The following is a 139,823-nucleotide window of genomic DNA, read 5'->3' as shown; positions in this document are numbered from 1 at the left end:
ATTCAATTTCAATGCTTGTGATTGGTCTGTGCATATTTTCTACTTCTTCCTGGTTCAGTCTAGGGAGGCTGTACCTTTCTAAGAATTTCTCCATTTCTTCCAGATTGTCCATTATATTGGCATGCAATTGTTCATAGTAATCATTTATGATCCTTGGTATTTCTGTGGAGTCAGTTGTAACTTTTCCTTTTTACTTCTAATTTTACTGATTTGAGTCCTCTCACAATTTTTCTTGAGTCTGGCTAAAGTTTATCAACCTTGTTTATCCTTTCAAAGAAACAGCTTTTAGTTTCATTGGTCTGTGCAGTTGCTTTCTTTGTCTCTATTTCATTCATTTCTGCTCTGGTCTTTATGATTTCCTTCCTTCTACTAGCTTTAGGTATTGTTTGTTCTTCTTTCTCAAGTTGTTTTAGGTGTAAAGTTAGGTTGTTTATTTGAGATTTTTCTGTTTCTTAGGGTAAGATTGTATTCTATAAACTTCCCCTATTAGAACTGCTTTCGCTGCATCCCATAAGTTTTGGACCATTGTACTTTCATTTTCATTTGTCTCTAGGTATTTTTAATTTCCTCTTTGGTTTCTTCAGTGATCCAATGGTTGTTTAGTAACATATTGTTTAGCTGCCACATGTTTGTGTTTCTTAGCATTTTTTTTTCTTGTAGTTTATTTCTAATCTCATAGCATTGTGATCAGAAAAGATGCTTGATATGATTTCGATTTTCTTAAATTTAACAAGGATTGCCTTGTGGCCCAGCATGTGGTCAATCCTTGGGAATGTCGTGTGCACTTGAGGAAAATGTATAGTCAGCTGCTTTTGGATGGAATGCTCTATAAATATCAATTAAGTTCAACTTGTCTAAAGTATCATTTAAGGCCTGTGTTTCCTTACTGGTTTTCTGTCTGGATGATCCGTCCATTGATGAAAGTGGGGTATTAAAGTCCCCCACTATTATTGTGTTACTGTCAATTTTCCCCTTTATCTTTGTTAGTATTTGCCTTACATATTGAAGTGCTCCTATGTTGGGTGCATATATATTTATAATTATTATATCTTCTTTTTGGATCAAACCTTTGATCATTATGTAGTGTCTTTCTTTGTCTCTTATAAGTCTTTATTTTAAGATCTATTTTGTCTGATACGAGTATTGCTACTCCAGCTTTCTTATTATTTCCTTTTGCATGAAATACCTTTTGCTATCCCCTTATTTTCAGTCTGTAAGTGTCTGTAGGTATGAAGTGGGTCTCTTGTAGACAATATATATATATATATATACGGGTGTTGTTTTTGTATCCACCCAGCCAGCCTATGTCTTTTGGTTGGTGCATTTAATCCATTTACATTTAAGGTAATTATTGATATATATGATCCTATTATCATTTTGTTAATTACTTTTGGCTTCTTTTTTATAGATCTTTTCCTTTTCTTGTGTTTCCTGCCTAGAGACGTTCCTTTAGCATTTGTTGTAAGATTGGTTTAGTGGTGCTGAATTATCCTAACTTTTGCTTCTCTGAAAAGCTTTTGATTTCTCCATCAAACTTGAATGAGAGTTTTGTAGGGTAGAGTAGTCTTGGTTGTAGGTTCTCCCCTTTCATCACTTGGAATATATCATGACATTCCCTTCTGGTTTGTAGAGTTCCTGTTGAGAAATCAGCTGATTTATATGTTACTTGTCTTTTTTCCCTTGTTGCTTTTAATAATTTTTCTTTGTCTTTAATTTTTGTCAGTTTCATTACCATGTGTCTTGGTGTGTTCCTCCTTGAGTTTATCCTGCCTGGGACTCTCTGTGCTTCCTGGACACGGTTGACTATTTCCTTTACCATGTTGGGGAAGTTTCAGCTATTATCTCTTCAGATATTTTCTTGGGTCCTTTCTCTCTCTCTCTCTTCTCCTTCTTGGACCCCTATACTGTGAATATTGGTGTGTTTAATGTTGTCCTGAAGGTCTGTTAGGCTGTCTTCATTTCTTTTCATTCTTTTTTCTATATTCTGTTTTGCTGTATTGATTTCCGCCTTTCTGCCTTCCAGGTCACTTATCCACTTTTCTGCCTCAGTTATTCTGCTATTATTCCTTCTAGTGTATTGTTCATCTCTGTTTGTTTGTTCTTTAGTACTTCTAGATCCCCACTCTAGTACTCTTGCCTGGAAACTCCCGTGGACGGAGGAGCCTGGCAGGCTGCAGTCCATGGGGTCGCTGAGGATTGGACACGACTGAGCGACTTCACTTTCACTTTTCACTTTCATGCATTGGAGAAGGAAATGGCAACCCACTCCAGTGTTCTTGCCTGGAGAATCCCAGGAACGGGGGAGCCTGGTGGGCTGCCGTCTATGGAGTCTCACAGAGTCGGACACGACTGAAGTGACTCAGCAGCAGCAGCAGGTCCTTGGTAAACATTTCTTGCATATTTTCAATCTTTGCCTCCATTGTTTTTCAAAGATCCTGAATCATCTTCTCTATCATTATTCCAAATTCTTTTTCTGGAAGGTTGCCTATCTCCACTTGCTTTAGTTGTTTTTCTGAGGATTTATCTTGTTCCTTCATGTGGGACATAATCTATTTCTTTTCATTTTAAGTAGCTTTCTGATTGTGGTGTTAGTTCAGGAGGCTGTTGGGATTGTAGGTCTTATTTCTTCTGTCTGCCCTCTGGTGGATGAGGATAAGAGGCTTGTGCAAGCTTCCTGATGAGAGGGACTGGCTGTGGGGAAAACTGGGTCTTGCTCTGGTGGGCAGGGTCCTGCTCAGTAAACTTTAATCCAATTGTCTGCTGATGGGTGGGGCTGGGCTTCCTCCCTGTTAGTTGGTCAGCCTGAGGCAATTCAGTCCTGGGATCTGTAGACTTCTATAGTAGGGCTATTGATAAACTTCAAGAGGACTTATGCAAAGATTCATCTCCTAGGACTGCTGCTACCAGTGCCTCCATCCCCGTGGCAGGCCACTGCTGACCCATGCCTCTGCAGAAGACCCTTAAACACTCATAAGTAGGTCTGGCTCACTCTCCTCTGGGGTCACTGCTCCTTTCCCCTAGGTCCTGGTATGCACAAGATATTGTTGCCCTCCAAGAGTCTCTGTTTCCCCCCGCTCTATGGAAACTCTGTAATCAAATCCCACTGGCCTTCTAAATCAGATTCCCTGGGGAGTCCCAATCCCTTGGCTGGATCCTCAGGCTGGGCAGCCTGATGTGGGGGTCTAGAACCTTCACAACACTGCGAGAACTGCTTTGATACTGTTGTTCTCTGGTTTGTGAGTTGCCCACCCAGTGGGTAATAGGATTTGATTTTATTATAATTGTGTTCCTCCTACCATTCTGTTGTGGCTTCTCCTTTGTCCTTGGATGTGGAGTATCTTTTTTTCTTTTTTTGGTGGGTTCCAGTGTCTTCCTGCCAATGGTTGTTCAACAGCTAGTTGCCTGAATAAAGTCTTAGATTTGGGGAGGTTCAGGGCATAGGTGGGGAGGTATTCCCTGCTTGACCCTATCAAGCAAGAATCTGCTTTCTTTTTTTCCCTCTGCATGTGTTTTATTTGAACTGACCTACTCTATGTCTTTTAGACTCATTATGACCACATTTTCTAAAGACAAAATGTGTCTGAAAAATGACTTATTCTGTCTTATTACTTTATTTAGTTAAAAACTTGAAAGGTTTAAAATCAAATCATTTATATTTACTCTTATCATTTGATACTTGTCCTGAAAATTCAACCCAAAGGACATGGTACTGACATAGTCCCTTAGTAGTTACTTATGTATTTGCCCTACTTCCATGGGCTTCCCTGGTGTCTCAGATAGTAAAGAATGTGCCTGAAATGTGGGAGATGGTAAAGAATGTGCCTGAAATGTGGGAGATCTTCCTGGGTCAGGAAGATTCCCTGAAGAAGCGAATGGCTATCCACTATAGTATTCCTGCCTGGAGAATTCCATGGACAGAGGAGCCTGGTAGGATACAGTCCATGGGGTTGCAAAAGAGTCAGACACCACTGAGAGAATAACACTTTCACTTTTCCTACTCCCATACTAAAAGATGCTTCCTTGATTTAGACAGACTTCAAGTCCCACACATCCTGTACCTCCCACACTGCCCAGCAGGGTGCTGGCAGTAGGTATTCTATGAATCCCTATTAGACTGATGAAAGCATGAATAGACACTGTCTCAATCCAGTACCGAGACCTTCCTTCTTTCCACCCTCCGTCCTTCTCTCCATTTGTCTATCCCTCCATCCATCCATCCATCCATTCTTTCAACAGCTACAATTTGAACACCTACCATGAGCCACATATAGCTCCACTTGCCAGAGAACCCATGGGACACCATGGACTTGACCTGTGATCTTGAGGAGCCACAGTCCAGCCAGGAGGACAGATCCCAAGCAAATCCTTCCCCAATGTCCAACCAATTACAAATGAGAGCGAGTGCTCTGGGGAGACAGGTGGGTTCCAGGACTTAACAGGCACATGTCAGCTTTAGATGGGGTGAGGCCGGTCTGGGAAGACTGTAGTAGGAGCTCAGAGGGAGCATGGTGAGGATCTGGCAGGTTTGAGCTTAGAGCCCTCCAGGGACTGACAGGGAGGCCAGGGCAGGGGTGGCAGGGCTGAGACTTGCAGGGTGAACAGGTGAGGTTGTATCATAAGTGCAGCAAGAAGCCTTTGTTGGGTGGCAGGTAGTTCAAGCAAGGACAGGATGTTATCCGATTTTCATTTCTTTGCAACTCCATGGACTGTAGCCTACAGGCTCCTCTGTCCATGGAATTTTCCAGCAAGAGTACTGGAGTGGGTTGCCATTTCCTTCTCCAGGGGATCTTCCCAACCCAGGGATTGAACCCGGGTCTCCTGCATTGCAGGCAGACGCTTGGCAGTGGTACTTGGAGAACAGAATGATGGCCAGATGAGCAGAACAAGGGAGAGAGAGGGCTGAGGAGGTGGGTCAGAGTGAGAACTGCAGGACTGTGAATCCTTGGTAGTTAGGGTTGGAGGTGAGGGTATTTGGGAAAGAGATGCAGGAGGAGCAGAGGGCTGGGGCCTGGGGCTGTCTCAGGAACCCATTTCTGATCTGTACCAACTGGAGGAAGGTGAGGGATCCGTTGAGTTAAGCTTCCTTCTCTGTATCTGGTGGTTAAGTGGGATGAAGGGTTCTGGGAGGCTGGAGGGCAGGGCTTAAACCTCCACCTTGCTGTGTGACCTAAGGCTGACATCTGCCCCTCTCTGGGCCCAGGCTAACCATCTCTACAGGGGCAGGATAGATCTGAGAGTCTCCAAGATCCCTTGTGGGTCATTCTCTTGGCTTTCTCTTTCCTTGGGTTCCCCTCATGCTGCCTGCCTGGAATTGACCAGCCCTGCTTGCTTCCCCGTCTTGTCCTGTGGGCACCTGGAGCTCCCAAGGAGGAAGAGGCCACTGTCCACTTTGGGCTCCTCCATGCTTTCATCTCACCTTCCTGCTCCAGTGTGGAGGCTGGGAAGAGGCACACATCGCCCTCTAGTGGCAACTTCTGGGCTCATAATTGGTGTTTTTTTTTTCTTTTTCTTTTTTTTTGCAGAATGCCAGATCTTGGTTGAGGCCAGGAGGATCTTCCTTGCGTCATGCCAGATCTTTACTTGTGACACATGGACTCTCTAGTTGCCGCACGTAGGCTTAGTTTTACTGCAGCGTTGTTCAGTTTTGTTCAGTTGCTAAGTCATGTTCAACTCTTTGCAATCCCATGGACTACAGCATACCAGGCTTCCCTGTCTGTCACCATCTCCCGGAGGTTGCTCAAACATTCATGTCCATTGAGTTGGTAATGTCATTCAACCATCTCATCCTCTGTCGTCCCCTTCTCCTCCTGCCTTCAATCTTTCCCAGCATCAAGGTATTTTCTAATGAGTCAGCTCTTCACATCAGCACTGGAGCTTCAGCTTCAGCATCAGTTCTTCCTATGAATATTCAGGGTTGATTTCCTTTAGGATTGACTGGTTGGATCTCTTTGTAGTCCAAGGGACTCCCAAGAGTCTTCTCCAACCAGGGAAGCCCTTAAAGCAATTATTGAGCACCCTTTGTGTGCAAAGTACTGAGACAATGCTCTGTACTGTAGAGGACTGGAGGATCCAAAGAGACAACCAGCCTGGTCAGGGAGCATTGCTCTAGGGAGACATTGTGCTGGGCAAGGAGGAGCAACTAGGTACCTTTCTGGGCCCTGCTCCACACTCAGGCCAGATGCCTTCTGGTGGGCCAGTGAGGTTCAGGAGGGGAAGCTGTGGGCCTTACTTCTGGGACAGGATCTGGGTGGGACAGAATAATGGGAGGGAACGGGCCTCTTGGTGCAGCCCTGGGGTGGAATCCCAGCTCTGTTTCTTCTGCAATATGACACTGGGTGGGTTCATGGCTTAGAGCCTTGGTCTCCTCATCTGAGTAATGAGACAATACATGCTTCCAGCCCCTGCTGCTGGCAGATTAGATGAGCTGGTGCACATGAAACCCTGGCAGAGCGTGAGGGCTTAGTCCCCATTCCCCCACTCCACCCCTTACTCAAGAATTGCTATGAGGTTTTGTTACAAGATGATCAGCACAGTTTACTGGGCTCTAGGCAGTGTGCCTTGGCTCAGATTCCACAGCTGCTTCTTATCAGCTGTGTGATCTTGGGTAATTTGCTTCACCTCTCTGCACCTCAATTTCTCTTCTGAAAATGGGAATACTGAGTGTATCTCCAGTAGATAGCCTGATCGCCATGGTTAAAGGTTTGAAATAGAGCCTGGCATAGAGGAACTGTAACAGGAGGGAAAGGGCAGGGCACAGTTTTTGAAAGCATGACTTAGCCCAAGGACACAACATAAGCACATTTGATTAAGAATCAAATGGGTCCAAGATGGCAGACAAGTGGACTTTGATTAGACCTTAATCCTCAATCAGCAAGCTAAATGACATAACAAGAGACCCCTGGCAGTTCCAAGGCACTGTCAAAAGAGCAAGGTGGTGGCCCAATTCCTGGAAATCTCCACCCTTTCCCCAAAATAGTTGGAATAATCCTCCCACTCATTAGCATATGAAATAACCCAGTCTATAAAAACTAACCAGGCCACATTTCACTGCCACTTCACAGTGGCCCATACCCTGTCTGTGGAGTGTGCTTCTCTCTGAGTCTGAATAAATCCCCTTCATACCTATCCCTTTGTCTCTCACTGAATTCTTTCTGTGACGAGACACAAAGAACATGAGCCTCAGTAAGTCCAGACATCAGGTGAGTGATTCTAATTAAAAGATTGTGGGTTCAAGTCCCAACCTGGGTTTTGGCTGGGTTCCAGTCCTGGCCACATGGGTTCAAGTCCTGCTGCTAAATCACTTCAGTTGTGTCCGACTCTGTGCGACCCCATAGACGGCAGCCCACCAGGCTCCCCCGTCCCTGGGATTCTCCAGGCAAGAACACTGGAGTGGGTTGCCATTTCCTTCTCCAATGCATGAAAGTGAGAAGTGAAAGTGAAGTCGCTCAGTCGTGTCTGACTCTTAGTGACCCCATGGACTGCAGCCCACCAGGCTCCTCCGTCCATGGGATTTTCCAGGCAAGAGTACTGGATTGGGGTGCCATTGTCCTAACCTGAGGTTAATGGTTTCAAAACATCTTAACAAATGGTTTTGGTGTGGGTGAGTGAGCAGCCAGGTAGAGAGGATGTGTTCAGTCACTCAGTCATGGCCAACTATTTGCAACGCAACGGACTGTAACCCGCCAGGTTCCTCTGTCCGTGGAATTTTCCAAGCAAAAATATTGATTTGGGTTGCCATTTCCTTCTCCAGGGGATCTTCCTGACCCAGGGATCTAACCTGAGTCTGTGAGCTCTAATTCCATCTCTGTGCTGGCCTCTCTATGTGGATGTAAGCAGGTCTTCCCTCCTTCTGGGCCTTATTTTCCCCAACTTTTCAATAAGGGTTGGGCCCACTCAGAGAGTCCTTTCAGCAATGACAACATGAGTCCCTGAATTCCCAAAGGAAAGGAAAGAGCATGTGTGGGGCAGAGGGACTATAATAGGAGGGAAAGGGTCAGAGCACAACTTTGACATAGCCCAAGGGCACAACATAAACTGATTAGAATCAAATGCGTCCAAGATGGTAGATAAATGGACTTGATTAGACCTTGCCGGGAGAAATATCAATAACCTCAGATATGCAGACGACACCACCCTTGTGGCAGAAAGTGAAGAGGAATTCAAAAGCCTCTTGATGAAAGTGAAAGTGGAGAGTGAAAAAGTTGGCTTAAAGCTCAACATTCAGAAAACTCAGATCATGGCATCTGGTCCCATCACTTCATGGAAAATAGATGGGGAAACAATGGAAATAGTGTCAGACTTTATTTTTTGGGGCTCCAAAATCACTGCAGATGGTGACTGCAGCCATGAAATTAAAAGACGCTTACTCCTTGGAAGGAAAGTTATGACCAACCTAGATGGCATATTCAAAAGCAGAGACATTACTTTGCCAACAAAGGTCCATCTAGTCAAGGCTATGGTTTTTCCAGTAGTCATGTATGGATGTGAGAGTTGGACTGTGAAGAAACCTGAGCGCCGAAGAATTGATGCTTTTGAACTGTGGTATTGGAGACAACTCTTGAGAGTCCCTTGGACTGCAAAGAGATCCAACCAGTCCATTCTAAAGGAGATCAGTCCTGGGTGTTCTTTAGAAGGACTGATGCTGAAGCTGAAACCCCAGTACTTTGGCCACATCATGCAAAGAGTTGAATCATTGGAAAAGACTCTGATGCTGGGAGGGATTGGGGGCAGGAGGAGAAGGGGACGACAGAGGATGAGATGGCTGGATAGCATCACTGACTCGATGGACGTGAGTTTGAGTGAACTCTGGGAGTTGGTGATGGACAGAGAGGCCTGGCGTGCTGCGATTCATGGGGCCACAAAGAGTCAGACACGACTGAGTGACTGAACTGAACTGAAACCTTGATCTTCAATCAGAAGCTAAATGACATACCCAGAGACAAAAGACCAAGGAGTGGGCTGTGGCCCAGTTCCTGGAAACCTCCTTCCCAAAAATGGTTGGAATAATCCTCCCACTCATTTACATATGAAATTACTCAGTCCATAAAAACTAACCACATCACACTTCCTGTCTGCACTCGCCTTCTGAGATGGCCTACACTCATTCTTGAGACATCAAGAACTGAGCTTCATTAGGGCCTGAACACAGGTACTGTGGATTTTGACTGGGTTCAAGTCCTGGTCACGTGGGTTTGAGTTCCAACTGAGGTAAATGATTTCAGAACCAGCAGGTGCAAAGGCCCTGAGGCTGGCATGGTGGGGAGCCGATGGGTGCACCTCGGGAGGGCAGAGCCCAGCCTATCTCTTGAGTGGGGGAGGAGGTGGCTGGCTGCTCACTCGTGCTCTCTCCCCTTCTTCCTCCATCCAGGGCTCCCTTCCCCAGCCCCCACCCGTGGATGTGATGGCGGCTCCGGCTCTGTCCTGCTGTCTGTCCCTGCTCATCCTCCTCTTGCTGCTGGCCATCCCTCAGACATCTACAGCAGTGAATGGTGAGGACCCTGGTATCTGGAGAGCTGGGCTTTCCCTCAGGAGGGAGGCTGAGGCCTTTCTAGAACTTGTTCTGAGACCCCTGGTTCTTGGCAGAAGCCCCATCAGCAGGGGCAGAAGGTGGGGGAAGGGGCCAATGGGACCAGAGACAGGGTATCTACCTTTTCCTTCAACCATCCTGTCTACATTGTACCCACAGGCCTCTCCGAATCCCAGGAAGACAGTGTCTTCTTGTCCCTGCCCTGCGTCGACCAGTCTGGGGGTCCTTGTGGGCTGTGGGACTCAGTTTTGTCCTCTCTGAAGCGGACCCACTAACCCTTTCTCTGCCCACCAGGACTGAGCATCTCCTCACCTGGTAGGAACAGGAGTGGCAGGGGAACCCTTGAAGGCCATGAGTGCCCTACAGCCAGCCCCACACGCCGCATCTTCACGGCATATGCTTCCAACATCACATGCTTCTATAACTCGAGAGCCAACGTCTCCTGCATCTGGAACCATGATGAGGGCCTGCAGGCCACCACCTGCTGCTTGCACAGCCGTCAGCCTCAGAGGTGCGTGTGGGGTTGACGGGCAAATATACAGAATTGCAGGGTGCTGAGATCTTGTCATCCTGACTTCTGGACTCTTGAAATCTTACTAACAGCTCTCAGACTCCAAGAACTCTGCACTTTGAGAATTTTGGACTAATAAGACACACAGACTGCTGGTGTCACAGGAGTCTGGAAGAACTGAGGGGGTCAGATATTTAGGATCCTGGAGCCTGAGTGGAGGTGGGGTGTGCAATCCAGGCTGCAGTAGCAGGGCTGGGCATGAGCCAGACTAGGTAGTTTGGGGACACTGGGCTGCTCGCCTGATATGCTGAGGATGGACTCGATGTTAGAGGCAAGGAGGACCAAATGGGGTTCCCCAAAGTTTTTGAGTAACCTGGGATTTTGTGAGATGCCTAGGGCAGCTGTGGGGACAGGGGACTGGGGAGAGGCTGGGGGAACGAACTTGCCGGCTGGGAAGGAACCAGTGAAGGGTCACTGATCCAAACATCCTGCTGGTAGCAGCCAGCAGGGCGGCTTTGACCTTGGCTCCCAGGTGGGTGGTGATTCTAAGGAGCTCTGGAGGGCCTGTCAAGGATTGTGTGCACCCTATGGGGAGAATTTGGAGGGCTTTAGGTGGAAAGGGCCATGTGCCCTCAACAGATTTGTTTCTGGATCACTTTAGCTGCCCTGGGGCTTGACTGAGATGAGGAGGAAGGGAGAGATGCTCACAAAGGGAAGCAGGGCAGGTGGGGTTGGCATAAAACCCAGGCTTAGGACAGTAATGCTGCATGGGCACCCTCCTGAGGCCAGCTCTGAGGGGGTCCCTCTTTTTCTTCAAAGAGAGCTGCTTTTTCCTACAAAACAGTGGAACCACACCTGTGAGCTGCAGCCAGTGAGGCCAGGATCCTGGGCATGCAACCTGGTCCTGGGACATTCTCCAGAAGTGAGTAGCCAGAGCTGGGAGGGGCAGCCGGGGCGGGGGGAGGTGCAGAGGAGCATCTTTCTGGTGGAGGTCCCAGCACACCCAGTGGTCAGGGCTGCGGCAGAGTGGGCTTCCTAGGCTGGGGAGGCAGGAGGAAGGAGGCAGCATCCAGGGAGAGCAGATGACTGACCCAGGCGCGGAGGGATCCGAGGTTCATGAGGTGTCGGCTGCTCAGCTCTGCTCCTATAAATTAAAATTAAATTAAAAGCTCTGCTTCTCTGCTTTTATAAATTAAGTTTTATTGGCACACAGCCACACCCATTTGCTCTCTTGTTTTTTTAGGCTGCTTTTGCAGGACAGCAACAATGGCAACGTTGAATAGTTGTGACAGAGATCATATGACCTGCAGCGTCAAAATTATCAACTTTCTGACCCTTTTCATAAAGAGTCGGAGCCATGCCTTAGATGGAGGATCTCAGGGAGAGGGTCCAGCTTATTACAGCCGTGGTTTCCCCTGCCATCCACATCCCAGCAGCCTCTCCGTCCCCATACCAGCTACTGGCAATTACATCCCCAGCCTCCTTCCCTTGCAGGCTCAGAAACTGACCATAGTGGACATCATGAAATTGACGGTGATGTGCTCTGAAGGCGGGAAGTGGAGGAGGATGATGACCCAGGATATCAAGCCCTTTGATTACAGTGAGTGAGGCCTCCAGGGTGGAGCTGGTGTGGGGTGGGAAGGGTGGGCACTTCCTTCCCTGTCTTCCCCTTTGGGATCACCCAGCACTAGTCTCTCCCCATCAGCTTCCACACCCCTATCAGCTTCCAACTCACTGCCCCTTGAACTTGGGCTGAAGTCCCGGACCCTTACCCTAGTGTTCAAGGTCACTTGGCCTGGCTTCCTTCTCCAGCATGCCTCCTCTTGTGGCTTATATTCCTGTCACACCAAGGACCAGCTCTCCAGGCTCAACTTGCCCTTCCATGCCTCTAAACACTTGCACACCAAGCAGCCTCAGCCTGCTTGGAAGGCTCTTGTCACCCCGAAAATTGCCACTCTCCCATCAAGTTCAGTGAGGAGTCACCTCCTCCAGGAGGCCTTCCCAGACTCTTGGAGCCCCTGGTACCTTCTCTTTCAGGGTGTTTACTTCCTGGGTCTTTGCTGCCTGATAATGGGTCTGTCTCCCTCATTGGGCTGAGTTTCCCTGAGGGCAGAGCTTCTGCCATCCTTACATCTCTGTTCTGAATACTCAGCATCAGGGCTGATCTGGGTGGTGCTGGGCTGAAAGTTTGTTGAACGACTGAATGCCCTCCCCCACCTCCAGCCTATCCCCCTCCCTCTCCAAGCTTGGAGGTCATCTCTCGGGAAGAGATGGGAGCACAGAGTGAGATCCAGGGTTCTAAATGCAATCCTGCATTAGTGAGTGTAATCTAACTGGCAGGCCATTTAATATGTCTGAGCCTCAGTTTCCTCATCTGTAAAGTGGGGATAACCAGTTACCTGCTGCCTGTGGTTGCTGTAGGGCTTATGTGGTGGTGCAGCGATAAAGAATCCACCCGCAATGCAGCAGATGCAGGTTCAACCCTTGGGTCAGGAAAGTCCCCAAAGAAGGAAATGGCAATCCACTTCAGTTTTCTTGCCTGGGACATTCCACTGACAGAGGAGCCTGGTGGGCTACCGTCCATGGGGTCGAAAAGAGTCGGACACAACTTAGCAACTAAACAACACCAAAAGCATGGTTGCTGTAGGAGTCTATAAGCCAAGATACAGAAATTGTTTAGCACTTGCTCAATAAACATTTGCTAATTATTATTTGTGGAGTTCTACAGAGTCTCAGAAGTATAATAATTAAGATCAATTGAACTTCAGAATCATACAATCTTATAATCATATAAGAGTGATGAAGTAGAATTAAATTAAATAAATGAGATGATTCAGGTAAATCTCTGATCAAATCTGAGTGCAGAGAAAGACTGCCTTGACTCATTCATTCTGCAGATATCTAATCAAGTGCCCACCACTTGCTGGGTAATGTTCCAGGCACCAAGGATACTCCAGAGATCAAGTCCTTGCCCCCTCAGAGAGCTCAGTCTGGTGGGGCAGACAGAAAACGAATAACAAATCAGAAGTAGATATTTAATATATCAGATGATGATAAGTACTAGGGAGAAAAATGAAACAAGCGACAGGGACAGAGAGTGGTGGGTGGTTGGGGTAAGCGTCTCTGAATGGTGATATTTGAGCAGGGACATGCCGATCCCTGGGAAAAGAGAGCACCAGGAGGGAGGAACAGCAGGTACAAAGGTGGAGGTGGGAGCTCGGCATGTGGCATCCCCCAAGCTTGTTCTCTCTGCCTTTGTCTCTCTCCTGTCTCCAGTTCGTCTGATTCCACCCCACTCACTCCAGGTCGTCCGCATAGAGACCCATAGGTGCAACATAACCTGGACCGTCTCCCAGGTATCCCACTACATCCAAAACGACGTGGAGTTTGAGGCCCGGTTAAGGTACGCCGACCACAGCTGGGAGGTGAGTGCCTGGCTCCGTCGCACCTGCCCTGACTCCTCCCTGTCCTGGTTACCCTGTCCATCCTTCATCTCAGCAAAGCCACAGAAGCCCCTAATCAACCCCTCCTGCTCCTTGGAACTGCCCCCCACCACCCCCCTCTGGGGTCCCCTGACACCCCAAGGGTCCAGCTGGCATCATATTCAAGGCAAGATTTACAAAGCCAAGAGGCAGGTGACTCCCACTCTGAAGATTACAGAGGCCTTGGGCAGCCACTCTTCCCTCTTCAAATCCAGTGTGGTCCACGTCCATGGGGGTTGATCGCTTACTCATTCACCGTGTGTTAGTCACTCAGATGTGTCCGATACTTTCAAGGTAGGAATACTGGAGAACGTTGCCATTCCCTTCTCCAGCAATCTTCCTGACCCAAGGATTCAACCCAGGTATCCTGCATGCAGCAAATTATTTACTGTAGAACCACCACTCATTCACTTACCCATTCCTTTATTCGCTCACTCAGTCAACAAACATTCCCTGAGTACCTACTGTGTGCTGAATGCTGGGGCAAGAATGGAGGGAGAGTCTGACAAGCTGCCTCTGAGGAAACTCACATGGGGGATAGGAACAGACTCTGCGCTGTTTTTACATACTCTCATGAAATTTCATTGTGATAACACAGTTCAGAAGGCCTGGGCCAGGCTCCTTCAGACTCACGTGACCAGGGCTTTCCGAGATCTGGGGCTTAGGCAGGAGTTGAGCCTTTGAGGATCTGGGGAGGGTCTTCCAGGCAGAGGAAAGAACCATTGCACAGGCAAGACACGGCCTATGTGTCTGGAGTGCTGGAAAAAAAACAAAAAGGGTGACTCCAAGCAGGTAGAAGTCTATGGGAAACCCCTCTTTATGGCTGAGTGGAGAAGAGACTGCTGCAGAGCACAGGGGTGCGGGGCGCAGGGAAGGAGGGAGACCTTGGACGGGGCTCAGAGGTCGTAGGAGCTCAGACCTGCAGGAGGAAGGAGTGGAGGGAAGAGGGAAGGGTCCAGAATAGGTTCTGGAGGTGGAGCCAGCTGATTGACAGATGGCTTTGGATACTGGAGTTGAGAGAGGGGGAGGAGTTCAGGAAGACCCTGATTCCTGGGGCCCCTGCAAGTGGCTAGTTGGGGAGCCTTTCTGTAGGAGGGGGGACAGTGCAGGGTGGATGGCTGGAAGGGATAAAGGAAGGCACTGCTTTGCTCATACTCTCAGCCAGCCCTGCCACAGGAAGTGAGGGGGCAGTGCAGACCCCTCTGGTCTGACAGCCCTGTCTCTGCCCCAGGACGCCCGGCTACTGACCCTCAGGCAGAACCAGCAATGGATCTCCCTGGAGAATCTCGCTCCAGGCATGGAATATGAGCTTCAGGTGCGGGCCAAGCCCCGGCTAGGCAGCCACGAGGTTTGGAGCCACTGGAGCCAGCCCCTGGCCTTCAGGACAGTCCCTGCAGGTACTGATGGGGAGCGGAGGTGGGGATGCAGCCTGGGCAGGAGGCAGGGACTGGGGGCAGCTGCTGGGGCAGCATTGGAGTGTGGGTATGGCGCCCTTTGACCATCATTAACTCACTGGATGTGACCTGCAGGGTGGTAACGTGGGCATGTTTTACAGATGGGAACAGGGATTCAGAGAGGGAGTGGAACTTGCCAGTGGGCTTGTGAGTTAGTGTGAGGCCAGTGAGATTCTTTCCACTCTCTCCACCCTGAAACCTCAAACTTTTGATTTCTTTTAGTTGCTCTGAGACATATGGGATCTTATAGGACCAGAGACTGAACCTGTGTCTCCTGAATTTGCAAGTGGATTCTTTACCTCTGAGCCACAAGGGAAGCCCCTCCTTATGGAATTTACTTGGCTCTTGCATTTACTGTCTGCCCACCCACTGCTATTGTCTCCCCTGACCCCCACTCCCACCAGACTGTAAGCTCTATACTGTTATAGTCCAGGAACCTAGAAGAGAGCTGCTACATAGTAGGTACTCAATAAAAATTTGTTGATTGAATGAGTGCAAGTCTAGAATTTTAGAAGGTTAAGGGCATATATAGAAGGTTTAGAAGGTATCTAAAAGGTCTTCCCTTCTAGGCTCAGTCAAGTAAGGATCTGTTTTTTTTCTCTCTGCATATGTTTTATTTGAACTGGCCTACTGTATGCATTTTATACTTAATACGACCACATTTTCTAAAGACAAAACTGCTTATATAGTCTGAAAAATGATTGTTTTTCCCTGCATTGTTACTTTATTTAGATAAAACCTTGAAGGATTTAGAATCAAACATAGTATTTACTGTTATCATTTGATATTAGGACTATTCTGAAAATTTAACCCAATGGTTATTGTACTGACAGCCTCCCTTTGTTGTTATTATTTGCATATTTGCCCTACTCCCATACTAAGAGATGTTTCCTTGGGTTAGACAGATTTCAAGTCTCATGCATTCTGTAACACCCAGAGTGCCCAGCACATGCTGCCAGTAGGTACTCAGTAAATCACTGTTAGATTAATAAATGGATGAATAGACCCTTTCTCAACCCAATGTCAAGACCTTCCTTCATTTCATCCTTCATCCTTGTCTCAATCCATCCATCTATCCCTCCATCCTCCAGTGAAAAAGTTCACTTTAAATTCAATGTTCAAAAAATTTAAGATCATGGCATCCAGTCCCATCACTTCATGGTAAATAGAAGGGGGAAAAGTGGAAGCAGTGACAGATTTTATTTTCTTGGGCTCCAAAATCACTGTGGGTGGTGACTGCATCCATGAAATTAAGACACTTGGTCCTTGGAAGAAAAGATATGACAAATCTAGACAGTGTATTAAAAAGCAGAGACATTACTTTGCCAACAAAGGTTCATATGGTCAAAACTATGGTTTTACCAGTGGTCATGTGCAGATGTGAGAGTTGGACCATAAAGAAGGCTCAGTGCCAAAGAATTGATGCTTTGAGACTGTGGTTCAGGAGAAGACTCTTGAGAGTTCCTTGGGATGCAAGGAGATCAAAACCAGTCATCCTAAAGGAAATCAACCCTCAATAGTCATTGGAAGGACTGATGCTGAAGCTCCAATACTTTGGCTACCTAATGCAAAGAGCTAACTCATTGGTAAGGACCCTGATGCTGGGGAAGATTGAGGGCAGGAGGACAAGTGGGCGGCAAAGGATGAGAAGGTTGGATAGCATCACCGACTCAATTGACATGAATTTGAGCAAACTCCAGAAGACAGTGAAGGACAGGGAAGCTTGGTGTGTTGCAGTCCATGGGATTGCAAAGAGTCAGGTATGATTTAGCGACTGAATAACAACATCCCTCATCCATCCATCCCTCAGAGAGCTATTCTTAGGTAGGTTGATAAGGAGTCTGGGGCCCTCAAGGAGGAGAAAGGGACAAATGCTTTTTTCTACATTCCTTCATCTTAGTTACATAAGACTTTTTTCTTAAGGTCTGAGTTGTTATGGAAACAATCATAACAACTAAATTAAAACCAATTAAAAATATTGCTTAATACTAACTTTATTTAAGCCCAGAGCTAAGGGCACCCCACTCCAGTACTCTTGCCTGGAAAATCCCATGGATGGAGGAGCCTGGTAGGCTGCAGTCCATGGGGTCGCGAAGAGTTGGACATGACTGAAGTGACTTAGCAGCAGCAGCAGCAATGACTACACAACAAAACAGCTCATCTTGCTGAAGGGTATGTTTTTCTTTAAGCTCTAGATGACACCACCCTTATGGCAGAAAGTGAAGAGGAACTAAAAAGCCTCTTGATGAAAGTGAAAGTGGAGAGTGAAAAAGTTGGCTTAAAGCGCAACATTCAGAAAACGAAGATCATGGCATCCGGTCCCATCACTTCATGGGAAATAGATGGGGAAACAGTGGAAACTGTGTCAGACTTTATTTTTGGGGGCTCCAAAATCACTGCAGATGGTGACTGCAGCCATGAAATTAAAAGACGCTTACTCCTTGGAAGGAAAGTTGTGTCCAACCTACATAACTTATTGAAAAGCAGAGACATTACTTTGCCGACAAAGGTCCGTCTAGTCAAGGCTACGGTTTTTCCTGTGGTCATGTATGGATGTGAGAGTTGGACTGTGAAGAAGGCTGAGCGCCAAAGAATTGATGCTTTTGAACTGTGGTGTTGGAGAAGACTCTTGAGAGTCCCTTGGACTGCAAGGAGATCCAACCAGTCCATTCTAAAGGAGATCAGCCCTGGGATTTCTTTGGAAGGAATGATGCTAAAGCTGAAACTCCAGTACTTTGGCCACCTCATGTGAAGAGCTGACTCATTGGAAAAGACTCTGGTGCTGGGAGGGATTGGGGGCAGAGGGAAAAGTGGATGACAGAGGATGAGATGGCTGGATGGCATCACTGACTCAATGGATGTGAGTTTGAGTGAACTCCAGGAGTTGGTGATGGACAGGGAGGCCTGGCATGCTGCCATTCATGGGGTCGCAAAGAGTTGGACACGACTGAGTGACTGAACTAAACTGAACTGAAAATGTATGTTATGGGAGTGGGTCTAGTAAGACTTTTAAAACCTTGAAACATTCTTTTAGTCTACTGTTACTAACCAATTGATAAAGTATATAAAACCCCATCCCAACTAGTGAGTGGGGTGCTCCCTGCCTCCTTCTGATGTCTATGTCAGAAGCTTTCTCTATCTCTTTTTCACTGTAATGAAACTTTTGCAAAGCTCTGAATGACTGGAGCCACGTCTTCGGTCCTGAAGTGAAATCCTTTCCTTCGGAGATCACGAATCCAAGACTGCTCACTGTAAGCTATCACCTCCATCCATCAGTTCTTTCAACAATTACAATCTGAGCACCTTCCCTGAATCACAAAGGGCTTTACTTGCCAGAGAAGCCGTGGGACTTCATGGACTTGACCTGTGATCTTGAGGAGCGACAGTCCAGCCAGGAGGACAGATCCCAAGCAAATCCTTCCCCAATGTCCAACCAATTACAAATGAGAGAGAGTTGTCTGGGGAGACAGGTGGGTGCCAGGACTTAACAGGCACATATTGGCTTTAGATGGGGTGAGGCTGGTCTGGGAAGACTGTAGTAGGAGTTCAGAGGGAGCATGGTGAGGGTCCGGCAGGTTTGAGCTTAGAGCCCTCCGGGGCCTGACAGGGAGGCAGGGGCAGGGGCGGCAGGGCTGAGACTTGCAGGGTGAGCAGGTGAGGTTATATCATAAGGGCAGCGGGAAGCCTTTGTTGGGCGGGGGTTCAAGCAAGGACAGGACGTTATCTGATTTTCATTCTAAGAGGACAGCAGCTGATGCCAAAGGCTTGGCAGTGGTACTTGGGGGACAGAATGATGGCCAGATGAGCAGAACAAGGGAGATGGAGGGCTGAGGAGGTGAGTCAGAGCAAGAGCTTCAGGACTGTGAATCCTTGGGTAGTTAGGGTTGGAGGTGAGGGTGTTTGGGAAAGAGATGCAGGAGGAGCAGAGGGCTGGGGCCTGGGGCTGTCTCAGGAACCCATTTCTGATCTGTACCAACTGGAGGAAGGCGAGGGATCCATTGAGTTAAGCTTCCTTCTCTGTATCTGGTGGTTAAGTGGGATGAAGGGTTCTGTGAGGCTGGAGGGCAGGGTTTAAACCTCCACCCTTCTGTGTGACCTAAGGCTGACATCTGCCCCTCTCTGGGCCCAGGCTTATCATCTTTACAGGGGCAGGATAGATCTGAGAGTCTCCAAGATCCCTCGTGGGTCATTCTCTTGGCTTTCTCTTTCCTTGGGTTCCACTCATGCTGCCTGCCTGGAATTGACGGGCCCTGCTTGCTTCCCTGTCTTGTCCTGTGGGCACCTGCCCTGTTCAGGGCAGAAACAGCCACTGTCCACACTGGGCCACTCTCCTTGCCTTCGTCTCAGCTGCCTCCAATGTGGAGGCTGGGGAGCGGCACGCATCGCCCCCTGGTGGAAACTTCTGGGCCCATAACTCTGTGTTTTTGTGTTTTTTTTAATATTCATTTATTATTTCACTTCTGTAGGGTCTTAGTTGCAGCATGCAGGATCTTTGCTGCCTCACGTGGGATCTTTCCTTGTGGCCCATGCCGTATGTGGGCTTCTGGCATGTGGGATGGTGTGTGGCCATCTCCTTCATGGCCGGGCAGGTTCTTAACCGCTGAGCCATCAGGGAAGTCCCTTAACTCAAATGTTCTAAAGCAGTTACTCAGTGCCCTTTGTGTGCAAAGTACTGAGGCAAGTGTGGAGGAGGTGGGCAATGAGGGGAAGGAGGGAAAGAATCTTGTGTAGGTGCTCAGAACTCAACTCTAGTGTCGCCGACCTGAGCTCAGATCCCAATTACAAGGGAGCCCTGGGTGTCCTCATGTCTAGTGTTAGTCATGGTGGAGGGAGGTCCTGTGGCTGCAATGGGTGTGAAATGGCATTGTAGGGGGACCTCCTGTCACCGTCACTTCAGCCCAGGACAAGCAGGCTGTGTTTATTACATGTGCATGCTCAGTGCCCTCAGCAAAGAGCACCATCCAGAGAGGCTCCCTACTGTGTGCGTGGACATGCCAGCTCAGGGTTCTTCCAAGCAGGGTGGAGTCCAGATGCTAAGGGCCCCTTTCCTGTGCGGGCCAATACTCTGGTGGGGTATCCCACGGAGCCAGGACTTCAAGGCTCTAGAGGTGGGAGCCTGTCTAGTACAGCAGATGTCTTGGGCATTTAGGCATCTCTTATTCCCCAGGTAGCAGCAGGACTGGCTGGATATGCATAACTCAGGTGTGCTTGAAGGACATCTACCTGTACACAGGTGTGCTGGCTAGAATGAACCCATCTGTGGGCACGCCAGAGATAGCCTGGGCTTCCTGCTATAGGAAGGAGTGGTCTCCTCATCACAGGGGGGCATTCAAGGGAGTCTGGGCACTCTGGGTGAGATTCTGTGGAAGGGAGCTGGGCATCAGTTGAGGGTTGGATGGGGGGATGCTTTAAGCTAAGCTCCATGCACCTACTTCAGCCACACAGGCCGCTTTACACCTGTATCTACACCCCCCTCTGCCCCTTCACTCAAGCTGGCCTCTGACCCTTGTCCTGTGTTAGATATTTCAGCCTTCAAGGTCTGGCTCAAAGTTTCCTCCTCCCTGCAGTCTGCCTTAAAGAGGCAGCCACGCAGGGAGTGTCTGAACACCTCCAGATAAAGTTTTATTCACCCATGTGACCATTCCTGTCTTCTGTCTCTTCTATTAGGCCCTGGACTCCCGGCGGCAGACTTGAATCCTGAGCATCTTTTGTAAAGGTCATAACTCCCAGGATGACACATGCTTGACGAATGGTCCGTGCAGTTGGTGGGTTCTTACCTTCTATGCCTGAGAAAACCATGATTCAGAGGGCAGAAAAATAGTGGGAAGGCTGGAGTGGGTTCTGGAAGGTAGGGCAGCACAGGTAGAACAGGTGCCGAATGGCCAGCAGTGACTGGAATACCCACGGTCCTCTCATTCCTAAGGCAGTGGCCTCCCAGCAGTGAGCAGTGTGTCCTCTGGAGCCAGATGGCCTGGGTTCAAGTCCCAGCCCTGGCACTAACCCCGCTGTGTGGCCGTGGGCAAGCTGTTTAACCTGTGCCTTAGTTTCCCCATCTGTAAAAGAGGATCATAAGAATACCTACCTGAAAGTGTTAGTTGCTCAGTCGTGTCTGACTTTTTGTGACCCCATGGACTATATACCACCAGACTCCTCTGTCCATGGAATTCTCTAGGCAAGAATACTGGAGTGGGTAGCCATTCCCTTCTCCAGGGGATTTTTCCAGCCCAGGGATTGAACCTGTTTCTCCTGCATTGCAGGCACTTTCTTTACTGTCTGAGGTACCAAGTGCTGTTATCAGGGTTGAATGAACTAATATGATGCTTCTCAAATTTCCGTGTGTGCAGAAATCACCCGGGAACCTGGTTAAGATGCAGATTCAGATTCAGTCTGGGGTGGGGCCTGAGATACCGCGTTTCTGACAAACACCTGGGGATGCTGGTGCGTTGGACCTCAACCCACACTTGGCCTATTCAGGAATTAACACCCATAAACTAGGAACAGGGCCTGGAGCATGGTAAGGACAGGCCAGTGTTGTCAGCACTGGCACCTGGTGCCTCAGAGAAGGCTTTGAGGACTTTCTGGCCTCTTTCAGTGCACCTTCGCGGTGCTCTGCTCTCTGGAGCCTTGGTGATGCTGGCGCCTCTGCTGTCTGAGGTGGGCTGTTCTGAACCTTCTTGGTGGTCTATGCTGGGGGCGCTGAGGAGGGACAGGTGTTAGTGGGCAGGTTTCAGGACAGAGCTGAGAAGAGAGACACAGGAAGAGGGCCTGGCAGCAGAAGCAGCTCACCAGGCCCACTCACTCTAGTGTCCGGGCTCACCCTGGTATGCACTTCACAGTCTAAACCACACACCTCGCAGCTTCCCCTGCCCCCTCCGCTCCTGCCGCCCCCTGCTTCCTGCGGGAAGGGCACAGGTGACTTCAGCCAGGGGCCAGCAGCGCTCTGGCTGGAACCACAGGCCCAAAGCCCTCGGCCACATCCTCTCGATGGAAGTGCCCCTTGGTCCCTTCCTTGCTCTGCCCAGGCTCCCCCACCCCACCTGGGTTCTGGTGCACTGGCCAGACCTGGTTGGTCCTTGAGTCCTGGCTTGGACAGTGGTGGTGAGGCTGGGCTTCCTGGGTGCTTCTGCAGAGGTGGAGGTTGGGGGATGGGAGAGCCAAGAGGTTGTGGACAGATAACTCTGTGTTGGGGGCCTGGATGGCTGAGCATCTGACTCAGCTCTGCCTTCGAGACCTGCCCCTCCCTTTGCTCCCTCATCCCACGGTCTTTGTTTTCTACCTAATAGGGTTGTTTCCAGAGGTGCCATGTGGTGACCCATGAAACGTGGGTATACAAATCACCTTCCTCAGTCAGGAGCAGGCGAGGGCCTCCTGGCGGGTACAGCCGGTTGCTGACCGAGTTCCAGTTTAGGTTATTTCCCGGCTCCAGGCCCCAAGGAACGAGCTAGTCACAGTGTTCCTCCGGCCTTGCCCTGAGATGGGCTGATGCAGCCTGGGGCCCTTCATCCTTTGCTGCTTTCAAGTTAGCTCATAAGCTCCCTGGGGCCCATGAGAGCAAGGTCACTGGTTTAAGCCCCATGTGGGGGAGGAGGTAAGCATCCCTCCTTCCCACTCAGGCAGCTGCATTGACTCTGCCTGGTTCTCTCTTAAATAGGGAGGCTTCAGGGTGGGTGTGCAATGCACCCTCATGCCAGGAGCCCCCTCTGAGGTCTGAGAAGAGCCTCTCCCACCACCCTGTGGCTCCCCCCACACCCTTCTGCACCCCACCCCAGCAGGGAAGCAAGGTGCCCAGTTTGGATTCCTCCAATCAGAGGATGCCTTTCCTGGAAGAATCCATCTGACCTGATCCTGTCCTTGTAGGGCTGGGAGGCTGGGCCCAAAGAGGAGTGGTCTGACCCTTTTGGTTCTTGCTTATTCAGCATCATCTGGCACCCTGTTTCTGGTAACATCACTCATTTCTCTTTGGAGATTAACCTTCTGCCCTAGAAGACATCTTGATCAAGCTGTCAATCAAAGTACCCCATCCAACCTCTCCAGCCAAGGGGTAGCCATTTGACCTCATCATAGCCAATGGTACTGTTTGAAGAGGAGTGGAATGAGGCCAGGAAACAGCTGGAGTTTGGTGCCTTGAAGGCAAGAGGCAGCCAGGTCCCTGAAGATGGTCTGGAATCTGCTCCCCTGAGGTCTTGGTCTTGGGAACCACTCCAGATCTTTTCATTTCTGTAACGCCCAAGTTAGCCACAGCCTGTTCCTGTGGTCTGCAGCCCCAGAATGGTGATTACCGTGGGGAGGACATGTGACTCAGGGGTTGGGGGTGCTCCTGGAACTCAAACCCAGGTCCCTAGATTCCCAGCCTGTGACCCCTGAAAGGCACCCTGGCCTGGCAGGAGGGACAGGACTGAAATGAAGTAGAATCATAGAGAAGATACATGTGTTAACTCCAGCCCGGTGTTGGGTGGGGGTGTTGGTGGTTTGACTGCTGGGCAGAGTGTGAGAGGCGTGTGAAGGTGGGAGGGGGTCAGCCAGTGCTGGAGGCTCCCTGCCACCCTCACACATGCCCTGGCCCTGCCCAGAACCCCTGGCACGTGGTAGAAACTCCCTCCAGGTAGGGATGAGGGGGTGCAGGCCCTCCCCAGGGAAGGAGGAATTGGTAAACAGAGCATGCGCTGATCTGGTTCAGACAAGTCAGGGTGGGTTTGTGACTCTGTGCAGTGGGAGGATTCACAACGGGCTGAGTCTAACTCATCCTGAAAGCGAAACCAGCCACCCACCAAACATGGGGGCCTCCGGCAGGCTGTCTCTTTATTAACCAGCACCCAAAGTGGAAACCAGTCAGTGAGAGAGATTCAATGTCAGCCAGCCCACTAAGTGTTCATGGGCCTCCCGGGCATTCAATCATGGAATCGGCTAGGAGGACATCCAGCCGTGACTGCCTCTTTAGAGTCACCTACAACTGGAGAACACAAGGCAGGTTTTTGTCTTAACCCCCCCTGTTTTGCCCTCAAGAGCTAGTGCTCATGCCTGGCCATCAGATCTGCATTACAACACAGATTTTATTCCAAGGGCTGCGGCAGAGAGAAAACCCCACACAGACACATTCCTCTTGTGCCCTCTCACTTGGTTCCCACTTTGCCATCACCCTAGCTGGTCAGCTCTACATGAAGAGTGGGATGGTGTGTGTGTGTGTGTGTGTTAGCCCCTCAGTGGTTTCCAACTCTTTGCAACCCCATGGACTGTAGCCCACCAGGTTCCTCTATCCATGAAATTTCCCAGGTAAAAATACTGGAGTGGGTTGCCATTGCCTTCTCCAGGGGATCTTACTAACCCAGGGATGAAACCTGGGTCTCCCGCATTGCAGGTGGATTCTTTACTGTCTGAGCCACCAAGTCCCGGGATGGGGTGGGGAGCTAGTAATTAAACATGATTTCAAGTCTTAATCTGCATGTTAAGCGATTGTCCACCCTGCCCGGCTTCAAAGCACCTGTGTCAGTCAGGAATCTCAAATGCAAACCAAAGAGCCCCACCTGGCCACTTTCGTTAGAAAAGCGTTTGGTTCAGGATCTTCTGCAGCTCGAGAATCTCTATAAACCAGGCTTGGAGGGGTACAGTTGCTGAAAGGCTCTGTTGTCACCTTCTCCAGCCTCCTGGAGTTCTCTGCCTCCTAACCTGCATCCCTGGCTCCCATCCCGAGGAAGGTCTGCAGCAGACACTCCTGAATGGGTGAGCCCAATCACGTGCTCGCTGCCCCCGCTGCAAGGGAGACTGGGAAAGTAAAGCTTGAGCTTGTTGCTTGGGACCCAAGGCTCCTAAAGAGGTAAACACCACAAACACAGGAAAGGTTTGCAAAGCTGCAGTGTGACCACGATGAAAAATAAATATCCGGCCAGTACCTAAGAAGAAACATCCCCAACAGAGGGTCCTTGTCAGCCCTCAGCCCCACCTCTCCCTCCTAAAGTCGGCTTCCTCACACCTCGTGGCCGGCAGTGTGTTCTCTCTGGGCCGGCCTGGTGGTGGGTGTCTTGCTGTGGGTTGAAGTTAAAATAAATGACCATTATTTTAAGTAAGAGAATTTCACGTTTAAAAAAATAATTCTCAATTTTCTGCTTTTTATGAAAATTGAGAATTTCCTGGCAGTATTGAGCCATTGTTCCCATCTGCCATCTCCCACAGCAATGGAGACCCCAGTTTGCCATGGTCCCCTCCTGCCAGCCTCAAGCGGGGGTTCCTGTCTGGCCCCTGTGGCATCTGAGTTGGGGTCCCCCACCCAAACCCACAGGGAGGAGGAGACGAGGCCACCTCCCTCACCCAAAGAAAAGTCTTTGATGTTGGGAGACTGAGGGAGTTGGATGTATTTTAGTGAATTGCCGACTGTCCGAAAACTCTACTTGATCCCTGATATCTCTACAGTACAGCTGAGGTGGCCCTCAAGTGGGCCTGTGAACCTGAGTGGGTAGAATGATGTCAAGAGAAGCCTGTTTTAAACTTGGTGGAGCCCCTGTAGGAGCACACAGCTGGCAAAGCTTCGAGCTGCAGGTGTGGGGGAATAAGGACAGGACGTCCCCCAACCAGCATGCTTCCCAGAGTGTCACCCAGAGGGGCCCTCCTCCATGAATTCTCGATGCTGGCCCAACACCTTTCGAGGCTTTGCACTTGCCCAGAGCTCCCCCTCATCTGGCTCAGTTCAGCCCCTTTGTTCTGAAGGAGACTCAGGGTCTTTTCTATACTCTCATCATAGTTGTTTCAGAATCTGCCAAAATATGGTTGCCTCTCTTCTCTCAGTCCCACCTTATTTAGATCCTTGAGGTGGCAATGAGACCCACATACCAGGATGCCAAGAATCAAGGGCCAGGGGAAGCTTTCACAGTCTCTCTGTATGATCCTGGGCCAGGTGGTAGCCAGATGTGCCTCACCTTGCCCCTCCCTACAGCCTGAAGCAGGCATTTTCACTGCTCAGAGGAGTTCAGGGTTCCCGTTCTCTGGGTGGAGGCAGCCATCTACGGTTCCCACCCCTGTGGCCAGGTTGCACTGGGGCCATCATTCCAGAGCTGGGTGAGCTTCTGACCCTGTTTACTGCTTTCCTCCAAGCAGACGCTGTAGACAATACTGACAGCTAGGGACAATCTAAGCAAAGGGACATTTAAATGTTTTGCCATTCCTTAATAAAAACACCCAGAAAAGAAAAGCAAGCAACATAACCTCTAGATAGAGAGGAACTTCTCACAGACACTTTGCAAACATCACACGTCCTCTTTCCTCGCTGCAACACCTAGATTGTCTTCTGAGAAAGATCACAGATCTTGGTGAAACCTACTTAAGAATAAGAGCAAGTGAAAAGATCTTTTTTCTACCTGTTTCTCACGGGAAAGGGGGGGAAACCATTGTGGGAGCTGTCAAAGGGTCCTCATAGCAGGGGACCTGTCTGGCAGTCTGGACTCTGGCAGCAGGACTCTGGCCTGGCAGTCAGGAGACAGGGGTGAGGAGCTGGTGTGACTGTGGACAAAACGCTTCCCTTCCATCAGCACAGGGAGGTGACCCCAGCGTTCCTCTGTAGAGGTTGGAATTAAACAGGAGTAGTAGGAGGTCTCGGAGAAGGCAATGGCACCCCACTCCAGTACTCTTGCCTGGAAAACCGCATGGACAGAGGAGCCTGGTAGGCTGCAGTCCATGGGGTCGCTAAGAGTCGGATACGACTGAGCGACTTCACTTTCACTTTTCACTTTTCTGCATTGGAGAAGGAAATGGCAACCCACTCCAGTGTTCTTGCCTGGAGAATCCCAGGGATGGGGGAGCCCGGTGGGCTGCTGTCTATGGGGTCACATAGAGTCAGACATGACTGAAGTGACTTAGCAGCAGCAACAGCAGGAGGAGGTCTGGTGTCTGGTGATCCTTGAGGAGAACCCCAGCCCCCTCCAAGGGTCCCATGCTTTTAGAGTTTAATTTTGATTCCTATTTTATTTATTTTCTTAAATAGGTATTATGTTCCCATGAAGCAAAGTTCAAAAGGTACCAAAGGTTATTCAGGAAATATTCCCCACCCTCCACTGCTTCTTGGGTCTCCCAGCTCCCTCCCTGAGGTAAATCCAGTCCCAAAGAATTAGTTCCAGAACAACCCGGTGCCTGTACCTGCCAGGTCACAGACACACGCACACAGCACGCACTCACTTGCACACACATTCTCACAACACACAACAAGCACACACCCCACTCCCCCTCACACATGCACACCCTCTCACACACAGACTCACCCTACACCCATAGGCACTCACACCTACGCACTCCCCCCCACACACACCCCCTCACAAACACACACACCCACACCCTGGTACGTGTCCTCTCACAGTCACACGCTCATGCAGTTACACCCTTCCACTGCACACTTTGAACTGAACTTGGCTTGTTTTCACCCACTGGCACATCCTGGGGTTTGTTCCACATCAGGAGTAGACAACTGTCTCTTCCTTTAAAAAAAAAAATGAATTTTATTTGTTTGTTTTTGGCCTTGCTGGGTCCTTGTTGCTGCATGGGCTTTTCTCTAGTTGTGCTGCGTAGGTTTCTCACTGCAGTGATTTCTCTTGCTGAGGAGCTCAGGCTTCAGTAGTTGTGGCTCCCGGGCTCTGGAGCACAGGCTTGACAGCAGTGGCACACGGGCTTAGTTGCTCTGCAGCACGTGGGGTCTGCCCAGACCAGGGACTGACTCGGTGTTCACTGGCGAGTGGACGTTTTACCACCAAGCCACCGGGGAAGCCCTGGCAAACCTTTTGAAGCTTCAAATACTGATATTCTCTGTGTTGTTTCTAATCTGCCACTTCTTGGTCCTTTAGGGCATTAGAGATTTGGAAACCTCAGTTGCTGGGGTCCAGCCCCAGCAGGATCCAGGGATACCCTTAGGATGACGGCCTAGGCGATAAGGATAGCAAAGCGGAGAGCAGGGCTTGATCTTCCTTGATAAACACAGAAAGCCAATAAAGCTCCTGTGTTCCAAGGAGTCATCCTGAAAGAAGAACAGAGAGAGAAAAGGAGGGAAAAGGAAAAAAAGAATGACACGGGGAGACCAAGCTTCGGTGAGCGAGGCCCATAACTTTATTTTCAAAAGGAACTTTTATACCTTGACTTATACATAGAGGGAAATGAAAGATACAAAGTCATACAGAGTCAGCCCAAACAGTACACCTGTTTTGTCTTTATCAGAACCAGGATTTTTTCTGCATGCCTTTCGCATAAACAATGTTGTGTGCATTATCTTCTGGCCTTGGAGGCCTGTAGATATTTTATGACCCTTTACTGATAAAGGCTGATCAGCCAGAAAACTTGTTTTCCCTTAAAGTGTTTCTTCTTTATTTCTCCCAGCCTCAGAAAGTACTAAACAGAGTTACATTCTCATGGAGCAAAGGTGCAGTGGGTCACAACAAAGAAAGAACCAATTAGCTCAAAGATCTGATGTGGTTAATTCCAAGGCTGCTACTTGTTTTTCTTACATTCCAGTTACGTTAACCATTGTACTCCCAGGTGCACAGTGGATAAGGGATATGGGAACTTGGCAGCAAGCATTGGCCCAGTAATGAAGCCCTTTACCAGTACTATCTATTCTAATAATTTTTCATCCCTTAAAGGGCTCTATGCTCATTAGGACTTTTAGAATGTTTTGGCTTCCCATGCCTTTCAAGGTTGGGGAGTTGTGAACAATCATGTGTGTTAATTGCAAGAGTATGGATAAACCTGTCAGACAAGCTAGAATGCCATCAGAGGGGTTAAAATAGAAATATTCCTTTCATGTTCAGGAGACTTACTAACTAAAGCCCTAAGCTGATTTTTTCCAGAGAAAGGTGGTCGGGGATAGCCCCCTGTTAATGTCAGAAGAGTTGGTGAAAGGCACAAAATAGTAAGACAGACAGATTCTGGTTTTGGGGTAGATGCTCGAGCAGATTCAGGGGGTCCCTCGAGGGCTGATCTGCCTTTGCCTGTCAGGTCTCTTCCGCATGACCTTTGTCATAGGTGGGATCTCCCGTGGTGGCTCCCAGCACTCAGTTCTTTTCCTTTTCCTTTTTTTCCTTCCTTCCCTGCAGATTGACACCTCTGTGTGTCAGGTCATTTTTGAGGCTCTGGGACAATCTGGGTGAATCAAACATGATCCCTCTTCTCAGGCAACTCCTAATGTAGACACCTGAATGGAAAGTCATGACCCAAAATAAGCAAGTGATGTGTGTCTTGGATCTGATTAGGCTTGGGTGTCGGTTCCGGGAAGAATCAATTTTAAATCAGCCAATTGAGTTAGTTTGGAAGAGTGGGCTGGCAATGGGGGTGACCAGTTCTGTCCTAGTTTTAGCATTGAAAGTCCTGTGTTCTGGAAACTGCCTCAGGCTGAGCAGGACAGCTGCTTCCCCTAGAGCCGTGCTGGTGAGGAACAGGAACAGGGAATGACTTTCTATGTGAATGTCATGATTTGCATGAGACATGAGTTGCTCAGGGCTGGTGCTGGAATGGCTGATGAACCAGGCCACTCATGGTGGAATGCGAACAAATGGTCATGTGACTCAGTTATAGCCAATGGGATGTACATTAGAAGTGTCTAGTGCAACTTTGGGGAAAGATCCTTACCTGGCAGAGGATATCCTTCTTTGCTTCTTCCTCCAACTGTCCAACTGCAGGAATGCATATGTGATGGATGGAGCTTGAATTGGTTTCTTGGCCCACGAGGTAGAAGAAAGGTATTGGGGATGCCCCAGTAGCAAAACGGCGTGAACTGAGGATTCTGATGTCATCATATGGCCCCTCCACCAGCCCTCAACAGCCTCCCTCTGACGACTTTTTAAAAATTGTTTATTTTATTTGTCTGTGTTGGGTCTTAGTTGTGGCACGTGGGCTCAGTAGTTGCAGCACATGGGCTTAGTTGCTCCGTGGCATGTGGAATCTTTAGTTCCCTGATCATGTCCCCCACATTGATCAGAAGACCCTCAACCACTGGACCACCTGGGAAGTCCCTGGATGGCTTTTTTGTGAAAAAGAAATAAACTTGCTCTCTTACTTTAGGGTCCTGTAACGCTCTTCAATTCTCTTTTGACAGACACAGCTGGACTCAGTGCAAACTGGGACATTGTTGCAGAGTGGAAGGGGTGGTGGCCGCAAGGGGGTCTGGGGTGCCACAAGTCAGGGTGATGACAGGGTCCCAGGGTGGACCTGGGTTGCAATGTGGAGTCAGCAGAGGGTCCCTGGGGAGAAGATGGTGCAGAAGTCTGAAGGCTGCTATGAGGCCCTGAAGTTACCTGGGAGCTGGAGCACAGAGGAAGGGGGAGGGAGCATTTGGTAGAGGCCACGGCTGAGGTGGGCACAGGGTCTGGCATCTCCAGAAGAGGCAGCCCTGTGATGGGTGGAAATGTCATGGTCAGAAAGGACACAGGAACCAGAAGAGCCCAAATACACATGCCCCACAGCTCCTGTGAAAGTGGGGTCCCTGGGCAGGAGCCATGGCTCTGTCCATGAGAGCCAAGGGTGCAGGGAAGTTGGTTCACAGTGGGACCCTGAGGACAGTGTGGAAGGCACAGGACAGGGTTTAAGGGGCTTTGTATATTGGGTGCTGGGACGGAAGGAGGATGGCTGGAGGAGGCTGGGTGTAACCCCCAATCTCCTGAGACCAAGGTCTGGGCAGGCCTGAGAGGGCTCTGTCAGGCTCCTGCCATTGGAGAAGTTCCTGGATTCCTCTTCAGGTCATCTCAGAGAGAATCTGATGTCTCCCATCAGACAGACAGTGGTTCTAATCCCGGTCCTGCCACATTCTGGTTGGGTGACCAGTTAGCCTCAATTTCCTTGCCTGTAAAATTGGAAGGAAGGCATTAGCTCTGCAGGGAGCATGGAACCAGCTAGGTAGGCATCAGTGTGTACACAGGGGCTGGGGGTGGAGGTGGGGTGCTTGGCATGCTTGCTGACAGCAGCCATGCCTGAGCATGGACAAAGCTGGGTCCACAGTTTCTGCCTTCACCTGCAGATGGATTTTATCTTTCTTTTTTTTAAACTGAAGTGTGGCTCAGACAGTGAAGAACCTGCCTGCAATGCCGGAGATCTGAGTTCGATCCCTGTGTTGGGAAGATCCACTGGAGAAGGGAGTGGCAACCCACTCCAGTATTCTTGCCTGGAGAATTCCATGGGCAGAGGAGCCTGGCGGGCTACAGTTCATGGAGTTGGAAAGAGTTGGACATGACTGAGAGACTAACACTTTCACTTTTCACTTTCATAGCTAATTTGCAATGTTGTTAATTTCTGCTGTATAGTAAACTCAGGTATATACCCATAGACAGTCTTTTTAATATTCTTTTCCATTATGGTTTATTCCAGGGGATTGGATATAGTTCCCTGTAGAGTGCAGTACAGTAGGACCTAATTATTTATCCATTCTACACGTAAGAGTTTGCAAGTTCTGCCAACCCCAAGCTCCCAGTCCATGCCTCCTCCTCCCCCCTCCCCCTTGGCAACTTTGCGTCTATTCTCTGCGTCTAGGAGTCTGTTTCTGTTTCATAGATAGGTTCATTGTGTCATATTTGAGTCCATATAAGTGATATATGACTTACCACTTCATATTAAGTGATACATATGAAATACCACATGATATTCCCATGTGGTATTTGTCTTCCTTGGATTTTTCTTTATATGCATGGATTCATGAGTTTGGGGACAGGAAATATATGCATGTGATATAAAAGGGTCTACAGCAAAAAGCAGCCTTCCTCTCCCTTCCTGATCCCTCGTTTCCTGAGAAGCTTCCAGAACTATTCTAGCCTTAATAAATCTCGGCTGTTATCCTCATCTTTGTGGCGCTCATGTTTGTCACTCTCTCCAGCAGTCAGAAGACTTGCTCTAGGGGAGAGGGGAGATGGGCTTCTTGAGGGCCCACTCCGGGGGTCACCAGGTGAGAGACTCACGCCCTCCTGCTGTTCGGTCCTTCTGACATCCCTGCAGGAACACCCACCCCTCATTCTACAGGTGTGGACAGGGAAGCACAGGCAGGCAGGTCACTCAGCTTCCAGGAGCCTCGAATCTGGTCTTGTTCTTCTCGGCCACACTGGCTCCTGCCTCCTGCTCAGAAGGGAGTCGGCCTGATTGTCTCTCAGGGTCTTCAACTCTGTTTTCTCACTTCTCTGCTGACAGAAACTTCTGCAGAACTGCTCTTTTTATTCCCCGTCCTTCTCACCCCATTCCTTGCGGTGAAAGAGATGGCAGCTCACAGGAAAACCTTCCCCGAGGCAGAGAGTTTAGAATCAAGAGACAGCGGAGTTGCTTCTTCTGACACTGGATGGAATGTCACGGGGTCCCTAGGCCTGTGACACTGGAAATAGGTGGACATGCACCTTCCCAAACAGGGGGTCTGTAACTGCTTGGTATTAAAAAAAAGAAAAAGCCTGGAACTGATTCTCTCTGCCAAAGAAAGGAGGAGAAAGGGGATTACAAACCGTGACTGGAGAGGCAGAGGAAGGTTCTAGAATGTTCAATAAGTGGCCAATTTGATTGCAATTGTTTGCAAAGGCCCCCCAAATAGTCACCCCTGAATGCTAAACTGAGTCAGGGGCTTATTGGAAGGCGGGATGAGAAAGGGTGTCTGAGGTAGTTGGGGTGTCTCTTTCCATGGCTGGGGTACACCTAAAGGATCGGGTTTGCGTGAGGCCTGGGTGTTAGTGGACATGTGTGTGACTGGATGAAGGTGTCAGAGGCTTGAGGTGGCCTGTAAGATGGGATGGGGGTGGCATGAGAGGGAAAAGAAGGGACCTTGTCCCCATGGGCTCTTGTGTGCAGCGCGGCACCTATTTGAGAGTGAGAGACAGCATGTGTGTGACTGTACACGCGCGCCTGCTGCCGCAACACCCACAGTGGCCCCCCCCCCGACCCCCCCATACCCCAGCCGCCCCCAGCGGAGGAGGGAGATCTTTATCTGGCCCCTGGTGCTGCAGGAGTTTCAGGCTTTCTAACCAGTCAGATCTCCCCCGCCTTCCCACCCCCAGGCCTTACCCCCTCCATCCTCTGCACAGGAAGTGGGCTGGCCCTGGGGTTTTAGTCTCTGCCTGCTCGGCCGTCAGCCGTCTACTACCTGGGCCGAGGGAGCCGGAGCCCGGCCCTGGGGAGATGGCTGCGGTCCCAGCAGCGGAGAGAAGCAGAGAGAGCGCGTCGCAGCTCCATGTCCCAGCCAGGTAAAACCCACCCTGCCCTGGTCCTGCCTGGCCTGGTCCTCAGGTAGCCAAAACCTCCCTCCTGACCCCTGCCACCAGCCAGGGGGCTGGAGGTGAAGGTCACGGGGATTTCTTTCAGCTCTGACTCAGACCCACCAGAAGTTTCTGCCTGATCTGCCATCTCTCAGCCCTTGCCCCCAAGCTTATCTTAGAATCCCCCAGGGATGGGGCAGGCCCTGTTCCCATGGCTCTGGCTTCAGGTTCTAGTCTTTCCCTCCCTCCCAACTCTCCCCGTGGGAGACCGGGAGCTACTCTGGGATGATGGGCTTTCCCAGGCCCTGTGCTGGGTCCCCCAACCGAGGGGAGTGGAGAAGGAGGTTCAAGGCCTGGGAAGGGGAAGGCTGGCTGAGACTGAGATGTGCTGGGTGCCCAGAGAGTGTGTGGGGTGTGGGTGGGAGAGATGTGGCCGGCACTGGGGAGGTGCCCCTGTGTAAAGGGCGCCTCAGGAGGCTGTCGGGTGAGGGAAAAGGAGAGGGACCCCTCTGAAACCGGGCTATGAAGTGGGTGTTCTGGGAGGTTTCTGGGAGCCCTGGGCTGGAGGCCAGACTCCTGAGCTTGAGTTCATCTTTGTTGTCCCTTACTTGTATGTGTGACCCAGCAGGTCAGGAGGGTCTCCAGGTGCCCCCAAAGGGGGCAGGACTCCCTTCAGGTCAGGGTATCCCTCCACTCCTGGGGGCTGAGGCCTCCCACCGTGTTTGGAACACCTAAGGGTTAGAGCCACCCCCAAGGGTCCCCTTTCTTCCCCCAAAGCCAGCATCCCACACCCAGCTGGGGCGATGCTCCCAAACTTAAACAGCAAGAGGGAATACTAGTGTGGGAGATGAGGGGTTGGCCGGAGAAGCCAAGGGGAGATGGAGCCCCTGCTTCAAAGGTCAGGTGGGATGTGACTCGGACTACCGAGCCCCTGCTTCACACCCTCCCCCAGCCCCTCGGTACCCCACATCCCACGATATTAGCCCTGGCAGAACCTCAGGCTATACTGACTGGGTTCAAATCCCAACTCCAGCCCAAGAGGCTTACAAGGGCCTTAGTTTTCTCATCTGAGAAAAGGAGTCATAACAGTACCTACTCATAGGGTTGCTGTGAGCTTTGAATGAGGTAACATCTGAAAGTGCTAAGGACAGTGCTGGGCAGAGTGAGGGCTGAGCATTAGTCATCATGACCACCAGCATCACGACCACCATCACCGTCACCATTATCATTTACTCCATCGCCGTCACCATGGCCATCAACTCCATCATTATCACCATCACCGTCACCGTCATCATTATCCTCCTCTAACTTGACATCAGATAACCTGCGTTAGAGTCCAGTTCCTTGGGCAGCTCTGACAGTCTTGACACCTATCAAATGGGGATAACAACACACATTCCCAGGGCAAGGTGGGGACCTAATGAGTCCGTGAGTGTGCTCGGCTGTTCGGTCATGAAGGAAGGGCAGGGCACAGGTGCGTGGACGTGTGTGAGAATCCAGGATGGAGTCAGCTGGGGACTCAGAGATCCCACTTGCCCTCTCTGAGGCTGGGCCTCATCATTCCTCTGCGAGCTTGAGCAGGTTTCTTAACTGACCCGAGACTCTCTCTCCTCCTCTACAGGAGGGGGCAGCCTCAGAGACAGTTGGGAGCCCTCCTCACCCCATCCTCCTTGCTCTTTGCTCTATCGGGGTTCCGCTGCACCCTTTTGGCTATGGGTGGTGGGAACTCATTCTCGATGATGCGTCTTCTCCTGCCCGACTCACGTAGGCTGGGGCTGTTGTTTGGCCCTGACCTTCTTGTGATATTGCACACCTTTGCCTCTACCCTTCTCCTCTCACACAGAGGCTCTGTGCCAGATCCTTTCCTGGGCCTAGGGTGACCCTGCTGGTGGAGGTCTATCCCTAGGCAACTCCCTCTGGGGGGCCCCAGGGCCATGATCCACAAAGAGAGGGCACCAGGGGCTTGTTGGAGCTGCTTTGCTGGGCTCCCCAGCCTCTGGGGTCCCAGCCCTGTGCTCTGTGCTATCGCGGGTTGGAGGATCCAAAGAAAGAGGCAAATAGCCCCATCCTAGGAGCGTTGCCCTGAGGAGACAGTGGGCCAGGCAAGGAGGTGCCCCCAGGTACCTCTCTGGGCCCTTCTCCACAACCAGGTCAGATGCTCTCTGCCCCTGCCAGGGTTTGACTCCCCAGGGAGGGGAAGCTGTGGGCCGTACCTCTGGGACAGAGTCTGGGTGGGGCAGAATGATGGGAGGGAATGGGCCTCAGGGTGCAGTCCGGGGGTGGAAATCCAGCTCTGCTTCTTCTGCGATGTGACCTTGGGTGGGCTTATGGCTTACAGCCTTGGCCTCCTCATCTGAGTAAGGAGAAAATACACACTCCCAGCCCCTGCTGCTGGAAGATTAGATGAGCTGCTGCTGCTGCTGCTAAGTCACTTCAGTTATGTCCGACTCTGTGCGACCCCATAGATAGCAGCCCACCAGGCTTCCCCGTCCCTGGGATTCTCCAGGCAAGAACACTGGGAGTGGGCCGCTATTTCCTTCTCCAATGCATGAAAGTGAAAAGTGAAAGTGAAGTCGCTCAGTCGTGTCTGACTCTTAGCGACCCCATAGACTGAAGCCTACCAGGCTCCTCCGTCCATGGGATTTTCCAGGCAAGAGTACTGGAGTGGGATGCCATTGCCTTCTCCGTTAGATGAGCTGGTGCACACGAAACCCTAGCACAGCATGAGGGCTTAGTCCCCATCCCCCACCGCACTCACCTCCTCTAGAACTGCTATGAGGTATTGTTATGAGGTGATCAGCACAATTTACTGGGCTCCAGGCAGTTTCCTTGGCTCTGGTTTCACAGCTGCCTTTTAAGAGCTGTGCGACCTTGGGTAATTTGTTTCACCTCTCTGCACCTCAGTTTCTCATCTGAAATGGGAATAATGAGTGTATATCCAGTAGATACTCTGATCGCCATGGTTAAAGGTTTAATTAAAATAGAGCCTGGCATAAAGGAACCTCTTGGCAAATGGTTTTGGTGTGGTTAAGGGGCAGCTGGGTAGAGAGGAGGTGGGTTCTAATTCTAGCTCTGTGCTGGCCTCTCTATGTGGATGTAAGCAGGTCTTTCCTCTTTCTGGGCCTTATTTTCCCCAACTTTTGAACAAAGTTGGACATGCTAGAGAGTCCTTTCAGCAATGACAACATGGGTCCCTGAATCTTGAAAGGAAAGAGCATGTGTGGGGCAGAGGGACGCGCAGGTACAAAATACTTGAGGCTGGCATGGTGGGGAGCTGATGGGTGTACCTCCGGAGGGCAGAGCCCAGCCTGTCTCTTGGGTGGGGGAGGAGGTGGCTGGCTGCTCACTCGTGCTCTCTCCCCTTCTTCCTCCATCCAGGGCTCCCTTCCCCAGCCCCCACCCGTGGATGTGATGGCGGCTCCGGCTCTGTCCTGCTGTCTGTCCCTCCTCGTCCTCCTCTTGCTGTTGGCCATCCCTCAGACATCTACAGCAGTGAATGGTGAGGACCCTGGCATCTGGAGAGCTGGACTTTCCCTCAGGAGGGAGGCTGAGGCCCTTTTAGAACTTGTTCTGAGACCCCTTCTTGGCAGAAGCCCCATCAGCAGGGGCAGGAGGTGGGGGAGGGGGCCAATGGGACCAGAGACAGGGTATCTACCTTCTCCCTCGACCATCCTGTCTACACTGTATCCACGGGCCTCTCCAAAACTCTGGAAGACAATGTCTTCTTGTCCCTGCCCTGCCTCGACCAGTCTGGGGGTCCTTGTGGGCTGTGGGACTCAGTTTTGTCCTCTCTAAAGCGAACCCACTAACCCTTTCTCTGCCCACCAGGACTGAGCATCTCCTCACCTGGTAGGAACAGGAGTGGCGGGGGAACGCTTGAAGGCCATGGGTGCCCTACAGCCAGCCCCACATGCCGCATCCTCACGGCATATGCTTCCAACATCACATGCTTCTATAACTCGAGAGCCAACGTCTCCTGCATCTGGAGCCATGATGAGGGCCTGCGGGCCACCACCTGCTGCTTGCACAGCCGTCAGCCTCAGAGGTGCGTGTAGGGTTGACGGGCAAATGTACAGAATTGCAGGGTGCTGAGATCTTGTCATCCTGACTTTTAGACTCTTGAAATCTTACTAACAGCTCTCAGACTCCAAGAACTCTGCACTTTAAGAATTTTGGCCTAAAAAGACCCACAACTGCTGGTGCCACAGGAGTCTGGAAGAACTGGGGGGTCAGATATTTAGGATCCTGGAGCGTCAGATATTTAGGATCCTGGAGCCTGAGTCCCAGTGGGGTGTGCGGTCCAGGCTGCAGTAGCAGGGCTGGGCATGAGCCAGACTAGGTAGTTTGGGGACACTGGGCCGCTCGCCTGATATGCTGAGGATGGACTCGATGTTAGAGGCAAGGAGGACCAAATGGGGTTCCCCAAAGTTTTTGAGTAACCTGGGATTTTGTGAGATGCCTAGGGCAGCTGTGGGGACAGGGGACTGGGGAGAGGCTGGGGGAACGAACTTGCCGGCTGGGAAGGAACCAGTGAAGGGTCACTGATCCAAACATCCTGCTGGTAGCAGCCAGCGGGGCGGCTTTGACCTTGGCTCCCAGGTGGGTGGTGATTCTAAGGGGCTCTGGAGGGCCTGTCAAGGATCGTGTGCACCCTATGGGGAGAATTTGGAGGGCTTTAGGTGGAAAAGGCCATGTGCCCTGAACGGATTTGTTTCTGGATCACTTTAGCTGCCCTGGGGCTTGACTGAGATGAGGAGGAAGGGAGAGATGCTCACAAAGGGAAGCAGGGCAGGTGGGGTTGGCATAAAGCCCGGGCTTAGGACAGTAATGCTGCATGGGCACCCTCCTGAGGCCAGCTCTGAGGGGGTCCCTCTTTTTCTTCAAAGAGAGCTGCTTTTTCCTACAAAACAGTGGAACCACACCTGTGAGCTGCAGCCAGTGAGGCCAGGATCCTGGGCATGCAACCTGGTCCTGGGACATTCTCCAGAAGTGAGTAGCCAGAGCTGGGAGGGGCAGCCGGGGTGGGGGGAGGTGCAGAGGAGCATCTTTCTGGTGGAGGTGCCAGCACACCCAGTGGTCAGGGGCTGCGGCAGAGTGGGCTTCCTAGGCTGGGGAGGCAGGAGGAAGGAGGCAGCATCCAGGGAGAGCAGATGACTGACCCAGGGGCGGAGGGATCCAAGGTTATTGAGGTGTCAGCCACTCAGCTCTGCTCCTGCCTACTGTCTGCTTTTAAAAATTAAGGTTTATTGGCACAAAGCCACACCCGTTTGCTCTCTTATTTTTTTATGGCTGATTTTGCAGGACAGCAACAATGGCAACACTGAATAGTCGTGACAGAGATCACATGACCTGCAGCGTCAAAAATATTAACTATCTGACCCTTTTCATAAAGTTTGCTGAGCCGTGCCTTAGATGGAGGATCTCAGGGAAAGGGTCCAGCTTATTACAGCTGTGGTTTCCCCTACCATCCACATCCCAGCAGCCTCTCCGTCCCCATACCAGCTACTGGCAGTTACATCCCCAGCCTCCTTCCCTTGCAGGCTCAGAAACTGACCGTAGTGGATGTCATGAAATTGACGGTGATGTGCTCTGAAGGCGGGAAGTGGAGGAGGATAATGACCCAGGATATCAAGCCCTTTGATTACAGTGAGTGAGGACTCCAGGTAGAGCTGGTGTGGGTGGGCAGCCACCTCCCTCCCTGTCTCCCTCTCTAGTTTCTACTCTCTCCCCATCAACTTCCACATCTCCATCTGAGCAACTCACTGCCCACTGAACTTGGGATGAAGTCCCGGACACTTACCCTAGTGTTCAAGGCCACTTGGCCTGGCCTCCTTCTCCAGATGCCTCCTCTTGTGGCTTATATACCTGCCACACCAAGGGCCAGCTCTCCAGGCTCAACTTGCCCTTCCATGCCTCTAAATACTCACACACCATGGACCCACTGCTTGAAAGGCTCTTGTCACCCCAAAAATTGCCACTCACGCTTCAAGTTCAGTGAGGAGTCACCTCCTCCAGGAGGCCTTCCCAGACTCCTGGGGCCCTTGGTACCACCTCTTTCAGGGTGGTTTATGTCCTGGGTCTTTTCTGCCTGATAATGGGTCTGTCTCCCTCATTGGGGCTGTGAGTTTCCTGAGGGCAGAGCTTCTGCCATCCTTACATCTCTGTTCTGAATACTCAGCATCAGGGCTGATCTGGGTGGTGCTGGGGGAAGGTTGGTGAATGACTAAGTGGCTTCCCCCACCTCTAGCCTATCCCCCCTTCCATCTCCAACCTTGGAGGTCATCTCTAGGAAAGATATGGGAACATAGAGTGAGATCCAGGGTTCTAAACACAACCCTACTTTAACTGAGTGTAATCTGACTGGCAGGTCATTTAACATGTCTGAGCCTCACTTTCCTCACCTGTAAAGTGGGGATAACCAGTTACCTGCTGACTATAGTTGCTATAGGGCTTCTGTGATGGCTCAGAGGTAAGGAATCCATCTGCAATGCAGCAGACGTGGGTTTGATTCCTGGATCAGGAAAATCCCCTGGAAAAGGAGATGGCAATTCACTCCAGTACTCTTGCCTGGGGCATTCCACTGACAGAGGAACCTGGTGGGCTACAGTCCTTGGGGTCGAAAAGAGACACGACTTAGCGACTAAAGAACAACCACAACACCATGGTTGCTTAGGAATCTATAAGCCAAGACAGAGAAATATCACAATAAACATTTGCTTATTTTTATTTGTGGAGTTCTATAGAATCTCAGAAGTATAAAAATTTAGATCAATTGAACTTCAGAATCATACAATCTTAGTATCATACAAGATTGCTGAAGTAGAATTAAATTAAATAAATGAGATGATCCAGGTAAATCTGAGTGCAGAGAAAGGCTGCCTTGATTCATTCATTCTGCAGATATCTAATCAAGTGCCCACCACTTGCTGGGTAATGTTCCAGGCACCAAGGATACTCCAGAGACCAAGTCCTTGCCCTCAGAGAGCTCAGTCTGGTGGGGCAGACAGAAAACGAATAAAGAATCAGAAGTAGATATTTAATATATCAGATGATGATAAGTACTAGGGAGAAAAATGAAACAAGCGACGGGGACAGAGAGTGGTGGATGGTTGGGGTAAGCTTCTCTGAATGGTGATATTTGAGCAGGGACATGCCGATCCCTGGGAAAAGAGAGCACCAGGAGGGAGGAACAGCAGGTACAAAGGTGGAGGTGGGAGCTCGGCATGTGGCATCCCCCAAGCTTGTTCTCTCTGCCTTTGTCTCTCTCCTGTCTCCAGTTCGTCTGGTTCCACCCCACTCACTCCAGGTCGTCCGCATAGAGACCCATAGGTGCAACATAACCTGGACCGTCTCCCAGGTATCCCACTACATCCAAAACGACGTGGAGTTTGAGGCCCGGTTAAGGTACGCCGACCACAGCTGGGAGGTAAGTGCCTGGCTCCGTCGCACCTGCCCTGACTCCTCCCTGTCCTGGTCACCCTATCCATCCTTCATCTCAGCAAAGCTACAGAAGCCTCTAATCAAACCCTGCTGCTCCTTGGAACTGCCCCCGCACACCATCCCTCTGATGTCCCCTGACACCCCAGGGGTCCTGCCAGTGGCAATTTCTAGGCAAGATTTACAAAGCTAAGAGGCAGCAGACTCCCCCTCTGAAGATTTCAGAGGCCCTGGGCAGCCACCGTGCCCTTTTCAAATCCAGTGTGGTCTAAGCCACGGAGGTTGATCACTTATTCATTCACTTACCCATTCCTTTATTCGCTCATTCACTCAACAAACATTCCCTGAGTACCTACTATGTGCTGGATGCTGGGGAGAGAATGAAGGGAGAGTCTGACAAGCTGCCTCTGAAGAAACTCACATGGGGGATAGGAACCAACTCTGCGATGTTTTTACATACTTTCATGAAATTTCCGGAGAAGGTAATGGCACCCCACTCCAGTACTCTTGCCTGGAAAATCCCATGGATGGAGGAGCCTGGTAGGCTGCAGTCCATGGGGTCGCGAAGAATTGGACACGACTGAGCAACTTCACTTTCACTTTTCACTTTCATGCATTGGAGAAGGAAATGGCAACCCACTCCAGTGTTCTTATCTGGAGAATCCCAGGGACGGGGGAGCCTGATGGGCTGCCATCTATGGGGTCGCACAGAGTCGGACACGACTGAAGAGACTTAGCAGCAGCAGCAGCGTGAAATTTCATTGTGATAACACAGTTGAGAAGGCCTGGGCCAGGCTCCTTCAGACTCATGTGACCAGGCCTTTCTGAGATCTGGGGCTCAAGTAGGAGCTGATTATTTGAGGATCTGTGGAGGGTCTTCCAGGCAGAGGAAAAAACCATTGCACAGGCAAGACACGGCCTGTGTGTCTGGCGTACTGAAGAAAAAAGCAAAAAGGGTGACTCCAAGCAGAGAGAGGTCTATGGGAAACCCCTCTTTATGGCTGAGTGGAGAAGAGACTGCTGCAGAGCACAGGGGTGCGGGGCGCAGGGAAGGAGGGAGACCTTGGACGGGGCTCAGAGGTCATGGGAGCTCAGACCTGCAGGAGGAAGGAGTGGAGGGAAGTGGGAAGGGTCCAGAATAGGTTCTGGAGGTGGAGCCAGCTGATTGACAGATGGCTTTGGATACTGGAGTAGAGAGAGGGGGAGGAGTTCAGGAAGACCCTGATTCCTGGGGCCCCTGCAAGTGGCTAGTTGGGGAGCCTTTCTGTAGGAGGGGGGACAGTGCAGGGTGGATGGCTGGAAGGAATAAAGGAAGGCACTGCTTTGCTCATACTCTCAGCCAGCCCTGCCACAGGAAGTGAGGGGGCAGTGCAGACCCCTCTGGTCTGACAGCCCTGTCTCTGCCCCAGGACGCCCGGCTACTGACCCTCAGGCAGAACCAGCAATGGATCTCCCTGGAGAATCTCGCTCCAGGCATGGAATATGAGCTTCAGGTGCGGGCCAAGCCCCGGCTAGGCAGCCACGAGGTTTGGAGCCACTGGAGCCAGCCCCTGGCCTTCAGGACAGTCCCTGCAGGTACTGATGGGGAGCGGAGGTGGGGATGAAGCCTGGGCAGGAGGCAGGGACTGGTGGGGCAGTCTTGGGGTATGTGTACAACACCCATTGATCATCTTTAGCTCACTGGATGGGACCTGTAGGGTGGGAAATGTGGGCAAGTTTTGCAGATGGGAACAGGGATTTGATGTTGGGGTGGGACTTCTCAGAGGCCTTGTGAATTAGTGCGGAGGCTCTTTCCTTTTTCTCCACCATTTAACCTCAGGCTTTTGGTTTCTGCCAAGGTCTGGGGTGGGCTGTTTTCACCTGTTAGCCTATGTCTTCGTCTGTGAAGTGGGTCCCACGGCACCACGGCAGGGCTGCTGTGATGAAGGCATGCAATGCCCCATGTCGGCCAGGTACACAGCAGCTCTGCTGGGCCAGCTGGGACCCTACAAAGGCCTTGGGTCAGTGGTCATCCTGTCCCTCAGCACCACGTTATGGGTGGGGGATGCTGGAGTGGCTCGGGGCAGGGCACACTTCTTTAACCCTTCCCCTTCTCCTTTTCCTACTCCTTGGGCAGAAACCAAGAAGATCCCACCTCTCCCTTGGTTGAACCACATCTTCTTGGGCATTGGCAGTTTCTTTGGTCTTGTCCTCTTGGTTTACTTTCTGGGCAGCTTCCAGTGCATCAGGCTATGGTAAGGAGAATGCTCCCTTCCCCGTCTTTCACGTCTCGGTATGACATCCCCCATGGCCAGGTCAGCTTCTGGGCTGAGCCCCGTGTTCTGACACTCCAGTGCTCCCTCTGCCATCCCAAGGGTCCTCCCTGCCTAACATCTGGCCTTTCCTCCCAAAGAGGGAGGCCCAAGGGACCAGCCCAAGAGGAGAGGCACAGGGAGAACCCCATGGGAGCTCTGCCCCGAGCATTAGGCTCAGGAGTTGAGTATGTATTTGTATACAAGCCAGCTGCCTGTGGTGGGGGATGGAGTGTCATTATGGGTCTGACCATTCATTTGTTCTTTCCTTTATTTCCGAGTCCCAGCTTAGAACCAGGTATGGTGCTGAGTGCTGGGAACGTAAGCACAGCCACAGGCATGGCGTCACATTTTCATGGACTCACTGTCCCATGGGGGATGGCAGATATTTATCATGCAGGTTTATAATGACATGAGATTAGGGTGGTGAAGGAAAGAAGGTGCTGGATGTACTAGAAGCAGACAGCAGGAAGGGCAGCCTCAGCTCAGGGGTGACCAGGGTAAGCATCCCCGAGGAGGTGATGATGGCATTGAAATCTGGAAGAGGAGCAAACCAGGCAGGGAAGGGTCAGGAGCTCGTCCATCCCAGGCAGAGGAAAAGCTTGCGCAAAGACCTTGGGTGGGAACAAGGGAGGAGCATTCCAGGAACAGAGAGTATAGGAAAGTGGGTGTGGTCAGAGACCAGAAGGAATTCTGGGATCTGAGCCTGGACTTCTGGGCAGCAGCAGGGTTTCCTGGGGTCTTGAGGCATACATCTTGAAGTGGATGCACACAGACACTGGGGCACTCAGCTTGGCAAGCAGTGCATGGGCTGGTATTCAGCTTCCAGTCACCATCGGTCCTCCCCCTTAAAAAAAAAAAAAAAAACCCAGGCACCCTTGGGCAATGCACACCTTGTACCACTGTCCACGGCAACCTTGACTAGGAGGCCCACAGTCTGGCCTCTCTCCTACCCACCTCCTCGTGGTTCACTCTGCTCCGGTCTTCTCTGTGGTCTCCCACCCCCACGTCCTTCTGCTCTTTGTCTCCACAAAACAAACGGTATTCTTGCACACTTGGTTTATTGACTGGCTCCCCATTAGAATGTCAGCTCCTTAAGAGCAGGGACCTCCTCTGTTGATTCTTCTTATGTTCCCAGCGCCCAGGACAATACCCTCCCTTACTGGGCATGCAATCAACATTGACAAAATAATGTGTGTGGTGAGGCTCTGTGCCCTGCGCTCAGAGCTGCGGGACTGATGGCCGGGCACTGTGGGCCCCTTTCCCTTCTCACCCTTCTTCCCTCCCTCCTCTCCCCTCTGTAGGCTGAAGAATGTTCTCAAGTGTCACATCCCAGACCCCTCGGAGTTTTTTTCCCAACTGAGCTCTGAGCATGGAGGAGATTTCCAGGTAGGAGTCCGGCGGAGGAGGACAGGGCAGGCATTTGACGCAGGCTGGCCAGAGGGTGGGCTAGGGTGTGGACAGGGTGGGGAGGAGGTGCAGAACAGTGGGTTTTGCACTTTGGGTGAAGAAATGTAAAGTCAGTTGCCTCGTGGGTATGTGTGTGCACAGTCGTGTTGGACTCTTTGCAACCCCATGGACTGTAGCCACCCTGGCTCCTCCGTCCGTGGGATTCTCCAGGCAAGAATACTGGAGTGGGTGGCCATGAACTCCTCCAGGGGATCTTCCTGACCCAGGGATCAAACCCAAGTCTCTTGCATCTCCTGCACTGGCAGGCAGATTCTTTAACAACTTCACTACCTGGGAAGCCCTGGACCCCTTTCCCCAGTTCTGGCACCAGCGTTCTCAGGCTGAATGGCAGCGTCCATCTGAGTGAGCCAGCCTACCTGGGCTCTAATTCTGGCTCCACCACTTCCTGGCTGTGTGGCCTGGGGCAAGTTATAGAACCTGTGTGTCAGTTTCCTCACCTGTAAAATGGGTGGGTGGGTAAGGTGAGATAATGTTAATATGCTTACAATCCCAAGGACATAGCCCAGCACACAGTTAATGCTCACAAAACCCTCACTGGAATTACCCGCACTGGGCTGCTGTTGGAGCAGGATTCACCAGGTCCAAGTTCTCAACCCTCTGTCTTGCAGATCTGCTCTGAGGGGCTAGTGCTTTCCCTGCTCTTGAAAAATCCTCCCAGCCAGCCTCCATGTTTTATCACAGACACTAGCAAGGCCTTTTGGCATTTCTAGTTACAAAACAGATTCATTTAAAAAGTGCACCCCTGTATGTCGGAACGCTCTGAATGCCATGCAGAGTTCAGTTGTCTCCCTCAGCCCACACATGCTTCAGGAAGCTTCCAGTGGGGAGGCGGGTGTGGTGGGCCAATTATACCACCCCACCCCATACTCTAGGCTCCCTGGATTGGTGTTGGTGGAGCGGGGTGAGGGGGGAGTGGACAGAGGTTGAGAGAAATGCCCAGAGGCTGGAAAGCCATGCTGGAGCAGGCCTGTCACAAGCTGGCTTTGACGTTCTCTATCGGGGCTGATCAGGGCCCCTTCTGGAAGTCTCTGGAAAACTCCCAGGTCTGGGCACATCTTGCCTGCAGTGCTCTTTATGTGGGGTTATGCTGCTGCTGCTGCTGCTGAGTCGCTTCAGTCACGTCCGACTCTGTGCGACCCCATAGACGGCAGCCCACCGAGCTCCCCCATCCCTGGGATTCTCCAGGCAAGAACACTGGAGTGGGTTGCCATTTCCTTCTCCAATGCAGGAAAGTGAAAAGTGAAAGGGAAGTCGCTCAGTCGTGTCCAACCCTCAGCGACCCCATCTCCTTAAAACTCTTCCTTTAGCCTGAAAGGTAGTGATCTCCCCACCAACAAAGGTATTCAAGCCAGCCTTGGCTGACTATGTGTTGGTCACATGGCAGAAGGGATTCCTGGTGGGACGCTGGACTAGATGCAGCCTCAGACCTCTTCCAGCTTGAGGTCCTTCTGAGTCAATGGGCTTGGGACATTTTGAGGCAGGACTGGGGTCCTTTCTAGAGAGCTGCATCTTCCCATGAGATCAACCCCAGGTCGAAATGCCTGGCCCAGTCCTTCTGTGTGTGGTGGGGGGTATCCTGAAAAGGCCCTGGGGATGCAGATGTGACTCCGGGCAACAGACAGCCGAGAGGGACCCCACCCTCTCCTCTGCATCTGGGTGACAGGTCAGCTCCTCTCTGTCTCTCTGCCCCAGAACCCCAAGCTCCAAGACCCCAGGGCCCACTGCCTGTGGGACCTAGGAATGCATGTGCCATTGTGTGTGATAAGGATGAATTTCTTCCAGTGTCGCACCACAATCCCCCCTCCCCTACCCACGTCCACTTCAAGGCATTGTGGATGGAAGCCCAGGCCCCGGAAGTGGCTGACCACACAGCTCTGAGGCCCAGCACACCAGCGCAGGCCACAGGGCTGCCCTTTTCTTCTGGCCACTGCTCAGCACTGCTGCCTGGCCCTGCCTTCCACTGCCTCTTGGAGTGTTGGAGCCCCACCCGGCCTGGCTCTTGCCCTCTCTCCAGCGCCTCTGTCCTTTGCCATCCTTAGTTGGCCATCACTGTCCTTCTTTCTTGGCCTTTTCTCCTGTAACACGAACACCTGGTTTGGGGAAGAGGGTAGATGTTGTCGAGTGGTTCAGTCATTAATTCACCTGCAATGTATCGACTGGGCCTCTGATCCCCACGCTGGGCACAAGGGTGCAGGGGGACCCGTCACACCTGGCCCCTGTGCTCAGGGGACCACAGTCCAGCTGCAGAGGGCTCCCAGGACAGAAGGTGTTGGGGTTCTCAAGTGCATCCTCCTGAAGCCCCATCACCCTGTCCTCACGGGGGTACTGTCCCCTACATCTCTGCTGGGCATGTGCATGTTACCTGTGCCAGGAGTTTCCATCTTCATTTTCTTCTTTAACATCTCTTTGCCGGGCCAGAGTGAGGCAGTCAGGAAGGAGGCAGCTAACTATTACAGAACTGAGGCTCAAGAGGTGCAGTCACCTGCCCAGGGTCACACAGCTCATGAGTGCCAGGGCCAGGGCTGGAATTGGGTCTCCTTGCTCCTTGCCAGGGCTCTCCACACTCCAGAGCAACTGAGAAGTGCTTGCCTCTGATGGGTGCTTGCCTCTCTCAGTGGGTGGAGGGTGTGGGAGGCAGGGGGCAGGACCATTAGTTCCCCGCTGGAGATGGTTCCATGGCAGTGTGAGTGGGGAACCTGAAGCCCAGCTTTTCTACCTGCTGGCTGAGTGATCAGGGCCAGGACACAGGCTCTCTCTGGGCATTCGCATGGTGGTCGTGATGTACTCTCAGGGCTCTTTCTGCTTTGGCAGTGGTTGGTTGGTTGGTTCACACACTCACACTGGTCCCCACGAGTCAGTCTGAGGATTCCACCTGTTGCTATGTCCCTGGGACCTGGAGCAGCACTAGGTTCCCAATACTGCTGCTGCTGCTGCTGCTAAATCACTTCAGTCGTGTCCGACTCTGTGTGATCCCAGAGATGGCAGCCCACCAGGCTCCCCCATCCCTGGGATTCTCCAGACAAGAACACTAGAGTGGGTTGCCATTTCCTTCTCCAATGCATGAAAGTGAAAGTGAAGCTGCTCAGTCGTGTCCGACTCTTAGCAACCCCATGGACTGCAGCCTACCAGACACCTCTGTCCATGGGATTTTCCAGGCAACAGCATATACTAGCTGCTCAATAAGCAGTCAGGTATTGACCCAACACATCCCCTGGGCCCCTGAGGCTGGGAAGCAGGCACACCCACTGATGTGGAACATTCCCCAAACCAATGGGCAGAGTTTGTGTGTGTGTGCATGTGTGTGCTTTTGGGAGGTAGGGCAGCAGGGGTGGGGATGGGCTGGGGGTGGGTTTGCAGTCAGGGAGGGCTTCCCGGAGGTGGCAGCCCCGAGTCTACTGCTAAAGAAGGAGGAGTTAGGGGTTATTGCTGAGTTTGGAAGAGACGGCCCCCTCATCCTCCCACTGTCCTTTCTCTTCACAGAAGTGGCTCTCTTCACCCTTCCCCTCGTCCTCCTTCAGCCGCAGTGGCCTGGACCCTGAGATCTCCCCACTGGAGGTGTTGGACAGGGACGCCAAGGCCACACAGCTGCTCCTGCTGCAGCAGGACAAGGGCTCGTCATCCTCAGCTGAGACCAGTGGCCACTCGGTGACCAGCTGCTTCACCAACCAAGGCTACTTCTTCTTCCACCTCCCAGATGCCCTGGAGATTGAGGCCTGCCAGGTGTACTTCGCTTACGACCCCTGCACAGAGGAGCTTGATGAGGGTGGGCCCAGGGCCCCCGAGGGAGCTCTCCTTCCACCCCTGCCGACTCCACCAGGGGATGACGATGCCTACTGCACCTTCCCCCCCGGGGAAGACCTGCTACTCTTCTCTCCGAGTCTCCTCAGTGGTCCAGGTCCCCCGAACATTGCCCAGTGGGGCACTGGGGCTGGTGAAGAGAGGCTGGCCTCCAGCCCACAGGAGGGAGTCCCTGGAGACTGGACCCCCCAGCCCCTGAGGCCTCCTGCTCTGGAAGCCCCTGACCTGGTGGATCTGCAGTCATCCCCAGAGCATGAGCTGGGAGAAGCAAGAGAGAGGGTACCTGGTCCCAGTCCAAGGGAGGGGACCAGCTTCCCCTGGGCCAGCCCTCCTGGGCAAGGCCAAGTCAGGGCCCCCACTGTCTGCCTGACCCTGAACACTGATGCCTACTTATCCCTCCAAGAGCTCCAGGATCAGGACCCAGCTTACTTGGTATAGACAGACAGGCAGAGCTGGGAGGCAGGTGGCCGTCCACTGCTGCGCCAGGCCTGCTTTAGGACTCTCTGTCCATGAAGCTTTTCCCCTGCTGAGACACGGTGTCCAGAAGCCTCTGGACATCCCTGCCCAGAGGGCCTCACCCAGCCCTGCACACTCAGCTGTTGATTTCCAAACCTCAGTTGCTGCTCCCTGGTCCTACGGCCCAAGCCAAGAACTTTGGGGGTGGGGTCCTTTGACTCCCCCATTCCCTCATTCGTCGTGGAGTCCTATGGGTTTTACCTCTGAACCATTTCTCCTCTCCAGACCTGCGGCTACTTTTCAGGGAGAGTTTGTGGTTCTCTAGCAGTCTTTGCCCTGGCTTACTCACTGGGCTTCCTGCCTGGATCACACCCTTCCCACCCACCCCACCACAGGACAATCAGCGGAATCTTTCCAAAACATAAATGGAGCTATGCCGCTCCTCCTGGAGAAGGAAATGGCAACCCACTCCATTATTCTTGCCTGGAAAATCCCATGGACAGGGGAGCCTGGTGGGCTACAGTCCATGGGATTGCAAAGAGTTGGGCACAACAGAGCGAATGAGCATACATGAGCTGCTCCTGGTTTAAAATCCCGCCATGGCTCACCACTGCCCTCAGTACAACTTCTTGGCCTACCCGTTGGTCCTCCAGCATCGTGCTGGGACATTCCCATCTAGAACCCTCCCAACAGTCCTACTCAAAGACCCTGATGCTGGGAAAGATTGAAGGCAGGAGGAGAAGGGGACAACAGAGGATGAGATGGTGGGATGGCATCACTGACTCAACGGACATGAGTTTGAGCAAACTCCTGGAGATAGTGAAGGACAGAGGACCCTGGCATACTGCAGTCCATGGGGTCTCAGGAGTCGGACATGACTGAGCGACTGAACAACAACAGTCCTACAGAGCCATTCGGAACTTCTTCATTTCCCCACACCTTTGTATGTGTGATTTCCTGTTCCTGGGGGGCCATCTCCTCCCTCATCTGGGTGACAAACCCCCCTTATCCTTCAGGTGGCAGTTCTGCTTCCCTTGCAGAGAAGCACTGCCTCCTTTCATGTGCCCAAACTCGAGATTCAGTGCTGGAGGGACAGGCTCTCAGGGACACAGGGTGGCGGGACAAAGTGTCTCTGTCACATCCCCTTTGGGATCTCTCGTGACCTCAGAATGCTTGCCTACAGCTGTGGCCCGTCTGTGCACAAATGCCCAGCAAAGTGGACGCTGGCTGGATCTTTCCACAATGGCAAGCTGCTGGAAAGTAAACCCCTCCAAGTGGCGGGTCCTGATGCTGTCGTAGGAGGCCTCCCTCAGGCCCCTCTTACTCCATCCTCCACTGGAGGGGGTCTTTTCTGCAGCTCAAAGGCTGGCACACTGCCTCCAGATGGCAGTTCCATTCCCTGCCCTTGATAGAGTGGACTTTACATCCTATCATAGTCCCTGAGTGAATTAATAAACTATCTGGCATCTCCATGCCTGGTCTACCTGTGCCCTTGCTGTCTTCATGCAGGGTGGATATCATCGACCTCTCAGGGGCACCCCTGGCACTTTGACGTTTCTGAGGTCAAGCCTTGGAGAGGCAGGCAGTCCATATCCACTAGGTTCTGGCATGCCCGCCCCAGCAAGAGGCTCATCCCTTCACATGGCAGTCCTGCCCCACCACACACAGCGAGCCTCTTCCTTCTCGATGGTCCCACCACCCGTCCACTTCTCGTCCTTCTATCCCTGACATTGATCACACTTGTGATGACAAAAATTCTCCCGGAGGTGAGGGCCACAAGCGGTTCCCGCTAATCAGCCAAGGTGCGAAAGAGCACAGTGCCTACATTTATAGGCCCTGCTTTCAACTGATTGGGCACCTGACACAAGCCCATCCATTAGTTCATCAGCAGCCTATGAGGTGACTGAGAACAGAAGCTCTGACCAATCAGAAAGGCCGGACCTGAATTGGCCAATCAGGTTTCTCTCAGTCGGGTATTTGAATACAGAGCAGGCGAGGAGCCCCTGGGAGCAGGTGCCACGTGAACAAGGACTGGAGGGACCAAAAACGCTAGAGGGGAGTTAGCAGAGGGTGTCTGGGCTCCTAGTACGGATGCACCTGCTCCACAGGGGACTGCTGCCTTCACTCAGGATGCCTGTTGCTTTTATGTCCAAAGTAAACTCCCCTTTTCCTGAGGACGTCTGAATCTTGGATACTTACCACCAAATAGCTTAATTACCTTCCTGTTTCTCTTCCTGCCTCTTGTCTCACAATGCTGTGTGTTCTGGACCATGAGTCATCTCAGTCCTGAGGAGAGCACCAGTCCCAGACTCAGTGCCTGCACCTGTGCTGTGTGTCCTGGGGCAAACTAGGAAATCTCTCTGCGAGTGATTTTCAACTTTGCAAAATTCTCCACAGGTTACATTTCTCAGGGCTTGATCATTGTGTGAGGTGTATATATATATATATATATATATATATATATATATCTCACACATGTGTATATATGTATATATCTTAATTATCTGTGTATATCATGTTTGTTACTGTTTACTTGGTATTTTTCTTTAAATCAGTTCAATTTTTGTTTAAATAGTTTTATTTAACGAAAAATCTTTATGTTGATTCTGTAAATAGAAAAACCAATATTCAGTATAAATAAAAGGCAATAGCACAAAGTAAATATGGTAAAACAGAATGTTTCAATTTATTGCCTGCTGAAAATCTGCTCTCTTATTGTAAAGGGGAGATAAACAAGTGTTGGGAAGCAGATGAAGGCATATGAAAACCAAACAGAGACTTCTTTCTTGAGAAAATGCAGAAGGATTATAAATAGAATGTATTTTTCACTAAAAGGAATCATATTTATCTTATTCTGTGTCCAGGCACCATTTGACATGGTCTTATGGGAAAATATTCCACTTGAATATGTAAGTGAAAATTGCTCAGTTGTGTCCAACTCTTTGCAACCCCATGGACTGTAGTCCATAGAATTCTCCAGGCCAGAATACTGGAGTGAGTAGCTGTCCCCTTCTCCAGGGGATCTTCCAACCCAGCAATCGAACCCAGATGTCTTGAAAATATAATTTTATTTTTTTCAGTATCCTTGATTCTGAAAAGTTGGCCCGGATCATGAATAGCAATGTTTGGCATTCATTAAGCTGCACTCAGGGCAGACATTGCTAATCAACCATATCAATAGTACTGGTGCTTGGCAGACACTGCTAGCTGACCACAGTCCTCCTTTCTCTGGTGCTTGGACACAGTCTTAGATTCTGTAGGGAGGTCCCAATTGATCATAGCTGGCACCTGGCGGTAGCTCTAGACCAGATAACTCCTCAGGTTTCCTCCACAACAGAAGTTATTGCTCTCGACTCCAATTTTCTTGGCAGGTAAAACTGAGGCTGAGATGATGGAGAGAGGAAAGCTGAGAAGGGCTTATGAGCAGGCACACCCAGGGAACCCAGCTGTCCCTACGCAGTCTGACAGGAGACCTGAGCTAGCAGTGAGCAGAGTAGGGAGTCACCTTACACCAAGCGGAGATGTATTGACGGGCTGGAAGCCACAGTGTGGCATGTTTAGTGTGTAGTAGGGTATGGGTCTTGGGAGATGGGGTAAGGAGGGGGCAGCTGGCAGGGGCAGAAGAGATGAAGGAAAGACAGGCTTGCTTGGGTCAGACCGTAGGAGAGAGGAGAGGCACCAGCTGGGGACCAGGCAGCCTAGGGTCTCAAAGAACTGTCAGGTGCGGAGCAGTAAGTATGAGGCAGCCAGGGCTGATTGGGGAATAAAAGAACAGAGAGGAGAGGTGAGAAGGGCCTTCCAGCCCCTCAGGTCTCCAATGTCTTGAGCTGTATTTATTCCTTCAACTCCCCAACCCCCCAATACCTCTGCTCTCTCCCTACCTACCAATTCCCACTCCAAGCAACTTTAACTGTCCACAGTTATCAAGCAAATTACTGTCGAAACAGTTCATGGCTAGGATGAATCACTTACCACTGTCCTCCGAATTATTGACATCCTAGATAACTTAAAAAATGATCAAGAAGCACCTTTAAAAGTGGGAAGGCAGCTAATATTTTATGTTCCAGACACAGTGCCAGACATTTTCCAAGCAGCATTTCATCACCTGAAAAGAACTTTGTGAGGCAGGTGACACGCTCCACATTTTGCAGATTAGGAAACTGAGGCTCATGGAAGTTAAGAAATGCAGCTGATTGTTGGTGGATCCAGTATTCAAACTCGGTGCATTTGGTGCCAGAGATTTTGGCCCTTTTGCATACACAAGGCTGCACAGGGGACAATTAATGGGAAAAAAAAAACAAGCAAAATTCCATTCTAAGCTTCCTGGTTGTTGTTGTTCAGTCACTCAGTCACGTCTGACTCTTCGTGAACGCATGGACTGCAGCACACCAGGCTTCCCTGTCCTTCACCATCTTCTGGAGTTTGATCAAACACATGTTCATTGAGTCAGTGATGCCATCCAACCCTCTCATCTTCTGTCATCTCCTTCTCCTGCCCTCAATCTTTTCCAGCATCAGTGTCTTTTCCAATGAATTGGCTCTTTGCATCAGGTGGCCAAAGTATTGGAGTTTCAGCTTCAGCATCAGTCCTTCCAATGAATATTAAGGACTGATTTCCTTTAGGATTGACTGGTTTGATCTCCTTGCTGTCCAAAAGACTCTCAAGAGTCTTCTCCAGCACCTCAGTTCGAAAGCATCAATTCTTCGATGCTTAGCCTTCTTTATGGTCCAACTCTCACATCCATACATGACTACAGGAAAAACCATAACTTTGACTATATGCACCTTTGTTGGCAGTGATGTCTCTGCTCTTTAATATGCTGTCTATGTTTTTTATAGATTTTCTTGCAAGGAGTTCAGTTCAGTTCAGTCGCTCAGTCGTGTCCAACTCTTTGCGACCCCATGAATCGCAGCACGCCAGGCCTCCCTGTCCATCACCAACTCCCAGAATTCACTCAGACTCACGTCCATCAAGTCAGTGATGCCATCCAGCCATCTCATCCTCTGTCGTCCCCTTCTCCTCCTGCCCCCAATCCCTCCCAGCATCAGAGTCTTTTCCAATGAGTCAACTCTTCGCATGAGGTGGCCAAAGTACTGGAGTTTCAGCTTTAGCATCATTCCTTCCAAAGAAATTCCAGGGCTGATCTCCTTCAAAATGGACTGGTTGGTTCTCCTTGCAGTCCAAGGGACTCTCAAGAGTCTTCTCCAACACCACAGTTCACAAACATCAATTGTTCGGTGCTCAGCCTTCTTCACAGTCCAGCTCTCACATCCATACATGATCACAGGAAAAACCATAGCCTTGACTAGATGGAACTTTGTTGGCAAAGTAATATCTCTGCTTTCGAATATGCTGTCTAGGTTGGTCATAACTGTCCTTCCAAGGAGTAAGCATCTTTTAATTTAATGGCTGCAGTCACCATCTGCAGTGATTTTGGAGCCCCCCAAAATAAAGTCTGACACTGTTTCCACTGTTTCCCCATCTATTTCCCATGAAGTGATGGGACCGGATGCCATGATCTTCATTTTCTGAATGTTGAGCTTTAAGCCAGCTTTTTCACTCTCCTCTTTCACTTTCATCAAGAGGTTTTTGAGTTCCTCTTCACTTTCTGCCATAAGGGTGGTGTCATCGGCATATCTGAGGTTATTAATATTTCTCCCGGCAATCTTGATTCCAGCTTGTGTTTCTTCCAGTCCAGCGTTTCTCATGATGTACTCTGCATAGAAGTTAAATAAGCAGGGTGACAATATACAGCCTTGACGTACTCCTTTTCCTATTTGGAACCAGTCTGTTGTTCCGTGTCCAGTTCTAACTGTTGCTTCCTGACCTGCATACAGATTTCTCAAGAGGCAGGTCAGGTGGTGTGGTATTCCCATCTCTTTCAGAATTTCCCACAGTTTATTGTGATCCACACAGTCAAAGGCTTTGGCATAGTCAATAAAGCAGAAATAGATGTTTTTCTGGAACTCTCTTGCTTTTTCCTTGAGCCAGCGAATGTTGGCAATTTGATCTCTGGTTCCTCTGCCTTTTCTAAAACCAGCTTGAACATCAGGAAGTTCACAGTTCACGTATTGCTGAAGCCTGGCTTGGAGAATTTTGAGCATGACTTTACTAGCATGTGAGATGAGTGCAATTGTGCGGTAGTTTGAGCACTCTTTGGCATTGCCTTTCTTTGGGATTGGAATGAAAACTAATTTCATAGCTGCAAGTCATCATCCATAGTGATTTTGGAGCCCAAGAAAATAAAGTCTGTCACTGTTTTCATCTTTTCTCCATCTATTTGCCATGAAATGATGGGACTGGATGCTTCTTGGTAACCAGTTAAAAACAGAAAAGCAGCCTATATTCCATGATTGTGATTGTGATCGAAACCATCCCATTCTTGTAACCTGGAAACATCACTTCTCACTCAGGTTCCTGCTCAGCCTCCTCCTGGTCCACCGGTCCCCCTCCATGTGCCCCGCATTCTTCCACCTCTGAGCCCTTCCAGGGTGATCTTATCATGGGCACATCTGGGTCATGCCACATCCCCACCTAAATCCCCAACAACTCCCTGTTGTTTTCAGGACACTAGCTGAAAGCATTAATGTAATAATGAATGACTTGGGGACTCCATGCAGGTCCCATCTGATTTCATGGCTCATTCATCCATCTGTGAATGGCGTAGTCAGATGGATGATTTCTAAGTGCTCTCCAGGCCCTGATAGTCTGCAGTTTCAGGTGTTACACGGAATGTGGCTGGTGGCTGGGATTACACGCATTTCTCTTCAAGAGTGGGAGGCTAGGGTTCGAGGGTGGGGATGAGGACAGAGACCACAACTGACTCACTTGCTTTGGGACATGCTGGTCTCTGGGTTTGAAGCAGACCCGCCACCCAAACAATTCATTCCTGGACTCCTACACATCCATCAGGACCTTCAAGCATCCCCACTTCTGGAAGACCCTCTAATTCATTCCAAGTTGGATTGAGTACTTCCTCCTACAGTGCCCCTCCTGAGATCCCTCTCTTAACCATCTCTCATGCTATGGGCCAGAGAGATCCTGAGCTAGATTCTGGAGTTACAGAGCTGATAATAACAGCTATGGGAGAAAACCAGCTAGAGCCCCACTAGCACAAGCTTTTATTTGGAAATACCAGGCACGAGAAGACAATGAAAGAGTTTCTGACTCAGGGACAGAAGGCAGAATGTTGCGTGGGGCTGTAGTAGGGGCTCCGCTGGAGTTCAGCTTGTATTGGAAACAATTGTTTGAGGGTGATTCTTAAAAGAGAAACTGTTCTTACATGTTAGCAGCTACCATTTAGCAATTTGGATTTTATCAACAGGCAGTGTGGGAGGGGCAGGTACAGGGACAAGGACCTGTGAGGGCCACAGTGGAACGTTCTCCATCCTTGAGGGTCTCATCAAAGGGGCATTTTTTGAGCACTTAGCAGGCATCAGACTCTGTTCTGAATGCATTGTGTTACTAACTCACTTGATCTTTACAACATTGCCACAAGGGAAGGACTATTCTTACCCATTTTGCAGGTGAGAAGACTAAGTCACAGAGTAGTTAATGACTTGCTCAAGGACACAACTGGAACACAGTAGACCAAGGATTTGAACCCAGGCAGTCTTCAGCTCTCACACAGGCTAGCTCTTTACTGCTTTAAAGTGTATGCACTCAAAGATCTCATACAATCTCTCAGCAACCCAGCATGACAAGAATTACCAAGATTCCAGGTTCTGCATCACAAATACAGACATGCAATCCTGAGAGGAGGGTGCCCTGTGCCAGGCCACTCGGTGAATTTGACTCGGGGAATGACTGGAAACCCAGACTCCCACCCTTGGAGCCTGCTGTCTCCTGGCCTTTGTCACTGGGGGTGGGGAGGATGGTTGGGTTGTTGATTAAACTTGAGCTCAGCACCAACAGCCTGGGTCTTGCCCCTGTGACAGCCCCGGGACATCCCCTTGGGTGGCTCTGAGACATTTTCCACCACCGCAGGTATGACACACGTCCCATCACAGCACCCGGGAGGGAGGCTGTTGGACAGAGCTGTGAGAAAGCAAAGCCGGAAGTGCTGAATGGGGGGAGAGTTGCCTGTGGGGAGAAAAGGTACCCAGTCTACAATTCCAGGAAGTCAGGATGCAGAGGGGAGGGAGGAGCTGGCAGGAGATGCATCAGCTTCCAGTCCTCGGTGCATCTGGCCGCGTGCCAAGCCCCAGCCACAAAGAAAAGACTGCCTGCTGCCCAGCCGGCAGAGACTCCAGCCCTTGGGGGAGGGATGGACGAGTCAACACACAGCCACACCCTCCTACTGTGGAGTGCTGTCAATCAGAGCCTTTATGGAAATACCCGACCTGGGAAACCTCCAGAGTCTCCTAGCTTGGGGAGGGAGGGTGGAATTTTGTACAGGTCTTTAACAAGAGGAGTTCAGCCCCATTGGTTTCAGGTACACAGATAGCAGTCTCCCCTTATCCCCGGGGGACACAGTCCAGACCCCCAGTGGATGCCTCCAACCGAGGATAGCGCTGTGTGCTAAGTTGCTTCAGTCGTGTCCGACTCTTTGAGACCCTGTGGACTGTAGCCCACCAGGCTCCTCTGTCCGCGGGATTCTCCAGGCCAGAACGCTGGAGAACCGAATCCCATATATACTGTTTTTACCTATACTGTACCCACATACCTATGATAGAGTTTATAAATGAGGCCCAGGGGACTTCCCCAGGGGTCTAGTGATTAAGACTCTGCCTTCCAATACAAGGGACATGGGTTCAATCCTTTGTCAGGGAACTAAGATCCCATATGCAGCATGGTATGGCCAAAACATTAAAAAAAAAATTTTTTTTTTTTTAATAAATGAATGAGACACAATAAGAGAATATCTGAATTGCCAGCATCACTACTCTTGAACTTTAGGGCCATTACTAAGTAAACAAGGGTTACTTGACCACTGCTCTGAGATACTTTGACAGTCCATCTGATAACCAAGGTGGCTACTAAGTGACTATCGACAGAATAAGCTGGATAAAGGAGTAATTCATGGCCCAGCTGAGGTAGAAAATGATTTGAAACTTAGGAGTTGTTTGTTGATTTCTGGAATTTCCCATTGCATATTTTTGAACTGAGGTTGACCACGGGCAACTGAAACCGCAGATACAGGGGGGTTACTGTAGTTGACCGAAGTTGGTCCTGGAGGAAGTGTTCTGAGAGATTCATTTATTCACTCAGTGTGTATTTACTGAGGGCTTTTTATGTGCAGGGCGTGTTCTAGTTGCCAGGAATGCAGCAGTGGACGAAACACAGTCCAGCCTGCCTGGAGGTTCCTACAGCCCCTTAGGGACCACGGGTGTGGTGGTTAAAGTTCTCACTCTAGACCTAGGTGGCATGGATTAAATCCTGGTTCTGCCGCTTCCCAGCTGTGACCTTGGTCAAGTGCCTAAACTGTGTGCCTCTGTGTTCTCATCTGTAAAAGGCAGAGGGAAGGACCGGGACTGTTGTCAGGATTAAAGAAGCAAGTGTATACAAAGTACTTAAAAGAGATGAGCTGGCTTCGGGGAGATAGGACAGACAGATACAGGGCTGTGACCAGGGAAAACCCAAGGGCTGCAAGTGTGGAGGCAGCTAACTTGCTGGGCAGCCTCTCAGATGCTCTCTGCTGTTTGGGGCAGGGCTGACTTGGATGCCATTGCAGTGTCTATCTACCCCAAGCACCTGGTAAGTCTCAGGGGGATAATGGCTTAAGGTGTGACCCTCCCTAGGGGTTGCAAATGCCCCAAGGGATCAATCTCTAACAGGGGGGATTCCAGAGGTGTGAGGAAGGCAGAAGGAAATCTGCATCTTCTGCCTGCCTCTCAAATCCATCCATGTGAGCTGCTGCCAGCCGAGTCCAGGGTCAAGGGCATTCAGTCTGTCCCATTTGTCCCAGCTCTGAGCCACTCATCCCCTTTGAGGCTCAGTCTCTTCAACTGTAAACTGGAGTGAAGAGTGCAGGGGGAGGGGAGTCTGTCTAACCTTAAAGCTCTCTTCTGACTCAACCAGTCTGTTCTGGATGGAGTCCCCACTCACTCAGCTAAAAATGGCCCAGAAAATTTGCCTTGGCAATTTTCCTCCCCAACCCCCGTCTCAATGTTAAGTATCCAGGGGAGATACTAATTAGATTAACCTCGTGTGGCATGATTGGTAGCCCAGTCTGCTGCAGGCAACCCATCCCCATTCATTCTGATGCATTTATTGAGCTCCTACTGTGTGCATGGCACTGTTCAAAGTAGACATTGGATTGCAGGGACTTGGGATCGCTTGGGTCAGGGCTTGGTGTTGGTCAACCCCAGGGTTTGAGAGGGTGTCCCTGGCCAAGTGTCCAGTGACTGTAGTAAAAACAGGTGCAGGAGAGCTCCAGCTGCAGTGGTCAAAGCAACCATCCGGGAGCTAAGTAAGTCAGCGAAGTCTGTTGCTTGTGATTTATGCAAATAGGAGACTAACAACGAAACCTTTACCACTGGGATCCCAACTCAGATGCAGATGCTGCTGGGGGAGGCTGTGGGGGACAGATCACAGAAACAGTGCTGAAAATGATGACAGCAACATGCAGTGAGTACTTAGTAGGTGCAGGCACTGTTCTGAGTTCCACTCATCAGTTCTTTCTTTCAGTTTTCACACCACTTATAGTTATTGTCTCATTTTCTATATGAGAGAGCGAAAGCATAACTAGACCAAATAACTTGTAACTCAGGTCTTATGCTAATAAGAGTCAGAGTCAGGACTTGAACTCAGGCTTCAGGCTTCAGTACTTGTGTTTTTAACCCAGACAGTGGAAAAGAGTTAGGAGTGGTGGGGGTCTGTGTCATGTTGAAATTGCTCAGGGGAGCCACCACTGACAGTTGCTGTGTTGGGAGGCAGACCCAGATCTTTGAAACATTTAAGGGAAGCTGGAGAGTATAGTATCCTGTGTTTTAAATATTGGCAACTAACTTAAAAAAAAAAAAATTAAAACACAAAAAGGCCAAGCAAAATGTGTCTTCTTGGGAAGAATAAAGGAAAGCCATCTTCTGGGATTTACTGTAAAAGGTTGCTTCCTCCAGACCTTGGCTGGGCTGGGTGCTCCATCCTCCCCACCCTGTGCTCTGAGTCCCACTGTGAGCCTTTGCAGGCCCTGATCCCGAATGCCCCATTCATCACTGGATTCCAGCACCTGCCACAGGATGTTCATTGAGTGAATGTGTAGACTGTGAAGGGGTGAGAGGAGGGAGAGGCAGTTACATAGAGGTTCCAAGAACGTGGACTTGCATAGAAATCAGAAACCAACGAGGACAGCCGTCGGGACAGAGCCCACAGGCATTAGGACCTCATGCAGCCCCACCAGCATGAGCAGCTGCCCTGATGACATGGAGACTCAAGGAGAAGAGAGGCACCGTTCAAGGCCAGAGCCAGTGCTGGGGTTGCCTCTAAGGGCAGCAGGAAAGAGGCTCTTTGGAGAGCCTTCTGTTCCTTCGACCTTGAACAGGACTCCCCCGGAGGAGCAAGAGTCAGACTCTCAAACTCAACTGCCTATAGCGAGGAGCTCTGGCTGCAACAATATTTGAGGCTATACACACACGTGTGTGTGTGCCTTGGAAAATTTTTTTAACTTTCTACCTAAGAACTTGAATGCTCAGTAATTATATTGCCCTTTGGTTTTATTTTTAAACATTTAATTTGGGTCAGAGTGCTGACAAGAGCACAGGCTGGGAACCTGGGTAATTTGCGTTTCAGCCCCAACCCTGTTTCAGCCATGCCATGTGACTTTGGGTAGTCTATTCACCCCAACCCCCTGCCTGGAACCCCTTCTGCTGGGACCCCACGGTGGAGAAGGCCAGGTTGAATGACGCATAAAGAGTTTCCATTCTGTGTCCCCAGCGGCCTGGCCTGAGGCAGCGCCTCTCAAACCTCAAACCCCTGATCAGAAGCCACTCCCCTGACCGCCCGGCTGGGAAAGGGCAGGCTGGAGACCTGTGAGTTCTCACCTGGCAGACAGAGGCCAAAGGCCAGGGTCCAGGAGGGCTGAGGGGGCCAGGAGAGGGGTGGCAAGGGGGGAGGGACACACACCCAGAGGGGATGAAGTCAGAGGGCTCTGAAGTCAGGGGTTCCTAGGTCTGAACCCCAGCACTTCCTGCCGTGTGACCAAGAGCCAATGACACCTGCTTTCTCAGCTCCACTTTCTCACCTGCAAAATGGGGTCAAGCGGCCATTTTTTAAATTAGGGGATGAGGCCAGCCATGTGTTTGGTTAGTAGTAGCGTAAAGTCACAGAGTCTCAGGCCCTCTATGGGGATCCTGGAGGAACTTAGGACCTTGAACCCCTCTGCAGGTGAGGGAACTCAGGCCACCAAGATGATGACTCCTGCGAGGGCTCCTGTTTGGCTCCATGGCAGCCCCTTCCTATGGATTCCCCTTCCTGGAAGCACTAAGGAGCATCTCTAAGTCTACCAAGGGCCCTGTCCTCCATCTGCCGTTGTGAGGACAGAGGTCTTCGCCTGTTCCACTGTCTCCCAGGGTGGGCTGCATCCCTCAGGGGCAGACACTGAGCCTTGCTTGTTTCTGTGACCTGGGGGCCAGCACAGGCCAGCACCGTGTAGGTGCTTGACACCTGTTTAAAGAAGAAGTGAGCTAGCGACTGTAGGTGTGCAGTGCATTGGACAAAAGTAACAGAGAGACCCCTGCCTGGTCAGCCTCTGAAGGTTTGGTTGAGGCAACGGGAAAGATGGGTGCATCTCAGGGAGTTTCCTCCCCACTGCTCACCTCCATGGAGCTCCAGAGTCTGCAGGAAGGAGAAGGGGGCAGGTTGGACCTGTGTCTGTGTGGGAAGAGGGTGAGGACATTAGGAGTTCAGAGAGAAAACAGGCTTTGGAAGTGACATGAGGACCCAGGGCAACATGGATCTTTGGAACAGCAGTCCACGGTGATGTCAGTGACCAGCCTGTTCCCAGCCTCTCATCGTGTCTGTGTCCCCAGAAGATATGTGGAAATATCAAACTCTAGTAGCTCTGGATGTGACCTTATTCGGATCTAGGAATTTTTGCAGTTATGAATAGATGAGGTCGCTACGTGTGCCCGGATCCAACATGACGGGTGTCCTTAAAGGAAGAGAAGAGACACGCAGGGAGAAGACCATGCAGCAAAGGAGTCAGAGGTTGAAGTCACACTGCCGCGACCCAAGCAAGGGTACCAACAGCCACCAAAGCTGGGAGAGGCAGGAAGGAGCTTCCCTTAGAGCTTGCAAGAGAGTGTGCACCTGTGGGTACCTTGATCCTGGACTTGAGGCCTCCAGATCTATGAAAGAAAGAGTTTCTATTGTTTTAAGCCACCCCGCTGGTGGTTCCGTGTTAGGACAGTCCCGGGAAACAATTACACACCACCTTGGCTAGAAGAGCCTCCTCTTTCCAGACACTGTCTAGACAGCATCTGTCAGGGCACCTGGAGCCCGCCCTTCACCCCTCACCACAGCCCTTAACTGTGAGCCCTGTGCTTCCTCAGAGGGTGTCAGAGCCGGCCTAGCCAGTCAGAAGCCTTCCCCAGGGATATCCAAGCTCTACTCTCACTAGCCTTCTTGAGCTCTGAGACTTGCTAACCCACAAGACAGGCTGACCAGGAGGGTTAGCACTCTCATGTCTCCCAGCCTCATCCCCCTGAGACAGTCAGTCTGTGTGCTGGACTGAACAGTGTCCACAGAACCCATGTCCACCAGGAATCTGGGACACACGGTCTTTGCAGATGTAAGCCAGCAACCATGAGGTCATCCTGGGTTAGAGGGGCCCTAGATCCTCTCTAACTGGTGTCCTTATACCAAGAAGGGATTTGGACCCATAGACACAGACATACAAGGAAGAGAACACGTGACCATAAAGGTAGAGATCAGAGTGATGCTTCTCCAAGCCGAGAAATGACAAGGATTGCTGGTGACAACCAGAAGCTAGGAAGAAGCAAAGGAGGGTTCTTTCTTCCTTCAGAGAAAGAATGAACTGATGTGGGATTGTGGACTCCCCTCCAGAATTATGAGACAATATATCCCTGTCATTTTAAGTCATCCAGTTTAAGCCACTTTGTTACGGCCACCGAGGAAACTGATATACCTTCCATCAAAGAGATCGGTTCCACCTGCCCTAGGCTGTGCATCCTGGTGCGGGGAGGGGCGGGGGGGCAACCTCTTCTCTCAGGACCTCGGTCTCTTCTGCTGCTGAGTGGAGACATGCAGTCCCACTCCCAAGCCTGAACCTGAGGCATCACTGGGGCTCCAGCTGGGGGCCAAAACTCAAAATACAAGGTTACCATCCATGGATTAGACAGGAACTGGTACTTGTTCACTCAACAAATGTTGGCTTGTCCTGTTTGCCAGGCCCTGTTCTAGGCTGGGATCCTAGATGGGACAAGACAGAAAAACCCTTTGTCTTCATGGGGCTCACAGCCTAGGGGTGGGGAGAGTAGGGCAGGGATGATTTCAGAGGCGTGTTGTGACACAGTTTGCCTCTGGGCTGTTGAAGTCCTCGCTGTGGGGCTTTCCTAAGTTCAGATAAGGTCAGCTTCCCCAGCCTCCTCCAATGTGACTGAGCTCAAGACATCATTAAAAATGCAGATATTTGGCTCTTCAGCCTCTTTGGTGGCCAGTCGTGAGCACCTGCTGTGTTCACACAGCACAGACATGGTTGCCGTGGCATTTGTCCAGCGCCTTCTGTTAGTTTGCTTAATGGGCTGTGTAACAAAGTACCCCAAACTGAGCAGCAATTTTTTGTCCATGCTCCATGGCATGTGGGATCTTAGTTTCCCAACCTGGGATCAAATTCGTGACCCTGCAGTGGAAGCTCAGTGGAACCACTGGACCACCAGGAAGTCCTAAAACTGAGCAACTTAAACAATGGCAATGTAATGGCTCACGGTTCTGGAGGTGAGAGGTCCAAGATCAGGGCTCTTAGCAGGCTTGGTTCTTTCTGCAACTGTGAGGGAGAATCCATTCCGTGCCTCTTCCCTGCTCTCTGGTAGTTTGCTAGTGATCTTTTGGCTTACCTCGGCCAGTAGAAACATCACCCCGATCTCCGCCTTCATGTTCACATGGAATTCTCCCTGTGTATCTGTCTCCAAATTTCCCTGTTTCATAAACCCATGAGTCATATTTGATTAGGGACCCGCCCTTCTCCAGTGCGACTGTCATCTTAACTCATTACATTTGTGACTACTTTATTTGTAAATAAGGTCACGTCTAGAGCTACTGGGGGTCACATATATGAATTGGGGGTTCACAGTTCAACACATCACAGGCACCTTCTCTGTGCTTCCAGAAAGTCAGGCAGCACCTGTCCGGCTGGCAGGCACCAAGGGCTGAGGTCAGGGTTGTGACTCGCTGCCCCAGGCCTCCACCTCAGAGAGTCAGCTCGTCTTCAGAATGTCTTGTGAAGAGGAATGCTAACGTCCACCTGTCCACCTTTCCACCCAAGGGCTTTTCATAATGTCCTGCTCTGTTGAAAAGACATCAGACGTGTCTTCTCCACGTCCCTTTCCCAGCACCCAGGACAGCCTGACCCTTCGTAGGCACTTAATGTATGTCTGTGTGATTAAATAAACTAGGAGTTGTGAGTTCAGATTTCACCAGGGCCTCAGTTTCTGCAAACTGGGGCTAAAAATGGTATCGACTAAAGAGTGGTTGTAAGAAGTAAGTAAAGTAATCCGAGAAGTGCTAGGGGTAGGGTCTGGCCCACAGTCAGTATTCCCCACAGCGCTGATCAGGACCTGGAAGGCCCTTATCACAAGGCTGCGATGCAGGGTGAGGGAGCATGCAGCTGCCTGCCCCTGCCCCTGACTCCTCCCTAACCTTGGATTAAAAGAAAGGCAGCCAGGGATGTCCCTGGTGGTCCAGTGATTAAGACTCTGTGCTCCCAATGCAGGGACCACAGATTCGATCCCTGACTGGGGAACTAAGATTCCGTATGCTACATGGCATGGCCAAAAGAATGATAATAATAAAACAAAAGGTAGCTGATGTTTTTTAAGAGCCTCCTGTGCACCAGGCACAGGATCTGCCATTCACATCCAGTTTCTTCTTTCTGCCTTCAACGACCCAGCTTTGTGGTCCCCATTCCACAGGTGACAAGATGGCAGCGCGGGGAGGTGGCACGTCTTGCCAGGTCACAGCAGGTGGAGGCTCTGAGATTCGGGCCAGGTCCTCTGTTCTCTGGCTGGATCTTTGCCGCCTGAGCGTGGTGCACATGCTGAAGCCTGTCTCTCCTTGTCCTGCTGGGTCCACCCTGCTGTGCCCCGAGGCCTCCAAGCCTCACGGGCCAGGACTCCAAGGGCTTCTCTGCCCCTGGAGACCAAGGGGACCCAGTGTTAGTGTGAAATGCAGATTACCAGGGAACAGCAAGGCCTTTGTCCCTTGTTTGTGGCTGTGTCTCGCTGCCCCAGGGACGAGGGGCACGCTGTTGCCCCATTGACAGAGGTTTAATCAAAGTTTCTTTCTTTCTTTGACTGTACTGCGAGGCATGAGGGATCTTCCCTGACCAGGGATCGAATCTGCACCTCCTGCACCAAGAGTGCGGAGCCTTAACCACTGGACCACCAGGGAAGTCCGTCAGTTGACAGAGGGAAGCCTGTCTCGGTGGTGGGCGGCGCCAGCCCACAGTTCTCTGAGCTCTTGGGGAGTTGGCACGCTGCCCCTGCTTTCAAACATCTTCCTTGGCACTTTGCTGCCCCCCCAAGTCAGCCCCTCCCCCCAGGCTGTGACCAATCGATGGCTGGGTGTCAACAAGTACAGAGGACTGATTGCACAAGATCTGCTTTTCAAAGACTGTCCAGCTCCCAGGGAGAAGGGGGTGGTGGTGGGATGAACCGAGAGATTGGGATTGACATATATACACTATTCATACTATGTATAGAAGAGAGAGGGATTCCCTGGTAGCTCAGCTGGTAAAGAATCTGCTTGCAATGCAGGAGACCCCAGTTAGATTCCTGGGTTGGGAAGATCTGCTGGTGAAGGGATAGGCTACAGACTCCAGTACTCTTGGGCTTCCCTGGTGGCTCAGCTGGTAAAGAATCTGCCTGCAATGTGAGAAACCTGGGTTCAATCCCTGGGTTGGGAAGATACCCTGGAGAAGGGAACAGCTACTGACTCCAGTATTCTGGCCTGGAGAATTCTATGGACTGTATAGTCAATGGGGTTGCAAAGAGTTGGACACAACTGAGCGACTTTCACTTTCACTTTTCATAGAAGCAATAATAATGAGAACCGACTATAGCATAGGGAACTCTACTCAGTGCTCTGCAGTGACTTAAATGGGAAGGAAATCCAAAAAAGAGAAGATATATGTATATGTATAGCTGACTCACTTTGCTGAACAGTGGAAACACAACATTGTAAAGCAACTATACTCCAATTAAAAAAAAAAAGACTCCCATTACCAGCCTGCCTCGTCCAGGGACCTGGGCTACTTTGGAGAAGGACAGAGGCAGGGCTTGGGGTGTCTCTGTCTACACCCCAGTGCTCCTTGCTCCCATCCTAAGTGCCTCTCTCTTGGAACGTTTTTGGGGAGGGGGGTACCAGGGCCTAGCAGGAGGGGAGACTGGAGGGAGGAAGGAAAATTGCCCTGGGGCTGGGGGCGATGGAGGGGAGTCAAGGCTGAGGTAAGGGTTAGGACTCAGGCAGGGTTAAAGAATAGGAGAAGTGAGGGAAGGTATTCCCAACCCAGAATCCCTAACCAGCCCCTCCATGTACCCTCTGCTGGAGCCCAAGCCAGTCCTTCTCCTGCCTGGAGGTAGCCAGCAGCCTGTACACACCCAGAAAACCCTGGTTCCCAACAAGTGCTTTGGAGCATGGCCACATCCAACCACCATCTCTGCTGCATTCCATTCACTACCACACTTGTGATTCCAATGTTCTTATAGTCATATTAAAAAATGTAAAATTAAGCAGGTGAGATGAATTTTAATAATATATTTTATTAACCGCATATTGCTAAGTTATCATTTCAACATGTGATGAACCTAAAAAATTCTTCTTCAGCTATTTTATTTTCTTTGCACTCAGTCTTCAGTACCTGGTGTGTATCTTACCCATGCAGCACATCTCAGTTCAGACTGGCCATGTTCCAGGGGGATCAAGAGCCACATGTGCCCAGAGGCCACCAAAGTGGACAGTACAGCTCTCCAGAATCAGGCTGCAATTCAAATAATTTCCAGCTAAACAGAAAATAGCATCCTACCCCACCCCCACTCCACCTTCTCCCCTCCTGTCCCCAGAGCACATGGGCCCTACCTCCTTTGCTCTCTTAGAGCCTCTGACTCCTCTGGTCTCACCTGTCCAGGTAAGGAGACCTGCGTGAGCCCCTGCTTGCACTGCCCGGGACCTGCCCAGCCCCCAGTCCTCAGCCACCCCCACCTCATGCTCCAGGGGACCAGGGGCCATAGCCAGGCAGGAACATCACCAGGCAACGGGCCTCGAGGGAGAGCTCGGATCTCCTGCACCTGCCTGCCAGCCTCCCCGGGTGCCCATGGGCGGGGTGAGGCGGGGCGGGGCGCTGCTTGCCTCCTGCCTCCTGGGCTGCCTCCGGTCTGTTTACCTGGGCTCAGTCACAGTGCTGTCCCCCACCCAGCAGGAAGCCCATGGAGCCTGGGGCCACAGGCCACAGGGGACAAGGGCCAGACATCCCGGCCATGGCTGTGGGTCATTGATCCCAGGCTGGCTGGGTGGGGGTGGGGAGACGTTGGCCTGGACAAACAGAGGCTCTGAGGCCTGTGCAGGCCTGGCACCCACCCGCCACTCCCAAAGGTAAGCAGGGACCTCCAAGACAGGAGATCAGGACCTAGGAATGACCCGGTGACAGCATCCACCTGGAGAGTCAGGCCTGGTTCCCTGGGGCAGCAGCCAACTTCCCTGCTCTGAGACCTGGTCTGCTGGGCCTCATGGGCCAGAGAGTGACCGGGTGAGCTGAAGGTGAGGAGACCGTAGAGCTGGGAAGAGGCACAGGGCAGTGGAAGGGCTACAGGTTCTGGGGTCTGGGAGGCCCAGGGCTCAGCTGTGGTGAGGCAGGCACGGGGCAGGGGAGAGGCCAGGTTTGCCAGGCTGAAGACCCCACTCTCATTCTGGGTTGGACAAGCTGCCCCCTCCATATTCAGGTACTCCACCTGGGGTTTCTGGTACGGGAGACAGGCCCAGAGCTCCCCACTGCACTAAACAGGCGGCAAGCTCAGAGCTGAATGTAGCTCTGTGTGTGTGTGCGTGTGTGTACACAAGCATGTACCTAGCCATTTGTATATCACAGATAGCTGTGCACGTACTTCAGCCTGTTTCTGTTGGTGTACATCTGTGTGTGAGTTTGGGAGTGTGTGGAAGGGACTTTCACCCCTTCCCCTACACTTGGGGACTCAGTCACGCAGCTTGTGGTGGGGGTGAACTCTAGGCCCGAATGGCCTCCCCAGTAGGTCCTAGATCAGAATCCTTGCCCCGTTCTGCTCTGTCTACCCTGGTGGAGTGACCCAAGTAAGTCCTTTTCTCTATATATATGTACTTTGGTTTCCCTAACCATTAAGTAGAGAAAACAAGGCTGCTGGAGGCGGAAATAGAACTTGATTGTGTCAGTGTCCAGCACGGGCTTGCACACAGGAGGAGCAATCGTCCAGCTCCAGCTAGCTCAGCCTCCCATGGGCAGACTGAGGACCTGAAATGACCAGAAGGGATGGAGGGAGTGAGGAGCAGGTTCCAGGCTGGTGTCTAGGTTCAGGGGAGAAACCCCAGACCCTGCGGCAGTTGGAGTACACCCAGTCCCTCCTTCCAGGGGCTCACCGTCAAGGGGCACACAGAGAATGCCCCAAGATGAACTGTGCATTGATGGCAGAAGCCCAGGACGCTTCAGAGGAGCAGCCGCCCCTCCAGGGCACTCTGGGAGAGCTGCAGGAGCCTGTAATAGCTGAGCGGAGGTGTGAAGGGGCCAGGTCAGGAGATGGGCAGCCCAGACAGAAGGAAGAAAGCCAGGTGGTGAGCAAGAACTTTCAGGGTTTAAGACACAATCCTGTGAAGCTCTTCACCCAGAGCTAGCTAAGAACCCTAGATCTGGAAAAGCTTTTTACCATCTTCATTTTCAGAATCAATCACGGGGAAGCCCAATGTCATTAGGATGCAACAAGCGTAAAGTGGGAGAGGGGCGGAGGGAGGCAGAAAGAGTTGGCCAGGCCACACGTGCACCCAGCACCCTGGCTGCACAGGAAGGAGCCATGTTCTGCTCTCTGAGCAGGGTATGCAGAGCAAATAGAATAAAGCCTCTGCTCCAGTACAGCCAGGGAGGAGACTGAGCAGGGATACAGAAGCATATCAGGCAATTTCAGTCCTGAAAAGAGCTATAAAGAAAGATGAAGCCAAGAGAGGGGAGCAGTCAGGGAAGGTCTCAGTGAAGAGGTAACATTTGAGCAAAGACTTGAAGTAGGTAAAGGAGCAGGTCATGAGGCAAGACTGAAGGAAAAGCATTTCTGCAGAGGGAACAGCAAGTGCAAAGGCCCTGAGGTAGCCTGTACTCTATCTGGTGCAGATCCAGCCAGGAGCTGTGTGTGTTTCAGAAAGGTACACAAGGGCCATGTCACGGAGGCCCTGGTGGGCTGTGACAAAGGCTGCGGGCTCTGTTCTAGGTGGGGCTTATGAGCAGGATGCGTGGTAAAGACCACTCTGGTGGTTGTGTGGGAATTGGCTAGTGAAGGTGGCCAGATGACTGGCTGGTGTAGGAGCCAAGATGATAGATGATATTGACCTGGATGGTGGTGGGAGCCACAGAGGTGCCAAGAAGGAGTTGGGTCCTGGGAGCAGTTGGAAGATAGAGCCACACACTTTTCTGGTGACTGGATCCTAAAAGTAATGTAAGAGTCACCATATAATAATAGTAAAAGGCAGGAGGCTGCGGTCATCATCACAATTGTCAATTGTCACAATTGTCCACCTCCTGCTGGACTGTCAGCCTCAAGAGGCTGGGAATGAGGTCTCTTATATTCACCAGTGTGACCCCCATGCCCAGCACAGAGCCTGACGCCAAGCAGGTGCTCAATAAATATATAGGGGCCTGATAACTGAATCCTGGACCCCAGAAACTGGCACCACCTCCGTGACCCAGCTCCATGCCTCTACACATCCTGCTTCCCAGAGGCAGCAAGATGTGAACGAGAGCACTGCAACGGGAGTCTAGATAACTGGGGCTCTACTCACAGTCTTTTTTTTTTCAAGTTTTATTTTTTAAAAATTTAATTCAGTTTTTGCTCACCCATTCTTTTATGAACTATTCATTCAAGTGGCAGGCCCTGTGCTGGGTTCTATAGGGATCCAGAAGTGGATAAGACACAGACATGTCTTTCTTGTAGAGAAGAGGAAACGAAGCCGAAACCCAGGCAGATTGCTGATCTTGACCAAGGGCTGCCTAGAGTGGCTTACTCTCCAAGGCCTTGGGCCCCATCACTGGGCAGGTGACCCTGGAGCTGGCATTTAGGGGCCCGTCCTTTAGGCAGAGGGTGTGACAGTACAAAGGCACACCCTGTGGACCTGCAGGGTGATGTGTGTGACAAAAGGAGGGCTGTGGGGGCAAAGGCAGCAGCCTGGCCATGGAGGGCCTTGGGTGCCTCAACTAGGGGTTTGGAGGTGGCTGGGGGCCTTGAGAGGACTCTGAGCAGGTGAATGGTTGGAGGTGGGCAGGGAGAGCTCTCTGCTGACAACATGGAAGATGTGCTCGAGGCAGAGATGGGAGGCAGAGAGGGCATTAGGAGGCTGCCCTGGGAGTCCGGGTGGGAGGTGATGGGGAGCCCAGGTGTATTCCTCACCTGCCCCACCAATTTGGGCTGTGTCAGATCTTGGGTCTCACACAGGGGATTTTCTGTGATACTCAGAATTCCCCCAGACGAATGTAAGCGTCATTTATGAAGGAGGCAAAACCCAGGGAGTGAAGGCAGTGCTTGGGGTATGGTGGGAGGAAGGGGGTGCCTACTGAACATCCTGCCTGTGACTACTCCCCTCTGTGCCTCCTCTGTCAGATCGATGACCTTCTCTGAGCCTCAGTTTCCCCTTGTATCCTGATGATGTGTGAGGCAGTAAAGCATGGTGGTGAGGGCATTATCCTGGAGACAAATAGCATCGGTTTGCAGCCTGACTCTGCCGATAACCAACTGTAGGATCTCAGTCAAGTTCTTCAATCTCTCTGTGCCTCAACTTTCTCATCTGTAAAACGGGGATGGATAATAACAGACCCTGTCCCCCAAGAGTCCGCAGAAGGCTTACACGAGATAGTGCTTATAAAACACTGGAAAGTGAGTGTTAGTCACTCAGTCCTGTCTGACTCTTTGCAACCCCATGGACTGTAGCCCACCAGGCTCTTCTATCCATGGAATTTTCCAGGCAAGAAGTGGGTTGCCATTTTCTTCTCCAGGGCATCTTCCCAATCCAGGGATTGAACCTGCCTCTTCTGCATGGGCAGATGGATTCTTTATTGTCTGAGCCACCAGGGAAATCACTAAAACACCGGAAAAAACAATTCAAATAAATGTCAGTCATGGTCATCTCTGTGCTTTCCGAGTCCCTAGTAGGTCCTTGGTGATCCAGACTCAGTAAAATAGGGATGTGGCTCTCTGGCACAGAGAGTGGACTTGGGGCCGAGAGAGGGAAGGAACTGGCCCATCACAGGGCTCTCCTGGCTGTAGCCACCCCACTCAGCTCGTGGGGGCAGCCACTTTCACCTGGGGGGCCTCGGACACTCTGAGCAGTGGGCAAGGCTGTCCACTCATTTCAGGATCTTTATCATCCATGGTCCTGGCCCATGAAAGCCAGCAGGGTCCCATGTGTAAGAAGTCCTCTGGTGGAGGGGAGTCCTATACCCAGTTGAGAATGACCAACAGTCGCCTCCTTTCCTTGCATTCATGGAGGCCAGTTAAGAGATCCATGTGCCTGGAGCCAGACATCCTTGGCTGAGAAACTTCAAGCATCACAAATGAGCCCTATTTTCAGAAACCCTTTGTGTGAAAACCCAAGACTCAGCCCAAAGGACCCCTCTACCACACACACACACCCCTGGGGATGTATTTTAAAGGTACAATGGCATTTGGGTTATGGGAAGAAGAGGCTAATTTCTCAGAGGTGTGGAATCCTTGCTCTGCTGGTGGGTGGGCAAGTCAAGGGCCCTCTCTGGACTGTGGAAAACCTGCCCAAGAAGCCAAATAGCTCTCAGCACTTTCCTGGAGGGTCTAGAAGGGGAGACAGCTGCAGGCCTGGGGCGCAGAGGGGTGACATTCAGGTATTATTTCATCATGATTTGTTATTTAACACCTCATTTCCAGGAAGTGGCCCAGAGTAGGGGAAAGATCAGGGAGTCAGACACCAGGGCTTGGAGTCAGACACCCCACTTATCTGCTACGTAACCTTTTGTGACTGGCTTAGCCACTCTGGGCTTCAGTTTTTCCATCTGCAAAATGGGGCTGGTTGCCAGCACCAGACATTCATATTGCATTGATAAAAAGGAGGCTAGGAAATCCCTGGACTGAGTTGTTGCTAAAACATTCTAGCTCTCAGTCTCCTCCTCTGTTCAATGGGTGCAGAACCTTGAAAGGCATTTGGAAGTTAAGCAAGAAAATACAAGTAGAGTGTCTACACAGAGAGGACCTGAGGAAGAGGAATGCATGGGGACAATGTTCCTCACATCCCAGAGACCAGAGGATTAAAGGGAGTGATATCTATGAACTGTCTTGTGCAGACACTACATGAATACTAGTTTTTATCTCCTTCCTCTGCCCCTAAGATACTTTGAACAGTAGGGACACAAGAAGGCTGGTGCTCCTTGGAGGGTAGTCCCTGGCTCAACACAGAGCTGACTCAGGGCTTCTAGGCAGGGAGGGCCAAGTAAATGAATTGCATTAATGTTGTGGAAAGCTTTGCTGTTGAGAACGAGGAGCAAGGAAAAAGCATCCCCTGAATGGAAGAGAAGCCAAGGCTAGGAAATCCTGACGGCAGGAGGAATTGTTTTATAGAAACATTTATGCCATGTACGCACCCCAGTTCCATCTGAGGGTACAGCCTTGGGGTGGGGTTTAGGTAGTGAAACGTCCTTCTCTCCTCTGACACCAGATGCAAAGGTAGGGGTTCCAGCTGGCCACCCGGGGTGAGCCATCCTGAAGCATGCTTCCCGCCTTTGGGAGCTGGCTCAGGGCCCACTTTGAATTACTGGTACCTGGCATTATGATCCTGCTCCTCCAAAAGGCAGAGGTGCTGTCTTACTTCTCTGCAAGGCCAACATTCAGCAAAGGCTCCCTTGCAAATGCCAGGCTGTGTCCAACCCTGGTCTGTTTCCTTGCCAGGATGCCCATGGCCAAGGCCCCCCAAGCGGCTGGCGGGCAGGGTGATGGAGGTGATGGCGAAGAGGCAGAGCCGGAAGGGATGTTCAAGGCCCCCAAGGATGCGAAGAGAAAAGTCCGAGACTACCTCCGCCTGGCTCCCCTGTGGCTGGCTCTGGTCATGTTGGCTTCAGTGGGGGTCCTGCTCTGGTATTTCCTAGGTAACTGCATGGGCCCCTGGGAGAGGCACATGGGGAGGACTTAGGGTGGTCGAAAGGGCACAGCAGGACAGACCAGGATTCCAGGCTCAGCGACACCTTGAAACTCACTGTGTGACTTGGACATGCACTTCTCTTGGAGTCTCCCTTCCTGTCTTGTTAGATGGTAGTGCAAGATCCTTTCTGGAGCCAAGTGCCCCTAACTCCCAGCAGCTGAGGAAGAAGTGCTCTTCCAGTTCTTGTAAACTGACAAGCTGGAGTATAAGCATTGCCTCCCTTGCCCACAGCCCTCCTGGGTTGCCCTGGGCTTGGAGCCAGCTGGTTCAGTTGGAGGAGGCCCAGTGGTGCTGGTGGTGCCTGACACCAATTAGTGTTTCTGCTCACTTGAGTCCAACCTGGGAGCTCTTCTGGGCGGGGGGACCTTGGCTCTATCATCTCTGAGTCTCCAGGACCCAGCATGAGTTGGGATGAAGGGGAGGGGCACCCAGGACTCAGGTGTCCAGGGCGGTGTCCATGTATGCCGATGGCTTTATACCCCAGCCTGAGCACACCTGGAATTCAACCCAGAGGGAAATGGGGGCAAGAATGTCTGGAGCAGCTGTGTCTCCCCATGTCCTGAATTTAGGCCTTCCGTTTCTGGTATCACAGCTCTCAATCAGTCTGTTGGGGCCCCACGAGCAACTAGCCTATATTCTGGGTCCATTCGTCCATCCTTCTTTCATTCATTCATTCAGTACTGACCACCTCCTATACACCAGCCTTGTGCAGGTTCTGGAGACAGTCCCTGCCCTCAGCATAAAGTCTGCCAAGTGTTAGGACAGAGCAAGCTGAGGGGACCCAACAGAACCCTAGCAGGGACAGTCCACTTTACCCAAGAGATCAGAGATCTCCCATTATGCACTCTGCAAAAGTTAGACCATTTTCTTACTGATTGCATCTCCTGGTGGAATTTCAGGTCCATTGAAAGGAATGGGGACCCACTTTGGAGCAGCCACTGGGGAGAGCAGCCTACGCCCGACTCCAAAGGGAGTTGAGGTAGGGGGTGTTCTAGAACCAGCCCCTGGGTCAAAGCTGTTAGGAAGCCTGGGTCTGAAGCTCACCCACTTGCCATGATGTTAGGTGGATTGTGATTCTGCTCAAAACCGAGCAACGCAGGCTAAGAGTAGAAGCTGTGTGCATTTCACCACCGGCAGGAAGCCAGCTTCCCAAATAGCACAGGGCTGCCGAGGCCTCCTTAGGCTGCAGGATAATTAGTCTTCAGGGAAAACTGCAGAGCACCAAGCTGCGGCAGTGGGGCTGGTGGGGGGCGTGGGGGTGGGGCAGGAACTCACCTGCCGATTGTCTTCACAGCGTCTGATTTCTCCTGGTTAGACTTCTGGAGTGAATCACTCCACTGGGGGCACAGGATGCTCCATGGGGCTGAGGACCCAGAGGGTGAGAGCTCCTTCCAGCTGGGGGAAGGCAACCCTCTCCCCAGAGGGACGCAGGTAGAAGAGCACTTTAGGAGATGTTTGAATAGTTTCTCCCATCCTGGGCCAGGCAGTGCTCTGGATATTGGGCACTGGGGAGGGGATGGACTACAGACATGCCCTGTCTGGTCTGGAAGGGGAGATGGACAAGAGGCCTATTACACTGGAGCAGGATAAGCCTGAAGTGAGGAGCAAACGTCTGGCTAAGTGGCAGCCTGACCCAGTGGCCCAGAAGAGGATGCGGTGAGGGCCGGCTTCCCAAGCCCAGTGGGCCCTGGGCTGGTCCACTCAGATCCGGGTAGCAGGGCCTTTCATGCTGCCCAGCTGTATTGCCCTGGTCCTTTCCCTCTCCTGCTGTCTTCTCAAACTCTCCCATATCCCCCACCCACTCTGCCTCCTGCTTCAACAAGAAAATGGAACCACTCAGAAGAGAAGCCCCATAGATGCCCTCCCAGCTGTACCCATGTGCTCTGCCCTCCACCATCCACATGGGTGAACCAGCCCTGCCTTATCTAAAGCCAGTTGTGGGACGTCCCTGATAGTTCTGTGGTTAAACTCTGGGCTCCCAGTGCAGAGGGCGCAGGTTCGATTCCTGGTCGGAGAACCAGATCCCACATGCTGTGTGGTGCGTCAGGAAGTGGGGAGCAAACCAACCAAACAAAAAGCCTTGTAAAGCCTGCTGTCCTCCCAGCCTGGATCCCAGCCCCTCTGCCCATGCGGTGGCCCAGCTCCAGCCACGTCCCCCTCTCTCCTCTGGGGGCACCATCCATCAGTGTACAGTGCTTCTCTTTGCTCTGGTACTCAGTCCCTCTGGTCTCCCCACCCCCTGCCAGCCATTACTCAGATTCCTTTTGTAGCAAACTCCTAGTGTTTCAAAATGCTGTGCCCTCCAGTTCCATACCTCTGTCTGGTACCCTTTCCAATCTGACTCCCTGTCCCCCACCCGCCCATAACCCCAAGAGTACTTGTCACGGTCACTGCTGAATCCAGTGGCCAGTCCTCATGGCATTTGACCTGCAGGCAGCACTTGACTGGGTACCTCATCCCCTCCTCCTCGAAACACTTTCCTCGCTTGGCTTCCGGGGCACCCACACTTTCTTTGTCCTCAGCTTATGATGGCTTCTCCTCTGTGTCTTTGCTGTTGGAGGGACTCTCCTCCTCTCTGCCTCCATTTATGCCCATATCCTCTGATGATTCCCAAATTTGCATTTCCAGCCCTTGAGCTCCACTGTGCACCAGGAAGGTGGGCTGGGGGTGGGAGGGGGACAGGGGCAGGCGCTGCTCCTCCTGCAGGATGTCTAAGGGTATTTCAGACCTTACTGAGAGTTAACTCTTTTATAAATTGTCATTCTACCTTTGGAGTATATTTTGAAGGGGGCTTTAACTTCTTAATTGATTTGTACCAGTTGTTAACATAAAATGATATTGAACTATTGATTTTCCATGTCTCTGAGGCAATGTATCTTTATAGACAAGTGTTTCAGAAGTTTGAGATTTTGAGAAATGATTGTAACTTTATCGTATCATCATTAGTGACCTGGACTTCGCTGGCGGTCCTGTGGTTAAGACTATTTCCACTGCAGGAGGTTTTGGTTCAATCCCTGGTCAGGGAAGTTCTGCATACCTAGCAGTGTGCCAAAAAATAAAATAAAATAGAAAATCATGACCTAAGAAAATCCTTTAAAATTGAAAAAAAATGGAGAGAACATCCCAGGAGGTGGTCATTTTATCCTTCCTATGTTCCCTCCTCTTTCTTTTACTGCCCAACCTCAATTTGCCAGCCAGCAAGCCCAAAATATACCCTGACACCAATCACTTCTCTCTTCCCTGCACAGCCTGGTCAGGCTCCCTTGGACCACTCACACTGGCACGGCTGCAGGAGCCTCCTGTAGGTCCGCGTGCTTTTGCCCTGGCCTTCTTACAGCCTGTTCTCAACACAAAGGCAGAGGGATTGTTTTATAAAGTAAATCAAATCATCAGACTTCTTTGCTTAAAGCCTGCCATGGCTCGCATCTCACTCAGAGCAAAAATCAAAGTCCTTCCTGGGTTGCCCTGTGTGACCCTTCCTCCACCATCTTATCTCCTCCTGCTTTCCCCTCGTTCAAACCTTTGCTGTTCCTCAAACACAGCAGACAAGCTCCTGCCTCAGGGCCTTTGCACTTGCCAGTCTGCTGCCTGGAATGCTCTTTCCGTAGGTTAACATCCACTTGACCAACACCACTTCCCTCCTCTCTGGCCTGCATGTTGCAGCCCACAGCAACGCTTGATTTCTATACCACTTAACACCTCTAATATGTTATGTCCTGTGTTCGCTATCTATTGTCTGCCTTTCTTGTTAGACTACAAGCTGTTAAGGACAGGTTTGGCTTTTGTGTTGTTGTTATCTGTTCACTGTCCTACTGGTATATTCCCATGTACTCTAGGCCAGTCCCTAAACATAGCAGGTTCTCAATAAATATGCATTGAATGAATGAATAAATGACTGAATAAGGCTAGAAAGTCCAGGCTATGAATCTGTTGTCTTCACATCAGTCAAAATGATCTTTGCAAAACGGAAATCTGATGACATCATCCCTGATTTTAAACCTTTCATGGTTTCCCTTGTTCATCAGGGAAAGACCAAAATCCCGCCCTGTTGATGTCTCAGCCTCTTATTACCCCTGTCTGATTGCTCCACCAAACAGGCTCTTGGCCCTGGTCCTTAACATGACCCCCATTGTGGAGATTTTGCATATGCTATTCCTTCTGCCCTGACGATACTCTGCTGCTTCCCCTCTTCTTAATTTATTCTCCATCCCTCCTGTCTCAGATGGAGCGTCACCCTGGCCTAGGGTTTGCCATGAACCCTTAAGAGCACCTCGTGCTTCTCCTTTAAGACATCCTGGCAGATGAACCCACAGGCTGTACGGCTACTGGGGGAAAGTCTATCTTACCCATCTCTGTCAGGTCCATGTGGGGAGACCTGTCTGTCTTGGTTTACTAGTGTACCCCTCATAGTAGGTGCAGCTTGGACCACTCAGTGGACAACACAGAGGTGCTAAATCAAGAACTTGACCTTCTGGGCCCAAGATGGGTTTCTTGGTATCCATGTCCTGGACTAATCACTGGGTCAACTTCTGCCTGGGAGCCCCTGGGACACCACCCACCTGTGGGCCTCTGTCCTCCCTGGCTCTGTGCGGCCAATTTGTCACTACACAAACTCTGAATGACAACGACAAAGACAATGGCAGTGATGATGGTGCCTTGGAGGCCCAAGGTGCTGGAGGCTGTGCTGAGGGTTCAGGGTGGCAGGAGAAGGAGTAGGGGATTCAGGAACCATCCCCATCTACTCCATTGGTTAACCTTTGCTGGTTTCTTCCTGGGCAGGGTACAAGGCAGAGGTGACAGTCAGCCAGGTGTACTCAGGCAGCCTCCGCGTGCTCAATCGCCACTTCTCCCAGGACCTTGCCCGCCGGGAGTCCAGTGCCTTCCGCAGTGAAACTGCCAAAGCTCAGAAGATGGTAGGAAGGATGGCAGGGATGAGAAGGGAGAGGGGAGGGGCCTGATCATGTCCAGGCAGTGGGTGAATCCATCCAGAACACTCATTAGGATCAGAGTCCTGCTCTAGGCATCATGGAAGGGAGACGGTGCAGACTGGTGGGAAAGCAAGTGGACTCTAGGGTCAAACTGCACTTGGATTAAATCCTGATTTTGCCACTTAGTAGAAGCATGACCTTTGAAAATTAGGGCAGCGTAAGGATGCTGCCAGGACCTTCCCACACCCCTTTTCCTCCTAACAATGGCTTACTGCACTGGGGATGGTCTCCCTCACAGCCAGCACCCTGTCCAGCAGGGCGGGCTGGAAGTGCTGAGGAGTAATTCCCAGCAGCAACCCTCAGGCACAAGAGACAGAGAAGGTGGATCCCTCAGCTCTTGGTGAGAGCAGTTCTGAAGATGCTCCCACAGTCTCTCAGGCTTCTTTCATAGCTCAGTTGGTAAAGAATCTGCCTGCAATGTAGGAGACCCGGGTTCAATCCCTGGGTCGCAAAGACCCCCTGAAGAAGGGAATGGCAACCCACTCCGGTATTCTTGCCTGGAGAATCCCATGGACAGAGGAGCCTGGTAGGTTCCTAGTCCATGGGGTCGTAAGAGTCAGCCATGACTTAATGATCAAACCACCACCTCCATCACAGTCTCTCAGAGATCCCTGCTGGATCTGCTCCTCAGCCACCCATAGCTCTGCCCAGAACCTTCGCAGCCATGTTGGCTGCCTTCCTGCCTATCTCCTTCCCCACTGATGTGCCTTGGAATCACCTGGAAATAAACCACTTGCCTCAGGACCTGCTTCGGGGAGACCCACCCAAGACTCTCTTTCCTTTTCTGCAGAGTGGAGTAATAACTACAGTGCCTGTCTGCAGGGTTGTCGTGGGGTTAAAATGAGAGCATGTGGATGTTAGCTCTGTGCTATTCAGAGCTCTTTAAGAACCCACGATCCTGCATTCCACCCCACAGCAGCACTGCCATTGAACATGTGCGAAGACCAACTGTCTGAGCCCCAGTGGCTGTGGTTGGGCCTAAGGAGGGGACTCAGAAGCCCAGGGGGAGCTTCTCAGAGTCAAGGAGTGATTTGATGGAGGGGGAGAAGCCACTGGTAATCTAGTCAAGTTCAGAGCTAGTGGAAGGGGCAGGCAGATTCTTTACCACTGAGCCACCAGGGAAGCCCGGCTATGTGCAGGGGGAGGGAAATAAAAACTGAATGAGGTTTGTTCCCTGTCATGGTCATTACTCACCATGTGACCATGGGCAAGCCTCTCTATCCTATAGATTCCTCAGTCAAGGAGGGCTGTGGGAGGGTCAAACGGTATCCCAGGGTAGGAGAGGGTTTCTGCAGAGAGTCATGAGGGGACTCTGATTGTTTTCCCTCTTTTTAGCTCAAGGAGCTCATTGCCAGCACCCCCCTAGGTACTTACTACAACTCCAGTGCCGTCTACTCCTTTGGGTGAGTCTTCTTGAGCACCCCCCACCCTCATCAGCCTTTGCTAGAGCCTTTGACTCGGAGAATGGGAGGGGATGCTGTAGGCTTCTGATGCAACGCCTTCATGTTTTAAAATGGGGAAACTGAGACACAGAGAGGAAATTTGGATTCCTGCATGTGACCTCCCTTCAATGAACTTGGTTTTCTCATCTGTAGAATGAAAACAATGGTGTGGCAGGGATTATACTAGACAGTGACTGTGGTGTCTTTATCAAGGGCCTGACAGGTATCAGAAGAGACCATGGAGCAGTAGTAGGGGTGGGGAGTGCAGTGGTCCCATTGACTTATAACAGAGTCTGTGGTATATTACCTAACCTCTCACGCCTCAATTTCCTCATCTGTGAAATGGGTGCGGGTCTCCAGAGCTCCTCCCTCAGAGGGTGTTAGGAATGTCTGGCTCAATGCCCATCACATGAGCCATAGTTGCCGCCCCCTCTAACTCTCACCAGGAGCAGGGGGCTGGGTGGGGCCCACACTCCAGGCTCCTCCCCCAGCCCTTCTCACTTCCACCTGCCCCAGGGAGGGACCATTCACGTGCTTCTTCTGGTTCATCCTCCAAATCCCGGAGCACCGCCGGCCAATGCTGAGCCCCGACGTGGTGCGGGCCCTGCTGGCGGAGGAGCTGCTGTCTGCGGTCAACAGCTCGGCCCCCGCTCCCTATCGGACCGAGTATGAGGTGGACCCCGAGGGCCTGGTGATCCTGGGTCAGTACTGGAGACGAGGAACATGGGACAGTCTGGCGAGGCCCGGCAAGCCTGCCTCCAGGGATGGCTCCTCCCACCCCCCAACCCCAGTGGCCAGGAGCCAGGACTGAGGGGTGGGTCATGGGGGACGGTGGGCAGTCAGGGTCAATCTCAGACAGGCTCTGATAGTCTCTTCTATTTTTATTTTCATTTCATTTATTTATTCTCTCTGCTCATTTGTTTGTTCGTTTCCTTTTAACAGAAGCCAGCGTGAAAGACATAGTTGCACTGAATTCCACGCTGGGTACGCCACTTTGGTTTTTCCTCCCCACTTTCCTCAAAAGTTGGTATTTTTCTCGTTTGGCTGAGTGTCAGGGGTCCACACGGCTTCTCTGGGTGCAAGGGGCACTGGTCTGGGATCACCCAAGGGGCATGATAATATAGACTCAGTGACAGGTCCTGAGCAGGGCTGGGGGCCTCTGGGAGGAGGAAGTGTTGTGCACATGTGAACAAAGTGTGTATTTGCACAAAAGTGTGTGTGTTTCATGTGTGGGGTGTGAGTGAGTAGCAGATTTAGTTGCACATCAATGTGACTCTGCTTTTCTCTCATGGAATTCCATTTCTTCTGTTTTGAAATCTTATGTTTCCACTGATGGTAGAAAATAATCTTGTCGATTTGAGGTATATCAGTCACTTTGGCTTTGAAACTTGGTCTTGGGAGCTATTTCTGTCACAGGTAAGGATACTCCCTCCATCTTTTCCTTCCCTTTCTCCGCCAGTCGGGCTAATCTGTCCTCTCCTCCCACCCCATCCCCATGCCCTATTGCTAGAGTCATCTTGTGCTTCTCCAAGAGGCTCCAGTCTTCCTGAGCCCTGGGAAGCAAAGCACCAGCAGGGCCACCAAGGAGTGCTGTCCACATCGTAGGCTGTTGTGACTACTGACTTCTGGAATTAGGCAGTGCACCGCCTGGGCTACTACCGTACCCTGTGGCTCTGAGCAAGATCTCTTAAATTCCCAGATTCTTCCTCTTCTACCTAGGGAGGCAGAGTTGAAATCCTGGTTGTACCTTCTCTGACCTTCCTGTCCCTCCATGTGGCTGGTCAAAGGCTTATTTCCTTGGTGGATGGAGGTGATGGGGTCAAAGGACAGTTTTCAAATACTTAAAATCATGATTCTCATACAAAGATATGAGCACATGTCAAAGATTTGTTTAACTCACCGATGAGGGAAGCAGTAGGATTTTCCCTCATGACTAAAGGAGAGCACAATAAATTAATCTGTCTATATTTATTGATATGCATCATCTAACACTGCATTGGTGCACACATTGCCCTTATCCTTGGTCTCAAACAGGCCTTTCCATTGCACTTGCCTGTGCTGAGTGTTCACATGTCCCCAGCTTTCTGGCAGTTGCTTTATAATCGTCCCTATTTGGTTCAGTACATGCCTAGAGCCCCTGCCCTCCCAGAGCACAGTGTCTCATGGGGCAAGGATGACAATTCATGTCCTCTAAGTAGGCTTTGGGGGCACTTTCTCCCTGCCAGGCCCCACACTGGCTCTGGAGACACCAGCTGACCGTGTCTTCACCCTGCCCTCAGAGGAGCTCTGAGCCCCATGAGGGAGACAACCACATACACAGAATCTCACAGCACCAAGTGCCAGGGCAAGAATAGAGGTCCCGGGGGCAGTGCAGAAAGGGAACCATTCTGCCCTGGGACAGAGGTGGACCCCCGGGGCTGTGATCCAAAGCAGAGGAAGGGATGTGTCTCTAGAGGGAGGAAGGGGTGCTTCTGACTAGAGAGGTCCTAGAAGGCTTCCTGGAGGAGGGAGGCTCAGAATTGGGGGATAGGGAGGAATCTGTCAGATCCAGCGGGGAAAGGACACTCTGGGTATAGGGAGGAGCATGAGCAAAGGGCAGCGAGAATACACAGGAGCTTCATTTACTTTCTCCCAGGCTCCCTAAAGGTGTTTCTGATGATCAACAGAGACCAGCACTCCCCTAATCAGCTTCATACAAAAAAGTAATTATTAAAGCGGCAAAAGCAAGCATCAGCTTGGAGCAAGATTCAAAGAATACAAGTACCTGGGAACAGCCAGACACCTTTCCCCAGGTTCCCTCTCCCTTCCCCTTGGCAATGTCAGAGGTTTCTCCCTGGAGAGATCAGCTCCACAGCTGGGGTCAGGATGGCCGGGGGTCATCAGGAGGAGGGAGCTGAGCAAGTGGTAGCAGTCAGAGCAAAGCCTGTTCCTTCACCTCCATGCCCTTCCTGGTTCTCAGAACCACGCAGAGAAGGAGGTGGGACAGGGATTAGCATTATGTCCATTTGACAGAACTCAGAGTGACTGAACAACTGATAGGAAGTCACACAGCAGTGAGAGGTGGTGCCAGGACAATCGTACAGAGTGTGAACTCCCTGCACACCAGGCTGCCTCTCACATCCGGGGCTCGTTCCCACATCCCTTCTGCTTAGCTCAAGGTGAGGTTTAAATGACATACTTACGGCCCAGGTTCACTGCTGGTCCTTGGAGCCTAAGTCAAGCACACTGTAGGTGCCCATCAACTATGATGAATGAGTGAATGGTATAGGTGATACTGCTGTGCAAGGTCTAGCACTGCAGTCAAAGCTCATGGAGAACCGCAAGAGAGGAAGCACAGTGGGGGTGTGATGGAGAAGGAGGTGTGGACGAGGGCAGCCAGCGGGACAGGTTACATCTGAGCCTCAAGTGTGACCAACTGAAGGGTGAGAAGTCAAAGAGTTTCTTCCCAGCTCCACCTTCTCCCTTTCCCCAACACCTACCTAAAGAAGAATGGTCACTACCTGTATTGAGCACCTGCTATGTGCAAGGCTTCCCAGGTGGCTCAGTGGTAGAGAATCTGCCTGCAATGCAGAAGACCTGGGTTCGATCCCTGGGCCAGGAAGATTCTCTGGAGAAGGAAATGGTAACCTACTCTAGTATTTTTGCCTAGAGAATTCCTTGGACAGAGGAGCCTTGTGGGCCACAGTCCATGGGATCGCAAAGAGTTGGACACGACTGAAGCGACTGAGCATGCATGCATGTGCAAGGCACTATGCTGAGTGTTCAAACATGCACCCTCCTTAAGCTTTGTGACAACCTAGCAAGGATCACTACTGCCTCCATTCTATAGAGGAAAAAACTGAGGCCCAAGAAAGATCAGGTGAACCTAGATTTGCCTGGCCCAGGTCTGTAAAATGGGGACAATAATAGAAACTATTTCATGGAACCATTTAATGAAATGGTGAGTGTACGACACTTGGTTCACTTCTGGGCATGTATCAAAATGCCTGCTAAGTGCAATCTGTTTCATTCGTGCTGTTTGATGATCACTAGCTTGAGCTGGCAGTGGCACCCCACTCCAGTACTCTTGCCTGGAAAATCCCATGGACAGAGGAGCCTGGTAGGCTACAGTCCATGGGGTCGCTAAGAATCGGACACGACTGAGCGACTTCACTTTCACTTTTCACTTTCATGCATTGCAGAAGGAAATGGCAACCAACTCCAGTGTTCTTGCCTGGAGAATCCCAGGGACGGGGGAGCCTGGTGGGCTGCTGTCTATGGGGTCGCACAGGGTCGGACACAACTGAAGCGACTTAGCAGCAGCAGCAGCAGCAGCAGCTTGAGCTGACTTCCTCTACTTGGCTGCCTCCCAGCCCCACTGGAACACATTCCCTTCTCTCCATCCAAAATGCAGCCTTGAGCCCGCTCCCCTTATTGCTTCCCCTTATTGCTGGTCTCCTGGTTTCCTTGGCATTGCTCTCAGTAGCCAGAGGAATCTGTGACCCAAGCCCAATCGTGTCCCGTCCTTACCTAACCTTCCATGGCTCTCATGGCTGCAGGACCAAAAGGCTTCTCTCTTGGGCATGAGGGGGACCCTGCCTCCCTCCTCCAGCTTGCCCTCCTGCCTCCAAGTCCTCTGCCCACCCTAGCCTGCAGCCCTTTGCTCACTCTGTGACGCACCTCCCACTCTCCACTGGACTTCCCTGAGATCCCTCACTTCCGAGATATCCCCCCACCCCCCGTAGTGTCTATATATTTCCCTGCTGTTCTCGTTACGCTCGGGCAGCTGACCAAATCTTTCTCTAGCATTTACCTGGTCTGGTGAGCTCAGTGAGCGTGAAGGGAATGAATGAATGAACAAATGAATGTATGTGTGGATGAGGAGGCTGGAGATGGAAGCAGTGGGGAAACAGGAAGCTGGGACAGAGGGCCTCTGGGCTCTCCCCACCCCACCCCTGCCTGGGTGAGGACCTGATGGGGCTGCCCCCCAACCGGGTCCCTCCTCCCAGCTAACAGGGGTCAGGGGGCCTGTCCCTCTCCCTACTCCAGGCTGCTACCGCTACAGCTACGTGGGCCAGGGCCAGGCCCTCCGGCTGAAGGGGCCCGACACCCTGGCCTCCAGCTGCCTGTGGCACCTTCAGGGCCCCCAGGATCTCATGCTCAAACTCCGGCTCGAGTGGAAGCTGGCTGACTGCCGGGACCGGCTGGCCATGTATGACGTGGCGGGGCCTCTCGAGAGGAGGCTCATCACCTCGTGAGTCCCTGGGAAGGTGGTGGGGGGAAGGTTGGGAAGGGGGTGATGGTGTGCGGTCAAAGCCACACCCAGTGTTCTGAGACAAGGGGCTGGGTGCCCCTGGGCCCTATATTTGGCATCTGGGAGACAGGCCAGAGGGAGATAGCGAGAGAAGAGTGGAAGTGCCTGTGTACTTTGGGCAACCCCCTTCCCCTCCCCCAGCCTGTTTTCCCATCTGTAACAAAGCAGTTGTACTAGGCGATCTCTAAGCTCAGCTCTGGGAGGTGACATGATCTTGTAAGAATGCTCTGAAGGCTGGCAGTCCCTGACTTCCAACCCTACGCTACTGCTTCCTAGCTGTGTGCCCTAAGGCAAGTTACTTTGCCTTTCTGAACCTCAGTTTGCTCACCTGTAAAATGGGTGCACAGCCATTCCTACCTTGCAGGGTTATTGAGAGGATTTCAATCAGATCTGGGTCAAGATCTTTACACACAGTAATGCTGTCCACTATTACCATACATTTGATGTATCCATTAAAGCTCCAGCAGCTGCTGGCCATTATTACTTATTATTATGTACAGTCTAGCTGGGGCTAGGCCACAAAGGGCATGGAATGCAAGGGATAATCTGATCTTTAATACTTGGTAAGTGGGGAACTAATGGAAAGTTCTTGAGCAGAAGAGAAGAACTTTAGGATAAGATGTGGAATGCAGAAGACAGGCAAGTAGTGGGCCATGGGGAGACCACGAAGGGGCTGGAAATGGCATTGGCCTCCAGGAGCCTGATCACCTTCCCACAGGGTGAGGGTGGGGCAGGGGACTACAGGAGGTTGGGGGAGACCCTGGGGCACCGGGCTGCTGCCTCTCTGTCCTGCGTGGGCACCAGCTTCCAAGCCCAGTGAGGGTGCAACCTGCATGTTTAGGTCCAGAGCAGTCCTGCAGGGTGAGCTGAGTGAGGTTCTCCCTGGCCCCCTCCCGCAGGGCCTCTCTGATTCTCCAGGCTCTGAGGCTGCCTTCTCATCTGCGGCCCCAACTCACTGCCATGTGCTGACCGCAGTCTGGGGTGTGTGTAGGCTGGGTTCCTGGAGGGCTCTGGGAAGCAGAGAAGCCAGACACCAGCTGATTTCCAGGCCTGATGAGGGTGGGGACACTTCAGGGCTTTCCCTGGGGCTTCTCCAATTGTGCCCTTCAGCCTGCTACTGGAGAGGGGATCTGACTGCGGTCTCAGGCCCTCAGAGAAGGTGTAAAACGGTGGATCAGACAGGACCAGGGGACCCTCAGACTTGCCCCCCATACCAGGAGAGGTGTACTTTAGTGGCGGTGGGAACACGGAGCGAGGGGCGTAGGGTGGTAGGGGGAACTGGTGGGGTCTCCAGCAACCTTCACCTCGTTTTAGTTGCAACAAGGGCTCAGCTGCTTAAGTAAATAAAAAAGAAGAAATCCCCAATATTACAAGTGAGGATTAAAGGCAACCTCTTATATCTTATCTCCCACCTCCTGAAGGAGACGAGTAGTGGAGGCGGGGAGTAGTGTAGGAGGGTGGGGGGGCCCCCCAGCAGTGAGAACAAGCAAGAGGACCAGGCAGATGTGAGCACCTCCTGGGCAAGCTGAGGCCAGGGGAAAGGACCCTTCCAGGACCCTGGGGAACCAAGACTCTTCTGGGGAAATTTCTGGGATTGCTCACTCTTCCCTCGCCAGCTGCAGGGTTCCCAGGGCTGGTGTGGATGGTGCTTCTGAGGCTGTGCTTGAGGTTTCTCGCATTTGCCTGGGTGCCTGCAGTCCCCCCATTGCCGTCCATTCACACTGGTCAAGTTCAAAGCTGGCACAGGGAAGGAAGGCAGTACCTCCCTGCTGGATGCTGGCGCACCCCATCCAGGGGAGGCAGGGTTACTAGCTTCCTAGGAATTGGTCTCCTGATGAGCACGGCTCCAGAGAATTCTGAGTCAAGAGGAAGTTTGGCAGAGGTTGGCCAAGAGTGAGGGACGGGGAAGCCTGGAGCATCCTGCCCTGAAATGGGTTGAACGGGGGCACAGACATTGCGGGACTGCCAGCCGCTATCACAGGCAGTGCCCAGCATGGGTCTGTCTGTGCTGTGGACCCAGAGAGGGGCCTTGGCAGCTTCATGAGCCTCAGTTTCCCCACCTGGTAACCAAGCAGTTAACCTTGACAATCCCTGAAGAACTTTATCATGGTTGACATTCCTCTGAGTCTAGAATTCTAAGATATGGTTATTTCTCCTGTGCTTCCCCCAAGCCAAGCTCTGGGTAGAGTTCTGGGGTACCCAGGGGATCATCAGGCTGTACACCTGTCTTCTCTCTGTTCCAGCCAGGAGAGCCAGGAGTTAGGTATGGTCAGCCAGAGGGTATGGCCCCCATAGGTGCCAGTCTGGTCTCCTTACAGGGCATAGGATGGGCACTCAGGGGTCACAGGGATTCTGAGGGGGCTGCAGGGGTGCTGTGGGACAGGAGTCAGCAGTCACAGTGGAATTGTAAGCTCCAGAAGTCTGGGAAACCCCTTGTCTTCTCTCCTCTGAGGAGCTGGACTGACCCTTATAGGGCCTCTGGTCAGCCCCCTGGCCAGAGAGGGTTAGACACCTGCCTAAGGACACACAGCAGCCTGGCCATAGACTCAGATGTACAGGCTCCCAGTCCCTCCTCATCTGTTCCTCTGGGCAGCCCACAGCCCTCCCGGATGTCCTTCCCAGGCCCCGCCCCTCCTCGTCACCCTTCTCTGTCCCACCAGGGTCTATGGCTGCAGTCGCCAGGAGCCCGTGGTGGAGGTCCTAGCCTCAGGTGCCATCATGGCGGTGGTCTGGAAGAAGGGCCTTCACAGCTACTACGACCCCTTTGTGCTCTCCGTGCAGCCTGTGACCATCCAGGGTGAGGGGTCAGGAGTCCTTCGGGGAGGAGAGGGGCTCAGCGGCAGAAGCCACGGGTGCTCCTTGGGCTTGCCTTCCCCTTCTCTGGTTGGAGATGGGATGGAGGAGGGAAAGTTCTGGAAGCATCTCTGGTCTCCAAACTCACACCCACGCCTCTGAGCTCCTTTATCTCTCTCTGTTCTGGCTCCATCACCCCCTCCCCTGCCCCCTGTGCTACCTCCCTCCTCCTCACCTCATCCTCTCTCCTGCCCTCTTGCAGAAAACTTGTGTCTGTCCTGCCTCCTCTCTTTTCTCTTCCTCCTTGGCTGTCTCCTCTCCCGGTTACCTCCCCTGCCCGTCCTTCCTCTGTGCGCACCCTGGCAGAGTGTGGACAGTGGGGTCCCCCAGACAACCCTCTCACACTAAAGGTCAGCGCATTTGTCCCCAGAGACGGCAGGGAAGGGGTGTTCAGAGGCGGGCAATTCATGGGAAAGGGTGCCTGGGCTGCCCCTCTGAGCCTTCCCTACTCTCTCCTGCTTCTGAAACCCCCTCCACCACCTGCTTTCTCAGGAAGAGCGGGCCCCACCCTTTATCACCATCAATTATCATCCATCAGCTGCCTCTGGGCAGACAAAGCAAAACCTGAAGTTTCCTGGGCTCCGTGGAGGGACGGTTAAACGCCAAGGACATACAACCTGCCCCCTTTCCCTTCCTCTGCTGTCAGTCTCAATCTCCTCACCCACTTCCCCCTCCCTCCCCTGGTTCCACCTGTTTGCTCTCCTGTTGGTCACCCAGATCCACAGATGACCCTCTGGGAGTCTCTGGGGTTGAAGAAGTGCCAGAGTTGGCCCGTTCTCATGGGCGTCTCTGATATAGCTCTATGGGGAGGGGAAGGAGGGCTTTCCCTGGCTGCATGGGAGGTGTCGGGGCAGCTGGGGACACAGCTGCTCCCCATCCCTCACCCTCTCACTGTGTGACCTCATCCAAGTTGCTGCTCTTGTCTGAACCTCATCATCTTTGAAAACGAGAATGGTTCTTTCTCCCCAGTCCCTGTAACCGTGAGGCTGGCACAGCAGTGAACACGTCCAGTAAACGGTCAAGGGCTACACAGCTGATGTCAGTAGCGAACATTTACTGAGCATTTAATACATGCCATGTCTGTGTAATCTGCTCAACTACCCTATGCAGTATGTACTTTTATTGTCCCCATTTCACAGAGGGGGAAACTGAGGCCCAAGTTCATGCGTTCACACTCAGTCTTCAGGTTGTACTGTTTAGTGGCAGTCAGGATGGTGGGTTTCAGCTGCCCCCCACCTGCTGGCAGGTGCAGTTGGACGGGGCTGAGGAACCCTCTGTAACTTCTGTTCTCTGGGCCCAGCCTGTGAGGTGAACCTGACCCTGGAGGGCCGGCTGGAGCCACAGGGCGTCCTCAGCACACCGTACTTCCCCAGCTACTACTCACCCAGCACCCACTGCTCCTGGCACTTGACGGTGAGCCCACCTACCCTCTGCCCACGGCACCCTATAGACCTCCAGGGACCCCAGCTGGGAGGGAAGCACTGTTCTGCCTCTGACCCAGGCTGCCCCCTGGCTACTAGTCCTCTGGGGTGGGTGGGATGGGTCCCTTGGCCATGGCGACACGTGATGGTTGAGTGACTGACAGACCTCAGCCCCAGCCAGCACTCTATGTTGGCAGGCCCCCTTCCTGCTTTGTGATCCTGGGAGATGGGGCCATCAGCCCGGCCACAGCCCACAGGCCCCCTGGTGACCAGCTCCTCTGTCCTAGGTGCCCTCTCTGGACTACGGCTTGGCCCTCTGGTTTGATGCCTATGCACTGCGGAGGCAGAAATACGACATGCCATGCACCCAGGGCCAGTGGACCATCCAAAACAGAAGGTACCCACCCCCTGGACCCCCTCCCTTTCTCTGCAGGTAACCTCCCTTGGGAGCTCAAGTGTGCAATCTCAGAGGGGCATCACGGGAAGAGAGCAGCGGTGGGGTTGGTCAGGCCTGTTGCCTTACCCTTGACCCCTGTCCACCTCCAGCCCCAGCCTCGCCTCCTGCCACTCAGAGGTCCCAGACACACATTCGTCATCAGTCACCTTGGATGCTGATCCTAGTTAGAGTGAAATGGTTTCATTGCTGTAGGTACTGTCACCCCATTGCCTGGCACCCCGAATCCTTAAATGAGATGATGCAGAGTCATAGGACTCAGCGGTGCTGGGACACCTTTCCTAAACCCACCCCAGTGCCATCCCTTATCCTGCTCCCCATTGTTGGTCAAAATAAAGCAGCTTCTGGGCCTCAACACTGCTTAGCCTGAGTCCACGCGACTTCTGCTAACCTGACCACTCTCCGAAGCCACCTGAGTCACCCGCATCCCCTGTGGGATGCCGGTCCTGCTCTCTGTCCTACCCTTGGCCCCCTGGTGACAGAGTTCCTGAGGAAGAATTGAGTCCTTTGGAGAGGTGGGCAGGACGCAGCAGAGCCAGGCCATCCTCTGGTCAGCGTGAATACAGTTTGATCAGTAGGATGAGGGGGGCTGGCCCCCTGAGGGCCACAGGTGGTCCTGGCAGTCGCAAAAGAGTGGGGTGGGTGGGAAGGTGGGAAATGGAGACATTGCAGATGAGTTTCCCCTGGTCTGGAGAGAGACAGAGAACTCGGCATTCAGGGAGGGGATGTGTACAATGGGAGGGGCTCTGTGCGGGAGCGTCCCATAGTGGGAGAGGATGGCTCAGGCACAGGTCGTAACCGGGAGGGAGGTAAGGCGGGAGGGGAGTAGGAGGCACGAAGGGCAGCAGAATAACATCCTGCCATGGCACCGTTGTTGCGGGGGTGGGGCAGAGGCTTGGGGAGAGAGAAGGGATCTCAAAGTAGCGTCGCAGAACTCGGGAACCCCCTCCCCACCTGGGGTCCAAGAATGCCCAAGAGAAGATTCTGCATCTCATCTCAGCTTGGCCTTCTGCTCTTCCTTCCAACCCTGAGATCCTAGGGGTCTATGAGAGGCTGGGATTCTAATGTGCAAGGTTCCTGATTTCTTGGTTTCATGGATTTTCAGTATCAAAGATTCCAATAGATTAAAATTGGAAAGTTCTGGGACTCTGGAATTCTTGGATTCTGGGGTTAGTGATCATGTTCACCCACGCTTGGGTTTTGCTTATTGGTTGATCCTATTGAAAAACATCAGCCAGACAAAGGGGGACAGGGATTTGACTACGCTCGTTGACTCGTCACCATCCTTTCCAGGGATTTGGGAAGCTATCAGGGACTGTGATTAAAAGGGAAAAGAAGACATGCCAAGGATGTGAGTTTGGGCCTGTGCTATTTGGGGGTGATGTCAAGTGGTGTGACTCTGGCCCTGTGCTTTTTGGAGAGCAGAAGGCATCTTGTCCCACAGGTCCCAGCATGTGGGTGGCCTTTCTGGGCATGACTGCCTTGATCTTTCATGGAGCTCCCTCAGGGCCCCTCCCCATCGGCTTGGGGCCACACAGATTGAGGATGACTGGGCTGACCCCCCACTCAGCATCAGGAGCCCACAGAGTGACCTTGAGAGTGGTCCTTGATTCATGGTTCTCTGAATGAGATTAATATCTTTTCCTGTTGCCTTCTTAACCCTAGAGGTGAATCTGATATCTCGAAGAGGAGCTAGGAAGACAGAAGGGCCCTGGGTCTGATGCTCCTTCACGTACCTCCCACCCCCAAGGCTATTCCATGGACTGGGAGGTGGTCCCTGGCATCAGGTGCCCCATCCCACCTGCTTGGTGTTCAGCACAGGGCATCAGTTCACTGGCCTGACAGCCTGTGATGTCAGCAGTATCATCATTCCATTTCCCTGAGAAGGAAATCAAGGCTCAGTGGGATTAAGTGGTACCCAAATGGGTCCAGAGTCGGGGCCCCTCTCCCAGGCACACCATGGGAACAGCGGGACACACGGTGGTCCACACCATGCTCCCCCGGAGGGCCTCCTTCCTGCCTCCCTGACGCAGCCAGGAAGGTTGGGCAGAGGTGGGGGCCCCAGGTGGTAGGACTTCATGAGTTGCCCTTGGGTTTCAAGGGTGGATCACAGATGGGGAGAGTTTTCATCAAAAGGAATGATGTTGCAATGGTGAAATTTCAGGCACTGTGACAGAATCTACCAAAATTGGAGGAGTCTGAGAAGGAAATGGCAATCCACTCCAGTACTATTGCCTGGAAAATCCCATGAACAGAGGAGCCTGGTAGGCTACAGTCCATGGGGTCGCAAAGAGTCGGACAAGACTGAGCGACTTCACTTTCACCCTCCCTAGTGTCTCAAAGCACCGTTGAGCTACAGAAAAGTGGGCTGGGCTGGCCGTTGAACCCTATCTTTACCCATTGTACAGGTAGAAAACTGAGGCCAAGGGAGGACTAAGGACTTGTCCTTTTATTATTATATTTATTGATTTATTATTTTTTGGCTGTGCTGGGTCTTCCTTGTGACGGCACACTGACTTCTCTTATTGTGGCACGTGGGATCTTAGTTCCTTGATCAGGGATCAAACCCACATCCCCTCCATTAGAAGGTAGGTTCTTAACCACTGGACCACCAGGGAAGTCCCTGGCCTCTTGTCCTTGTCTCTTTGTCTTGAAGTGGTGGCAAGGGACCCGGATATAGCTGGGTGGCGGGTGGGGTGGGGAGGTGAAGCCCCACAGGGCCTGGCACTCCCACCCCGCTCTCTCTTCTGAAGCCTCTTCCACCTTGGCCATTGACAAGGAATGACAGAGGGGAGGCTGGGGTGATAAAGATGTGCTCGGGAAGCCTGTCCACCTGGTTTTGCATGTAACTCTGGGTACATCCCATTCTTATCTATAAAAAAAGGGGGTTAGGCCAGCCCAAGGCCCTAACTTTTTATTATTTACCTATCAGAAAGATGTCTCCCAATAAGTTGTGTTTATTAGTTCCTAATGAAATGTCATTCCAAGTTGGGCTGGAGAGGTAGAAAGAGTGTAGCTGTTGAAACAAGAAAGTAGGGTTCAAGTCCTGGCTCCTCTCCTTCTATTTGGCAAGGACTCACCTTTCTCAGCCTCAAGTAGCCCATCTAAAAAATGGGCATGAAGCAGACCTCCCATCCAGGGAAGAGTAACTGAAATGATGGGTAGAGGATGCTGGCTCCTGCAGGCTGGGATAAAGCCCAGTTCAAGAAGGCACCAACCATGCATTCAGAACTGGCTCCTGACTCTGCACCAGGCAGGCCCTGAGCTCGGGTGCCGTTTCCTTCATCCTCAGCAACCTGGCGAGGGAGCTGGCCCCACGCTGCCTTTATAGACCTATGAGGGGCTGAGACACAGAGAGGCAAAGGCGTTCCCACAAAATCACCCAGCTCATAACTAGAGAAAACAGAGTCGAGCGGGAAGATCCAGAGCATGCATGAGGGCGTGTGGGCCTGTGAGCATGTGTCTGTGAGAGTATGTGCGCTCACACTTGTGCAGTCTTTCCTCAGAGCCTTGGGGCAGCTGTGTCAGCTGTTCCCTCCCATGGCCACGGCGCCCTGCTAAGGGGACTGACCACTGCTGTGCCTCTCACCACATCTGAGAGCCACCCGGGAAGTCCCATCTGTCTTTGCAGACCTTTGTTAGGGTCAGGGTCCCTAGGAGAGACTCGTGGCCCCCTGCCCCGAGGCTCCTGCCCGCGTCTGAGTGCAAAAGGGGAGGCAGAAGTGTACCTCCAGATTACAAGCACTGGGCAAACCGTTTCCTCTAGTTCTGATCTTTTTTGATAACCATCAGCCCATGTAGTTGCTGGGAAATTCTTTGAATAAGCATTTGTTGGAAAATCTGCTTGTGTGGGTGGCAGACATGAGAGGTCTGGGGAAGGGTGTAGATTTCCAGGCACAGGATTTGTAGGGAGGGGGATGCACAGAATGGCCATTGATGAAGAGCGACAGAGGGTAGGTTGGGGGAGAGGGGGTCTCACCCCTCAGTGCCAGCATGGTGATGAGGAGAGGCTGGCTGGGCTCCCTCCACTGGCGAGGCATCCTTGGGCAAGTCACCTTCCTCCTCTGAGCCCTTTCTGCCTTCCCCCGCCCCACCCTGTTTCCTCCCCAGTTTCTCCCTGGCCTAGGCCTCTTGCCCTTTGAGTGGCCTGGACGTGGGGGAGGGAGCTGACCTCGTGAGATCCGGCCAGCAGCGGCTGGGTTTCACAGAACCCACTCTGACGGGGCGTCAATACAGCACAGGCTTCCCCCTTTCTGGGAACCTGCCTCCTGCCAGCTTCCTCCCCTGTGATGTCACTTTTCTTGTGATCTGCCCAACCATTTCCACTTCGCTGATGGCGACAGGCAGAGTCACTGGCTCCTTAAGCCTGCTGGAGCCCCTCAGGCTGGGCCTAGCTATAGGGTAGCCCTTCTGGTCTCCAGAGCCCCTGGGTGGCCACAGAGGCTCCCCAGGCACTGCTGGGGGCTGGCAGTGTGGAAGGAGGAGCTACTGTCCTCAGTGAGCTCACAGCCCGACGACGTCAGCAACTATTTTTCAAAGAAATCCCTTCTCATTCACTCCATAAAACATCCGACGGGGAGCTACCACCCCGTCTTACTACAGACATAAAAACAGAAGCTTGCTGAGGCTGAGTGAGATGCCCAAGGTCACACAGCTGGTTCACGTGGCAAAGCCCAGCCTCAGCCTCAGCTCTGCAGCTTCAGGTCCAGCGCTCTGGCCACGTGAGACACGGCTGACCTTCCTTTTTCAGTGCTCACCTTCTCTGACTCTCTTTCCCATTTAGCCTGTCTTGAGGGAAGGGAATATCTGTGTGTATATATTCATCTATCCATAGATGTATATATTCTCTATCCATTCATCCACCTTCAATCCTTCATCTATCCATCAGTCCTTCCTTCCTTCCATCCATCCATCCATCCATCAGTACGCCAACCCACCCTTCCTTCTTTCTATCTACCCACCCTTCTATCCATCCACCTTTCTTGAACTCCCTGAGTTCAGTTAGAGATGCTGATATGCAAGGTTGACCGGATCCCTGTTTACTGTCTATGTGAGGCAAGAAGCAAAATTCCTCACATTCAGAGAAGGGAGAAACCAAGGCAGGCATGAGTGCAAAAAATGGTGCCTTCAGACCGCGAGTACTTTGTAGCTGAGATGGGAGGTGGGCTCCACAGTCTTCAGACTTTTGGCGTGCCTTGGAGAGGGTATATGGGGGTGGGGGCAGCATTTGATAGATGAAGAGGGATTGGAGAGTCAGGGGATTTAAACCCTCTCCCAGAAGGCACTGCAGTAAGAACCAGAAACGAAAATGTGCAAAGAGGCCAAGCCAGTGTGTAGTTCCATAAGCTGGGGTGCCGTGGGGCAGAGGGAGCAAGGGAAGGAGGAGCCTCTTAGCTGGACTATACATGCCCTGGCTAATTCGAGCAGCCTCTGATTACTTCCAGCCAATGTTTCTGGGGTGTGTTTTTCAGAAGCAAGAATCTAGGCAGTTATGTGAAATTAGCTGGCACATGCATTTTTAAAAAGGTTTTTAACACTGCATAGGCTAAATAGATCCTCTTTCGATTGAGTAATTTAGCCTGCGTCGCCAGATTTCAGCCTCTGCCGTGAATTCTTTTGTTCGTGTCTGCTAACGAAGAGCCTTGCCCCCAAAATGTCCTTAGAGCCTCTGGCCACGGCGACCACGCAGCCCTCAAATTCTTATAAACATAACGTTTCCCTCCCCTCTAACCCAGCTCTGGTTCCATCCCTGTCCACGGTGAGCATGTGGGGACAATGCCCCAGGCCCCTGAACTTTAAGTATGTTCAGGATGCCCCTAATTTCTCATTTCCCCTTGCTCAGTATCTCTCAACCCCCAGATTCCCTATACAATCCCCAGGACAAGTCTCTGGGGATAGTAATCCTTGATAACTTTTACTAAAATACTTTTAAAACAGATAGACGATCGCCCGATCCCACCACCATCCCTGCCTTGTTTCCTTAGCTTTGAAAGGATAAGAACCAGGTTTGCTCGGGACGCCCCCTGGTGGCACCTCATCCCTTTCTGGTCCCCCTGGGCTGTACTGCCCTGGTTCTCAAAAATTTCCATTTCAGAATCCTGTACACTCTTTTAAAAATTATTGAGCAACCCAGAGAGTTATATGCCTCATATAAAAACTATATTTGTAAACTATATGTGCAGTAGTAGAAATGAAAACTTAAAACATTTAAACATATTTATCAATTCATTTAAAAGAAGAAACCCATTTCATTTTAACATAAAGAAAATGAATTATATTTTCCAAAACCAAAACCATTTGGTGAAGAAAAATATCCTCATTTTATGTTTTTGCAACTTTATTTAGTAATTGGATTAACAGACCAGGACTGAATCCGCACACCTGCTTCTTCGTTCAGTGGGTTACAGTATCACATATCCCGTAGTCTCTGGAAAATTTTACTGTATTCTTACATGGGGGCTTCCCTGGTGTCTCAGACAGTAAGGAATCTGCCTGCAATGCAGGAGACCCAGGTTTGATCTCTGGGTCAGGAAGAGCCCTTGGAGAAGGGAATGGCTACCCACTCCAGTATTCTTGCCTGGAGAATCCCATGAGTGTAGGAGCCTGGCAGGCTTCAGTCCATGGGGTTGCAGAGAGTCGGACACAACTGAGTGAGTGAACACACATGCACGTCCTTAAATAGTCTCTGGAAAATTCTACTTTATCCTTGTGGAGAATGAGAGTGAAAAAAGCAAATGATACCTGAGAATTATTATAAAAATAGTTTTCTCTTTGAACCTCCAAGGGTCCCCAGACCACATTTTGAGAACTGTTCATTGGCATAGGGGCAAGAATATGGTTCCCACAGCCAGACAGTATGGCCAGGTCTGAGGGGGGCCATAGGGGACATGAGGTCTCAGCCTCTGGAGCTCATGTGGCGTGAGGGTCAGGGTGCCCACCTCCCCATAGAGCAGGCCAGGTGGGGCCTTCTGGGTCCTGAGGAGGCTGGATTCTTGCCTACCTTCTCATTTCCCTTGCTGAGTCTCTTCTGGAAAACAGGATGAGAACAATTCCTGCTTATAGGGTGGAGCTGCTGTGACCTCAAAATCCCCATGCAATGAGGCCTCCAACTATTACTGAACCAGTAAGTGCTTGCCATGTTCTAGGAGTTATCAGGGAGCCTCTGACCCCTGGGAATTAGGGGACCTGCAATGTGGGCTGCTGCATCTGCTGTGAGATGTTCCCATCATGCTCTGGGGCACTCTCACTTGCTTTCCTGACTTCCTCCTACCTTCTCTGCTAGGGGCATTTTCACTTCTCCCCGTAGACTTTTCCACCTGTATTCTGGGTGTTTCTCTCATCTGTAAAGACATTCCCTATAGGGGCAGGCATTCCTAATATCTGATGGGGCTGACCCATCTGTTCCGTGAGGGTGTCCCGCCTGGGAAGGCAGGGTGCCCCGGGTAGCTCTCTGCGGCGGGTCCTGCCACTCTGGAGGTGTGGCTGCACCTTCCATGAAAGCATGTCCACTTGCTCTGTGAGGCGAGCTGGGACCAATGCTGTGTGGGAAAAGCCCCCTTTTCCCCCTGCCCTGGAGTTGGGAGGATTCCTACCTGCTCCCCAGGTCGTGGGATTCCACCTTTCCGTGGAGGTCTCCCACCTGCTCTGTGGGAACAAAATCATCATCCGTGGGGGTTGGAGGCGGCCAGCAGGGATATGAGTGTGCTTCCATGGTTGGGGGATGGTCCCACCTGGGTGTGGCCATGCTTGAGAAGGTGCTGCCCATCACCTGCTGGTCCTAGAGCTGCACTGGTGTCCCCTTGTGTCCAGAGAGCCACAGGGAAGCCCCCAGGGGTGTGGAGACTTCTCAGTGGGAGGCACAGGCTTGAACGGAGAGCATGGCTGCCTTCTTCCCCCACTGCATACATTAGGAACGTTCCTTCTCACCTATGGAGAGTAGACCAGTAAAGGAATTTTCCTTCCACTGACACATTGGAGCCCTTTATCAGGTCAACAGAGATGAGAATTTCCCTTGTTTTACAAGTGAGGAAAGTGAGATTCAGAGAAGGACTCTGACCTGCTAGAATCTCACAGCTCCTAGGTGACTGGGACTAGAATCCAGATGATAAATTTTATCCTGCCGGCAATGGGGAGGCATCGAAGGCTTCTGAGCAGGGCAGTGACACTGCCAGGCTGCTTTCTAGATGACTGTGGGAGTGAGCGGTCACCCAGGGGAGAAACCAAGACAGAAGAGGTGGGGGTGGGGTCGGGGTGCTCCCCTTTCTTCCCCAGCTGCCCTGTCCTTGGTCTGTCTGTGCACCGGGACCCAGGCTGTCCTGTGCCTTGGACCAGCCCGTGTAGCCCTCAGTCCATCTCTGGTCACCCCCTAGGCTATGTGGCCTGCGCACCCTGCAGCCCTATGCTGAGAGGATCCCTGTGGTTGCCAGCGCCGGCATCACCATCAACTTCACATCCCAGATCTCCCTCACCGGGCCCGGCGTGCAGGTGCACTACAGCTTGTACAACCAGTCAGATCGTGAGTGCGGGCAGGTCGGGGAGTGGGGGGACCCCAAAGCCCCTTCAGCTTCTCCCTGCTCCTTAGCCCTCCCTGGAAGCACCTAGAGGCTAGTTTAGACTAGGAGTGTTGTGTGTGTGTGTTCACTCATGTGCCCACATGTGTGCATGAACATAGGCAGCTTTGCGTGTGCCCACATGTGCAAGGCACTTACAGGTGTTTATGAGGTATATACACTCATACATACCCGAGTATGTGCTGTGTGCATGTCCCCAGACATGTATGTCCACATGGACCATGTACACAGGCACATGGGTACACATGTGAGCACACAGGTGTGGTGTGTCTGCACGTGTTTTCATAATGATGTGTGTCCTGATGGTGCCTTCCCCATCCAGCCTGTCCTGGAGAGTTCCTCTGCTCTGTGAATGGACTCTGTGTGCCCACCTGCGACGGGGTCAAGGATTGCCCCAATGGCCTGGATGAGAGAAACTGCGGTGAGCAGCCCACCCACTCCGTCCCTCCTCTCTCCCCACCTCTGTGCTGCTGGGCTGAGCCTATCATTTCGAGATCTCCCAATGGGCAGCTCCCGTTATCAGCATTCAGGAAACTCCCTCGCTGTGTTTGAGATGCAGGGTGGATGCACAGGATGGACAAGTGTCCTCTCCAGGGCTACCCCGTGGGGCAGTGGCAGAGACAAACGGGGACCCAGGTATGCTGCTTCCCAGCTCATGGCTTCTTGCCACCAGGCTATCACCCTCAGCCTTCTGCCCAGGCAGCCATCCAAGAAGGAACAGAGCAGACGAGGGAGGGCAGGGCCAGGAGGAAGGGGTCGGGCAGGCCCAGGGTGGCCAAAGAGAGGACGCTGTAGCTGCCTCTTTTGAGCAGGACCCTCCACTGCAGGGGTTCAGAGCTGCTGACTCTTCCTGGGGCTGTGCTCACCGCCACCCAACCCTGGCAGAAGGGGATCAGAAGGGGCTTCTGACGGTCCCCAAGCCAGGATTCTCTTGGAATAATAATTCTGCCTCTGAATCCTGGCTTCTGGGCCCTAGAGTCACCATCACAGCAGCCTGCATCCCATCAAAGTCTATACATGTGAGGAGGGAAGTGGGAGGGAAGAGGGATGTGCCTGCCTCTGCACTGATCCTGCCTTCGTGCTGGGGAAGACATCTCATATTTGGAACCAGAACATCTGGTTCAAGTTCTCGCTCAGCCAGGTGACCTCAGACAAGTCACTTTGTTTCCGTTTTTCCACCAGTGAAATGGAGTATCTCACCGGGTTGCTGTGAGACTCAAGTGTAAAGTAGCTGAGAAAGAGATTTGTGATCATAACTTGTGACACCATGCATGGTCTCCAGGAGACAAAAAGTCCCAGCCTGGTGCCTCTGGCTTCCTCCCACTTGTCCCCCTTCTGTGTCCTCACAGTCTGCAGAGCCACATTCCAGTGCCAAGAGGACAGCACGTGCATCCCCCTGTCCAGGGTCTGTGACCGGCAGCCCGACTGTCTCAATGGGAGTGACGAAGAGCAATGCCAGGAAGGTAGGGCAGGGTAGGACTAGGTATCTAGAGGGAAACCAAAGAATGGGCTCAGCCAGACAGCCTGGCCCTTCTCCATGCTTCTTCCACAAAGGTTTCTGCCCTCTTGTCCAAATACTTACCAGCCCATCTATAAGTGTGCCTATATGTCCATCTGTTTACCCATCCATCTGTCCATCCATCCATCTATCTATTTATCCATCCAAATACCCATCCACCCATTCTTCCATCCATCCATCCATCTTCTGGTCTCTCCAACCATTTGTATGTTCGTTGATTCATACATCCACTCACTGATTCATCCATCAGCCTGTCCAACCACCTATCTCCCTGTCCACTAAGCCATCAATCTGCTCATTTGTTGGTTTTATTTGTTTACCAAATTACCTGTCTGTACATCCATTGTTCCATCCTCCATCCATGCATCCATGAATGCACTTGTTCGTGCCTCCGTCCAGGGATCTAACTACTTGTTTGTCCATTGGTACTTACATCCACTCATTTATCCATCTAAATAGCTGTGTGTCAGTCTTATCAGACCATCAAACCACACATTTATTGGTCTGCCCAATCTCTTGTCTGAGTCTCCATTGTTTTATCTATCCATCCACCCACCCACCCATCCATCCCTCAGACCATCCAACCTTCACTTGCAGACTACCCAGTGATATGCAAGGCAGAGTAAGGAAAATGAAATAAAAGGCACCAGAGAAGTGGTCCCCGTCCTCTCAGGGTTATCTGATTAAAAAAAAAAAAAAGATGGGTTACTCTCTCTGGGCCAAAGCCTCTGAACATCACGTCCAGTAGCATAGGAAGACCGGAGGGTGAGGAGGAGATGAGGCTGGGAAAGCTAGAGAAGGTGGGCTTTGAACTGGGCCTTGAAGAGAACTTAAATAGAGGAGGTAGCTGGTGGGGCAGAAAGCTCTTCACAGTGAAGGCAGTGAGGAGCAGGTGGGTGTCTAGATGGCTGGGGGCCTGGAGGGCTGCCAGGCCAAGGTAGTGTGATGGGAGGGACATAGCCTTGCTCTTGGGAGCCTTGCTCATCTCAAGGTGGAGGCACAGTTCTGGCTTCAGGTACCACACCTGGGGAAGGCACGACCCTACCATCAGGAGCCCAGGTCTGAGAGGGGAGACGTCACCTTCTCTCAAAACACCAGTCTGAGGGAGCGAAGGGTCGGGAAGGGACATGGCCTGCCTCTAGGGATCCCTAAAGGAGCCTCAGGGGACCCTTTAGTGTGATCAAGGCACCCCTCTCCAGTCGTCTCCTGGCCTCTCTCAGGCTCCATCTTCCCTGGACTTTGTTTTGGAGGCTCCTTTGGGTTCAGGGACCCACCCTCTGCACCCTGCCCCCCCAATCATAGGGGTGCCTTGTGGGACCTTCACCTTTCGGTGTGAAGACCACAGCTGTGTGAAGAAGCCCAACCCACAGTGTGACGGGCACCCCGACTGCAGGGACGGCTCGGATGAGCAGCACTGCGGTGAGCCCTGGGCGTTCCGACAGGCTGGGGTGGGCAGGACACCCTCCACCTGCTGGGCCCCTGAGCATGGGGGGTAGGGAGGTGCCCACCCTGGGGGGCTGGAGGGAGAGCTCACCGTCTGTCCATCTGTCTCTCTTTACCCCACCTCTGCCCCCTCGTGGGGGTCCTGCCCACCTCTCTCTCTCTCTTGCCCCCTCATTCTCTTTCCCTGGCCCCCTCTGTGTCTTTCCTCTCTCCTCTTCCATGCCTCCCCTTCTGCTCTGTGTCTGTTTCTCACTGGTTCTCTCCTGCCCCTGCCCCTCCATCCACCCCTGCCCCTGCCCCCAGACTGTGGCCTTCAGGGCCCCTTGGGCCGCATCGTGGGCGGGGCCGTGTCCTCGGAGGGTGAGTGGCCGTGGCAGGCCAGCCTCCAGGTTCGTGGCCGACACATCTGTGGGGGGGCCCTCATCGCTGACCGCTGGGTGATCACTGCTGCCCACTGCTTCCAGGAGGAAAGGTGAGCCTGGGGACACAGGCCACAAGAGGTGGGTAGGGAAGGTGGTGGTGAGGGGGCAGGGGCAGCGTGTCTGAGATCTCAGCAGACAGAGGGGAGGGTTGTGGGAAGCCCCTCAGACTTGCTGTCCCGACACTTCAGCCCTGCCTCTACCTCGAACACACTCTGTGCCCTGGGAAAGGTTGCTCACCCCTGCTGTGCTGTGCTTCTGGTGTCTTGCTTTCAGCTGGGCCAGTGAGCCATTCATTTACTCACTCCTCCACTCAGCGATATGCGTTGTGCTTCTACTATGTGCCAGGGGCTGTGCTAGACACTGGGGTAGAGCTGAGAACAGAATTCCTGCCCTGGTTATAGGTCATGACACCCTTCTCCAGGTGTGCCTGTCCCCCACCCTGGGGAGGGAGAGAAGCAGAGAAGCCCACAAGAAGGGCCGTCTCACCCCACCCACAGACATGCCCCCATCTCCGTGGTGGGCTAACAGCTCCCCTCTCCACCTCCAGCCTGATGCCCTGTACTCCAGACCCAACCCCCAGCACAGCAGCCCTGGACTCTCTCCCCACACCTCCTCCTCTTTCCTAGGTCTGCACAGTCCAAGCCAAAGGCCTGGAGCCACCCAGGCACCCTTCCTTCTCCCCCACACTCAGCCAGGCAGCAAGCCCTCTCAGTGGTCCGAACGCGTCTTCAGCCACTGCCCGTCCATGCTGCCACCATCACCCCGGTCACTGCAGCAGCCCAGAGTCCAGCTCCCTTCTGCATCCTATGCCTGGGTGCCCAGGTGCCCTCCTGGGTGTGGTCTGACTACCCAGGTTCTTTCACTCCATCTCTGGTTCCCCACTGTCCACAAAGTAGAGAAAACCTGGATGCTGACCTGGCCTCCAGGGGTCTGCACAGCCAAGTCTCTGCAAATTCTTTCACACTCAACTCCCACCCGCTCCTCCTGAGGACCCGCAAATTCCAGGAGTTTCCCAGTTTCTCCATCTATAAAGTGTGCAGAAAACATCTGCCGGTGCCTGGCACTGTGCTGATTTTTTTTTACATCCACAGTCTGATTGAATTCCCCAACATATGAGCAGATGATGCTATTCCCACTTCACAGATGGGGTGACTGAGGCCTAGAGAGGTACACTCACCTCTAGGAAGGGATGAAGCTGGGGCTGAAATCCAGGCAGTCAGACTCCAGGGCTAGCACTGAGCACCACACTGCCAGCTACATGGCCTGCCAGAGCAGGGTGGGGGTGGGTGTGAGGGACCGGGCCCCAGGTGGGAATGCTGTCTATCACAGGGATTCGAGATGGGATGGGGGAGGCGGCTGCTGAGCAAGTCCCCCTCCCGCCCCAGCATGGCATCCCCGGCGCTGTGGACCGTGTTCCTGGGCAAAGTGTGGCAGAGCTCACGCTGGCCGGGAGAGGTGTCCTTCAAAGTGAGCCGCCTGCTCCTGCACCCGTACCACGAGGAGGACAGCCACGACTACGACGTGGCCCTGCTGCAGCTCGACCACCCCGTGGTGCGCTCGGCTACTGTGCAGCCCATCTGCCTGCCTGCCCGCTCCCACTTTTTCGAGGCGGGCCTGCACTGCTGGATCACAGGCTGGGGTGCCCTGCGAGAAGGCGGTGAGCTGGACTGTGGGCAGGGGAGGTGGGGTGGGTCTGGCTCGCCTAATTTCGGGGCCTGGAAGGGAGTTGGCAAGGGACCCTGGGGCTCCACTCTTGCTAGTCCTGGATTAAATGGGGTAGTATTTCATAGAAAAAAAAAAAGCTTTTACTACGGCCATGGGTTGTCTCCCTGGCCCTTCCCTTCCTTCCAGAAGGGCAGTTCAGTTCAGTTCAGTTCAGTCGCTCAGTCACGTCCGACTCCTTTCGACCCCATGAATTGCAGCACGCCAGGCCTCCCTGTCCATCACCAACTCCCAGAGTTCACTCAGACTCATGTCCATTGAGTCGGTGATGCCATCCAGCCATCTCCTCTGTCGTCCCCTTCTCCTCCTGCCCCCATTCCCTCCCAGCATCAGAGTCTTTTCCAATGAGTCAACTCTTCGCATCAGGTGGCCAAAGTATTGGAGTTTCAATACCTTTCAAGTGAAGGGCACTTAAGGAGAACCAAAGTCATGGGAGGCGATCCTGGGGGATATGTGTGGGGTGACAGGGCAGGCCAGGGACCCCATGGCCCTTGGGCAAGCTCCAACCCTGTGCTTCTTGGACAATGGAGGGTATATGTCTGTGTTGGGGGGAGACTTTTAATTATTAACACTTATCACATGGATGTTAGATTTTAGGGCAACATGATTTCATTTAATCCATCCAACAACTCTAGTTATTGGTTATCATGGACCCCATCTTAAGGGTGGGAAAACAGAGACATTTAGTGTTGACTCAAAGTCACACAGCCAGGGAGAGTTAGAATAGAGACTAGAACCCAGGACTGTCTGACCCCAGAGACTCTGCTGTTCCTGCTACTGCCTCTCAGAAACATGAGTTTCTGTCCTTCCCTCCTGCGCTGACCAGAGGCTGCTGTCCATAGAGGCCAGCTCTCGGTTCTGTACACGACTACAGAGGGTACAGCCATGCCCTGCACCCTCCGTGGTGGTGGCTTTCAGGAGTGTATACTGTGCTTTACAATCTGGAGGTGGGTGAGGTTGAGGGATAATGTAAAGATGGAGAAGCTGAGGCTCACGTGTAAAGTGACTTGTCCAAGAGGATGATAGAGAACATGGTCAAGGATCAGTCCACTTGCTCATTCATTCATTCAGTGACACATTTGTGAGCATCTACTATATGGCGGGCATTGAGTTGGAAAAAGCGGTATAAAAATGAATGGGAGACAGTGCTAAGAGCTGACACGGATGGGGGTGTGGGGGCAACGGCAGCCCAGAGGAGGGGTGGGCTGAGCTGAGGCTTACAGGGTGGGTCAGCAGTGTCCCAGCAAAGCAGAAAGGCGTTTCTGGTAAGAGCATAGGTGGCAACCCACCTGAGAACACCCAGCACCAGAGGGGAGCCGGGAGCTGGTGGATCTGGGTGAGGACAGGCAGGAAGGACAGGCAGGGGATCTCAGTCAGGGTCTTGAGCCAGAATTCCTACTCCTGACCTGAATGAAGGTCTCAGGACTTCAGAAAAGAAAACCAGCGTCTGGGTCCCACCCCACCTGAACAGACCAGATCTTCCAGTGGAGCTAGGCACAGGGTGTATAGTGAAATTCCATGGTGGGGTGGCGGGGTCCAAACACGCATTCTCGTGGAGAAGCACTGGCTGGACAGTGAGCAGAGGCTGACTGAGTTTTAGGTGGGAGCAAAGGCGTGAGGTGTGTGCTCTGGAAAAATTCCCCAGGGCTGTCACAGAGAAGAGGGGAGGTGGCCAAGAGGCCTCAGGCCTCAGGCCACCAGGGGTGGAGGAGAACCTGAGGACACTGGCCCTGGTGGGTGGGTGGGGGGCTCTGTCCCCAAGAGCCACTTGGAGAAGGAGCCAGAACAGAGCGTCAGTGAGGGGGAGGGCGGAGATGGGAGGGAGGGCAGAGCAGGACGAGGAAGGAGCTCTTGAGATACAAAAGGAAAAGCCAAGAGAAGAGACGGAGCCCCGGGCACCTCAGACCCTCTTACCTTTGCCCTCAATCCTGCCGGGCAGGCCCCACCAGCAACGGCCTGCAGAAGGTGGACGTGCAGCTGATCCCGCAGGACCTGTGCAGCGAGGCCTACCGCTACCAGGTGACACCCCGCATGCTGTGCGCCGGCTACCGCAACGGCAAGAAGGATGCCTGCCAGGTGACTCCCACGGAGTGTGCCGGGGGCGGGGAGAGGGCATGGCCCTCAGCTCACAGCAGCCTGCAGCAGCCTCACGGCAAGGTGGGCTTGGCTGTCCCCACTTTGTGGGTGAGGAAACTGAAGGTTGGGAGGTTGAGAGACTGCCTCCAGGTTGCAGACCCCAGATCAGAAAAGACCCCAGGTGCCAGGTCTGAGACCCAGCCCCAGCTCTGCTTCTTATCCTCTGAGAGGCACTTTGCCCAAGTGACCCAGCAGAGAGGACTAGATGGAGCCCACAGAAGGGAGGCAGAGCTGGGCAGGGCACTGGGATGCACATTCAAGCTTCCATGACAGCCAGACCCCGCTGGAGGCCAGGCTGGGTTGGTTCGGGCTCCCTCCATGTATCGGAGGCTTCCAAAGGGGATGTGATTTTCCTGCTGTCACTCTCAGACTATCCCCAGTAGTCCAGCCCTTTACCTGGAAGTGGATTGCTTTACCCTGACGTAGTCCTGTCTCTCCCTGCCTTACAGGGTGACTCAGGTGGCCCGCTGGTGTGCAAGGAGCCCAGTGGCCGTTGGTTCCTGGCAGGGCTGGTCAGCTGGGGTCTGGGCTGCGGCCGGCCCAACTATTTTGGCGTCTACACCCGCATCACTGGTGTGATAGGCTGGATCCAGCAGGTGCTGACTTGAGGAGCTGCCCCCCTGCAGAGCAGGGGCCTACTTCTTGGACTCAGAGAGCCCAGGGCACCCACCGGGGGGTTGGGAGCAAGTATTCTTCAGGCAGCAGGGCCTGGAGGGGACAGGGGGTGGTATTTCCTGTCCCCCAACCTGATGCCTGATATCAGCCTCAGTGAGGGTACGAGGGAGGTGGGCCATCCGCTGGTGGTCCAGACCACCCCTGAGGGCCTGGGATGGTCACCAGTCCTGGATGAGGGGTTCTCATCCAGGCTGTCGCCTCCTGATTCTCTCTTCTCCTCCCCGCTCCTCCACTGCTGACTTTGGGGGGAAGAGTTGAGCAGTGATCCTGTGGCTGCCAGGTCCTCCCACCACCACCCCTGCCCCAGTGCAAAGGCTGTTGGGATGGCATCTTCTCCAGACAGCAGATTCCAGCCTTTGAAGCCCTCGGCCTAACTTGAGTGGTGGAGGAGGAAGGTGCTCCCACAGGAAGGGACCTCAGAGTCCTGGAGACAGCCAAGTGGACCAGCCGCCACTGCAAGCCAAAGGGTGGGGAGCCCTGGGTCCAGGGTCCTCCCAACCCCACCTGCCCCTTGGGACTTCACTGCCCATTCTCACCAAGAGGTGAGCTCAGCTGCCCTGTGGAATAAAGCCGTCTGACCCAAGGTCCTGCTCTGGGGGTTGAATGGGGCCCCAGCACCAATCTCATGCCCTTGACTGAAGAGACCCTTGCTATCTGCTCAGCCTGTTGGCTAAGTGTCCAGAAGGCCACGGCAGGGTCAGTGGGGGCAGGGCTGGCCTCCAGGGCAGCTGCCTAAATCCCAGGAGCCACTCTGAGAAGGCAGTGGTTGGGTGCCCTCAGGTCAGAGTTGGTGGTGCTAGTGGTAAAGAATCCACCTGCCAAGCAGGAGATGCAAGAGACACAGGTTCAACCTCTGGATTGGGAAGATCCCCTGGAGTAGGAAATGGCACCCACTTCAGTATTCTTGCCTGGAAATTCCCTTGGACAGAGGAACATGGCGGGCTACAGTCCTCTGGGCCACAAAGAGTCAGACACACACAGGTCAGAGTCAGGGCTGGGACAAGTGCTGGGCTTCCTCTGGAAGCCTAGGAGGAAACTGAGGGGCAGAGAGCCTCCTGATCACACCAGGGAGGGGTCAGGAGTGGAGCCTGGGGCAAAAGTCCTGTCTCCTGATTCCCAGGCGACCACTTCTCTGTCTCAGCACTGCCTCTGCATTCTGCGTCCCTTATTCAGCACCTCACAGGCTCTGACCATGTGCCAAGTGCTGTAGTGGGGTCATGGAGCTCACAGAACTCGGCTCCTTATCTCGGGAGGGGTGGGATGGTGACCGAGTGTGAAGGGTTCTGGGGGAGGCAGCCAGTAACTCAGAAAGTCAGGGAGAGCTGCCTGGAGGAAACTTGAGTTGGGATTCAAAGGCAGCCAAGGTAGGGAAGAGCATTCCAGGCAGGGGAAGAGGATGTGCAAAGGCACAAAGTCCTCAAAGTCAGTGGGCTCTTAGGGAAAGTCAGTTGTTTTTAGTTTGGACAGAGGTTGGGGTTAGGGGCAAAGCAAAGGAATTCTTTGCAGAATTCCTTTGGGGAGGGGCAAACTGAGATGAGATGGCAAAGAACTTGGAGTGGAGCTAAAGATCTGATGCTGGGCACTCTGGGGAGCCACGAAAGGTTCTAGAGCAGGAAGGTGACACACAAGTGGCTTCATATTTAGAAGCAACACTGACATCAGCGTGGAGAAAATGGGAGGCAGGGAAGCTGGTGAGGAGGCTGCTGTAGAACTCAAGAAGGAGGAGGCCTGGACCGAGCAGGGCAGTAGGGATGGACACAGCATTAAAGGGCCTTCATTATCCTCCAGGTGCGTTGGTGGTGGGGGTAATCTGAGGACCTCTTCCGGCTGGCCTGGTGGAGGACCCATTGCCTGACCTGGGCACCTGGGGAAGGAAAGGCTCTGGGAAGGTATCATGAACTTAGGTACCCCTAGGAAGGAGATGTCCAGGAGATAGGCAGAGCTTGAGAAAGGTTTGGAGGGGGGGTTTTCCAACCACCCTGCATGGAAGGTGGTCCAGGGAAGACCAAAAACGTAGGGGAGACACAAGCACTGCAGAAGTGGGGGCCCAGAGTAGGAGGCTGAGGGGTGTGTCCAGTGGCTGGAGGGGAGCTGAGGGGGTGGAGTCTTAACAGCCAAGGCTATGGCCTGATTGGGAGTGATCAGGGAGGGCCGTGGGGTGGGCCCTCGTGGAGGTGAGGAAGGGGGGTGTCAAGCACAGAGTGGGAGGAAGAAGAAGCGGGGAGCCTCAGCAGGGACCTAGTCTCCAGAGGGTTTTCAAAGGGAGACAAGGAGTGGCCACCAGAACCACATGTGGGGAAGCCTTTCACCTGCTGGGTCCCCACTGTGGAGACGGAGCAGATGGAGCAGCTGCTATGGGGGGTCACCTTTGGGGAGGGGACAGGACTACCCCGGGGGGCCTCTCAGAGGGGGAGCAGAAGACTGCCAGAGGGTACTCTGCTAAAATGCAAATTCCTGGCCTATCCTAGTCTTAGTGGAAATTGTGTGGGGGGGTGCAATCTGTTCTTTTAACAAGCCCCCTGGTGACCCTTTTGCGATACAGAAAGTGAAGTCAACCCAGAGAGCCAGGTGGACTCAAGGGAAGAAGTGAGGACCCCCAGGGCATCGAGTGGGCTTGGGAGGGCCTCTGCTTAGGGGATCATGGCTTTGCAGAGATGTCCCCCCCCAAATCTGCAAGATAAACTGCTGGGGGGAGGGGAGGAGGGAGGTAAGGTAGACACTCAGTAGGACCAGCACATGGTTAAGGAATTGGCCAGGTGGGGTGGGGGTGGGCAGGGCTTTGTTGGACTCTGAGAAGATGGAGGGGAGCCTGCGGGTTGTATTTCTTAGGACTTGGGGCAGAGGGTGGAGGTGGCCAGAAGGTATCACAGCAGGAAGCAGAGGGGACGTCCTGGGAAGTTAGGATGGAGCGGAGGTGGCAGGGCAAAGCTGGGGAGCAGAGGGCCAGCTGAATGGGGAGGTGAGGAAGGGAAACTCCAGATGCCCAGAAACCTAGCTCCCCATCCCTCAGCATCCCAGCTAATCCACTTCTGCCTCAAGGCCGTGAGAGACTGAGTAATCCCGGGGGCAGGGCCTTAGAAGTCATCTCGTCCAACCCCTTGCTTTACCCATGAAGAAACAGACCCAGAGAGGGGCAGATACTTTCCAAAGTTCACCCAGCAAGGCAGCGTTGGTCCCCTGGACGCCCACCCACGGGACAGAGGATCCAGCCATGATACTTCCCCTTAACACACACGGGAGAGTGACAACAGGCAGACCCCAGGACTTTAGGGAAAAGCCCCATTACCTTTGGGCTGTCTATCCCACCTTAAGTTTAGCCCCTGATCCAAGGGACTTCCCTGATGACTCAGCAGGTAAAGAATCCACCTGCAATGCAGGAGACTTGGGTTCAATCCCTGGGTCAGGAAGATCCCCTGGAGGAAGAAAGGGCAACCCACTCCAGTATTCTTACCTGGAAAGTCCCATGGACAGAGGCGCCTGGTGGACTCATCCACAGGGTCACAAGAATCGGACACAACTAAATGCACAGAGCACTGTCCCCAAATGTGGCCCAGAGAAAGGGAGGCAGCCAGGCCGGCTGTTTCTTCAGGTTTTATTACGATGGGGTTGGACACAGCTGAGAAGCAAGAACCTGGCCCAGGAGCCCATAAACGCGAGAGGCCCCTCACTCAGCCCCTGCCAGCCCTAGACTCTCCCCTGGGTGGAGGGAGGACGGTCCCTTTCCCTTGTCATCAGTTCCTGAGGGGCCCCGCTGCCCCTGCTGAATCAGTGTCTGCCTCCCTCCTGGCCAGGCCACTCTGCGCCCAGCAGTACAGATGAAGGGGATGGGGTGGGCGTGGGGAGCAGCCAAGCTGAAGGCCAAGTCACCCACCCCCTCCTTCAAATATGGCCAACCCCCAGACCTTTCGCCCCCACCAATCCCTGCATCTCTGTGCTGGGCCAGCCTGCGTTTTACACCCTCCCTGAGGGCCTTCAGGGCCCTTGCCCGTCTCGGTAACCTCACAACACCTTGTGAGGTAGGTAGGGCAGGACGTGACCCGGGTGACACACAGAGAGACTCAGGCTCAAGGAGGTGACGTGACTGGGCTGCGGGGGAGCGTAGTATTTGCCATGCAGCTGGGGGCCCTGGGGGCGGGAACGTGGGTGCCTGGGAGACACAGCTGGACAACACCACACTTCGACCACAGGCAGACAGCTCTGCCCAGGGGTCCCAGGGCCCACCTCAGGACTTGAGAGGTCCCCGCGGGCCCCCTCCCGGACCCCGGAGGCAGGGGTGAATGACATCCCCTGGGGTGTAGACAGAGGTGACAGCGGGGAGAGCTCTTCCTCTGCCTCGGGCCGGGGGCCCACCCCGTGGTACAAAAATAAAGCATTTCAGAACGGAACCCCAAGTCCCTGGAGGCGATCTGGGGCCTTACATCCGGGTGCCTCTGGCTTGTAACAGCTAGAAAATAAGAGGGGCAGGGGGATGGGGTGGGGGTGGTCAGAACACCGGGAGGGGGAGGAGGGGGTGGGGCCAGTGAGGAGAGGGGAGTGCAGGGCCAGGAGAAGGGCAGAGGGGAGATCGAAATGGAGGGGGGGGGGTTGGGTGGGGGAGACAGGGAGAGAGAGAGAGTTAGGTGAGTCACGAGGTCCTTTCTGCGAGGAAGAAGGAGGGCTGAGGCCCAGAAAAAGTGGATTCAGAGCTGAGAAGGAGGCGATACAGGAAGGGGACCTGGCTTGCCGGTCTGCTGGGAACCCCACACCCCATCTTGGGCTGGGTGGTGGCCTCTTAGGAGTCCATATTCTGCCAAGACTCTGGCCGGGGGAGTGAAGGCCAAGAGAGGCTAGTCACCAGTGTCTCAGACAAAAGGTCACGGAGAACAGCTGTCTGTCCCCATTTTAGAGGCAACTGCGGCCCAGAGAGGGACAGTGACTTGCCCAAGGTCACAGCAGGTAGATAAGATGGAGTGGGGGCTTGTGGGCTCCTGGCCAGGGCTTCTTCTGCCACAGCCCAATCCTTAGCCAGCTCCTGCTGACTGCTCCTAGGCCACGGGCATCCAAGTGTGGCCTGTCCTTCCCAGCCCCGCAGAAACTGGGGACCCAGTACCCCGAGGCTGTGATTAGGAGTCCTGGGCGTCAGGGATGAGGTCTGGGCACCTGGCTTCCGTCTCCCTTCCCTCCTTCCCAGTGTGGCTCTGGTGCTGATGGGCAGGTGGGAGAGAATTTCCTCCCCCTCTTGTCTGCTCTCAGAGCCTCATAACCAAGGCCAAGATAGGCTGAGAAACTTGGGTGAGGGGAGAAAATCAGCCGGAAGTTCGGCCCAAGTTCAAGAAATAAGAGATGAGCACCCTTCTGGCTTCTGCCCCTCCCTCCAGCTCCGCCAGGCTATGAACCAGGCATGGCAGCTCTGGGGGCAGGCGAGGGGCCCAGGAGAGGCCCTCCCTGCAAGCACCACCTCAGGTCTGAGGGGGTGCAGCCAGAAACCTGCAAGGAGGAAAAGTGAGGAGGTGAAGCGCTGGAGCAGTGCCTCAGACGTGGCCGGCAGGGGGCGCTGAGGAGGTGCAGCTGCTCCCCTCCCCCCCGGCCCGGGAGGCAGGAGGTGCCAGAAGGGGTGCAGGAGGCGGCAGGCAGGGTGCTCTGGGATGCGGGGCCGGGGCGCCTGGGTGCAGGGCGCAGGAGACTGGGACCAGGGCAGCCCCGGGATGGAGGTGTGAGCAGGCAGAGAGAAAACCCGGACAGGGGCAGAGAGGGAAGAGGCAGGGTGTAGGTGAGATCCAGGAGGAAGAAGAGGTGGATGAAGATGAGGCAGGACCTCCGGCGAGGAGCGGAGGAGGAGGAGGCGGTGGTGGGAGGGAGAAAAGGTTAGCGGGATCCTGAGATGACTGGGCTGCAAAGAGAAAGTGAGAGAAGGGATGGTTATGCAGGTGAGGCGCCAGGCATGCAGCTGAGCTAACCCTGGTGGGCCCGCCCGACCCCCGGCCGCCCCCAGGACCCCAGGTTCTGCAGCTGGCTCCAGCAGGGAGCGGGCGGGAGGCGCCGGCTTCTACTAGCAATCATTTTCCTCGGGGGTTGGCTGCACCTTTCTCCTGCGTATCTGCCTCCACCTGCACCTCCTGCTCCTGCTGCTGCTCCAGCTGCTCCTCCGCGCTCTGTGAACCAGCCGGCGGACCCAGGGAAGAAAGAGCGCAGAACTGACCGGGGGACCGGGGCCTGCTGGCGGCTGGCCCCGAGGGCCCCCGTCTCAGGGTAAAGGGGAGGGGCAAGAGAAGGAGGACCTTTGGGGAGGGGAGCGCTACAGCCACAGAAGCCGGTGCATCGTGTCCGGTCCCGGGAAGCCTGGGGAGGGGCCTGGGGGAACCAGCGGGAGGGTGGGGACCTGCTGAGGATGCTGGCGGCTGGGCCCAGCCGCTGTGACAGCGGTGGAAGACGAAGAGGGTGGGTGTGTGGCTGGGGTATCCTTGAGGGGCGCCCGGGAAGGCCTCATTTTAGAAGGACCAACCCAGAGTACATATGAGGCCAGGGAAGGCCCAGGGCAGACACCAGCCAGATCTGAGATGCCAGCACCAGCTCTGACATCCCAGATCCTGAGGTCTCTCCTAGAGAGGCAGGAGCAGCCGGCTCACCCTGCACCCCTGCAAGGCCACGTCAGCCACTGGCCCCGCTGGTGGTGGGGTGGGTACGGGAAGTCACAGCACAGGAAGGCAGACAAACAGACGGGAAGCAGAGTTCCTAAGTCTTCACCACACAGGGACAGGCTTCTAGAAGGAATGCTCTCCTTTCTTCCCAGCCTGGCTGCTGCCTGCCCCGCCGGTTGCACCCCAGGCTCCTGAGGCTTCTGACCAACGCAGGGTCCAGGGTGATAGGACCATTGATCAACCCCCTCCCTGCAGCCAGCTGAGGCTGCCTCACAGGCCAGGATGGAAACACAGGGTTGGACCCTGAGGGCTCCAGACCCCTCTGCTGCTGAGTCCTATGTGGGGAGCCTGCAGGATGGGCAGAATGAACAGATTCGGCTTCCCTGCCCCAGCCCTGGTCCCCAGGAACTAAACTGGCCCCTTGGATCCCAGAAGTTCCAAGCTGGTGGTCCACCCCCTCACTTCTCTGAGAATACAACCAAGGTGCACAGAGAGGATGCGACCTGTCCAAAGTCACACAGAGCACTCACACCATGCCCAGACCCCTAGTCCAGTGCATTCCCCCGGTGCCATGCTGCCCCATGGCCGCCATGTGACCACCATCCAAGTAATATCTAAGTCCACTCTGGTCACACCCTGGGGCTAATCTCCTCTCACTGTCCCTGGAGCCTGGGCCTGGGTAACTGGCGTGGGCAGACAGGACCATGGGTGGCATGGGATGGATGGCATCAGCTGTGATCAGGGCGTCAGGCGTGTGCAGCAGGAGGGAGAAAGAAGAAGCACAGATGGCCAGGCGGAGGGCAGCAAGGGGAGGGAGGGACGGCAGGGAGGCTGAGGTTGGGCTGAGGGCTCACCTTGGTTTTGCGGCTGGACTCGGAGCTCAGCCCATGTGGGGAGCTGTAGAGCTCCTTGGACACCACACACAGGAACTCTGCCTGGTCCTCACTGCCATAGTTGTAGGAGGAGCCGATGTTCACCAGCTGGAGGGATGGGGCGTGGGGAGAAAATGATTGGTCAGGTGGGGTGGGGGGCAGGGGTGGGCAAACATTGGCACTGTCAAGATACTGACTGTGCCCTGATCTTGCTGCTCCATTCAGGCCCATCCCCCTGGCTTTCCAGAAGACACCTCTGGCCCAAAGTCAGAGTCCTCTCCACCTCCCCAACCTATGCCTCTGGTCAATTTCCAGGGCCAGCCTCCCCACATGGCTTGGCCGGGCCTGATCCTTAGAGGAAGGCAGTTATCATTGCTGTTTCTCCCCCACTCAGCCTAGTCCCAGATCTAGCAGGCTACTTCCAGAAGCAGGCAGAGATCTTTAACAGGCAGACTGTGCTCCTGTGTCCCGGGTGTGGCTGAAGCAGCCCCAGAACCAAGTCACAGGATGGGGTCCACATGACCTGGTGGAGCACCATAGAATATTCTAGGCTCTCAGAAGCAGAGGTAGACTAGATCACCCGTTCCTTAGGCCAGTGGTGCCTGGCATGTTTGCTTGGCTTCTGGGAGCCCATGCAATTGCCAAAGACTCTCACCTAGAGAGAAGAGGAAAGCAGCCCCACTTTTGATCTGGGATCCCTAAAATAACTACATCTGCAGGCCCCTCCTGGCTGATAAAAGCTCTGCACATGGTGGGTCTCATTCAGCCCCCAGGGACCCTCATCCTGCAGACAGAGGGAAGACCAGCCCCTTTGGCAGATGAGGTCTTGAGGGGTGGTCACTTCCCACGGCCAGAATGAGTGGAACAGGATTTGAATCCAGGACCCTGAGTCCTCTCTGGAATCCTACAGAGTCAAATGCTTCTAATAATTCATAGGATGCTAGCTAGCTTCAATGTTTCGAGGCCTACCCTGGGCTAGAGACTTGATCCATGGTCTTTCTAATCTACACAATGTTCTGGCAAAAGAAGCACTACTGACCCATGTCACAGATTGGGAAACTGAGGCCAAGAGAAAGATGACCTGCTCAAGGTCGCAGAGCACGTCAGTGGTGAAGCCTAGATGTGAATCCAGGCTTCCAGTTCCTGGACTGAGCTTGTTCCTCCCCCCAGGCCTGGCCAAGCTGGGGAGCCTGGCCTTCCTCTCCGTTCTTCAACCTCCAGGTGTGAGGGAGCTTGTATGGATAAAAGGCAGCCCAACCCTTCTCCTCTCTAAGGGCCAATCTGACCTTGGGTTGGCTGCTGGCTCTGATCCTCTGGAAACCTGAGAAAGGTGTGACGTCAACTGGATTATTAGGGCAACCTGTTTATGATAAAAATCTCTCCTGGCTGGTAAATTGCATCAGGACTGGGAGGAAATGCAGGTCATCGTGAATACCTCAGGGGAGGCTGCTGCTCTGTGCTTCTGAAGGTGGCCATGCTTGGAACTGGGCATGTCCCTTGTGGGAACCTGGAATCTATGCCTGTGGAATTGCTACAAGAGGTGTGGCCCCCAGGGGACCTCCGCTCTCCTCTACGGATCTTGTCTCCTCTCATCAGAACCGTCGCTTGAGGGGCAGAGACTCACACACTTCGGTGTAAACGCTACCCAGCTCCTGGGAGGCTTTGCCAGAGCCGCCTTGAGGCCTGTGGGGCTTCCTTTGTCTCTCCTTCCCAATCAATCTGCTACCAAGTGTGGCCTTTCTTAATCTTGTTTGTTTGCCTTAAGAAGACTCCTGGGTAGGGGCTGCAGTGGGGAACCCCAAGGCTGGGGCTTTGGGAAGAGAGGAGCTTGCTTTGCCTGGAGGTGTGGCTCCTGTGCACTCCACCCACCTGCTCAAAGCGCCAGCCATCAGACATGGTGGAGACCATCTGCGTCAGCTCCTCCTCCTGACATTGCAGCACGCGGTATACGTGCTTGGGTGGGACCTGCGGGCAGAGGGCTACGTGGAGGGCACTTTGTGGGAGTGCCCAGCATCCCGGGATAGGAGAGCACCTGCTCTTCACCTACCCTCTACCCCTAAGAAGGACAGAAGGAGGGGATGGGGTTGGGGTGGTAAGCCAGAAGTCACGTTCTGAGTAACTGTGATGTGCCAGGCACTCAACATGCATAATTTCACTTAGTCCCTCCCAAAACCCTAGGAAGGTTCATGGAAGCTCTGAGAGGGTTGGTTACTGGCCCAGGTCACCCAGCTAAAGAGTTGCAGAACCAGAATTGGGACACAGGTGATACAAGGGGTAAGGAAAAAGGGCTTAGGAGGCATCCTGGGTCACTAACTGAGGCAGGTCCTCCAGGAGACAGAGCACTCCCTCTTCAAGCTCCTGGGGAGAGAAGGACAGTGGAAGACAGTGCCTCCCTACCCATCTCTCATCTTCTACCTCTCCCCCAGGGTGGGCAGAGAATCCCACCAGCTCCTCCTACAGACGGGCCACTTAGACCCAGGGTCCAAGCTCAGACATGCCAGCTCCAGGGGGCCACCTGAGCCCATGAAATGTATGGTGTTACTAATCCCCATTGCCCCTACAGGGCCCCCTGTACCCTCACACTGACTCCATATTGCCTGTAAGGAAGGGAAGGGTGGGTAGTTCTCAGCACCTCTATATGCCACAAAAGGAAATGAGGGTCCAGAGAGTGGCGTGACTGGCCCAAGATCACACAGCAAACAGAGCCAAGGCAAGGACAGAACCTGGTATATGTCTCCCAGTCTGGAGCTTTGCGGGGCGATCTGGGAGCTGGACAACCCCTTACAGGGCAGCTCGGCCTTCCCAAGAAAAGCTAGTTCTGCCTCTCCTGACCTCCCTTCTGTCCCCACTCCCCACCACCCCCTGCTCTGGCCACGGATGCTGCCCCGCTGCCCCCTGACCTGTGTGACGGTGTAATCCTTTTCCTCCATCCGGTCTTTGATGATGCGGATCAGCGGGCCAATGTTGTAGAATTCCGCTTCCTCCAGGACCCCTGACACAGAGCGGCACCCCCATCACTCCCACTGCCCCCATGCCCCATTCTCGCCTTGTCCCCTCCATCCCCACCCCCTGCTCCAGTCACACTAGGGTGATGAGCCTCTCTGAGTTCAGGGCTCAGGCAAGAGGAAACACTTCCTTCTTGGGGACCCACACTCTCTATAGCAGGGCTAAGAGGCTGCCGTTCAACCTCACCATCTCCCTGCTGTGCTGAGCACAGCGACCCGGGACACCTGCCAGTCCCCCAGTCTGGGGCTAACCAGAGGCAGCAGGCCTGTGGGACTGGACCCTAGAAGGCCACAGTGAGAGGGGCCTTGGCTGACCCCGATTACATGCTCCCACTGATGAAGCACATGCTAAGCGGCAGGCAGCACCATGCCAGGCACGTTGCACTCTTTACTGTAGTTCGTTCTCAGCACGAGAAGTAGGTACTTTTATCACCCCCACCGAGCAAACAGGGAAACCAAGGGCCAGGCAAGGCAGTAGCTATGCAACACCTCACACCCGGCACGGGGCAGGGCTGGGGTTCACACTCAAGTTCCTCTGCCCTCCAATCCCACTAAGTGCACAATCTTTGTGCACATGCATCTCCCTGACCAACAACACTTCACAGTCTGCAGAGCCTGTCCTGTGCTCATCACAAGCCCCAGGGTGTTCTTGTCCCCACGCAGTTAAGAGAACCATCTTAGAGACTGAGTGAGTCCCTCTCAAGTGAAGGGGACAGCCCTCAGCCTTTGGATTCCCCTCAGCTCCTCAGGGCAGGGACACTTCTGGTCCTTTGCACAATTGGCCTCTGGGCTCCTGGGGGACAGGACCCACATCTGATGTCCCTGGCTGTCCCCAGTGCTCACATCCACCTAACACAGAGGAGGCGGTCAGTGAGTGCTACTGCCAGGAATGCCCACCGTGGAGCCCTACAGATGACAGACAACAAACTCTGTATCACGGGTCCTTGGTGCCAGGCATGGCACTAAGTGACACACTTGTATCTGCTCCTTTTATCTTCACAGCAGCTCAGCAAGGTGGGTGCTATTGTTACCCCATTCCACAGATGCAGGCTTGGAGGCACAAGGGGATAAGTGACTTTCTACGGTTCACACACTAGTCGGTTTCCTGCCAAAGCCCCTGGCCCCTTGGAGCAGGGCCCTAGTCCTGTCTGAAGGTGCTGGGAATGCCAGGGCTTTGACAAACCCAGAACCTGTAAACAGGTGTTAGCTGTGACGCTGGAGTGTTTAGCTCCCTTCCCCGTGGGAGCAGCTTTTGGGCCCAGGCCACGCCCATGGTGTCTGCTCCCCCAGGGGCCATCAGGAAAGCTGTGGGGCTCCCAGAGCTGATGCCTAGAGTGGGCTCTGATTCTGAAGCCCTGGTCCTCTGGAGAGTCACCTGGCCTCTAGACCACTGTGTCCCACAGGGGTCAGGAGGGAAGACTGTGGCCCGAGTGAGGAGGGAGGGGCTGTGTTAGACCCCTTCAGGGTACAAGCCCCGGGACTTGCGATGCCTGTTTTCTCAGAACACATCCCTAATGGAGATCACCGCCCCACTTCATACACACAGTGGAGACTCAGAAAGGAAAAGTGACAAGTCCAAGCTGGCCTGGCTGGGTCAGCTGACCCAAAGCCACACCATGTGCTCTAAGGAAAAGTGGGCTTGGCACCCACCTATAGTCCCTGCTTCAGGCTGTGGTTCTGCCAAGAAGCCATTCTCCCAGGCACGGCTTCCCTGCCATCTGCTGGGCCAGGAAGTGGACATCTACAGGGCCTCAGCTATCCGGCCTGGGAGGGACCAAAACGCCCGCTGGGGAGCAGCCTCCCCGCTCCCCTTCCTCCACCCACAACCCGCACTGTGCAGCAGAGGCTGTCAGATCTCGGGAAGAGTCACCCGTTCCACCTCCCTGCTGACTGTGAGCCCTCACCAGGCATCTGAGATACCCGATCACTCAAAGAAAGAGGCATACCTCTTCCCATGGCCATTTCTACCCACACCCGGCTTACCACTGGCTTCCCAGGAAGCCAGGGGAAAGGACATCCCCGCCCCCGGCAGAGGCTGCCGGCCTCAGGGCTTCCTCTCTCTTCTGCCTGTGTTTCTGCCACTTCCCCAGAGCACCACCCGGTGGAAGCACCCAGTGGAAGCATGGGCCAGTCACCTTGGCCCTAGGCTCAGCCTGGGCAGAGGCTTTGGCATCCAGTCCTGTCTGAGATGAGAAGCAGCAGGAAACATGGAAGAAAACAGAGGTCTCCTCTGGATAGGAGAAATGCCTTTCGACCACCATGGAAGGCCCTGGCAGGCTAGAGAAGACAGGCTTAGGATGCAGGCCCTGGCCAGCCCCCTGGACCAACTTACCCTCCTCGGCCATGTCCTTGTCTAGCACCAGCTTGCCATGCCGGAGGAAGTTGAGGATGGGCCCAAAGTAGGTGGGGTCACGGTCGATGAGGTAGGCCCCCGTCTCATCCTACGAAGGCAAGGGGCACAGGCAGTGAGAAAAGAGTGAGCCCCCCTTTCCCGCTGACCCTGCACATACCCCCACCCTTCAGTCCCAGTAAAGGATAGAGGGAGGGTGGGCGGGGGCACAGTGTTTGCTCCAAAACGGAGTGGTATGATGGAGTAAAAGTGCCTTGGGGTCAGATACAGCTAGGTTCAGATCCTGCCTCTGCCTTTTCCTGACTCTGTGACCTCGGGTCAGTGACTTGACCTCTCTGAGCCTTGCTCCTCTCCCCCACAACCGGGGAGAATTGTGAGCAGCCAGTGAAGTTTCAGTGGCACCCAATCCAGTGTAGGGCTCAGGGATTGTCCCTCTTAGAGGTTGTTGCCTGAAGCCAGCCCTACACGGTCTCCACCAGACCCCAGTTATTCTGGGGATGTTTACAAGTTTCCAAAGGAGCTGCTACCTCATTGGATACCCTCCCCCTTGAGAGAGTTTCAGTGAAACTCTACAGAGAGAAGACAGAGACATCAGCAGGTAAAGAGACTCACCCAAGGTCACAGCATCAGAAGGTCAGGAAATGGGAGAGAAGGGGCCTTAGAGGTCATCACCAGGCTGGACCCCTGGGGCTACAGACAGGAGGCTGAGCTGGAGCAGGGAAGGATCTGACCCAAGGTCATGCAGGCAGTTTGCAGCAGAACCGAGATGGGAACCCAGAAATGGTGCCCCAGGCCAGCGTTCCTCCCCATGAAGCCCAGCTCAGAAGGAACTTGGGATTTCTTCACCCAGCTCCCTGTACCCCTAGGCCACCCACACCCCAAAGGGGAGGGAGAAGCAGACTCTAACTCCTGTGATGCAGGAGTCCAGTTTGGGGAGGAGAGAAGGCCCTTCGTGTCTGTCCTCCCCACAGAGCCAAAGAAATGGGAGAGACCTTATCCAATAGTCTCCTGGGTGGGGAGCCCAGGGTAGAGCTCAAAAGCTCCAAATAGCCCCAGCCTGGCGTTGTGCCGTTGCCAAGGCAATGGGCACATCGCTCACTCTCTGATCCACTTCCTTCTCCCCTCCTCCGACCAGTTCTTCTTGCCTCCAGCTCTTCGGAGCAACCCCGCGAGCAGGCCTGGCTGAATAGCCAGATTCCAGAGAGCGAGGGATTTCCAGAGAGCGAGGGATCCCCAGCGGCCGCCCACCCCGTGGGCCTCACCCGGTCGGACTGCAGCTCTTCCCCCTGGCATAGGCGGCTGAGGAAGGACTTCTGCTCGCGGCACAGTGTCTGCCTGGTGGTCAGGAACACCGTGCCCCCCACGTTGAGCCGCACCCACTTGCCCCAGCCGCCCGCCCCCGCCGGCGGCGCTGCCTCACCGGCCTCCATCCTCATCGCTCTTCCCAGCGTCTGCATCCTCCGGGCAAGGAGGCTGGAGGTGGGCAGGTACCGAGCGCCGGGCATGCTGGGAGCTGTAGTCCGAGCCGCCGCGGGCGGATGCGGCTGGAGCGAGGATCTTGCCTTTCCCTAGCCCCGCCCTACTTTGTCCTTTCTGGGAGGTCTCCAAACCAGGGTCTTTTAAAGATGCTCTTGGCCAAAGTGCTCTGTGTTTGGGGAAGGTCAAATTCGAGGTCACTGGGAAAATAATGAGTGATACCCCAAATCAGCAATCCTCCCATTCTGTCTCCACATTGCTTTCCCTTTGTCCAGTCTGGGTTATCAAACAACCGACAAGAGAAGAAACTTTCCCCTCCCCCAATTTTATAGCAGCATTTACCTGTATCTGTTTTCTAATTCTTTCATTCTGCTTTTGGCTGGCGGGGGTTGAGGTAGAAGGGAGCTGTGCTCTTTCCCCACGAAAACTCTCTTTGAGGACAACAGAGCTGGGCTTACAGTTGGCTCAGCACCTTCTATATTACAGATGCTTTATGCATCTGTATTATTCATTGATGCTCTCAGTAGCCCTGTGAAGTTGGCGTTACTGTACCCATTTTACAGATGAGGACACAGAAGCAAAGTGACTTTCTGCATTCACACAGCTAGTGAGGGTCAGGCTGGCAGGAACCCAGGTGGGTTTCAAGTGCATTTCCACCACCAAGGCCCCTTTCCTGCTGCGTGGGAAACATTTCTAGAGAGGAAGAGTGGAGAGGGTACTGGATGAATGTCTGGAGAGCTAGGTTTTCATTCTGGCTTTTGTAGGGTTAAGTGCTGGGAGACTCGCAGTTTACTCATCTGTAATTCGGGAAGGGGAGGAGGGATTGGTTCTGTGGATGTACTTCTGAGCCAGATACCTTGGCGGGGGATGGGGGTGGGGTGCTGCTATTGTGGGTTCTGCAGGGTGCGGGAAGGGGACAGCTCTTCATGTGGTTTGGGTCCTGGGAGAGAAAGGAGCAGAAGGGAAGTCGCCCTCCTTTATTTATTTCCATGTAGCTTGTGGGATCTTAGTTCCCTGACCAGGAATAGAATCCAAGCCCTTGGCAGTGAAAGCACCAAGTCCTAACCACTGGACCACCAGAGAATTCCTGAAAGCTGTCTTCTTTAACTTCCTTTCCATCTCACTATTTCAGTCAGTGATCTTTGTCACACACACAGGCCCCACCCACTGGGCAGCCTGGCCCTGTGGCGGGGTGGGGAGGGGAAGGTTCTGTTATCTCTCAGGTTCTGTCTCTGTAAACCTTTCCCCTTGGCAGGGAGTGGATCACAGCTGCTAGACTCCTGCTTCTGGGAACTTGTGTTCTCTTAAACACAAATTCGAGTGTGATCTTGAACCACCTCCTTTCTGAATCTCAATTTTCCCTTTTGCGAAGTGGGAAGTGTCACTGAAGAACACTGTCATGAAGATTCGATTATGTTGGTAAAACAGCTGGCATAATCCGTGGCTTGTAGTATACTGAATACATGAATGAATGAAATAGGATATAAGTTATGAACTGGCCTTGGAAGAGCAGCAGCACTCCAGGTGCTTGGTGAGTCCTCCACCATCGTCAGCTGAAACAAAACCATAGCAGGGAATATGTCTTCTTCCACTTAAGGGTCATAGGCAGGGAGTAACGTGGTCAGATATGTAACTTGGGCCACTCTGGAGACTGTAGGGGAGATGGCTCAAAGCCCTGAGAGACCAGCCAGGAGGGCTCCTAGATGAGGGGTAGGGAAGCCCCAACCAAGGCAACGTCAACCAGGAGTAGGCAGCTTCAGTGGATACTTGGGAAGCAGAAGTGAAGCTTAAAGGGGCTGTGGGAAGGAAGGAGAAGGAGGGAGAAAGAGGAAGGAGGAAGGGTCATGCTGACAACCCTGGCTTCTGGCTTGAACCAGCAGTGTTTCCCTGAAGCAGGAGAAGCTGGTCTAGGGAGGCATCAGGGGTAAAGAGGTCGGTTTGGAGCCTGTACCTGCAGTGCCTGTGGGGCAAGGGACCATTGTCCTGCAGGTGTGATACTCAGCAGAGCAGCTTAGGCTGGAGAGGACTGGTGGGCTGGCCTGAGCCTAGAGCAGGGAGGAGACCCCTTCAAAGAAGACCTGAAAAGTCCCAGAGCTAGAGACCCAGGAAGGCCCTCTCAGGTGGTGGCCCCAGTGAATGGAGAGGATGGGACAAAGTCTGGAGAGTGAGGAGCAAGAGCCATACTCCAGAGACCAAGAAGGGGCCAGTTTGCATGAACAAGTTCACAGGAGGAATGAAAGCTGAGAAAGTGGAGCTGTAGCATCCTGGAGCTGTGGCAACCCACGGCTTGCCTGAACCAACCTGCTCCTGCAGGTTTGACAGAGTCGAGGCCTGGAGGCAGAGAATAACTTGCACAGGGTCACTCAGCAAATATGGAGCAGACCCCAGATTTCTTGGGCCACCAGCCCTCACCCATCGGGGGTTGCCTCTCCCCGGCAAGGAGCACAGACCACGCAGCACACGTGGACAGTGTAGAGCTTTTAAACTAAGGCATGTCATGGGACAAAATTCAGATCTCTCTTTAGGTTAGGTGAAATTCCTTACTACATTGAATTATTTCACAATAAAAGTGATATTAAAAAGAAAGAAAGAAAGAAAGAAGGGCTTTCCTGGTGGCTCAGTGGTAAAGAATTCCCCTGCCAATGCAGGAGACGTGGGTTTGATCCCTGGTCTGGGGGGATCCCACGTGCCGCAGAGCAACTAAGCCTGTGCACTGCAACTATTGAGCTTGTGCTCTAGAGCCCCGGAACCTCAACTACTGAAGCCCATGCACCATAGAACCTGTGCTCCACAAGAGAAGCCGTCAGAATGAGAAGCCCATGCACTGCAACTCGCGAGAGAGTGGCCCCTGCTCACCACAACTAGAGAAAAGCCCTTGCAGCAACAAAGACCCAGCACTGGTCCTGGCCTAGAGGGGCAAATGGATCAACCCCTCCCCAATACTGGGAGTCTTTAGGACAGGGATCAGTCTTCTTCCTTTACACTGGCTTCTGATGTCTTTTATTTCACTGCTTCAGTGCTTCCTATGTGCCAGATGCTATTCTAAGCCCATCTCTCCCATGTAACAGGTGTGCTCAGGGAGCTGGGTGAGAGCAGGAGCTACCATTTATGCATCTAACACGCTGGAGACTGTGTCCCAGGCATTCTGTACTGGCAGCAGCTGCTGTCACTGATAAAGGGCTTATTCTGGACCAGGTCAAGTCTGTGCAGAATTCTTAAAACAGCCCCATGTGTTTGATCCTGTTCCCACCTCCATCTTATGGAAAATGAGATTGAGGCTCTGAGACCATGGGCCTTTCCAAGTGATGCTGGGAATGGCAACCAAGAGCAGATCTGGCCTTCAAGCTTGTCTCACTGACTCTGAAACTCAAGCTGACACAGAGTCCCAGTACACCCTTGCACAGGCCTTCTTAACTCTGAGAATGCTGGGAGGAAACTGTAGCCACCTAGGTGGTCCAGTGCAAATTTGCTTGGCTCATTGCCATTGTGGATCGTCATGGGGTCCTGAAGGTGTCACAGAGGCTCGGCCAGCATCTTTGGTCCCAGAGTGGTGGGGGAGGCTTACCCTCCTCCTTCCTCAGAAGCCCCCTAAACACCAGCATCCCCTCAGTAAGCACTTAAAATGTTCCCACCTGAAGCAATACCACCTCCCTCCCACCAAGCACCATTCAGTGACATTACTGCTTACTGAGCACCAACTGTGTGCCAGACATTGAAACACAGAGATGAAGGCACTAGGGCTGGTCCCTTCCCTAGAGGGGGCTTAGGATTAGAGGAGGTGGGCTTGAGAGTCTTTGAAAAAACATGGAATCCCAGACTATTCTGCTTGTAATCATGGACTGGTACTCTTCATAGTTTTATGCATGTCTTCTGAATTTAGAGGATAAAATTAAACATCCCTTAGACACTTTCTCAGAGAAGGAAATGGCAACCCACTCCAGTGTTCTTGCCTGGAGAATCCCAGGGACGGGAGAGCCTGGTGGGCTGCCGTCTATGGGGTCGCACAGAGTTGGACACGACTGAAGCGACTTAGCAGCAGCAGCAGCAGCAGCAGCAGTAGACAATTTGTGATGGTTACCCTGGAGAAGGGCCAGACTTCAAATGCCTGCTGGTTACACTGCCCCCTGCTGTCCGCTTCTGGGAAGAGCAGCTCTCAGGTGCTTTTTTAACATGGCTTAGAATAGGGCTTGGAGAGGGAAATGGCAACCCACTCTAGTGTTCTTGCCTGGAGAATCCCAGGGACGGAGGAGCCTGGTGGGCTGCCGTCTATGGGGTCGCACAGAGTCGGAAACGACTGAAGTGACTTAGTAGCAGCAGAATAGGGCTTGAAAGTGAGACAGGAGAGAGAGACGGATTAAGGGGCACAGAGCTCCCAGACAAGGATGCCAGCCCGGGCTTTATGGCTTGCTAGTTGGGTGATCTTGGCAAAATCACTTAACCTCTCTGAACCTTAGTTCCCCCATATCTAAATTGAGAATAATCGTGCCTAGCTCATGCTGTTATTGTGAGGATTCAATAAGCTAACAACACATGAAACCACATGAAGAGCACTCAGCATGCTGTCTGGACAAAGCCTCAGGTCCTGTGAATATTGGCTTTCATGAAACCAATCCCGCCACTCTGCCTATTGTCCTTTGGGTCCAAGATCAGGGGCTAAGCCAAAGACTGCCCCTTAGGATGCATTTCCCAGCAGCCTGGAATGAACCAGCCCAACAAACACTTCTCTGCTGGGGTCAGAGGGAGAGGCAGAGAGAAAAGCCACCCCAAATGATCCAGCCTCCAGAGCAGAGCGGCTGCCATAAAGGGGCCTGGGAAACTTTCTATTGCCAGACAGAGCCGAAGGAACAGAAAATACATCCTAAAGTTCTCACCTGAGCACATCACCATGTCCTATTTTGAATCTTCTCATTTTCTAAACAGCATCCTCTGCATCTGAGGGTTTTGTTCACATCTGCTGTCACTTCCATGACTAAGATGTCATTCATCTCTGCTGGGTTTTTTGGAGTCAGTCCTCCCCTGCCCCACATTCAGAATGTCAGAACATTCTGATTCATCTCAACTCTTCTTTTTTGGTGTGTGTGTGTGTGTGTGTGTGTGTTTAACGTCAAATCCAATCCCATCCCTGCCTTGGCTGACAGATCTGCCTCTTTGGAATAGAGATTGTTGGTTCTGAGTTGGCACCTCTTCAGGTCACCTGAGAGAAGAACAAGCTTATGCAGTAAAAGAAAGCATGTCTTTACCAGCCAGAAATATTCAAACAGGCTTTCAGAGGCCTGTGGTACAGAGTTTGCATCTCTGCTCCATGGTTTCCTGTGAGACCTCACTAATTAGTTATGTAAAATTAGTTATGTAACCTCTTCAACTCTCACTTTACACCATTTGCAATATTTATATCATAATGTTATTCTTACTTCTTAGTGTTATTACATGCAGTGAATGTTAGTTATTATGACTGAGCACCTACTATGTGCCACACCTGGGCTAGAAGTATTATTATCCCATTTTACAGATGGGGCTCAGAGAGGCTAGATACCTGGTCCACAGACTTGGAATGTCTATAAGATAACAAGTTGGAGAAGATCATAGCAACCCACTCCAAAACTCTTGCCTGGAGATTCCCATGGACAGAAGAACCTGGTGGGCTACAGTTCATAGGGTCACAAAGAGTCAGAAATGGCTGAAGCAACTGAGCGTCCATGCATGCAAGATAACAAGTAAACCAGAATGCATTTACCTAGAACTTCCTCTAATTGTCAACAAATATTCACAGAGCCTGCCCCAAGTGCTGCATTTTAGAATTCTGAAGTGGAGGTGCAGACCCTACTATTCTTAAAGAGCTCACCTAGAGGGCTTGTTAATGTCTGCAGACTCCAGGGGTCGCCTTTCACATGGCAGAAGGGCAATCAAGGGTCTGGAGGAAAGGATGCCTGCCTTTCTCCAATTTGCACAGAAGTGTAGCTGAGTTTGACCCTGACACTTTCGCATTGCCAGGGCCCCTGCTGAATGCCCTCAGCCTGCACGCTGCTCTCTTCAACCAGCAGAGCCAGGTCGGGGGTGGGGAACAGGTGGTTAGCGGGGCTCTCGGCCTGTCTGGACTCTGTGGGAGTGTGGCCGGCAATTAGACTTCACCAGTGGGGAGTGCACCAGTCTGCCTGGGTCCTTGGTGGCCCTCACAACGCTTTCCTGCCCACCCTATCCACGCGGTTCATCTGCTCTTGTTGGTTCCCCTTTCCAAAATCTCTGCTCTGGAATACTGAGGTGATGACAGTCAACTAATTTACCAGCCTCCCTCAGAGATCCCACTCTTCCCCATAAAGGTCCTTCTGGTTCCTGGGAAGATCATCCCACAGATAGAATCAGGAACCACACTTGAATCAGAAATTGTACAGAATCAGGAGCTCCTGCCTGACCCCCTGGGCTTCGTGGACCACCCCCAGCCCCGGCCCCTGCTGCCAGAGAGATATTTATGAGCACATCAATGGGCCCTGCTCTGTGCCAAGCAGTCTCATGGATTAGCTCTTTTAATCCCACTCCAACAGGGAGATTTGACTATAATTGCCATCGTACAGAGGAGGAGCCCTCCGCATGTTCTGTGTGCTCTCCTGGGCCCCCAGGTCCTTCTGCACCTTCACTCCCCACCACCTCCTGCTCCTGCATGGCCTGGCAAGCAGAATAGGGGGTGGGAAAGGAAAGGACAGATTTTTCTTCCCTGGTGCCCACGTCCTCTACTGTGGCTTTGCTCTGGCCAGAGCAATGATTCATGCAGGCTCGTTTATCCTGGAGGATAGCTTTGAGGGTTCTTTGGAGCCCACATTGCTGGGAAGGGCTCACTCTGGGGTTTCCTACCCTGACAGAGACTCCTCTTGTTGGCTGTCTGGGGCACCCCACTGGTAGTGAGGACCACTTCACTGGGTCCTGCTCCCTCCTGCCCTACCCCACAGCCCTCTGGACAAAGTCCCTTCTGAGCAGCCCCTGGGCATCTTCTTCACCTGGGTCTTCTGTGGGTTCCCCAGAAGTCCTGGCCAGCTCATTGCTGACGTGATTCACCCTATGCAGCCGCATCCACTGACCCCATCACCCAGCAGCCAGCCAGGCCAGCATCTCACCTGAGGCTTTCCCAAGCAGAGGTCTCGCCCAGCCTTTGAGTTCCTTCCACCCCCAACCCCTGAATCCAGGAGACACAGCTCAAATTCTTCAAGTGGACTCCCTGAAACCCCCACTGACCCAGTCAACCTTTGGGGAGGGGAGGCACCCCAGGCAACTCCCATCATGGGGAGTGCCACAGCACCCCAACAACTGCCCCTAGAGAAAGCCTCCCTCTGCCTTCCAACGGCTCCTGTTGGCACGTCTCCTGTGTCTGCTGTGGGTGGGAGGTGAGGTCTCCTATGGTTTCTAAATTAGTTCTTAACCAAGGCGGCTGAAAGAACTGCTTTAGATGGTCTAGCACCTTGTTTTGGAATGTGGGTGCAGTTAGCAGCCCTGTGAAACTGAATCAGAAACCTGGTGTTTGAAAAATAACACATAGAGAACAAACTTGTGGTTACCCGTGTGTGTGTGTGGTGGGGGAGGGGCAATATAAGGGTAGGGGAGTGGGAGGTACAAACCGCTAGGTGTAAGATAGCCTCAAGGATGTGTTGTATAACACGAGGATTACAGCTAATATCTTGTAATAACTGTAAATGGAAAGTCACCTTTAAAATTGTATTACAATTTGTTTAAATAAAATTTTATTTTGAAGTAATTTCAGACTTGGAAAAAAGTTGCAAAAATAATACCAAGAATTCTGTTATCTAGTATGTTAACATTTTTTTACTTCATTTGCTTTTTCATTCTCTCTCCTTCTTTTCTTGTTCTCCTGAAGCATTTGGGAGTAAATTACAGAGTTCATGACCTTGCACTCACTCAAACTCTTCAGTGTGATCTGAAAATAAGGACATTCTTTTCTACAACCACAGTACAATGATCAAAGTCAGGAAATTAGCTTTGATACAATGCCATTAACTTATCTAAGGATTTCTTCAAATATTCATTTGTCTCACTAGTATCTTTTATAGAAAAAAAAAAAAAAGATCCAATCCAAGACGTATTGTCTTCAACTGTCACGTCTTATTTAATCTCCTTTGATGTGAAACAGTCCCGCAGTCTTTCTTTGTCTCCCATTTTAAAAGAGGACAGGCTGCTTATTTTATAGAAGGGCCCTCAATCTGGGTTTATCAGATGTGTCCTCATGATATGATTCATCGGATACATCTTCAGCAGGGACACCACAGAGGTGACACTGTGTTCTCAGCGAATCATCTCAGGAGGTACACATGTCAATTTACCCCATTACTGGAGATTTGTTGTTTGTTCAGTCACTCAGTTGTGTCCAACTGTTTGTGACCCCATAGACTATAGCACGCCAGGTTTCCCTGTCCTTCACTATCTCCTAGAGCTTGCTCAAACTCATGTCCATTAAGTCGGTGATGCCATCCAACCATCTCATCCTCTATCGTCCCCTTCTCCTCCTGCCCTCAATCTTTGCCAGCATCAGGGTCTTTTCTAATGAGTCAGCTCATCACATCAGGTGGCCAAAGTATTGGAGCTTCAGCTTCAGCATCAGTCCTTCCAATGAATATTCAGGACTGATTTCCTTTAGGATTGATTGGTTTGACCTCCTTGCAGTCCAAGGGACTCTCAGGAGTCTTCTCCAACACCACAGTTTAAAAGTATCAGTTCTTTGGCGCTCAGCTTTATGGTCCAACTCTCATATCCATACATGGCTACTGGAAAATGACAAACACTGTTATAACAAGCAACCCAATTATGCATAAGTGTTTTCCTATTGTTGGAGGTGTATCTTCAGGGGAGATTCCCAGAGGTGGAATGGCTGCTTCCAAGGTAAGGGCATACGCAGTTTCATTTAATAGCTGTGTGATTTTTCAAGCTTTTCATGATTCAGAAATAGAGAAAAGCCACCAGAGACAGGAGTGAGAGGGAACAGAGAAGAGGGCAGAAGACAGAATGGACAGGAACCAGCCTCCCTGGGGACTGCACCACTGCACTGGATCCCAGAAGCCTCTCTGGTACCTAGCTTACCTGGGAACTTTCAGAAGCCCCTCTTACCTCATTCTGGACTGTCAGGAAGCATTTAACAAGAGGCTTCCTGTGTGCTGTTTTGGATCTGTCATGAATCTTCTGTTCCTTATTAATTCCTGAATATTCAGGAATTAAGAGAAGTGGCAAATCTCTCCCAGGGCTGAGAAATGCATGCATTTCCTTCGTTAGTTTTTCCATACGGTGATAAGTAGCTATTTACGACTCTCTTCCTTTTTATGAGCCATATGGTAAAAGTGATTATTTACAAGCCTCTCTCTTTGATATGGATTGCCTTATGTTTCCTTGATAATTTGTAAGTCTGGACTTTTGATCTTTATCTTTGCTGAACAAAGCTACCTTGTAAGACAGTATATATACCCACACTATTTTGAATAAAACACCCTTGTTCCATCAGAGCTTGGGTCCCCGTGTCTGTCTTTCTTTCTCTCTCTCTTTCTTTCTCTCTCTCTCAGGCTAATTCTTTGGAGTGCAGAAGCCCGTTGAGCTCACTTTCGTGCCTGGGTTTGCAAGACCCTCGCAAGAGGGGGGCCCTGTGCCTATGTGAATCAGTGCAAGCCCCGTGTCAAGGGCTTTATTGGTTTTCTGTGTAAACCAAGGAATATCAGCTTCTTTCTCTCTCTCTTTTACTTTCTTATCATTGACTCCAATCACCAGGTTCTGGTCCATTAAAGGACTTCAACAAGTGGCACCCAGAACAGGGGCCGGGTACACGTGGCAGATTTGGACAGAGTGACTCAAGGACCTATTGAGGTTGGTAAGTACTAAGACATGGGTCAGACAGCTGGAAAGCCCCATCACTTTTCTACTTTACTTCATCACTTATTTAAAGTTCAGGGACTTTCAGTTCCATGCCAGTGAATAGAGGCTTGCCTTCAGACAATGGTTGAATGTAACCCTTGGTTCCTTGAGGAAGGTAGTTTTGATTTAGAAATTTGGCACCGGATCAAAGAGAATGTTGAACAAGCCACCAGACAGGGAAAAAATATTCTGATAGATTTCTGTCCCCTGTGGGTTCTCATTAAAGCTGTGATTCTGCCATTTTAAGGTAATTCTAGCCCTCCTAACATTCAGCAACAGGCAGAACACTTATTACATGAATATGAATTAGATGATGAAAACTTACAAAAGGCCCAATTATAACAACATAAAATATTTCAGAATTTTCCTACAAGCCCTGCCCTGGTTGGTCCAAGCACTCCTCCCCTGCCAATAGGCACAAATCCCAAAGTCTCTCCCTTGCTAGAACCTAATGATTCTGGCAACGACTCCCCTAAGACACCTTTTGACATTAAAACCGACAACACCTCTCTGAATAACAATAATAAGTTTTTAACACATACTCTTAATTGTAAGAATTTGCTATCTACTCACTCTCCTTCAGGCTCTCTGAATTGCTGGCTTCGCAATCACAAGTCTCTGAAGCTGATGGTTTCTCCACCTTTCCAGTTTTTAGGAATCCTGATACTCAAGGGCACATAATACCTCAATATGAGGGTATTAACTTTTATCACATGCAACAAATTTAAAAAGCTATAACTATGTACAGCCCACATTCACCTTTTACTAAACTACTTCTAAATTCTATAACATCCTCTATTGGAAATTTTATTCCCCATGATTGGCGAGCTTTAATAAAAGCTCTCCTTAAACCAGGAGAATATCTTCAATGGATAATGTGGTTTCATGATATAGCCAGAGATCATGCTAACAGAAATGCTCAAACTGGCTATCCCCAAAATCAAATTACTTTTGAGATGCTAACTGGTACAGGACAATTTGTCACTATAGAAGCTCAAATACAGTGCCCTCCTTTGTTACATGAACAATTAAAAACAGTGGCCCTTGAAACTTGGTATCGAATTACTCCTCAAGGGGAGCCTACAGGTAGCTACACTAAATATTGCAAGGACCTAAATGAAACGTATGCTGATTTTTTAGCTAGATTAGAAACTGCTATTTCCCATATTGTAATTGGAGAAGAAGCCAAAAGGCAACTAGAGAAATTACTTGCTTATGAAAATGCAAATCAGGAATGTCAAAAGGCTATAGCTCCAATTCGTGAGACAGGGACTATTATTGATTATTTGAAGGCTTATCGCAATCCAGGATCAGAAACTCAAAAGATGCAAATGCTAGCTGAAACAATGGTTGCTGCCTTAAGAAAGGGAAATGAAGGATGCTTTACATGTGGAGATAAGAAACATTTAAAAAGGGACTGCCCTAAGAAAGCTAATAGATCAGATCAGATCAGTCGCTCTGTCGAGTCCAACTCTTTGCGACCCCATGAATCGCAGCACACCTCCAAAAATCTGCCCTCGCTGCCGTAGAGGAATGCACTGGGCCAAAGATTGTAAATCTAAATTTGACATTGAAGGGAAACCTATTCCGGGAAACTTCAAGCAGAGGACCCCCCAGGTCCCCTTCAACAAAAACCAGGGGTAAATTCCATCTTCTCCCTCAAACCCTCAACATCTGGCAGTGCTGCCATCCATATACCAGCCCTAAATGACTTTCCCCTTTACTGTCAAGCAGTTCCCTCTAGAATACCTACTGGACTTTTTGGACCCCTGCCCCCACAAACCTTTGGTCTTTTACTTAGCCGATCTAGTTTGACTTCTAAAGGAATTACTGTTCACCCTGGAGTAATTGATTCAGATTATAAAGGAGAAATTCAAATTATTATGTCATCTCAGATTTTATGGCAATTCAAAAAGGGAGATAAAATTGCTCAATTACTTCTTTTACCTTACATTTCTATTAACTCCTCTAATGATATAGGGATGGGCGGATTCGGCAGTACAGATCAAAAACAGTCTTTTTGGATATCAATGGGATCTGAATTTGCCCGACTGACTAGAAATATCAGAATTAATGATAAAAGATTTTCTGATCTCCTCGACACTGGATCTAATATTACTATTATTTCCAAACATTTATGGCCCAAATCCTGGCCTGTACAAAAAATTTCTTGCCAAATTGCAGGGATTTCTCAAACCAAAGTACAAGAGGTTTATCAGAGTATTCAAATTTATCCATGTGAGGGACCAGAAGGCCAACCTGCAACATTAAGACCTTATGTGATAGATGCACCCCTTAATCTAATAGGAAGGGACTTACTTATGCAATGGCAAACTCAGTTATACATTCCACATTTTCCCTAGGGGCCACTGCTCATTTAACAAACAACATAATTATTAAAATAACTTGGAAGAATGAACGAGCCTATTCGGACAGAGCAGTGGCCCCTCACGAAAGAGAAATTACAGGCAGCTAAGAGGGATTGGGGGCAGGAGGAAAAGGGGAAGACAGAGGATGAGATGGCTGGATGGCATCACCGACTCGATGGACATGAGTTTGAGTGAACTCCGGGAGTTGGTGATGGACAGGGAGGCCTGGCGTTCTGTGATTCATGGGATCACAAAGAGTCGGACACGACTGAGCGACTGAACTAACTAACTAAGGAACTTATAGATACACAACTAGAATTAAAGCATATTGAGGAACCTTGTTCTCCTTGTAACTCTCCTATTCTTGTTTTAAAAAAGAAATCTAACAAATGGCGTCTCCTAACAGACCTTAGAAAAGTTAATGCATCCATGAAACCTATGGGTGCATTACAACCAGGAATCCCATCACCTACCACTATTCCTCAAAACTGGCACATTATTATTATTGATTTATAAGATTGCTTTTTTAATATACCTTTACACCCTTTAGACTGAGAGAGATTCACTTTCTCTCTCCCTTATCCTAATCATATCGGACTTCAGAAACGGTACCAATGGACTGTACTGCCACAAGGGATGATGAATTCTCCCACCATGTGTCAGTACTATGTAGCTAAAACTCTTGAGCCTGTGAGAAAGCAATTTCCTAACTTTCTTGTTATTCATTACATGGATGATATATTGTTTTCAGCTCCATCTATCTTAGAAACTCAACACATGTTTGATATAGCTCAACTATGCTTAAGAAAAGCACAGGCAGCTGCGACCGGCGTACTAAGCATGGCCAAGAGGAGCTACCCCACGTCCGAGGTCAGGGGCAGAAGCCGGGAGGACCCCCATGCCTGAAGGGCGGCGGCCAAGAGGAGTTACCCCACGTCCGAGGTCAGGGGCAGTGGCCAAGAGTGCCAGGCTGCAACGGCACAGGAACGGCCAAGAAGAGCTACCCAAGTCCAAGGTCAGGGGTGGCGGCTGGGAGGAGCTACCCCGCGTCCAAGGTCAGGGGCGGCAGCCGAGAGGAGCAACCCCACGTCCAAGGAGCGGTGGCTATGAGGGCGCAGGAGGGCCTGGAGGAGCTATCCCACGATGAAGGTCAGGAAGGGCGGCGGTGAGGAGATACCCTTCATCCAAGGTAAGCAGCAGCAGCTGTGCTTTGCTAGAGCAGCCGTGAAGATACCCCATGCCCAAGGTAAGAGAAACCCAAGTAAGACGGTAGGTATTGCAAGAGGGCATCAGAGGGCAGACACACTGAAACCATACTCACAGAAAACTAGTCAATCTAATCACACTAGGACCACAGCCTTGTCTAACTTAATGAAACTAAGCCATGCCCATGGGGCAACCCAAGACGGGCGGGTCATGGTGGAGAGATCTGACAGAATGTGGTCCACTGGAGAAGGGAATGGCAAACCACTTCAGTATTCTTGCCTTGAGAACCCCATGAACAGTATGAAAAGGCAAAATGATAGGATACTGAAAGAGGAACTCCCCAGGTCAGTAGGTGCCCAATATGCTACTGGAGATCAGTGGAGAAATAACTCCAGAAAGAATGAAGGGATGGAGCCAAAGCAAAAACAATACCCAGGTGTGGATGTGACTGGTGATAGAAGCAAGGTCCGATGCTGTAAAGAGCAATATTGCAGAGGAACCTGGAATGTCAGGTCCATGAATCAAGGCAAATTGGAAGTGGTCAAACAAGAGATGGCAAGAGTGAACGTCGACATTCTAGGAATCAGCGAACTAAAATGGACTGGAATGGGTGAATATAACTCAGATGACCATTATATCTACTACTGTGGGCAGGAATCCCTCAGAAGAAATGGAGTGACCATCATGGTCAACAAAAGAGTTCAAAATGCAGTACTTGGATGCAATCTCAAAAATGAAAGAATGATCTCTGTTCATTTCCAAGGCAAACCATTCAATATCACAGTAATCCAAGTCTATGCCCCAACCAGTAACGCTGAAGAAGCTGAAGTTGAACAGTTCTTTGAAGACCTACAAGACCTTTTAGAACTAACACCCCCAAAAGATGTCCTTTTCATTATAGGGGACTGGAATGCAAAAGTAGGAAGTCAAGAAACACCTGGAGTAACAGGTAAATTTGGCCTTGGAATACAGAATGAAGCAGGGCAAAGACTAATAGAGTTTTGCAAAGAAAACGCACTGGTCATAGCAAACACCCTCTTCCAACAACACAAGAGAAGACTCTACACATGGACACCACCAGATGGTCAACACCGAAATCAGATTGATTATATTCTTTGCAGCCAAAAATGGAGAAGCTCTATACAGTTAACAAAAACAAGACCAGGAGCTGACTGTGGCTCAGATCATGAACTCCTTATTACTAAATTCAGACTTAAATTGAAGAAAGTAGGGAAAACCACTAGACCATTCAGGTATGACCTAAATCAAATCTCTTATGATTATACAGTGGAAGTGAGAAATAGATTTAAGGGCCTAGATCTGATAGATAGAGTGCCTGATGAACTATGGACGGAGGTTCGTGACACTGTACAGGAGACAGGGATCAAGACCATCCCCACGGAAAAGAAATGCAAAAAAGCAAAATGGCTGTCTGGAGAGGCCTTACAAATAGCTGTGACAAGAAGAGAAGTGAAAAGCAAAGGAGAAAAGGAAAGATATAAGCATCTGAAATGCAGAGTTCCAAAGAATAGCAAGAAGAGATAAGAAAGCCTTCCTCAGCGATCAATGCAAAGAAATAGAGGGAAACAACAGAATGGGAAAGACTAGAGATCTCTTCAAGAAAATTAGAGATACCAAGGGAACATTTCATGCAAAGATGGGCTCGATAAAGGACAGAAATGGTATGGACCTAACAGAAGCAGAAGATATTAAGAAGAGGTGGCAAGAATACACAGAAGAGCTGTACCAAGAAGATCTTCACGACCCAGATAATCACGATGGTGTGATCACTGACCTAGAGCCAGACATCCTGGAATGTGAAGTCGAGTGGGCCTTAGAAAGCATCACTACGAACAAAGCTAGTGGAGGTGACGGAATTTCAGTTGAGCTATTCCAAATCCTGAAAGATGATGCTGTGAAAGTGCTGCACTCAATATGCCAGCAAATTTGGAAAACTCAGCAGTGGCCACAAGACTGGAAAGGGTCAGTTTTCATTCCAATCCCAAAGAAAGGCAACGCCAAACAATGCTCAAACTACTGCACAATTGTACTCATCTCACACGCTAGTAAAGAAATGCTCAAAATTCTCCAAGCCAAGCTTCAGCAATACATGAACCATGAAATTCCTGATGTTCCAGCTGGTTTTAGAAAAGGCAGAGGAACCAGAGATCAAATTGCCAACATCCACTGGATCATGGAAAAAGCAAGAGAGTTCCAGAAAAGCATCTATTTCTGCTTTATTGACTATGCCAAAGCCTTTGACTGTGTGGATCACAATAAACTGTGGGAAATTCTGAAAGAGATGGGAATACCACACCACCTGACCTGCCTCTTGAGAAATCTGTATGCAGATCAGGAAGCAACAGTTAGAACTGGACATGGAACAACAGACTGGTTCAAAATAAGAAAAGGAGTATGTCAAGGCTGTATATCGTCACCCTGCTTATTTAACTTCTATGCAGAGTACATCATGAGAAACGCTGGGCTGGAAGAAACACAAGCTGGAATCAAGATTGCTGGGAGAAATATCAATAACCTCAGATATGCAGATGACACCACCCTTATGGCAGAAAGTGAAGAGGAACTAAAAAGCCTCTTGATGAAAGTGAAAGTGGAGAGTGAAAAAGTTGGCTTAAAGCTCAACATTCAGAAAACGAAGATCATGGCACCCGGTCCCATCACTTCATGGGAAATAGACGGGGAAACAGTGGAAACAGTTTCAGACTTTATTTTTCTGGGCTCCAAAATCATTATAGATGGTGACTGTAGCCATGAAATTAAAAGACGCTTACTCCTTGGAAGGAAAGTTATGACCAACCTAGATAGCATATTGAAAAGCAGAGACATTACTTTGCCAACAAAGGTCCGTCTAGTCAAGGCTTTTCCAGTAGTCATGTATGGATGTGAGAATTGGACTGTGAAGAAGGCTGAACACCGAGGAATTGATGCTTTTGAACTGTGGTGTTGGAAAAGACTCTTGAGAGTCCCTTGGACTGCAAGGAGATCCAACCAGTCCATACTGAAGGAGGTCAGCCCTGGGATTTCTGTGGAAGGAATGATGCTAAAGCTGAAACTCCAGTACTTTGGCCAAACATGTGAAGAGTTGACTCATTGGAAAAGACTCTGATGCTGGGAGGGATTGGGGGCAGGAGGAGAAGGGGATGACAGAGGATGAGATGGATGGATGGCATCACCGACTCGATGGACGTGAGTCTGAGTGAACTCTGGGAGTTGGTGATGGACAGGGAGGCCTGGCTGCTGCGATTCATGGGGTCGCAAAGAGTCGGACACGACTGAGCGACTGAACTGAACTGAACGAACTGAATGCTTAAGAAACTCTGGATTAATCATTGCCCCTGAAAAAAATCAAACCTCTACACTTTACCATTACTTGGGGTTTGTTGTTAATAGACAGCGTATTATTCCTCAACTAACTCAGATCCGTACTGATAAATTATCAACCTTAAATCATTTTCAAAAGCTCTTAGGTGATATAAATTGGATTAGACCTTCTTTATGCATTGCTAATTATCAAGTGAATAACCTATTTAATACTTTAAAAGGAGATACTGATTTAAATAGACCTCATTCACTTTCTCAAGAGGCACGAGAAGAACTCTATTTAGTGCAAAATAAATTACAAAAACAATTTCTTACTCACATCAAACTAGATTTACCTCTAGAATTATTTATACTCCCCTCTCTTCATTCTCTTACGGGACTTCTTGCCCAACATGAACACCCAATTGAATGGATCTATACCTGTTTTAGGGGAATAAAGTCACTTATACCCTACCTTGATTTAATTGCTCTAATCATTTTCAGTGGAAGAAATAGGACTAAAACTCTAATTGGCTCTGATCCTCATAAAATTTTAATACCTATCAATAAATCTCAATTTGAGAATGCATTACAAACTTCTACTGATTTCCAAATAGCTTTTCTGGAATATTTTGGAGAAATTTCATTTCATTATCCTTCTGGTAAGCTGTGGAATTTCTTCAAAAATACTGAATTTATTATTTCTCGCATTATCAGCTCACAGCCTATACCACAAGCTGAGGTTTTTTATATACATGGGACTAAAAACGCCAAAGCTTCATTCTGGTCTCTTAAGGAACATAAAGTCTTTTATACTGAATTTCATTCTGCTGGACAAAATGAATTATATGCTCTTGGCATGCTGCGATTCATGCGATCGCAAAGAGTCAGACACGACTGAGCAACTGAACTGAACTGAACTGATTCAAGATATTTGCCTACATCCTTACCCCATTAATATAGTCTCTGACTCTATGTATTCAGTTTTTGTATTAAAAAATATAGAAACCTCCACCATAAACTCTCATCCACCTATTAGTCAACAACTCTTTTTCGAACTACAATCTGTTGTTAGAAACCACAATTGTCCCATTTATATTACACATATTCAAGCACATTCTTGCCTTCCCGGCCCCATGACTCATGGTAACGAGCAGGCTGATAAACTGGTTTCCTTTGCCACTCCATAGGAACAGCATGTTCTGTTGCATAACAATACTGGTTCCCTACACTAGCTATGGAAAATCCCATATCGTCAGGCTAAAGAAATTATTAGTAATCGCTCTACTTGTAGACCCCTACATCTTTGACCCATTGCACAAGGTATTAATCCTCACGGTTTGCAACCTAATGAACTATGGCAAATGGGTGTAACTCATTGCCCTGAACTTTCTCCATTTTCTTTCTTGCATGTCTGTATCGACACTAATTCTTCTTTTATTTGGGCCACACCTCTTTGCAGTGAGGCTACACAACACGTTATAACTCACTTATTAGCTTGTTTTGCTGTAATGGGAACTCCTAGTTCTATAAAAACATACAATGGCCCTGCCTATATTTCTAGACACTTTAAACAATTTTTACAATCTTTTTCTATTAAACATATTACAGGTATTCCTTATAATCCATGGCACAAGGCATAGTCGAACAAGCATATCACACACTAAAGTTGCAAATAAAAAAATTTAAAAAGGGGAATACACCGGAACACTACTGTCTTCCTTATCTAAAGCAGACTTTACTAGATTCCAACATAAGATATTTTCTAAACCTATAACTATTATTAATACAGCTTAATTTGTTTTAAATTTTTTAAACTTACCACAGGAAGATATCTTAACAAGAGCAGAAAAGCATTTTGAGGAATTGAAGGACACTTCTCTTCCTCTGCCCATTTGGTACCAAGATAGTTTAACAAAACAATGGAAATCTGGGAAACTAATCTTACAGGGAAAGGGGTATGCTTGTATTTCCCCAGATAGATCCAACGAACTCACATGGCTTCCTCTTTGGAAGATTCGACCCAAGGGAGCCCCCAGCCTTCAAAATAGAGGCAAAACAACAAAAACCCCAGTAGGAAGAAATTCCAATATGGGTCATGGCGTCTCTAAAGATCTCCGGGAAGCCCCGCCCTCAGCAGCATCAACCTTATGATCTTATGATCTCCCCACTTGGGGACAAATAAAAACCCTTACTAATCGAGCTGAAAATTTGGTCTCTCAACAGAGAATGCCTCGGAATCCTGAATACATTCTCCTGGCAATGCTCAGTCTGCTTGCCTGTGCCTCCCCCGTTTGAGCTCTAACTAATCATACTTACTGGGCTTACATACCCCACCCCCTCTACTACAGGTGGTCAAATGGACGGAGAGAGGACCAATCGTTTCAACTAATGACTCTATATATATGCCTTCTCCCTGGAGCACTGAAGGGGCCTCACATCCTGAAGAAGAATGAAAACTAATTAATATTTCTCTAGGTTATGAAGTCCTTCCTTTGTGCATGGGCCCAGCAGAATTATGCATAAACGTTAGCCAACAAACTTGGGCTTTCACCCTGCCTCCCAAAAAGGATTTTCAGATATTGCTTGGATTATTTACTGCCCTTTCTT

The 139,823-nt window shown here is 51.8% G+C and overlaps 4 protein-coding genes across 14 annotated transcripts; 3 read left to right on the top strand and 1 right to left on the bottom strand.

Annotated features, from left to right (window-relative positions):
• The first annotated feature begins 7,042 nt into the window (after positions 1-7,042).
• LOC147372464 (interleukin-2 receptor subunit beta-like) lies at positions 7,043-20,835 on the top strand. 5 transcript variants are annotated; one of them, XM_086404017.1, is made up of 8 exons: positions 7,043-7,199; positions 9,368-9,488; positions 9,821-10,037; positions 10,857-10,959; positions 11,532-11,637; positions 13,314-13,462; positions 14,751-14,916; positions 17,163-17,839. In XM_086404017.1, the coding sequence occupies exons 1-8, from the start codon at positions 7,173-7,175 to the stop codon at positions 17,723-17,725; spliced, it is 1,452 nt and encodes a 483-aa protein (XP_086260143.1). In that variant the 5' UTR covers positions 7,043-7,172; the 3' UTR covers positions 17,726-17,839. The 5 variants fall into 5 exon arrangements, with proteins under 5 accessions (XP_086260143.1, XP_086260146.1, XP_086260147.1 ...); XM_086404020.1 differs by lacking the exon at positions 17,163-17,839 and adding an exon at positions 20,641-20,835 and having other exon boundaries at positions 7,044-7,199; XM_086404021.1 differs by lacking the exon at positions 17,163-17,839 and adding an exon at positions 15,196-15,733 and having other exon boundaries at positions 7,044-7,199.
• A 12,147-nt stretch (positions 20,836-32,982) lies between these two features.
• On the top strand, positions 32,983-50,076 carry IL2RB (interleukin 2 receptor subunit beta). 2 transcript variants are annotated; one of them, XM_086404023.1, is made up of 10 exons: positions 32,983-33,140; positions 36,531-36,651; positions 36,981-37,197; positions 38,039-38,141; positions 38,693-38,798; positions 40,430-40,578; positions 41,999-42,164; positions 42,706-42,823; positions 44,185-44,269; positions 47,831-50,076. In XM_086404023.1, the coding sequence occupies exons 2-10, from the start codon at positions 36,564-36,566 to the stop codon at positions 48,584-48,586; spliced, it is 1,788 nt and encodes a 595-aa protein (XP_086260149.1). In that variant the 5' UTR covers positions 32,983-33,140; positions 36,531-36,563; the 3' UTR covers positions 48,587-50,076. The 2 variants fall into 2 exon arrangements, with proteins under 2 accessions (XP_086260149.1, XP_086260150.1); XM_086404024.1 differs by having other exon boundaries at positions 33,025-33,140; positions 38,693-38,815.
• Positions 50,077-67,142: 17,066 nt separating this feature from the next.
• TMPRSS6 (transmembrane serine protease 6) lies at positions 67,143-106,683 on the top strand. Of its 3 annotated transcripts, none has more exons than XM_086404007.1 (18): positions 67,143-67,369; positions 72,913-73,109; positions 77,942-78,075; positions 79,486-79,553; positions 80,109-80,293; positions 80,535-80,576; positions 84,621-84,825; positions 87,546-87,682; positions 89,039-89,151; positions 89,447-89,556; positions 97,983-98,128; positions 98,506-98,604; positions 99,533-99,646; positions 101,005-101,121; positions 101,449-101,617; positions 102,953-103,224; positions 105,229-105,365; positions 105,875-106,683. In XM_086404007.1, the coding sequence occupies exons 2-18, from the start codon at positions 72,914-72,916 to the stop codon at positions 106,031-106,033; spliced, it is 2,403 nt and encodes an 800-aa protein (XP_086260133.1). In that variant the 5' UTR covers positions 67,143-67,369; position 72,913; the 3' UTR covers positions 106,034-106,683. The 3 variants fall into 3 exon arrangements, with proteins under 3 accessions (XP_086260133.1, XP_086260136.1, XP_086260135.1); XM_086404009.1 differs by lacking the exon at positions 67,143-67,369 and adding an exon at positions 67,397-67,534; XM_086404010.1 differs by lacking the exons at positions 97,983-98,128; positions 98,506-98,604; positions 99,533-99,646; ... (3 more) ...; positions 105,229-105,365; positions 105,875-106,683 and adding an exon at positions 89,706-89,918 and having other exon boundaries at positions 67,175-67,369.
• Positions 106,684-109,678: 2,995 nt separating this feature from the next.
• Positions 109,679-120,459, bottom strand: KCTD17 (potassium channel tetramerization domain containing 17). 4 transcript variants are annotated; one of them, XM_086404013.1, is made up of 7 exons: positions 120,365-120,459; positions 118,927-119,035; positions 116,490-116,581; positions 115,459-115,554; positions 113,572-113,697; positions 112,162-112,231; positions 109,679-110,544 (listed from the first exon to the last, which is right to left on the bottom strand). In XM_086404013.1, the coding sequence occupies exons 2-7, from the start codon at positions 118,937-118,939 to the stop codon at positions 110,165-110,167; spliced, it is 777 nt and encodes a 258-aa protein (XP_086260139.1). In that variant the 5' UTR covers positions 118,940-119,035; positions 120,365-120,459; the 3' UTR covers positions 109,679-110,164. The 4 variants fall into 4 exon arrangements, with proteins under 4 accessions (XP_086260139.1, XP_086260137.1, XP_086260138.1 ...); XM_086404011.1 differs by having other exon boundaries at positions 120,207-120,446; XM_086404012.1 differs by having other exon boundaries at positions 109,679-111,969; positions 120,207-120,427.
• Positions 120,460-139,823: the final 19,364 nt, after the last annotated feature.

This window comes from Bos grunniens, chromosome 5, assembly GCF_055505025.1.
Source record: "Bos grunniens cultivar Pamir isolate PY7600 chromosome 5, Bosgru_T2T1.0, whole genome shotgun sequence".
Lineage (NCBI taxonomy): Eukaryota > Metazoa > Chordata > Mammalia > Artiodactyla > Bovidae > Bos > Bos grunniens.
Note: the sequence above shows the minus strand (reverse complement) of the source record. Positions and strands in the feature narration are given on the sequence as shown.

Coding starts and splice junctions, on each gene's coding strand:
- LOC147372464 (XM_086404017.1), top strand. CDS start 7,173: ATGAGCCTCAGTAAGTCCAGACATCAG. Junction 7,200..9,367: donor TCAGTAAGTCCAGACATCAG/GTGAGTGATTCT, acceptor TCCTCCATCCAG/GGCTCCCTTCCCCAGCCCCC. Junction 14,917..17,162: donor CTTCAGGACAGTCCCTGCAG/GTACTGATGGGG, acceptor TTTTTCTTTAAG/CTCTAGATGACACCACCCTT.
- IL2RB (XM_086404023.1), top strand. CDS start 36,564: ATGGCGGCTCCGGCTCTGTCCTGCTGTCTGTCCCTCCTCGTCCTCCTC. Junction 38,142..38,692: donor TCCTGGGACATTCTCCAGAA/GTGAGTAGCCAG, acceptor CTTCCCTTGCAG/GCTCAGAAACTGACCGTAGT. Junction 44,270..47,830: donor AGCATGGAGGAGATTTCCAG/GTAGGAGTCCGG, acceptor TTCTCTTCACAG/AAGTGGCTCTCTTCACCCTT.
- TMPRSS6 (XM_086404007.1), top strand. CDS start 72,914: ATGCCCATGGCCAAGGCCCCCCAAGCGGCTGGCGGGCAGGGTGATGGA. Junction 103,225..105,228: donor GGGTGCCCTGCGAGAAGGCG/GTGAGCTGGACT, acceptor CCTGCCGGGCAG/GCCCCACCAGCAACGGCCTG. Junction 105,366..105,874: donor GCAAGAAGGATGCCTGCCAG/GTGACTCCCACG, acceptor CCTGCCTTACAG/GGTGACTCAGGTGGCCCGCT.
- KCTD17 (XM_086404011.1), bottom strand. CDS start 120,401: ATGCAGACGCTGGGAAGAGCGATGAGGATGGAGGCCGGTGAGGCAGCG. Junction 119,036..120,206: donor AAGAGCTGCAGTCCGACCGG/GTGAGGCCCACG, acceptor TTGCCTTCGTAG/GATGAGACGGGGGCCTACCT. Junction 112,232..113,571: donor AGTCCAGCCGCAAAACCAAG/GTGAGCCCTCAG, acceptor GCTGGTTCACAG/AGCGCGGAGGAGCAGCTGGA.